Raw genomic sequence first — 139,124 nt, 5'->3', positions numbered from 1 at the left:
ACAGTTACTGTTTCTGTAATCTAAAATATTTTGTGCACAAACCCTCAAAATATTTCTAATATTATACAAAGTAATAATAATGGGCTTTTTTTAAATTGATTAAGTTGGTCACCAGTTTATTTGTATTTTGATCTTAAAGTAGTTCAACATACTGTAATGCTGTGCAAAAGTCTTGAGCCACCCCTCATTTCTTTTTATTTTGCTTCCAAAAAGCCAGACTTTCTTGTATTTTTTTAAATGCTCTTGAACAATAGTTCTTTAGCTTTCTGTAGGTCTTGTCATAATTTGGGTCTGCATTTCAGATGTAGATGTTGAGGGATCTTGTCAAGATTGATGGAAATATGATTTTTTTTCTGTAAAATCTGTAACGTCTTATTGGCCACAGTTTCATTTTTCAAACACACGGTTAATGCAATAAAAGCACCTGGATAGAAAACACACAAATTTACACTATCAGTTATGGATTGGCCTCCCCAGATCTCAACATTACTCAAGCAGTGTGCGGTCCTCTTCATAGAGAACAGAACAAAAGGCAGCCAACATCCAAAGTGGAGTTTTTAATGTATGACGAAACCTGGAGAGCTACTCCTCACGACATCTTAAAGAAATTAAGAAATTACGTTTCTTTAAGACTCCATAAAAATGATAGAAAACAAACAAAAAATTACAGGAGAACATTTTAGAATGTGTCTCACTAATAAAGGTAACAGTGTAGAAGTGACTAAAGTGACTAAAAACTTTCAGACTAATTTTAGTCACTAAAGCAGATAATATGTTTGTTTGTTTTTTTTATAAGTGCTATTATTTAACCTGTAAGGCCCAGTAGACTAGCTGAACATGATGAAAACGAACCATAGCTGGATAGATCCAAACATAGCCGTTTCTACTGGAATCTATTTAAGTAAGATACTGAAGTGAGAACGAGGAACAATAATAAATATCACTAACTTCATGTGTTTCCTGCTGCAGGTGGCATTCACATTGTTTCGCTTGGGGCTATGGACGCCTTCTGTCGCTGCTGATTCGCATTCCTGCAGACTTTTCCTCAAAGCAGAAGATGTTACAGACTTGTCGAAGTCACGGGTATAATTAGTAATTAGTTGCCTACCTTAAAAAAAAAAAAAAACAGGATGTATGTGGTATAACCCTTTGTGTAACGTGTGTGTGAAGGTACTGGACGGGCTACCTCTACCTCTGCAATGAGCTCCAACTTCGCACAGAGGCTTTCATCGCCATCTGTCAGCTGGATGACATCACCCTGCTGGATGAATCTGATGGTAAGACGAAGTCTTTAAACCACCGTCTCTCAGATAAGAACAATTAAATTTGGGAAATCTTCACTGGATGATGAGATTTAATTACAGTAAACACGTCAGGGGTTGCTTTTTTTTAATACAAGAACAGTGCTGCATCTTTAAACTCATTACAAGAAATACAAAGATACAGTACGTCTAACTATCCATTAATAAGTAAGTAAGAGTGAGGACAGTTAAAGTAAATGCAAAACCTGTGATCAGCTGTTCTTGTGCGATGAGCAGGTAATACATCTAAATTAATCATTACCATGTAATAAAGATGGTCTCGATAATCTTCTTAAACTCCAACTGTGGAGCAGGAGTTATGAAATACAGACTTTACTGACCGACTCATTTAAACTGAGTAACTCAAGTCGATTCATTTCACTTGGTTTCAAATCACCACAACGTTGACCTCAAGAGATTTATAATGTAAGGTAAAGACCCTACGATAATAGAGAGAAAACAACCCCCTATGAGCAAGCACTCCCATTCTACTGTTAAATATCCTGAGAGCCAGAAGTAAGCCCGTAGTCTGAGAGCAAAGTACTCTGTTGGGGTTATGCGGTACTATAAGGTCTTTAAGATAAGATAGTGCCTGATTATTCAGAGCTTGGATGTGAGGAGAAGAATTTTTAATTTGATTTAGAGTTTAACAGGGAGCCAATAAAGATAAGCCAATGCGGGAGAAATATGTTCTCTCCTTCTATTCCCTGTCAGCTCCCTCGCTGCAGCATTCTCCTTTTATTTAATGCTGTGGTGGAGGACAGAGGGCAGCCTTGGAAATGTTTGACTTCACAGGTTGTCTGAATGAAGAAATTCAGGAATGCCTTTAACACTTGCGCGGACCAATTCCTTGGAACTGTATCCTGTTACTTGGCTGGTTCATTTAGTTATTATTGAGACCTTAAAATGGCCACGTTTGTAAACCTAAAAAAGCACTAACGTGTGTTCCTTCTCTTCTTTATTTGCCAGGTGTTAGGCCCCAGACCGTGGACGAGTGGAAGCTCTTGATCCAGCTGTCTCAGCAGTGCAGCAGCACGGTCAACTCTGAGCAGGTCGCAGGTGCGAACGGGAGCGACTGGTCCAATGGCTCAGCAGACTGCAGAGGAAAGATCAGCCCGGAGAGCCTGACTCTCATGCTGGCTAGGACTGTTGGGCCTGACCAAGCTCTGACCATCCTGGAGGACTGTGGTGTTCAACTGGTCCTTTCACCCCACTCCAAACTGGTCTGTGAGGTGCTGAGAGTCGCTGAGAAGAGGCAAAGGTGGGTCAGGCTATCAAATGTTTAGAATCTCAAAACAACAGGATAGACTATTCATGTATTGTTAGATGCAGAAAACGGTAAAAAATTGGGGTCTCCTGCAGTTCCTGGCTGATGTGAGGAAGTAACGTTCACAGAAACAAACCTGCAACATGTTTGGATGTTTGCATAACAAACTGCTGACACTGATTTATTTCCTTGTTCATTAAAACACGTAGTCGAGCGAATTAGTAGTGGTAATTGTTGTAGTTTGCACTTTTACACGCACTGAACTTAAGTTAGTTGTTAGTTTGTTATTTTTTTGTACTTAACACAAAGCAGAATCTTGTGTGACTAAGATTCCCAAATGGGACTAAATGTAGTTCACAGCTCAACAGCAGGCTGCAAACAAACTGACCCTATACTGACTACATTTCATGTCAAATTTGTTTGTACGGTCATTAAACCAGAGGCACTCTGAGAGCACAATCCTCCATCAAGACAGCTCACTCGCTGGGCTGTTTACTTTTAATGGAACATTATTATATTTTGCATATATCATTTTGTTCTTTTTACATGTTCTATAAGACGTTTGTAATGCAGCAGAAATCAGATACGTTTATAAAATATACATTTTATATTTATATTTTTATATTTTATATTTATTAACATTGATCAGATTTCATCTGAGCAAACTGTAAGTTGGGTAAATGAAGGAGACTGAAATGTCTCCCATCCTATTTTTAAGCTGTGATGCACATTGACACACGTTCACATTGCTCTGTCCACTGGATTAAAATACAGGCGTTGCTTTTTAAAAGTCAGCTCAGGTTAAAGATTTCTTTGTCATGAAAAAAAACTATTAAAAAGTATTTTATTTTTCAGGGCCATGATCCAGACGATGCTCGAGCGGTGCGATCGGTTCTTGTGGTCTCAGCACGCCTGACTCCAGATCTGAAACCAAACAACATACAGCTAACACTTACAAGTCTTCCCACTAACTGCTGTTAAAACTGTGACTTAATTTATTCACTGTGATATCTGTCAAAGTCCCCGAGTTTAGATGAAGTTATTTATCTCAGAGTGAAAACAGTATTATGTGTCTTCATTGTGTGTACTTGCAAATTTCTGTGAATACTCACGCGTGTGTGCCTGCAATGTGTGAGTTTTTTTTAATTAGTAGTTCTGGTTACTGCTTTTTGCATGTTTCATGCGACCAAATGAATCAATACATTTTTCTGCTTTGGCAAAAATAAACTGACCAAACTAACTGAGTAAAATAATGTGAATAAAAGCCATCTGCATCAAAGCTCTTAATGCTTTCATTGTTTGTTTTTAAGGTTTCATTTATTGTGCTATCGATCCTTGTTACTGTATTTTTCCCTTGTGAATCTGTGCCAGATAGACAAATCCAGAAAGCTCCAAACACAAAGGTGGCTTTAATCCAGTCTGCAGACCTCAAAACCAGGTGATGGTGAGAAATGCTTTATCCCATATTTGGGATTTTTTTTTTTTTTTGTTACAGCAGTTGAAATCATAATGAAATAATTATAATAACAATAACATTTAGTCAATGTGGACATCCAGGTCACATCAACATCCTGGCATAAAGCTGTTCTTTCTCTATCTCTAGTCTTATTCACAGTCTTATTCACATTCACCAGGACATAATGTCTCCCAGCCCACATCCACAGAGTCATAAGTACATAAAGCTTCACTCTTACCTTTCACTTTGAAAAACAAATACCTAAATTACAAGAAAAAACAAACTGACTATCCAACCATATAGTGAAGTGAAAAAGAAATACCCTGTTTCAGTTCTAAGGTGTTACATATAGGGACATCATAAAATGAATCTGGTCCTTAGCAGCTCTTAAATTATTAAAATGCAAACCCAGATGAATAATATAGATGTTATAACACCACGTCATTATTTTTTTACTAAAACTGGTAGCAGCTTCTCCGATTACTCTCTCTCAGCAAGTGTGATGACCTTTATAAAAGCAGAAATTTTGTCTATTTGCAGGAGCATATGGGTGCACGTTAAAGATCACAGAGAAGGAGCTGTTGCTGTCATCAGTCTGGGGAGGCTTAGAAGGCAATATCTCCAAAAAGCTCATCATTCTGAATGTGAAAGATTATTTATCCATGGAAAACAATTAACATTCATGACATGTCAGCTGTCCTAGCAAACTGTCCCTAAGCTCAGTCCATGCTCAGAGAAACTGCACATTGCAGGCATTGAGTCAACCATGAACTCCTTTGTATACAAAATCTTGTGCTGTGACCTCAAGAGAGCAGAGCATAACTGAATGCCCACAAACCTCAAAGAACTGAAGCAACACTGTAACAAAGACTTGGCTCAATAATATGAAACTGATAGTTATATAGAAAATAAATAATAGTAATAATAATTACTTCAAGTTATTGATGCTAAAGGTGTTTTAGCATCAATAACATAGTTTTAAGACCTGCTAAGAACCAGGTGGCTTTTTTTTACTATCAGAAATGATCACCTGAAATAATCCACTTGACCAGAACTCATTATATACAAGTGAGGAAATGTGGGTCAACTGACACTTGATCTACCTGTATGCCAAATATTTGGTTGTACCTTTGTGGATACATCGACTCTTCTCTGGAGCACATGGAGTAGACGGTGGGTCAACAGAGATAATATTAATAACAGCGTAATGAAATGGGACTGGTGAATCATTTGATGATATCACACACCTGGAACATCAAAGGGGGGGAAAGCAAGCATACATTTGAGTTGTTAAGCCTCACAGTTGACAGAAACACTCTGAAATCTTTCTGTCTCATCCTTGTGCTCGGTTCATGGTCATTTCCCAGAATCCCCGCTTCCAGCTCACCCACCTGTCTGTGTCACTGGCACAGGGACCATCAGATTGAAATGTTTGGCATGTGTTGAAGACACAGACACCCTTTTAATTAAAAAAAAAAATCCCCAAATACTAAGCTTAGCTTCTCATTGTGAAGTCTAACTGCTTTTTTTAAACAAATCTGCCACTAAAGTAACTTTGACATCTAATATTTCAGCCGCCTCTTTGTTTGGTTGAGTGCTCTACTACAGCAAAGACTCTCTCTGCTCTGCTGAGGGATGGGTAGGATTATTTATTTGTAACGCTGATTTGACAGAGGCTTTTCATCGAGGGCGAGAGCACAGACGTAAATTTGATTTGAGAGGTTATTAGGTCGAGGCTGCGAGTCCTGCGTTTGATGTTGCCTTTCTGTCACCATGAAGGACAGATAAGGGGATTCTGCACATACCTGTTGGCCCTGCTCACAGTGTATACATAGCACCCTTGACACTTGGAGCCAAACACACACCTACACTTGCTTGCACTCAAGATGAGTTGGAGCGAACGCAGCGGTAAGATCCTCCGATTCCTTCTCTGAACCTGAAGCGATCCTTCTTTGCTCACACTGAAAAGTTTTCAGAATCACAATGACTACAGCACTTGTGGTGAGTTTCTGCTTTAATGTACAATTTAAAGTTTATGCAGAAATTTTGACCTTTTTTTTCAAGATTTGAAGGTTAATGTGGTTTAATTTCAGGTGTCTGCATCTCTTTTTCAACTGGTTGTTGTCCTGCTCTTAATCCCTGGTCATGCTTCACTGACCAAAGTGAAGCACGGCAACACCTCAGGTAGGATTTCTGATAATTGCTGAAAGGAGAAGGTGCTTTGGAGCCTTTCTAACTGCTCTGCTCTGTTATGGTCTCAGGAGTGGTGTATCTGGGATCTGCGTTTGTTGATGAGGCTCTTCAGAGGGCGATTGAGCTGACTGATGCTGCTTACACCCACACGAGTGAAAGGTAGAAATTCTTTATTCTGGTCTAAAATATATCTGGAAATATCTCAAACCAGGCTGACACATAGAAGAAAATAAATCATTTTACGTCTGCGAGGGACTGAATACACAGTTCTGAATGTTTCCAGGGTGAAGACGTCGCTGTCTGAAGGCGCTCTGAGACCCAGTGACCTGCTGGCTCAGTTCAAACAGATTGAAAGCACAACCAGGACCCAGATCCGGGCTGCTGAACTGCTGGACAACACAGTGGAGCTGATCAGAGAGATGGTCTACACTAACACCATGATGCAGCCCAACGCTTATGGTACTGAACAGCAGCAGAACACCATGTAAACCTGCGGGCCATTTAATCTGATGAATGATTAAACAAGCTTTATTCTCCATCATATTTTTAGTTTGTTTCAGGATATAATATAACACAGCCAATTTATCTCTTCTATAACTCTTTGTTTTATGTGCTTTATTTAACCAAGTATGGGTGTTTTTGGTATTAAAAAATCTCTTGTTTAGGAGGACAGAAGATATTTTTACAATGATGACTACAAACAATACAGTTTACATATTGTGCCAGAAAATATTAGTCAGCATAAGTTGACTCATGGAGGCTACTGAAGCATAATCAAGCTCAGCAAAACCAAATTCCAGAAGTAGATTTGGATCATTTGGATCATTTGTATCTGCTTTTGACAGGAAAGGACACAACAATTGATCTGATCTTTCTCATATATATTTCTTTATGTTTCAGTGTTACTAACTTGGACCTTGTTGTGCTTACTGTGCTCCCTCAGAAATGCTGAGTGAAGAAGATACGGAGAATCTGCTGCATGTGACGGGCTGCTCCGCTGAGCTGCAGACGCCCAGCTGTCAGATAGACTGTCTCTCTGAGCGTTACAGATCCGTCACAGGCGAGTGCAACAACAGGTCAGAGCATGTATAAAATTCGACAGGCTGGCGCAACAGAGATCGTTGTTTTCAGGTAACCATCTCTCTGTGTTCTGCTGCTGTACAGACAACATCCGAGATGGGGGGCTGCTAATATCCCGTATTCCCGTTGGTTGGCTCCAGAGTATGAGGATGTGTGGGGGATGCCCAGAGGGTGGGAACCAAAACACACCTATCACAATGCCAGCCTGCCTCCAGTAAGAGTCCTGCAGCAGCTCTCGGTCGTCTTCTGTCCTGCCAGCTGCTGTAAGCCCATCACTCCTCCTCCTCATCTCGTATGTTCCAGGTGCGGCTGGTGTCACAGGAAGTGCTGTTCACTCACAATGACAACATCTCTGTGGACTCCACTCTGTCCCACTTGCTGGTGGATTGGGGTCAGTGGATAGACCACGATCTGGTGCTGACGCCTCAGAGTCCCAGTACGGCTGCCTTTAAGTCTGGAGCTGACTGCACCCACACCTGCAACCGAGACTCACCCTGCTTTCCCATCCAGGTGCATTTCACCAGCTCTCTTGGAAGGCTCTAATTTATTTTGTTTTTTTTATTATTTTCCTTCACATGCTAAATGCCAAACCCGTAACCTGCACAGTTTCTGTATATTTACTGTATAGCAGATTATCTCTTACCATTAGTACCAAACACAGGTTCGGTAACACTGTCAATGGTTTAAATAGAAAATATAAACCAGGAAATACTCTCTCATTACGCCCAATTAGAAGATTTCTCATTGGCTGTTGTACGTAAAGTTCTGTGAAAAGAAAGTTCACTTGAGTCTAAGGAGCTTGGAAAGAAAAGCGTCTGGACTTCTTTAAGTGGCTTGAAGACGTTTCACCTCTCATCTGAGAAGTTTTCTTTCCAAGCTCCTTAGACTACGATGACCTGGATACTGAGAACCTTCACAGTTCAGTTGACTGTTTTCATAGGAATTAAGAAGTTTAGGCAGTTTGAAGGTCTGGAGCATTCAGGTGTGTGCTAAGACAATGCTGCAATCTTGAGCAGACATTCAACCAAATTTACCCCAAGGTCAGAAAATGCAATGCTAAGAGAAATTGCCAAAAAAAAAAGAAAAAGATCTACATCTAAACCCTACAGCACTCAATTAGCATGTTAAGTGTTAAAGGTCATGACAGTACAATTACAAAAACACTGAAGAAGTATTTGGAAGGATTGCCAGGAGAAATCCTTTTCTGTCTAAAAAGAACATGGCAGCACGGCTCAGGTGTGCAAGGTTGCACAGAGTCATTTGGTACTGGGCGAGAGAATTTATGGTTTTCAGGGTGTTTATCATTAACTCAGTTTCCCTGGGTCTTTTACCGTGTGTTATGAATAAATCTTCTTTTTTTGTACCAGTACTGGTTTTATTTTGTCATATTTATCCTCGACACCCTAAAGGCTGGACCGTGAAAATATTGTCCTACATAAACCAGTCCATGGCGCAAAAAAGGTTTGGGACCGCTGCACTAAATGACAAGCAAGGTGGTGGAGGGGTGATGATTTGGGCTTGTTTTGCAGCCACAGATCCTGGGCACCTTCCAGTCATTTTGTCAACTATGAATCTAGTCATGTATAAGGACAGCAATCCCATGAACACCAGTGACTGTCTGAAAAAGAAAGGAATGAAAGTGTTCAAATGAGCCAATCAAATCCAGACCTCAGCCTGACTGAAATTCTGTGGGAGGACCTTAGGAGAGCCGTGCAAATGCCTACAAACCTCAATGAACAGAAACAATCTTGAAACAAAGAGTGAGCCAGAATTCCTCCACCATGATGCGAGAGACTGATAAAGTTACCTCACGTTATTGCTGCTAAAGGTAGTTCTGAATCACGAGTAGACACATGTCTGATATTTTTTATTCTTTACTCCTGGAGGTGAAATTGTTTTAGAAATTTGAAATTGACAGCTGTTCCCAAAAAAGACTAGACTTGCATCATTTTTTTTCCTTATATTGTTGCTTTGGAAAAGAATGTCCTTCCCTCATCTGCAGCAGTTTAAAGACAACTTTCTTTACTAGATCCCACCATCTGATCCTCGTAATGGGGTCCAGAGTTGCATGCCTTTCTTCCGCTCTGCTCCCAGCTGTGGTGCTGGAGTTCTGCCTCATCGTCAGCGGGAGCAGCTCAACGCCATCACCTCCTTTGTCGATGCCAGCATGGTGTACGGCAGCTCCACCAGCCTGGCTTCTGCTCTCAGAAACCAATCTTCTCCTCTGGGCTCAATGGCCATCAACTCCCAGCACTCAGATCACGAGCTCGCCTACATGCCCTTCCTACCTCGCCTCCAGGCTCACCTGGACCCCTGCGGCCCTCGCAACTCCACCACCTCAGGAACATCAGACAGGTCTGCTCACCGACAGAACACCACATCCTGCTTTCAAGCTGGTGAGTGGGCGAATGTTGTAAATTCTCCACCCACTGTAAGCTTCAGTGCAGCTGTTGCTCATGACTAATGCTTCACAGGTGATTCGAGAGCCAATGAACATCTGGGATTGATTGCGCTGCACACGCTCTTCCTGAGAGAGCACAACCGACTGGTCAAAGAGCTGCACCTGCTAAACCTTCACTGGAGCCCAGACACCCTGTACCAGGAGGCCCGCAAGATCATAGGAGCCATTCATCAGGTATCTGCAGGATTATCTGATGAACAACATATCACATCTACCTGTTCTCATCCCTTTGACTGGTGTTCTAAATCCTTTAAGATCCTAACATGGGAGCACTACCTGCCACGGGTCCTTGGTGAGAATGCCATGTCTCATCTGATGCCTCCTTACAAGGGTTATGATCCTGACATGGATCCCAGCATTGCTAATGTTTTTGCAACTGCTGCATTTCGTTTTGCTCACGTCACCGTGCAACCAGTAGTGACCAGATTGGGGCCAGGATATAATGCTAACTCGCAGTATCCCTCTCTGCTGCTGCATCACTCACTGTTTGCCTCTTGGAGGGTTGTGCAGGAAGGTAATGAGCAATGTTGTTGTTTTACTCTGATTACATGTACTCAGCATTTCTATTTCTGTTTTAATTTCCTCCTGTTGTTTCAGGTGGTATAGACCCAGTGCTGCGTGGCCTCCTGCTGTCTCCAGCCAAGCTGCAGACTCCCGGTCAGATGATGGTGGAGGAGCTGACAGAGAGACTCTTTCAGGCACAGGGTGGGATGCCTCTGGACCTCGGAGCCCTTAATCTCCAGAGAGGCCGAGACCACGGCCTGCCCGGTATCAAGACTTGCAACCTCTCGCACCGATATCCCATCTGCTGTCTGTCCTATTGTTCTCTTTTCCAGCTCCATGTTTTCATTATTGAAGTCAGCTAGAGTAGCTTTGCACCAGTCACAGTTAAAAGTAATCCATATGTGCAGTATCTTATATTTATCCTTAATACAGTCTCTCACTTCCGCCTCTATCTGAAACAAGATGTTTTAGAACCTCCCCTTTTAAACAGACTTTCTTGTGATTGGCTGCCCCCCATATTAGAGGAGGGGCAGGTGGGTGGAGATTACTTGCACATACAGTGTCTTTATTTTTATTTTTAAACTTTGTCCATTTTTACTATCAGTATCCACTATTGTTACAGTATATAGGACATTGCAAAGTGCTTGAGCTACCCTTCATATTTTGGGAAATTGGAGACATATATAAACACACATTTGTTCAATTCTAACAGCCTTAAAAGTCAATATTTGGTATGACATCTACAGAGTGCAGCCTCTAAGCTTCTTGACAGTTACCCTTCAACTGAGGCAATTTCTGATGAAACTTTGTGGAAATCATCTTATTGATGACATATTATCAGACTGTGTTATTGTTGCCATTTATGACATATACAACGAAAGAAATTGGAATAAATAAATAAATAAAACTCTCTCTCTCACACACACACACACATGCACACACACACACACACACACACACACACACACACACACACACACACACACACACACACAGAATAGGTCTCTTTTAAATGATTTAAGAAAAATCAGGATCCACAATCCATAGTTACCAACACCTGCATTTACCTCTTTTAGTCTAATATTTTAAAAGAAATTACAGTAGCGTTAAGACCATAAAACCATGTACCAGCGGTTGTAGTTTTTCTGCAGCTACAGTATTCCTTCTATTATCACAGGGTTTCCATTCTGGGGAAATCTGCAAAGTAGAAACCATATGTTTATTATATTACTTTTGTATATTTTAAGCCATAGAAATCCTCCCCATGCTCTTATAAACCCTATTATAACTTTGTTATTCATTTTTTAGGCTAGATAATGCTTATTTTTACTGCAAAAATAAATTGCAATTTTAAAAATTAAAACACGCAGAAACTGTAATATAAATTTGCAGATAAATCGGAAATGTAGCATGTCTGGAAAGGTAAAACACGATATGACATGGGAATACTGTATACTAATTCTTGTATTAAACTGTGTGTTTTCATATTCTAGCTGCAAAAAAAATGAGAGCACAGTTGATGTTATTGTAATGTAAGTCAACGTGCACAACATCACAGCATCATTAATAGTAGTTATACTTGTTTCCTTGAAAGTCTGCCATGAAAAGTGTGTGCTGACTCATGATGAACCAGTCCCAGATGTAGGAATGTGTTAATAACCCTGCCAGGTGGCCTGTAGTCCTCTAATAGTTATTTGTGTTGCTTGTTAATTAAGAGTTAAAACTGGCCCTCTGAAATTTCCCTCAGGGAGTGACTTCTCACAGAGCTAAACCAACTAGTTCCTAATGCACGTTATCACGTGATGCTAATGCAACAGTCAACCTTGAGAGAATCCAGCTATGCAACCTAATCTCACCTTATTTATTTCATTTTTGTATATCTACACTTAAGTTTGAAGGTTCTAATTTCCCTCCTATTACATCTGCCTTCCTTTTTAACTGTAAAGAACTTGGTAAAATCAGTATTTTGCTATGTTCAATTTCACATGAGCCCCATATATTTAATGCTTATCTCACTTTCTTTACTCCATCTTTAACCTGCAGTCTTCTGACTCATCTCCTCCATCAGGATACAGCTCCTGGCGAAGGTTCTGTGGCCTTTCTGTTCCCAACAACACACTGGACCTGGCTGAAATTCTGGGCAACTTCACTTTGGCTCACAAATTCCAACTGTTATACGGGACACCACACAACATCGACGTGTGGGTGGGTGCCATCTCTGAGCCAGCTCTGCCCGGAGGCCGAGTCGGACCGCTCCTGTCATGCCTGCTTGCGAGACAGTTCAGAGCGCTGAGAGACGGTGACAGGTGGGCCACAGCTAAAATTAAATTATTAAAAAATTAAGTGAATGTCTCTATTTAAAAACAAACAAACAAACAAAAAATTCATGATGTGATATTATAGTATATAAGTATATCAGAAATCTGTTCACTATTTTTAGTACAAATTATATCAGTAAGGAAGCTGACTAAATATTCACTGATAATTTATGGCAAAGGAGTGGGATTAAATAAGTGTATACTTCTTCCCACTCCCTTTCAACATGTAAATTAATCAGAATGTTTTTGGTTTTTTTTGTATGTAATTTGTATAGTATTTTTTTCTCTTATTTCTTTTCTTTTCTAAATGTACTTGTATATTGTTCACATGTTGAAATAAATTACCAATAAATAAATAAAATAAATAAATATGATGCAAAAAGTGAAATTCTAAAATATGTGCTTGTCTTTCAAGGTTTTGGTGGGAGAGGGAAGGAGTGTTCACCCGCGCTCAGAGGAAACATCTGCGTTCAGTCTCTTTATCCCGCATCATTTGTGACAACAGCCACGTCACACATGTCCCTGCCGACCCGTTCTCACGCACCGAGACCTCGGAGGACATGTTGGCCTGTTCTGACCCCCTCATCCCTCACCTTGACATCAGCCTGTGGAAAGAGCAGGACTCGGGTGAGGCTGTGGAAAACAAGTTGTGTCGAGTATGAAGCTGGGATGGCCTTATTTTTTCACTGACTTTCTCACAGATCCCCGCTGCGGTCCAATACCCAGGATTCAATTTGGCTACTATCTCCTCTGTAACTCGGTGATCCTGTATCAGTGTCACTCTGGCTACAAGCTGCTGGGAGCTTCATCCATCAGTTGTGATCCAAACAGCCAGCAGTGGAGCCCAGCACCCCCATCGTGTCAGGGTACGAAAACTAAAATGTCCAGTCAAGCCCTGATGGCATGTGTTGTTGTTTTCTTTTAACGCCAGAGTTTAACATTATGTTTTTTGTTTAAGGAATTATAATTGTTTTCAAAAAAAGGCATTAAAGCTTATTTTAAACACATTTTTAGTCAGCTATATTATCTACATGAATTGTTTCAATATCTGGGCTGCAGCCCCCGGTGGACTGGTACTGCGGCTGGGCCCTAGTCATTTATTTTTTTTAAATAAATCATTCAGTAAACTTGTTTTTTAGTTAAAAATATGCCATTAAATATGTCAGTTTAATGAAGAAAGTACTCGAGGTAATGAAAACAAGTGATGGGACTACAAAAATAAGATATGCATTATGCAATTCTTTGTTTTCAGCCATATTTTGCGTCAGCAGTTGATAAAAGTAAAATGGAGCAGTGGCTGTCAGATGCCACAAGAGACGTTTGAAATAACGAGAAAATGTAATTAAAGGCTTGGGTGGACTGCAAAAGATATTCTGTGGGCTGTGGGAGTAATAAGTTTGGAAATACCTGGTCAGTATCCTAATGAGATTTCAGCAAAACCTCTGAGATTAACTCCACGTACCTCGTAGAGACATCATTTGTTTCTCATCTGTTTTTTGGGCTGATTTTGCAGATATCGATGAATGTGAGGAAATGACTTCTTGTCCACAACATCTGGAGTGTCTGAACATACCAGGCTCCTTTGTGTGCTCAGGTTGGTTTCTGATCACTTTAAATATTTCCCAATGTGAATTTTAAACACCATTCAGCACGTAACTTCTGAACACCTCTTCACATGACCCAGAGCCCTCCTCGCTATCGGCCGTCTCCATCGTCACCGCAGTGATAGTTGTGTTTGGAGGCGTGGTCGTGCTGGTGATGGGCATGTTCTGTTTTCGAAGGCGAGTCATCTGCATGCAGAGTTCTCATTTTACACAAACACTGGTGGGCTAGTTTCAACAGACTGAATTGAAATGAAATGTAATGATTAAAGGAGCTATGCAAACATGTTCATCCATCGCTAAAAATATTTAACATTTCAATAACTGAATTTGTTTCTTGCAGATATCTCCCAAAGAGAGAAGCGCTGGTGACTGCTGGATGTTGCCAAGAGAAAAGTTAATCAATCCTTTGTAAGAGTTTGGTTGATTTTTGTTGTAATATTCCTGTGAAATTATCTAAATGTTTTTAAATGTTCTTATGTATTTAGTTGACTAGCTGCAGTTTTTTTTCATCTTAATTTATAAGTATCACATCTGTGTTCAATAACAGTTCAGCTTATAAGAAATTCGTCTTGATTTCATCTTTTCTCCTCCCGTGCCCTTTGATAAACAGCAGGGCAAACTATTTATTAAGGTCTGCTGTAATCGGTACAAAGAGGTCATCAAAACAGCAGCTCAGAGAAGTCTTTCCAATCCGGAAACTCAAATCTTACTGGAATGTCGGCTTCATAAAGCCCCTCTGAGCTGGACACAGTCTCAGTATTTCCTCGGTATTCCTGCTTGAGAACCTGTTTGGCGTATGTAAGTGTTATGACCTTATTCTAACCCCAAATCTGTGCCCAGAGCAAACATCACCCCTGGGATATCTGGTTGCACTGGGTTGAAATTAATTGAAGTGATGAGTCTTTCCCGAGCAAACTTCCGGAGTCTCCCTCTCTTGATCGGATTTCTAATAATAAAAGAGACATGGTACAAAAGTGACAGCTGGTATACAATGCCTCGTGTTTAATGCAGCTTTTACACAGTTGATTATGAGTACACTGAGGTCAGGAACCTCAAAGCCCTGCATAAGGCTAAGAAGCAGTTATTGCACGTTCTGACACACTATACTTCATTGTTACCTTTAAAAGATTTCTGTTTTTTAAAAAAGTCAGTAACAATAAATCTATAATATGAGATACAACCTATATACACTATGGCTATTTTCTGCATTCATGCAAAGTCAATTATGGCTTTTACTTTATGTTCATACTGTTAACTACAGATGTGCAAAACTCAATCACATCTTAAAAGCTTTTTTCACCTGTCACTGTAAAGCTCTCCCTACTCTGAGCATGGGTGGGTAATAATTAACGATACATCTGATTTTTAGGTACAGGGCTAACGAGAAGCTGAAGGTGACTAAGTTAAGTCTTTGTACAAGGCAGAGCAGGAAGTGTACCAACAAAATTAAGGCCACGCTCAGAATGAAGGTCTGGGCTGTGGTGTCTGAGCTGATAACTGAAAGTACAAAGAAAACAAGCTGAATCATTGCTGTGTGGAAACAATAAAACTATTACACCACATATTTGTAATACTTGAGGTTAAGATTGTGCTCATTATTTTGCAGGCTAATGCCTGAATCAGGACACACAGTCTATTGTATAAAAATGAGAAATTTTGTATTCCGTGGGTGATTCAGTAAGAAGTTTCTCCACACTTTCTTGGGGACAACAGTTATTTTCCAGGAATGTGGTGCAACAGAAAAAACTTCTCCGACATGTCTGGGAATAATATCATCTTTTTTTTTTTTTTTTTAAAAACATGGACTTTAATGTCATTCCTGGAGTGCTGGTTTGATTCTAATTGTTTTATTGCATTTCCAAAAGTGACAAACATGTTTTGCTTCCCTTGTTGGTGACCTTTGCTGCAGCACTGTTCAACCTGATCAAAGACATGTGCGTTGCCACAGTTACCCAAGGCTGTAACTGCTATGCTCTCTTGTTGGGTGTTCCAGGTACCGTCCTAGCCCTGGTCAGTGAGGTAGAAACCTAATTTGGCCACATTCATCTCTCTACGAAGACGCATGATTTCCCAGAACATCTGCTCCGCTGAACATGGGAGGAACAAAAAAATTAGAAAGAAAGATGTTGGTTGTTGGCAAAGTTAAGACCGAGTGGTAACAGAGCCGCGCACCTGTAATTCAATTTTAAAGGAAGACACATTATTCTATGTAGTGCATAACTTCATGTGTTTTCTGGGAAAGAAGAAATTATTAAATGATACATCATATAATAAAAAGGACAACTGATTATTAATAAAACATCAACATAATGATTATTAAATAAAGATGTAAAAAGGCAAGATTAATCCATCACAACACGGCTCGTGCCCCAAAAAATACAGTGGAAGAAAGTTACCACAAAGTTACCATGAAATTACCCACTACTTACTTATGCTGTACTTAAAAATACGACCTACTACCTACTTGCAGTACAATTTGTATCTTTCAGTAAAATACCTTAAGTTACTCACTACTTAAAATTCCTCATGCATTGCATAAAATGACTTGCATAATAACTACATTTGCTTAAACTATTTATTTCTGTGTCTCTGCTAACTTACCATCATGTCTCACCAGGCCCTGCTGGATGTAGCGGATATAAGTGAAGAAATTGCAGACAGCCGTGATCTAGAAAAGCGAATATGTGACAAGGTCACGACTCTACACAGTGGCTACGCAAACTTTTATAACACTGGCATGTCTTGGAATTTTGTATCATTCAAACATTATTACTATAACTGCAGAAAAGTAATGAATGCAATTTGAACTTTGCAATTTGTACATATGAAGATGAAAATCACATTAAAGGCCTCTAATGAGAATAAAACAAAACATACAAAACACGAGAAGAAAAAAATGATATACTATGAAAGCTACCTGCCTTAAGGCTTCAGCTAGACAGAAGATGTTAAGTCGTTGCGTGAGTGCATCATTTGCTGGGTGGAGTTAACTAATGCTAATATGGTGCAAAGCATGCTTAGGGCGAGGCACACAGAAACCAAACATTCCTTCAGAGAGAAAGATTGCCTGAGAGAAACAGCTGAGGATCTGAACCACAGGTAGAAACAACATGTGTTTGCTTGAGTCAAACTGTTTGATAAGGGTGTGCAAACAAGACTACAGGTGTGCCTTGGACGGAAAGGAAGTGATATTTACCCGTGCTCGGCTGGAAGGTGAGATGTAATAGTAGCTCTCTTTGTCGCCAAGTTTAATGCGATGTTTGCAAAGCCGTGACAGGCCACTTAATGCACATTTTCTACAAGAGAAAACAACGTGTCAACAATTTATTGCAGCACAACGTAGATGCACAATCATCTGTTTTAGGACAGGATACAGCAAACATGAGCTTACAGGCCTTTAGTTCTTCAACAGTAAAACATACTGAGAACACTTTACAACTCGTTTTAGTGAAAGAGGTGCGCAGAGAGAAAGTTAGCCACAAAAGGAATGAAAGTGGGATCCCGTCTGGTTCATTAATTTACAGATTTGTTTATATCGTTCCACACATCTGTGTTGACAGTTTTTTATTTCATGCCACAGTTATCAGAGTTAGTGAAAAGCTGAAAGGGTTATTAGCTCCCGAGAGGACTTACGTCTCTACTGCAGCCCTAAAGCCACTGGAAAAAAAACAAAACAATTTTAGATCAGGGTGATTAGAAATGTGCCCACTGATTAAACCACTCTCAGTCATAATTATAAGATAGACAAAAGGCTCTGATCATAAACCATCGATGGAAAAACCAAACCAACCAAATCAGAGCAGTGAGTGGTGAAACACGACAGGATGACAGTCGGGTAACTCACTTAGGACCTCCACACTCTATAGCTGAGGCTTTAACCATCGGTACTGCCGACATGGCGACAGGCTCAATGGTCAGAGAGTTGTTCTCCACTGCGCTCTGGACCAGGTGGGACAGCTGTGGAGAACAGGAATCAATAACTTTAACATAACTTCACATTAACTCTTCCACGGCATGCGTTTTTTGGGCATATTGGGGCCAGATGAATGTAAAAACAAAGAATTGCCACATTTTTTTTTTACCTTATTTCTGTTTTTAAGAAAAAATAAGAGCCACATATGAGGATAATCGTTTAAAATTTTGATAAAACAGTAGCAGTATAATGTCCTTATAAGTGGATATCAGGCCCTTGTAGAGCAAAATTGAGTATTTTGGTCTAAATAACCAAAAATGTGATGTCCACATATGTGGACGCCAGGTCCTAGGAGGTTAAACTACACATGAAGCAGCATGGTAGCTGTACAAAGAAGCAGTGAGTATGACCTCTGATCTCGTGAAGGAGAGGCAGGGCCCGATGTCTTCTCTGTAAATACGACTCAGGAAGGCGGAGGAGCGGTCCAGGCTCGGGTGTTCCTTCCACATCAAAAACTCAGCAAACAAAATGGAGTCCATCTGCAGAGAGAAAGCCAAACCTTCACTCAAACTGGATAAAACTGATTCTCTGACACACATCTAGATTAAAGACGTGTTTAATCCCCAAAAGACCGATGACTGACAATAAAAGATCCACTGTTGAACACACAAAAGTGTTTAAATACTAAAGATAAGAAAATCTTGTATTCAAAGAATTCGGGCTGTCAAAACATCAGAGTTTAAAAAGGAAATATCGTCAATATAAAGCCCATAAAATTCCTCCACCTTATTTAGGATTTATATGATAGAAGACAAATGATCTCAGCAGACCTGAAGTGAAAATCCTTTTAAAATAATCAGGAAGTCTGGGAATACCAAAACAGACTGGACTGGAGCAAACCTTGAGCACGCTTTGGTCAATTCATATAGCTCATAATCTGGATTTAGAGAGTGTCTATAAATCTATGTTCTTCATACTTCAAACAAGGCAAGTCTCAACAAGAAGCCCATTTTAATAAAGCAGACAGCGCTGATAGGTCACCTGTGGGTTTAACAAGCAGTTAAAGAAAATTCAAAACACATCAGTCGATCCTTTAAGGTGAAAAACGTAGTTAAGGTCCACCATCGCTATGAATTAAGGGATGTAATCATCTCCTCTCCTTTCATAAAAAGGATGGTCCGATGCATCCTCTGCTAAAGGATGTAATAAATGAAATACTGAAACACCTCATTTTGTTATCTGGAGAATTAAAATAGCTCTTAGTAATGCTGCTGTGCAGATAACTCCAGGTCAGGTCACTCAGTAACTGTCCCAGGCAAAACTGGCTGTTCGACAGCGCTCAGTCAAAGTTATGGAGTTTGTTGTAGGAAGGGATTCCCACAGTGTGAAAATTATGGAGTTTTATACTGAATTTGGCAGGAACACTTTCAGTGGCTGTAAGATCTACAGCGCCTCCTTCAATATTGAAAAAAAAATGTAATATTGAAAATTGTTTCTAGCTGAATGGACACTTTGAGCTCTTTAAGCTAAAAACTGCTCCAAACGGTTTGTTCATTTCCATTTTGACCATTTGTTTAACTTTAGCTTTAATTTTTTTTAATGTTAGTTTTACTTTTTATTCTTTATTCTTATTCTTATCAATGGTGTTGTTGTTGGTAGTAGTAGTAGTAGTAGTAGTAGTAGTATATGGGCGGTACTAGCAACGGGGAAGTAAAATAATCCAATGCATCATTATAACCACTTGACTGACAGTCATGTAGACATCCTCAATGTCAAACATCAGCAACAATGTCTCCTCAGGCTCACTGCATAGACAAATACAGTGGGGCAAAAAAGTATTTAGTCAGCCACCGATTGTGCAAGTTCCCCCACTTAAAATGATGACAGAGGTCAGTAATTTGCACCAGAGGTACACGTCAACTGTGAGAGACAGAATGTGAAAAAAAAATCCATGAATCCACATGGTAGGATTTGTAAAGAATTTATTCGTAAATCAGGGTGGAAAATAAGTATTTGGTCAATAACAAAAATACAACTCAATACTTTGTAACATAACCTTTGTTGGCAATAACAGAGGTCAAACGTTTACTATAGGTCTTTACCAGGTTTGCACACACAGTAGCTGGTATTCTGGCCCATTCCTCCATGCAGATCTTCTCGAGAGCAGTGATGTTTTGGGGCTGTCGCCGAGCAACACGGACTTTCAACTCCCGCCACAGATTTTCTATGGGGTTGAGGTCTGGAGACTGGCTAGGCCACTCCAGGACTTTCAAATGCTTCTTACGGAGCCACTCCTTTGTTGCCCGGGCGGTGTGTTTTGGATCATTGTCATGTTGGAAGACCCAGCCTCGTTTCATCTTCAAAGTTCTCACTAATGGAAGGAGGTTTTGGCTCAAAATCTCACGATACATGGCCCCATTCATTCTGTCCTTAACACGGATCAGTCGTCCTGTCCCCTTGGCAGAAAAACAGCCCCATAGCATGATGTTTCCACCCCCATGCTTCACAGTAGGTATGGTGTTCTTGGGATGCAACTCAGTATTCTTCTTCCTCCAAACACGACGAGTTGAGTTTATACCAAAAAGTTCTACTTTGGTTTCATCTGACCACATGACATTCTCCCAATCCTCTGCTGTATCATCCATGTGCTCTCTGGCAAACTTCAGACGGGCCTGGACATGCACTGGCTTCAGCAGCGGAACACGTCTGGCACTGCGGGATTTGATTCCCTGCCGTTGTAGTGTGTTACTGATGGTGACCTTTGTTACTTTGGTCCCAGCTCTCTGCAGGTCATTCACCAGGTCCCCCCGTGTGGTTCTGGGATCTTTGCTCACCGTTCTCATGATCATTTTGACCCCACGGGATGAGATCTTGCGTGGAGCCCCAGATCGAGGGAGATTATCAGTGGTCTTGTATGTCTTCCATTTTCTGATGATTGCTCCCACAGTTGATTTTTTTCACACCAAGCTGCTTGCCTATTGTAGATTCACTCTTCCCAGTCTGGTGCAGGTCTACAATACTTTTCCTGGTGTCCTTCCAAAGCTCTTTGGTCTTGGCCATGGCAGAGTTTGGAGTCTGACTGTTTGAGGCTGTGGACAGGTGTCTTTTATACAGATGATGAGTTCAAACAGGTGCCATTCATACAGGTAACGCGTGGGGGACAGAAAAGCTTCTTACAGAAGACGTTACAGGTCTGTGAGAGCCAGAGATTTTCCTTGTTTGAGGTGACCAAATACTTATTTTCCACCCTGATTTACGAATAAATTCTTTATAAATCCTACCATGTGGATTCATGGATTTTTTTTTCACATTCTGTCTCTCACAGTTGAAGTGTACCTCTGGTGCAAATTACTGACCTCTGTCATCATTTTAAGTGGGGGAACTTGCACAATCGGTGGCTGACTAAATACTTTTTTGCCCCACTGTATCTCCAGAGAGACAAGATTTTGATTTTGGTTTTTGATTTCTTTAGCTTGTTTTCAAATACACAATATCATTTCTGGTAGTTTTTAGTTCTCTAAAAACTTGTTTTAGTTCGTTATAATAACCTTTGTTCATAGTAAGACATAACACCAGTTATGTGGACAGGATCTAGAGACAATATCTCCACAAATGACACATCACTTGCAGTTAAACATTAATCCATTATGATAGAAAAGTCAAACAATAATTTCAAACTCATAAAAAAAAACAAAAAAAACAACAGCTGCAAAACTGTGAGCCCGAAATTTACAACCTTGGGTAATATGGATAAGAGACACCAGGGACAATTAGTTTTGGTAACCCTACCACACTTTAGCAATGAGCCAGAGGCACTGACATTACTGAACCAGCTCTACAAATTCTCGAAATTATGGCGACATAAAATGGTATCTTTTGTTTTTGTTGTAGTCATACTAGACAATCCAGTGAGTGTGTCATGCTTGGCAATTTTCAAAAATATCTATAATATCTCGATATTAGCCAACATATCAGTGATTATCTGTCAAGAACTGGGTATAAACTTTGTGTATCACTAATGTACGTTCAACACAGATAACTCCAGTAAGAAGCAAACAGCTGCATCAAGAAGTCCCTGTTCACCTTACATACACGCTGACAAATTTCAATACAAACTACAGAAAGAAAAGCTCTCAGACCAGACTCACCACACTCTTGACTCAACAGATATCACAGTCTAGAATCACAGTCAAGACGCAGGTAAATGTGAAAGATTAGAGAAATGTAGGAAATGTAAAGGAATGCAGATTACCTGTCTGCCATCAGTGCCCATCCCCTCTATCTGTTTTTGCCATTGAGGGTCATAGGTCATACTGACAGACTGGCCAGGTATCAGACAGAAGATCAGAGAGAGGAGGGCAGGAGCAGCAGGCTGAGAGAGGAAGAGACCCCAGATAAAGACAAGAAGAACAAGTCGGAGAGGTTAGCAGAAAGAAGGGAAAAAAGGAAAGAGAATCTAGCTAAAAGTGATAAAAGTGACTGGAAACAGAAATGGGAAATAAAGTGGGACGCATACCTGAAGGAGAGGAGAGACAACTGTATAAACTTCAGTTTACCTCTCGGTCCTCTTTGGACACAGGCTGAATGGAAACTTCTTTTTTTGCAGGTGAGAGTGGAAATGCACCGCTGGCACTCTTGTTCCGTATGTGCGATTTGTACGATCCCCTGGTACCTGAAGACTGCAGCTGTGGATGCAGCTGGCGATTTGGTGAAGAAGGTGTGGACGTCAACACCAGAGTCTTGAGTGCCGTCACTTCTGCTTGCAGAACATCAATCTGCAAGCCAGACACAAAAAAATTTAATATTGATAATTTGAGGCTATTTTATGACCTTCAACTATGTGAAAAAAAACTGTTCTGATTCAGGAAAGATTTCTGTTCTTCACTGTTTTAATTTTTTTTTTTTAAAGAAACTTCACACACCTTCCCCTGAGCCTCCTTGAGCTGTTTCTCTGAAGCTGCTTGTTTCACGTTAGCATCACGCACCATCTTGTGAGCCTCCTGTTGAAAAGTAAATTGAGACTAATTAAAATTGTACGTTCAAAGCTCAGCAGCTAGACAAAGACAGTGACTGGCTGGTCAACACAGCAGAACATGTAAGGAAAAAGATGACCTTCGTGGCATTAAAAAACTACTTTTGGTAAGAAGTGTGCTGTCAATTTTGCGACTGAAAGGTATTTTCTGCAGCTGGTCTTACTGCATATGTTTAAGAGTGTAAGATTTTGAAATATACTTTGGATTATTTTCCATCAGAAATTATCTGCGCTGCTCTTAACAGACTTCTGTTCACTATTAAATTGAGCTGGCTGCATCTTTGTTTATATATTGATGCATTTTAGTAGCTAAACCTCAGAGCTAATTTAGAACAAACTTGGTAAATCTTGCTCTTAACAAAGAGATGGACTCCCCCAGAGTCAGTGGGTCAAAATTTTTTCAAAGCAATTACAATGTTGCTTAAAAATCACATCAACCTGAAATTTTTATTTATATAAAGGAAGTGATGGTTCTGTAGAAATGCAAACTGCTGATTTAAGGACTTTTGTGGCATAGCACCAACCACCTTCTTCGTCACCAGCTGTCAGAATTACAGTGCACTCAGCAGAGAGCGATGATTACTGCTGACCTCAAACAGACTGGCTGTCAGCTCCTCTAGCTCCTGCTCCAGTTGATTCCTAACTTGCGACAGACGCTCGCACTCCTTGTCCTTTAGTTTCAGTTCCTGAGATGTGCAGGGGAAAGGGACACAACCACATTTAAAACAGAGAAGAACATTTGCATTGTCAGCGCCTTGTTTTCCTGGTCACACTATCTTTTGTTTCTCTGTGTGTGCGCAACCACAAAGTAGGTTACTATACCTTCTTTGCAGCATCCAGCTGTTCCCTGAGGATTTCGGACCCTTTTTCCCTGATTTCCAGGGAGGAGCTACGAAGCCGGGAGAGCTGGCCATGGCCTCGGATTGACGTGGGCCCGACCTGGCCTCCTCCCTCCATTCTGGTCTCTGGTTCTGGATCCAGATCTACCAACCTTCACAAGACCACAAAAAATAAATTGTGTAATAAAAATAAATAAATATATAAAAATAAAACCAATCCTGTACTTAACTACACCCTAATGAGGTTTACAATTTACTACTACTTCTACTAACAGGTCTCTAATGGCTGGTATGCCGTGTTTACAAAAATACAACCAGAGCATTTTCACATTTAAAACCCAGAGGTTTCCCCAATTTAAAAATATAAAAATAAAATGAAAAGTAGCTCGACAAAAAAAGGATCACAAAATCAAATGTTGGCCTTCAGCATTAGTATATTAATGCTTTTCAGGTAATAGTTTAGATCACAACCCTGGATCCTGACACATTTGCCATTTAGGCTTTGCTAAGTGTACAATCTGATTACTTAACACATCATGTTGGTAGTAAGTGTGTAGATTTTACAGTAATTTAAAAGACTAAAATTAACACCAATGATAAATAAACTAAACATCTACAAGAAATAAAAAGTAAACTGAAACTAGAACCACTTTTTAAAACTACACTATAAAATGTAAACAAAAACTAAAACTGTAGAAAACCAAATAATACTTAAAAGAAAAAACACCAAACCATAACAACCTTAGAGCCAGTGTGATTACTTACAAAACCCTGAGATTCATTTCTACTTACTTTTACAGTGTCAACACAATCTAACAACAATAGCCTTCTTGGTTACAACAGTGCGCTCACTGCAAGACCCCGGGGTGGACCTCGCACCACAGCTTGGAAACCCCTGATACAGCATTAAAAATCCCGACATTTGAATTTAAAGGAAGCTTAAGTTACTTTTATCCCCAAGTTGCAGATAAATCGGTCCACAAAGCAGCTAAATAATTAGCAGACCTTGAGCTAACTAGCTAGTTAGCTTACATTTCCAACTTTTTTTCCTTTCTTTTTTTTTTTTTTTTTTTTTTTTTTTTTTTTTTTTTACCACGGAGAGGTCCCGCGTCAGTATCCGCCCTTACCCTCTCTGTCAGTGTCCGGGACAGCAGATAAATAAACCTCCCAGCCCGTCTGCGTATTTGTCAGCTGCTCCTCTCCAGTTTCCCTGAGCTGCTGCTGCTGTTAAGTTAAGAAATATAGCATAAACCAAGCTAATGTCCGAGCGAGTTTCAGTGAAACTAATCCCAGTCGTTTTCAATCACAGCTGAGGAATGCGGACGCCTGCGCAGACGATCAACCGCCCAGCAGCAGCAGTTTCAGTCAGAAACAAGACGAAAATCAAGAGCAATGCCAGCTCTGGTTTGCACTTCCTAGAAATAACACTCACTCCTTTCTTCTCCTTTTTTTTTTGCCAAGACAGGAAAATGAGTGTATCTCCTTTTTCCTGCCTCCTCCTCCTTCTTCTTCTCTCTTCTTCGCTCTCACAAGTCACATGATGACATCCACCCGACTGCCCAACCGGCACGTCCTGTACGTGGACCAACAAGGTGTCACGGGTCTACCTGCTTAGGTGTATGCTTTTTGCGTGACCAGAGACAACCGATTACAGAGTCACTCTATGGAAAATCAGTGAGTCCCCCCTCTCTGATCCCCAAATATCAGCTGATAATTTTTATTTTACTTTATTTTGTAGTAACTTTATCATACTTAATGGAACCATACAAATAATTTTTCTTCACTGGGTAAAAGCCATTCAGGGCACAGAAATGAAGCAAGAGGCCTAAAATCCAGCTTTTGTAAGTGCAATGTAGCACAGAGTGACAGAGCCTTATGTACTTACCGTGTTTATATACTTTATATTAAGTGTTAAAATCTCTTACATTCAAGGATGATAAAACATAACGTGCGCTAGTTGCATTTATTTATTTTTTTGTAATCAAAATTAAAAATAGTAAGTTACTAAAAATTGTTTTTTCATTTAGTAGAACTTGATTTTTCCGATTGTGCAATACTAATTGTTTACCCACAAGTTATTTTTAGTACTGTGTACTGGCAATGAATAAGATGTCTTAACATAGTTATCTTTTTCTCTTTTTTTCAGTCCACATGTTTGCATACTTTTTTAAGTTCCTGGAACTAATTAGGTTGTACAGGGTACTCAGAATAAATAAGTTGCCCTAACTTAGTTATCTTAAGTAAGATTAGCTTTTTTGAGGCAACAAGTTTGCATACTTTTTTTAAGTTCTGGGAACTAATTTGATTTTACAGTGACCTGATTCCTGCTGTAATTAAATCAGAAGTTTGATCAAAAGATAGTCAAGAATCAATAAAGTTGAATAAAAATATAATTTTAATGTGTAAACCTTTAAGCCCTGTCTGTGAGGAAAGTGTAGCAGGCAGAAAGATAGAGAAATAGAAATGTTTTTGATTTTATTATGCATGAACAACCAGAAGAAGTCATTTTTAACTGTATTGCGATTGATTAAGCCTTCTTTTTTTACAAATTGGATTCACTGTTTTTGAGATTTGCTCTGCTCACTGCCACGATCTTGGATTGGGGCAGTGAGGGCGTTCTCCCCTTAGCCATGCAGGATGGCTGAGGATTGTAAAACCAAAACTGAGAAAGTTTTTGATTTGAAGGTAAATATGTTAAATAAAAAAGTTAATTATGAACCAAAGTTAGTTTGCAGTCTTATCTGCAAACGTGCTGAACTTATTGTACCAAAAGGGTGGTGAGATTTTATCCCCTATGGTTGCCTCCAGGGTCCCTGAACTTTAATGTTCATCATGGTTTTATATTCATATGAAATATGGTTGAAGTTACAAATAATAATATCAGCGCCAATACTCTAAGTTTACATTTTTTTCTATTCTTGGATCTGTTTGATGTCACTAAGAGCCAATATTCTAATATGGTTATCTCAGCCCCACACCTTTTACTGTGAAATCAGAAGCCCCATCCACTTGCTCTTCAAACCTGGTCTGCCAAAATCACAGAGCGGGGATGTCAAACTTGTTTTATATTGTGGGCTGGACCAGTTAAACTATCCTTTCTTTAACTACACACGTAATCCCTGAGATATAGTAACATAGTGTTATGTGTTAACATATATATATATAAAATGTAAAATATCTACTTCAGGTTCTTCTATGAGATAAAGAAATGCTGTTGCATTAATTACAGACATCTATCAGCATGACTCTTTTGGGTGTAAATTGTAAGAAATAAATGTGTAAAATTACAGAGTTCTGGTATCTCATTGCCCAGGCTGTCCTGTAAGTATATATTTTTTTATTTTACTGAGGGCCTATTATTACTATTACTATTAAACAAAAAAGAAATTTCTTAAGTAGTTTCTGGAAAAAACAGGAACTTTGCTGTCACTGAATTGTTTTACTTAATTACTTTGGTGTAGTATGAATGGCCATGGTGGAGGTCTTTATCATTTGGCAAAACTATAAAACTTACAGTTAAAAGTCTAGGATTATTCCTTCCTTCGCATTTTCTAAAGCCATCCAATTGGCCGGATTGGAGTCTTTAACTGGCCGATTCCGGCACCTGGGCCTTATTTTTGACACTCCTACTATAGATGGTGTAAGAGACCGATGTAGCTACTCAGCTGTTTATGAAGTCCTGAAACCGCACGTGATGAGCAAGGAGTGGATCTGACTTTAAAACCAAGAAGGAAGCCCACTTGTTGGGTAATGACATTTAATTGACGAGTCTTTAGCCAATGAGCATTCTTAGACAACCTCCTGACTCTAAGCCTAATCATTTCAATATGTCCTAAAAATACAGAGCAAGGTTTTTTGCAACCAGATGAGTCGCCTCCTGCTGGCCATTAAAAGGAATGCACAAATCAGTAGACGTAAGACCAGTGTGATAAGGGTGGGGATAAATCATGTCCAGGAACACTAATTAATAGATCACAATTTCACACAAGGCTGTGAGACTGTGTTGGTTTACATGAAGCAGCCAATCAGAAGAGAGGACAGGGAGCTACAATGGTTTCCTTCAGGGGATGAACTTGGCTACTCCAAGGTCCAGTTTTTCTTAAAGTTTTTTAATCTCTGACATGTCCTGTCAGTGAATTTGTCAGTAGGAAAGAATTAGGAATACTGCTGACTGCAGGGTTTAAGACGCTAAAACTCAAAACGTTCTGTGCGGATTACATTTCAAGCATTTATCCTCCATCTCAGGCCAACACCGGCACGTTTTCCAACTTTTGCATGATCGCTGAACAGCAGAAGGATTTTTCATTTACAAAACATGCCTAAGAAAATACCAATCACTGTTGGAGTTACACTAAAACTAAACACAGACCTTTGTTTGCACTTTTGCATATCTGACTCGGTCACCTTGTTACAAGTGCACGCGCCCACAATCACAGACTTCACACTGAGCAGGACTTGTGACAAAGCAATGTGCTACTTTTAGATACATTTTACACCATGTGCAGAATTACACAACTATCTCTGGAGAATCTGGATAAAGGGAAGATAAATGTATACATGAATCTTTATACATAAGCAGCAACTGGCACGTGTTATGTTAAAAAATGTGTTTTATCAGTTTATCCAGTGCTCCAAGATTTAACACTTACTGTCCGACAACACAGCCTTCCTCCTCGATGACCTTGCTAGACTTGTGCCTGACAGTAGACACATTTTGTGTGCCAAAGAAGACTGCAGAGGAGTATACTGCAATCCCAGATATTCCCGCCTTGAGGACTTCATATCCCGGGCTCGATGAAGTTGAAGGTGGAGAAGAGGAAATCTGGACGCTGTGAATTCCCTCAAAAGCATCCATAAGTTATCTCTCAGGCTGTGCAGAGATTCATCAAATGCTGTTGGATAGCTCCTGGGATGATTTAGTTTGTGGAAGGATGACTCTGACGTGTGTGGGTATTAAGCACCTAAGATGCAGAAAACACAGAGTTACATACTGCAACTTAAAATCAGTGCAACTAACTTCAAGATCTTTTCCCCTTTCTGAATACCACATTTTCTTTTCTTTGCAGGCTGATTGTGCTCAGTCTGTTAAACTGCACTTGTGAGATGAATTAAGGAGAAAAAAATAGAGAGGATATACTCACCAGAAATATGTAAAACTGATTCACAGATGTTGCCAGTGCAGAAGAAAATCTGCCAAAAGCAGCAGAAACCAAACACCCTGCACTTCGCCCTGCTGTTGGTCCTTCTGGTTATACAGGAAGGGTTAATCACTAACACACTCTGACCAGTAGCAATTCAGCTGTATGCATTTTTTCCAGCAGAGGGGTGTCACACACGTTCTCACCTGACCAGGAGTTTGCCATGATGAAATCCTGCTACAGATGGGAAAAAAACAGCAAAGGTGACCTGACATTGAAACACTAGAACAATAGCTCAGAGGTGTGTACCTAATGCACACCTCTGAGATGTAGAAAAAGTGTTAAATTACAAAAAGTCGAAGCAGGCTGAGATTTGGTTCACAGAGTCATATTTCTAACCTAAACCCACACACTCAGCATTTATACTCGTACCAGCCTATTTGTGGCAGTGTGGGTTCTCTGCTGCCCTCAGATTTGCTCAGATTAACAGGAGCTGGCCTCACAATGCAGCTTTGTTGGAGAAACAGATTAACACATCAAGTGACCGGAGGTGTAGGAGGCCCTCGCTCGCTTTTTCTTTCCTGCTTTGCTTTCTCCAACATTATCCCTGAACGCTGCCACCGCACATCTTGAACCGCAGAGAGCATGATGGCCATTTTCGTTTTCTTTAAGTAAGTCTGCGCATATCACCTCTCTCACAACCTTGAAATCCGAATCGCATCACATTTCAAGGTGTCTTTTTCCAATCAGATTAAATGAGGACCACAAATCAACCCATCTGAGCTGCTTGGTTTACCTCTCTGTCCTTTCAGATCTGTCACCACACTGGTCTTAAGGGGCTGATCGCCGAACCTGAGCTCAGACGAAGCACGGAGGACAACACCACGCTGGTTTCCTTCATGTCAGGCCACAGTCAGCCAGCACGTTGGCCAACAAGCAGCAGCAGCGATGACAGTGACGTACTCCCGCCGAGTTGCTGATGCGGGTTTGGGGACCTTTTTTCACCTTCTCCTGCGATGGAAGGGCAGCATCTACAAACTGCTCTACAGGGAGCTTATCATCTTCACTCTGCTCTACTACTTCTTCAGTGTTGTTTACAGGTAGGAAAGTCACATTACAGCAGCACGAGTTTTGCTCTCATAATGACATTTTTCTGTTTTTAAGAGAGAGTTAACTGTTTTGGTCCCAAAACTGGGAATTATGAGTCATCTTTTAGGCCTCAGTTGGATTAGGAACATAATTAACTTTAAATGTAATTTTACTTTAAAGCTTCAAAAAAAACAAACAAACAAACAAACAAAACTAGCACTCATAAATTAATTAGACTACCACTCCAATGTAAGGTTTATGTCCCTTATGCTCTATATTTAACAGTATTGGTAATAACTAAAATCAGTTTCTGTAATGGTTTATGGCTCTTTAAACAAAGTGATATTTGTATTGCTAAAATATGATTGTTGTTGTTAAGCAGAAAGAAAAATATTGTAAAGCACATTATTATTATTAACTTACATTCCTGAACAAAGAGTTTAGATTTAGTGGTCAGATGTTGTGTTTTCTTGTTTTTATCACAGATGGTGTAATAAATCACTGTACATGCTTTCCTCTCCTTTTTATTGTGCCATTCAGTGTTATCTACAAAAATGAAAATTCACAAACATCTCAAAAGTTCATTCTTATTATGAGTAGATGGTTGCGTGTCTGTTTGAGTAGCACCCTGCTACATAACGGCATCTGTGACCCCTTTTACAGCTCTTAAAATAGCTTTAAGTGTTCTGCGAGATGTATTTCACAAGGCAGGTATTAACAAAAGTAACAACCCTTCTGACTTTGGCAAGTAAAAGAGTCACTTTGCTGTTTTAACAGAGCTCACGTCAGTGCTTTTGATATTTCCCTCACCAGGTTTGTGTTAAACGATGATCAGAAGAGGCTGTTTGAAAAGTTGTCGATATACTGCGACCGCTACGCAGAGCTCATCCCTGTGTCATTTGTGTTGGGTGAGTTGTGGCTCACTAACCCTAACCCTTTTAAGTCAGGAGGGCATCACTGAAAGTTTCACTTCATTTATCTTAACCAGGTTTCTATGTGACTTTGGTCGTGTCCCGTTGGTGGGGACAGTTTGAGAATGTACCCTGGCCAGACCGTTTGGCAGCATTAGTCGGAGGTCACGTTCGAGGAGCTGACGAAACATCCCGGCTGACCCGCAGGACACTTATGAGGTACGCCAACCTCTCTGGTGTGCTCATCTACCGCTCCGTCAGCACAGCAGTCTACAAGAGGTTTCCAACCATGGAGCATTTGGTGCAGGCAGGTGGGTCGTTTGCTGTTATTAGTCTTGCCTCTTTAAAACATAGCATGCTGTGCAGAAGCTGCACAGCATTCAGACCCAATGTCTTCTTCTCATGTGGCTGAACTGATGAGAAGATTATGAGGCGAGCTCTGGCTGTTCACCAGGACTATGCGTGCAGGAACACGCACCTTTTGGCTGCTTTCATCAACACGTTGTGTTTTTCCATCTCAGGTTTGATGACATCAGAAGAGCTGAGGCACTTGGAGGATTTGCCCTCCCCTCATAATAAGTTCTGGGTGCCCTGCATGTGGTTTGTCAGCCTGGCTCTGAGAGCACGGACTGAGGGTCGCATCAACAACGACGTGGCGCTCACTGCTCTCCTCACTGTAGGTGCCCGTGTGCAAACCAAAGCCTCACAGCCTGCAAATATTTTCTGGTTTTGCATGACTTTTACTGTTTTCTGTTTAGGAGTTGAATAGCTTACGGGCGAAGTGTATGAAGCTGTACGGCTATGACTGGATCAGCCTGCCTCTTGTCTATACTCAGGTTTTTGTTTATATTGCATTCAGCACTGAAACCAAAAAGTAGCCGATAGCAGTAATATTAGGTACTAAAAATATAATGGTTTTCTTGCAATAATCATCATATACCTTAAATCGTTAACCCTCCCTAATCCAGATGCATTTGATCGGCAATAAAAGCCATAACTCAAGATAAACTGTTTCTCTAGGATGGTGTAAAACAATCCTAATTAAAGGCATATAATCAGTTAATGCTCTGACTTTTTTTTTTAATTAGGTGGCAACAGTTGCAGTCTACAGCTTCTTCCTAGCGTGTCTGATCGGTCGTCAGTTCTTGGATCCAACTCAGGGATACCCTGGTCATGAAATGGATTTCTACCTCCCTATTTTTACCCTGTTGCAGTTTTTCTTCTATGTTGGATGGCTGAAGGTGAGGGACCACTGATTGATCATGTCTGTGGTTCTTAAAGTTGAGGCCTTCCGCCACAAAAAGAAAGGAATTCGCTACTGGACAGTTCATCCCATTGAGCACTAAAGATGTGCAGAACAAGACTTGGAAAACATTTTTCTTTAATTGAACAGATGAAACATCCCCAACTTTGACAAAAACAGCTGGTCAACAAATGAAATAACCACTTGTGTTGAAAAAATAAATATAAACAAGAACTAAAAAGGAGGATTACTAACATCTAAACTCTGGATTATGCTGATTGCTGACTTTGACTTGTTAATTTGTCCACTGAGTTTCATTGAGGTAGTGTGTTTGTTTTGGTCTCAGGTGGCTGAACAACTCATAAATCCATTCGGTGAAGATGATGATGATTTTGAAACCAACTGGCTTGTGGACCGCAATTTGCAGGTGTGAATCTAAACCAAACTATTTGCTAACTGATCCTAGACAGCGAGTGTATTGTTTGAGTCAATGTGGTTTTCACTGTGTCCCAGGTCTCATTGTTATCTGTGGATGAGATGTACGATAGCCTGCCTCTGGTTGAGAGGGATATGTACTGGAATGAGTCGGAACCTCAGCCGCCCTACACTACTGCCAGCGCTGAACACCGCAAACCCTCCTTCATGGGCTCAGCGCTGGATATCAGGTTTAATGATTCTTTCTTTCTTTCTTTCTTTCTTTCTTTCTTTTTCTTTCTTCTTAATAAACTTGCTGAACATATGTCAAACCTTCTGTTTGGTCTTCAGTGTTCCTAAGGAGGAGATGGAGTTCCAGTCCAATCTGGAGCAGATCAAAGAAAATGAGGAAGCCAACTACTCCACTCCTCTGCTTGGAGGGCTTGGTCGTCTTCTCGGTGTCCACTCCCCAAACTTCCCTCGCTCCTCCCGGGTGTCACTTCTCCGCCGTCGCCCTGGAGCTCCACTAAGCCGCTTTCCCCTTTACTTGCACACAGAGGCACCTTTGACTCAAGGTCAAGCCTGCCAGGAGGGAGATCCTGACTACGCCTTTTCCACCACACCCTTGTACGAAAGACCAGGTTTCTATAGCTGCCCACAAACCCCAATTCACTGCATTCCTCCTGCGGTGCCCCGTCCTCGACCTGCTAGGAGAACCCAAAATGACTTGGATCACAGCTGCAGTTCTCTAGCCCCTCCAACTGTGGGCTCCCAGATGCTGCCTCCCGACACCCCTAACCACATCCCCCCTCCGCCATCCTCTGCTTTCCCCTGGCTGAGTGAGGATGGGGATACGCAGAGTGCACCTACCTTCTCCTTCCCCGACCCTCCACCTGAACTCTGTCCAATATCTAAACTCAGACTGGGACACGGCCTGCTATCTCGCCGCCCTCCCCCTCCTCGCCTCACCCTGGACACCCTACCATCTGCTGACATTCAGCCTGGACCAGCAAGTGGCCGGGCTGCGGGAGGCGGAGGAGAAAGGGTGTTCTCGTTCACTCCGCCCTCTCGCACAACGGCAGCAAATCCCGGTAATCCCAACAGCAGCTCTAGCAGCATTAATGTAACAAGCACCAACAGCGCAGGCACGACGGGAAGTCTTTGCAACGGCACAGGTCACGGTAATTTTAGTAACCATGGGAACTTCAGCGGCAACATGAGGGCAAGCAACGGGGGCACCAACGGTGGGTTGAGCAATAACATGAACACAGTTTCCACTTCAGCACCATCGCAGCAAGAAACCAATCAGCAAAACTCGCCCAACGATTCAGGAATCTCACTCGCCGAAGGAGACCTGCTGGGCGTTCTGGTGGATGGTGGGGTGAACAAGGCAGCAGGAGGGAGGGAGCAGGACTAAGAAAAGAAGGTGTGACTCACTGTTTTTTTTTTAAGCACATGTGCCAAATATCTCACAAAAACAGGCACTGGACTGTATCAGCTGGAGCCACTAAAAATTATTTACTTTCCAATGAACTCTCACAGAAGAATTAACCTACTTGTAATATTTTTTAAAAAAGGACCTTATGAGATTTGACCCTCAGTGCATTATGGAAAAATACTTTCCAGTTTCATCAGTGGCAGCCAAAATGTGTATATTCTTCATCTGTGGTAGTCTTTGCATCAGTGTCTTTATTAATAAATATTATATATTATTCTTCTTTTGACACTATTAAAGTTTTTTTCCAAATAAAATGAAAAACTTTAATTTATTTGTACATTACAACTTTATTGTTTTATTTTACAAGCATACTGAATCTACAATTTGACTTAACATCTGCAGAAGGAAGCAATCAGTCCAAATAAAATACAATGAGAAAACATTTTCACAGGTCTCACTGCTTATGCATGTTAATGTTTATTTAACTGTCAAAAATAAAACAAGCTGAAAGATTTTATGAGACATTAAAAAAATGACAAAAATGTACAATGTTATTCATAATTATGGATGGTAGAGCTAGCTTGTCTGCTCCAATGGACCTGGCATGTTAAAAAATGGTGTATATTTGAGAGATAGGGAATTGTATTCTTAGCTGTGAACTATCAGTGTTCTGTTTCAAGTATGCTTCCTTCAGGATTTGATAGATGGGCAAGTGGCTTTTTCCACCATTAAAAGTGCATTTAGCTGCAATTTCAGCTTTCTGAGCTATCTCATCGCACTGCCCTACATCATGCTCTTGAGGTGGCTCGTCTGTTTAAGTCAGATGTAGTGAAAGTGGAGTTTCATTGATTGGACAAAGCAGAAGGCGTCTCACAGTGAGATACAGAGCTCAGTTTTCAGAGAACTAGAGTTGTGCTAGTAACCAAAGGTTTCTTAAAATAAAGACAAATGGAAAACAACACACACACACACACACACACACACACACACACACACACACACACACACACACACACACGCTATAAAATAATAAATATAATTAAATTAACCAGTGTTTTAGTATTGTTACATATTGTAACAAGAATATATTGGAGTGGTCTATAAACATGGTTCTTGGCTTTTATGTGTGGATGGTGGTTAAACTATGAGAAATATTCTGTGAAAAAAAGAAAAAGAATAAAATAACTGAATAGGCCAGAAAAACCTTATTGCGAATAATACCGTGGTAGCTTTATCAGTACACAGAAGCCTGGGGCTTCAGCTGGACAAAATACCTCAGCCTGAGTGTGTAATTTTTGGGAGGTGTAGCTTAATGCCAACATGGTGCCACACTACCTGAAGAGGAGCTTGAAAAGCCAAAAAATGCACCAAGATGGTTGGACTTAAGTGCTAAATAAGAGCTAATGAAGTGATGACACACATGGTAGGTCCAACTCTGTCCAAAGTGCCTTTACCTTACTTTACAGTCACAAAATTTTAAACACCACTGGTATAACAGATAACAAAGCAGAATTTCTCTTTGCTTTTTAAATTCTCAAACAAAAAAGGTTGATTAACAATTTTTCAATGCATGTAATTTAAATTATTGCAGCCTAAAACGTTTCAGTGCCACGGTCCAATCTTCCTAAACCTGACATGTAAGGAAACCTGAATGCATAACTAGCATGATTTAAAGGCCTGCTTAGTCTTTTTTTTTTTTTTTTTTTACACACTACACGTAGTATGAGGTGAGGGTTACACAACTCCAGTCTGCGCTACAGCCTCTGCTAACAGCTAATGAACACAAATAAAGCAGCATTCTTTTATAACATATGCAGTATATACTGTATTTGGCAGACATGCAGCAGAATTACCCATGATCACATGTGCCTCAATTTAACTGCCCTCTTCAGCCATGGTGTGTTTGTCAAAGAGGTACTCAGCCATGCCGCTCTGAGGGGCTCCCATCCGGCGTAGGTTTGAGGTCCAGTCGGCGAGCTGTTTGATGGATTTTACCTGCTCATCCAGAAAATGTGTTTCTATGAAGTCGCACATCTGCGGGGGACGGAAAAAGACAATATGCTGCATCTTACTAGATAGTCATATCCGAACAGCGGAGACTGTACATCCTCCACGCCTGCTTCTTACATGAGGGTCATTGTGTTCAGTGGCCATTTTCTGCAGGTCCAGCAGGGATTGGTTTACATTTTTCTCCAGCTGCAGGGCACACTCCAAGGCCTCCACGCCACTCCCCCACTCATCTCTATCCGGTTTCTAACGCATTAATATTTCAAGAAGATTCAGCACCGATCAGATTCATGTAAAATTATTCATATTAAAGCAACCTGAAGCACTGCAGTCCATCCATTTTTATAATTAAAAAACATTGTAAAGCCTTGATGAATAAAAAGACTGTTTTGTTTTTTAATATAAAAAGACATGAATTTGGCTTTTTTTTTTTTTAACTCATTAGCGAAAATATCCTTACATACCCTGATGTCTTGCAGAAATATTTTGCCTCCCCGCTTGTTCTGGAAGGTCATCAGCTTCTCTGCATGCACAACCTCTTCTTTGGACTGATTGTGAAAAAACTTTGCAAAATTTGGCAAGCATTTATCATCCCTTTCAAAATAATATGCCTAAAAGTCAGGAGAGTAAACAAAAATAAACAAACAAAAAGATTAAAACACTCTTTTTAATGCCTTTGAAATAACACAGGGCTGTGATACATAACACCACTGACTCAGAAACATTTCTTACCATAGAGAGATAAACATAAGAGGCATACAGCTCCAGGTTTATCTGTCTATTAATAGCAGCCTCGCAGTCATGGTGGAAGTTTTGACGGATCTGAGAAGTCATTTCTGGAAAGATCATAACAATAACTAAATGCTGATCAAATGTAAGGCTGTTCATAACTGGAGAAGCAGATTATTCAGGCAGTTAATTGCAGTATGTTGCATTTTAAAAAAGTATCTAGCCATCAATACTGAGACACTGAGAATTTACACTTCACGTGTTTGTTTGCCTGCATCAAACTAAACACAACTACTTTTAAAACATCTGAAAAATGTCCCTACATATAAATAATCGAGTGGACACTACAACGTCATCTGTATTCACATTAATCCAGACAAATGACCTTGGGACTAAAAAAGGCAAACACCAGAGCAGCTGTTGGTCAAAGTTAATAGTAAAGTAGCAGACAACTTCTGTCTTAAATTTGCACCTAGTTAATACAGAATCCGTGTTTCGTGACACTGAACTTGTGATAAGACGAGACACAAACATTGTTTACCTGCACACGCAAAGAAACCACAGCGTTCAAGCCTGCAGCTACTGCCAAATAACGGGCTACCACCCGCGTTGTTTTATTTGTTGTTCTTGTTGGCCGTGGTGTACCTGCGTATACTAAGCATTACGGTAAGTGCTGCTTTTAACATAAAAGCTGCCTCTCGGTGTCTCCCGCACAATAACAGTCTGGTGTTGAATTGAAATATTAAAACTCTTAATCGATCTCGTTACACGCAAGTCACTAAGTTTGAAGGGAGTATATATATATATCCCAATTCCCCAGAAGCGCTTTTATCGTTAAGGTATTTCTTACACTACCGTAATGCTTAGTATAAATACATGAAAAACAACGCTGGTTGCTTGCGTGACCCAAGCGGAGGCTGGCTTAGCAGCTATGAGGAACGTTAGGTTATGGCAGTGGCATGAATAAGGCCAATTTGGTGGCTAAATTATATCAAAATTTAAGCTTCGTGCACCTTGCAGGCATCGAAGCCCACGCTAACTGAACAACAGTTGCGTTGCCAAATATATTCAGCGCAGCTAATCGCTGCTAGCAACCAAATCTTAGTCAGCTGATTTCACAAACAACAGGACAGGTTGCACATTTAAACCCAGCTGCGGAGGAAGCGGTTATATAAACCAACCTTCTTCGACGATTTCACACGTTTCGCTAAACTTATCGCTGATAGTTGCGCTTGCTTGCGACATTAAATTTTCAACTAAGGACTTAACTCGCCGTTTTGCCGACGCGCAAACGCACTTAGGTGACTGCAACGCTGTTGACGTTAGCCGTTAAAGGTGCGGAATGGACACGTTAAAATTAAAAGCTTTTGTGGCTATGTGGACAGCACACAAACCAGTGTGCCAGCGGCTGCATTAGTCTGAAATTATGTTTAATCATTGTGCATTGTTTTGTTTTTTTATGTTTAAATTAAAGACTGACACATTCCCCAAAAATTAAACACTGAAGATTCAAACTATGAAAATATTCATAACAAAAACAAGTAAATCTTGTAGATCTTGGGACCTGTCTTGTCTTTCATGCATTGCGTATTCCGTAGACCAAAGGTAAAACACTACAATGGAAACTGGTACATATTTAATGCCGCCTTTTAATTTCGATTTCTTTTATTATGCTGTCTGACAGAGATGTCAGTCTAATTTTACAGAATCTCCCCGCTCTCTCTCAGGATAAAACATTTATTTACAGTTCATTCTTGTAATGTTAATATAAGAAAAAGAAATGCAATTGCAACAGGACGTCTGTTTTTTCTACGCGATGAAGAAAATTGCTTTTGTAGTAAATAAATGAAATCTGTCAGCATGACTCTTTAGGCTTAAATTCTAAGAAATAAACATTTAAAAGCATTCAAGTTTATAGCTACTGTTCTTTATCAGGAGCTACAAAGACAAAAAGTCCAAAATGTAGGCCTTCCTTTACATTTACCAAAGCTGTCCAGTGGGTCCAATACTGGGCTCAAGACCTGTCTGACACCCATTTTAGGGATCAGTAAACCCGAATAAAGAGCATCTGAACTTTATAATAATAAATGCAGAGAATTCTCGGTTGTAGCCTGAAACTAAACGAAATTAAAAACCCAGATTTTAAACCAATTACAAAGTCTATAACTGAGAGGCTGCATGTGTGATCTAGATCGATGTAACTTAAGTCAAGCTAAACCTTACTTTAGTGAAATAAACGCACCAAATTTAAAATTTTCCCCAGCCGTGGTGCCAAAACTATTAAGTAGCTATTCTGGAACACACAGCAGACTTCTTAGAGGATTTCCCTGAGCTTTAAGCTTTACAACCAGCTTTCAACACAGTGCTGCATTTTGAACTAAAAGTCATGACAACTGCTGAGTGACAAAATCCTTTTACAGCACATACCTCTAATAGAGAAAGTTTGACATACCAGATTGAAGAAAACAACCATAAATATTATAAAAGAGATTCTGCTTTACTGTCCAGCAAAAACAACCATCACCGTTGTTATTCAGTTAACCTGCTTTTAATTTACAAGCCAAAACAAAACAATTACATCTCTAAAAGCTAAACAAACCACAGATACAAAAACCTACTGAGACAAAGATGTGAAACACAAACATACATTTAAAAAGAATATTCAGAAAAACAAAACAAATGACTTTATTTGAAACAGATTTTCAGAATTTTAACTATACAGCAGTTTAATACATCTGTATGAGTGTACAGATGTTACTTTCCAGCTGGAGGCGAGTGCCACACTGCAGAGCTGGTACGTTTAAAATATCTGGGCTTGCTCTTGTAAAAGATGTTTTCTAGTCGTGGTGACTCGATTGCTCCAAAGAAAGAGTCCAAATCAGGAGGGTTGAAGTATTGCTTCATTATTATCTGCTGCAGATTGGGACCTGGAAGAGAGAGAGAGAACACAAACAGGTCTGTTTAGGGGCTTTAAATAGCATGCAATATCCACAAACACATGTGGGTTTAGCTCAGTTTGGTAGGGGTGTAAAATTGTGACGTAGAGACCAGAACTGTGATACAAATGTCTGAAATATCTTATCATGGTTCAAGTTTCCTGTAGTGTCATACCTAGGATTCTTCATCCCAAGTTAAAGTGTGCTAATATCAAGGGAGCCATTACATTTCAAGTTCAGTCAGGAAATGAAGTTATATTTGTGATCAAGTAATCAGTTGTCCAACAGATCTCAGCAGATTTCTGCCTCTCCCTATTGAAGAGACTTCTTCCTCTCCACTGGTGCCAACAAATACGTTTGGTTTTTTTTGTTTTGTTTTTGTGGTTAGTATTTATTCGTTTGTGCTCTGCCCAACTGGGAATGAAATGCTTGGACCAGCTGGCTGTTCAGGGTGCAGAACACATGAAAACATGGACGTTACAGAGTGCCCTCTGGTGGCCAAACTATACAATCTTAACCACTGTAAATGTTCACATTGCACATGTGCAGGTATGGCCAAAATCTCATATCCCAATAACAATATACAGGGCTGTAGACTAACTTTTTGCCATGGGCGTAACTTTAAAAAGTTAGGCGTACCGGCACACAGCCGACAGCGCTGTAAACAACGGTAGACTGGTGGGTAATAAGCGAATGAATAATACAGAAAACAGATTGGAGACGGGAAACTGAAAGTACAGAGAGAGAGCGAGAGAGAAGCAAAATTCGTGACGACATTGATCAAATGTGAAGCACAGTTTGCTGCTTCTTTTGCAGCTCAGAATCAGCGCAAACACAGAGCGGACCCGACGCAGAATCGCCGAGCTCCGACAGCGTGTCCGTCGGCTGAGAAAGCCGAGAAAGACAAAGCTGATTCTGATGCGTCGGGTCTGTGTTACGTCTTTGTGTGGAATCCGTGTACCTGCTCTCATTTGCTGTTTGGTTGTTGTTGAAATTGTTTTGCCAGGGAAAAAAAACTCAGTTATATTTAAAAGTCGATTCAGGATTTAATGAATCGATATCGCTTTATTCAAGCTACTCACCTCTCTCTTCCACCTGCACTTTCAACTGGACCACAGCCAATCAGAGAGGTCCCGCCCCTTACTATCTCTGATTGGTTTAGTCCACGATAGGGGCATAATGTGTGTCTGTTGCTGACCACAGGGAAGGTTGCAGAATTTTATTATTTTTTTGCTACCCGAACAGTTGGTCGCACAGGTGCAACCAAATACTTTTTTTTTTTTTTTTTTAGTCGCACCACTGAAAAATTTGGTCGCATTTGCGACCAAATTGGTCGCACTCTAGAGCCCTGATATACATCACAAAATAGTGGCTTTCTAAATTCTGTGAATCTCAGGCACCTCAACTTGTCTCAGATTTTCAAAGCAGGGTCTTAAAAAAAACCATCATGGTGCTGGGCCATTTCATTTCACCAGCAATTCCCTAAATTTAGGCTCAGAGTTTCAGCCTAAATTTAGGGGGGAAAGAAAGAAAACCCCAAACGCCAAACATGGTGGAGAGAAAAAAAAAAAAAAAAAAAAAAAAAAAAAAAAAAAATTCTCAGTCTTCCTGAGGCAAACAAATTCAGGCTTGGTGACCCAGATAGAGGAGAGTTAGAGTTAGAGTTAGTTCATGGAGGTTACAATATTTCTTTGACTGGAGCTGTGTAGTAGCAGTAGTAGGACTCCATGGTGAATTTTGAGCTTAGTATGAATCCACCGTAACAATTTGAGACAATCAATTATAACTGAGCTGGATTAACATGTAACACATAAGCACTTCAGGTATACTGAAGAGTTAAGAGATCATTAAATACCTTCTGCCCAGGATGGAATAGGCTTCCTTGGTGCAGACTCGTCATCAGTAGAGTCATCACTGTTTTGGTCCATCCCATAGTCTTCTGAATTTTTGGACAAAATCAAAGGTTTATCTCCACCCTTTGGCGTGATGGCATATGACTGTGGCGAGGAGTGCTGCAGAAAGAGGAGGGAAAAAAATAATTTAGTCTTTGTTTAGAATAAATATACGCGTGTTAAAAATACATAAAAACAATCACATACCTCAATATCAACAGTCACGTTGAGATCACCACCTTTTCCTACAGGTGTGCTCATTACGGAGCGCTGAACAGTTCAAGAAAATTGGGAAATTACACGTTAATTTACACCCTTTGAAACATTTATTATAAATGTTTGCTACTGAGAAACTAAATTAAATGCTAATCTATTACCTTTGTCATGGACACACGTGTAATCATTTTCACATGCTTAAGGCTTCAGATGAAGAGACATGGTATAATGAATATAATCTAATGTAAAAAGTATAATATCTATTGTTATTACCTCAATATCCACAGTCACATTTAGGTTAGCAGCAGTCTGTATTGCATGGGGAGAGGGAGAAGGAAATTTAATAAGGTTTAGGGGAAAAAAAAAAAACACCCTTAAAAGCGGTTTCATTTGAAATATTTTTGTTGACTATATGATCTCAAATAACAGAACGCATAGAAACACAGGAAATGTTTCTGTAGTTTGGGTTTGCTCCCCAGTTTGCACCTATGTTAAGATGTCTCGATGAACTGAAGGTTTTGCTGTACCTGTGTTTTAGCAGCCTCTTGAGCAGCAGCGTCCCTCTGCTTAGCAGCTTCCAGCTCTTTAGCAGCTTTCTCTTTTGCTGCCAGCCTTTGCTGCTCCTCCTAGTGGAAGAAAAACCAGACAGCTGAGCAGCTGCAGTCACAAACAGCTGCTGACAGACGTCCTCATACATTAAGTTAATGAGATTACCACGTGTTGAGTTTTTATGAGAAGAGAAAACTTTCCGAGTCATTTCCTGAAAGAGTCCTGCTAATTAACATCTGCTGAAGTGGATCCCCATCAAACACCGTGAACGAGAAGCTCTAGCATAGACAGTGGAGAACCTGCTGCAGTCTTTACATACCTCACTGACCATGACATCAAATGCAAGAAAGCCACAGACTTGCATGTTTCTGCCACACTGATTATGTGTGTGCACTTTCACCGTTCAGTACTTTAGGACTAAACATTGAAGTAAATCTGATTTCCTTTGCTCTGCTAAATTGAAAGTACCTGAAGTAATTTTCTCTGCCACATACAAAAATGAGCTGAAATACTGAAGCCACTGACAAGTGAACTGTGATGCTGCATCACATTTCTTTGCTGGGAAAGCACCCAGCAATAACACATATTGGTACATACACCACAGAGAAAAAACAAACACCACCACAGGTTCACATTAGGACCAATACCTTATAGTTTGGGCCAATTAAAATGGTGCTTGTAATATGCATCATCAGGGATTGTAACATCTAGTCCTTTTATTTAATAATGCTGCTAATATTATTATTATTAATAATAATAATAATAATAATAACAACAATAACAATAACAACAACAACAACGCACAGACTCACATCTTTAATTTCAGGGTATTCACACCCATGTTTCCTAATCATCTGAATCAAGTTCTATTTTTTGTTTTTAAATATCAAGCCCAAACATGGGGAATTCCACTCACTTTTTATTTCTCTTATTAGGAGTAACTATTGCGAGTGCTCAAACATCAAGTTTTGTTTAAAATTCCGTTTCTTACCAGTTTTCTTTTTTCCTCGAGTGCCTTCCTTTTCTCCTCGAGTTCCCTCATCTCTTTCTCTCTCGCTGCTCTCTCAACTTCACGCTGCAGAGCAAGAGCTTTTTCTTTCTCCACTCGCTGTCTGCAAGCACAAACATCACATCAACTTTAAAAACAAAATCCAAAAACAAAACCTGGAGTGAAATCACATCCTTTTCTTACAGGCTTTAACAATCTTTTTTGTTTGTCATTTCAGGTAATTAACACTTTAGGTATGGTGTTTTGTATATACACTACTCCTCCACATCACTGATCACAGTTTCCTGTTAACTGTTTCCATCTGTGAGGGACAGAGTAATAAAGGACAATTTATGGATGTTTGGAAAGTGAGAAATTTATTAATCATTTGAAATTCACATTGTTTAAGTCCTACTTTGCAGAGCAAAAAGTTTCCAGTGCAGCAGGATGATATCAGAGCCACCACAGCTCTTAGCACTAAAGTTAACAATAGCCTTTTAAGCTAAACATCTGGAGTTATATTTGTAACGGTGACTGTTAATGTTAACAACTGTGGATATATTTTATCTGATAAGCCCAAGTAACAGGTGTCCTTAAATTGGCAGCGGGGTCATTTATAATATGGAGCAGACTGGTTGTATAGCCAAACAAGAGAAAAGACCCCGGTCCTTTCTTTTTTTGGGGATACATTTTCAGTTTAAGAGGTAAAAACCGTTACAGTTAGTGGATTCTTAGAAAAGCCAATCAAAACCTAACAGTACTAATATATGCTCTTGTTTAATCAGGACCACATATTATTCTTCTGCATTCCTGTATACTGTGAGAAGTATTGAAATCATCATATGACCTTTCCGCAGCAGCTTGCCGTTCCCTCTCCAGCTCCCTTTCCCTCTCGCGTTCTTGCTCCCTCTTCAGCTCGAGAGCTTTACGAGCCTCTTCCTCAGCTTTCTTCTTGGCCAGCAACTCTTGCTGTCGCTTTTCTTCCTCCTGATTTAACAAACAAACAAACAAACAAACAAACATGCATGCAGTATAAGAAAATATAGTGCCTTTAACCCTCTGCACAAGAGCTGTAGTGCCAATACTCCACAAAAAGCAAATAACCTGCTGAATCTTCTTCTTTCTGGCCTCCTCTTCCATTTTCCTCTTCTGTTCTAGCTCCTCTTGACGCTTCAGGGCCGCTTTCTTCTTGGCCTTCTCCTCCGCCACGCGCTGCATGAATGTGTAGAATGGGAAAGACCGAGCAAATGTGAGTTGGTTTCTTTTAAAGCGGAATATACAGATTCAGGCCCAACAGAGCTGTTGCATACCTTATCATTTTTCTCATCAAGCTGAGCCATTTTTTGCTCAATCTTCTTCTTCTTCTCTTCCTCCCTCTGCTCCTCTTTTACTTTGGCCTCAACGACTCTTCTTAACCTCTCATCCCTCTTCCTAGAAGACGATGTTAGAAGTTAATTAAAAGAAATTTAAGTTGTGCCTTTGATTCTGAAATATGTGCATGGTTAACCTTTTAAGTTCCTCCTGTTTCCTCTTCTTATCCTCTTCCATTTTCCTCATCCTTTCCTCCTCTTGCTCCTGCTTCTTTTTAAGTGCTTCAAGTTTGTTACGCTCTTTTGTCTGAGAATATAGAACAAAGAGGTTACAAATTAAGTAGATTTTCAAATAAAAACCTCATCCTGTCACAAAGAAATATGATCAAGATGCTGTAAGGTGAAAAGGTGGCAAACAATCATAAAATTTAAAAAAAAAAAAAAAAAAAAAAAAAAAAAAAAAAAGGGGGGGGGGGGGGGGGGGGGGGGGGGGGAGAAGGCCCCCTACAAAAATAAAGCAAAAATCCATCCAAAATGCCAGTTTCATGGTCTCTAAAAGGTTCAGTTAAATCAAATGTGCAGATTAAAATAAGGAAACTATGCATTAAGAAGGCCATGAGGGAAAAACCACCAAGTGCACAAACACAGCACTGTACAAATCCCAAAAGTAACTGTGCGATATACTTCCCCAGTTTTATCTTAATCCACAAACAGGTCAATCACATTCAAAAGAAAATAAATAAAAAGCTTAGGTTAAGATGGATTTCTACTTTATGATGAAATAATGTCTCAAAGACAACACTGAGATTACCAAAGCTATTTAAAGTGATTTGATTTCTGTTAGCTTACAACATGACAAACAAAGACCATTAGTGACCCGTGAGATCAGGCTGATGAAATGTTTACAGAGCAGCCCCTTCCACACACGGCCGCTGTGAAACAAATGCATTTGATAAGCTTCAGGTTGTTTACATGCAGGTCGATCTCATGCCCATAGAAAGTGCAGCGCAGAGTCCACCTTTACATTTAGTACTTGACTTTTTATTTAAAACACCCAAATGTCATGCCAGTGGGAAAGAGGCTTGGATGGGGAAAGTGCTAAATGAGTACAAGTTTAATCAAGTCACACAACGGGAATATTAAACACCAGCAATGCCCAAAAACAAAGTGCTTCGATGTTTGACATTACACTTACCACTATGCTAGTGTTGAACTGAGGAGAGGAGAAAGCACATCCAAATAAGGTCCGCATAATTCATACCAGACCACAAATATGACCCACAACATTTATGAAGTGTGTTTTTTTGTTTTTATTTGTCCCCCCACATTTTAAGCTCCCATAAGTTTCTCAAATACATACAAGATTTAGGTTTATGGGATGCTCACTGATGAAAGGACCTTTTCACATTAGTCAGATTAAAAGTGACTGAATGCAACTTTAAATTCACTGCAACACTGACTATACCGAGCATGTGGAGAGAAGCTGGTACATATTAAATAATGCTACCTTGCAGCGTGTGAAGCCTACCTTAGGATCAATCCTCAGAGGAGTGTTGTGTTTGATGAAGGACTTGATCACTGCGGTCCGGCCGACTGAATTCGGAGTCATCATCAGCATCTGATTCTTTTGGACGGTGTGCAGAAAAGACTTCATGTGGGGTTTGATTGCCTGTTCATCCAGAGCAAACAGAAAGTGTCAAACCTTAAGAAATCCACTTAAAACATGAAAATGTCCATCAACCATATTAAGAGCTTCTTACACTTTGACTTTTCTTGGGAGGAGAGCACCTCTTTGTCGGACTTTCATCTATAGTATCAGGTGCTTTACGCTTAGTGCTGCGACTTGACCTTTAAAAAAAAAAAATTAATTAATTAATTAATAAAAAACAAACAAAAACAAACAAAAAAAAAACCCCACACAACACAGGTAGAAATAAATAAATAAAAACACAATTCATTTAGTTTTTCCTGTAAATGTGCTCTTTATCACAGCAGTCATATAGCACCCACCTCCGAACTGGCAGCAAATTCAGCTTCTCAGTGACAACTGAAAGAAAACAATGTTTTCAGTGCAAATAAGTCTCAAATGAAATGACATTTAGACTTAAAAAAAATATATATTGTATTTGTTAATAGTTTCCATACTTGCTCGGTTAGGAGTCATCTCACTGATAAACAATGATGGGGGCGCCAGTTTGGGTGAGTTTGCAGCCACGGAACGAGTGATGCGCACGAGACATGTTGTTGCTCTGTACACAACCACAGTGGATTTTTAAAAACGAATAAGATGTGATTGAAGTGCAGACTTTCAGCTTTAATGCAGGGGGTTTAACAAAGATTTTACTTTAACTGCTTGGGAATTACAGCTTTTTAGTTTTCACTTTTAGTTTTGCAGCATTAGGCTGAGTCTGAGCACAGCCCTGTACATGTCACAGTTCATCCTGCTACTTCATCAATAAACACATCAAAAAATGACCTGGTTCCACTGGCAGACATTAGGCCCATGAGATAACACTACCTCCACCATGTCTGACAGATAATATGGTATGCTTCAGTTTGGTTTCCCTCTTTCTCCATACTTTCTACTTCTCATCATTCTGGTACAAGTTTATCTTGTTTCCACTTGTACAAAGAATTTCTTTCCAGACCTGAGCCAGCTCATTTAGATGATTTCTGGCAAAGTCTAATGTGGGCTTCCTGTTCTTGAGCATAATTTGTAGTTTGCATCTTGTACCAACTTTGTGCATTTACATTCATGAAGGCATCTGTTGATCACAGAACGTGACAATGAGATGTCTACCACCCTCAGCTGCATGAGCCCTAAAGTTAAATCCAACATCACTCCTAGGTTTCGTGCTTATTGGCTTTGGGTAAAGATTTAGTTTAAGGATCAGTAGATTCAAGAAGACCATTCAGAACTTTTTTTTTTTTTTTTTTTTTTAAAGCTCTGTTACAAAACCATATCATTACGATTCCCATATCCTTTTTTTAAAATAACACTCACACTTCCTGGTTTTCCCTCTCCATTTCCTCCTCCTCCACGCAAGAGTCATCTACAATAATAAAAAGTCAAACATTTCAAACAGCCCTTTAATAATTGGGAAATTAAGTAATTATAAGCAAACTAGTCCTTTTCTTACCACTAACTTTGGTGCTACATGTGGAGTTACCCGCACGAGTAGCTTTCCTCTTAAGCATGGAGCGGCGCGAGGCACGGCGGACAGATTCCTGAGTCATACTGTGCCGCAGGCCAGCCAGAGAGTGACGTAGCTTCAGGGAGCACTGCACAGAGCTTCGCCTTGAGGTTTGAGCAGATTCAGCTATTGCAATCTTAGCAGCTGTACGAGGAGAGGGCTCAGGCTCTTTTGCAAGCTCAGCAGACAAGCGGTCTGCATGAGAGATGCTGACAACGGCTTCAGGTAAGGGAATCTTAAGAGACTCAGGAGGTGTGGCGTTGCCAACTGTGTCATTTGGTTTGACTTTAGCATCATTCACCTCCTTATTTTCAACCACCACCTCCTCCTCCTCCTCCTCCTCCAGCATCTGCGTTTTGTTTTGCACTTCTTCAGCTTTATCGCTGTCATGAGGTGACTGGCTCTCATCTACCACCTCAGGCTTTGTCTGTTTGTTTCTGCGAGTGGTGCGTTTGGACTGTCCAGTGCTGCTGGTGTCAGAGGTGGAGACCTCAGAAATGGGATCCTCTTTAGCAGTGAATTGCAGTGATTTAACAGAAGAGCCACGAAGGTTACTGCGCCTTCCCTTTGAGTATCTAAGCAGGAAAGGATAACGTAAGAGTTACAAAAAAGGTACAGCACGCTTCAGACTGCCTTCACTAAAACCAGGAACTGATAAAACAAACCTTTGCTTTCCTTGATTTTCTTCTTGGCAACCCAAAGACACACGCTTCCTGCGACTGTTTTTCTTCTGTGACGGCGTTTTTGGCATCAACTCTGGTTCAGCATTAAAATCTCTGAAACAAAGAAAAGAAAGCACTCCATTAGAGAAAAATTAAACACATCTATAGAGTAGAGCTACATAGAAGAACATATTTATAGCCTACCTTGAGAACATGCGATTGGCTTCTTGTTGTATCTCCTCAAGCCAAACCATGTGGACATTATCGATTTCATCGATGATGTCTTGTGCTTTGCCACCTAACATCTGCGTGAGGGATAGCACTGATAGTACAGGGTTCATGGTGACGACCTGAGGCACAAAAAGCCGACAGTTCTGAGATCACAAGAATAGTTAAGACCCAATTTACAGGGGTATGGAAAAAAAAAAGACTCATTTTTATCTTTTTTAGTGCCAAAATCAGCAGGGCTCTCCTAAAAATATGTCTTTTCTTTAAGTGAGGTTAAATTGATATGGGGGAAAAATGTAATGTACTGAAGCTTCAGTACATTATTATCAAAGAGAGGAAAATGCAATTTTTCCAAATCATGCTTATGTACAGTCACCTCCCAAACACCAGTTTTGAACTGGGGGGGAAATTGAAAACCTTTAGTTTTTGCTATGATCTTGCTTTCTTTTTCCCTTGCAGTGGAGCCCCTTCTCCCCTCTCCAAGATTATGGATCAGCTGTTAAGAGTCACCTTAGTTTCAAGCAGCCCCACACGGAGCATCAGCTACAGTTTAGCTGAGAAAATAATTACTAATCTTAAAATTTTACCCATACCCTTTAAAGCATTAAATCACCTTATTCAAGGACTTATGAAGCCCTAATGCAGCTGGGGAATCTACTTAGTTCATTGAATGGGGCACCATCAGCGTTTGAAATGTCCTTTTCAAAATAGCTTATTAAAAATGTTTCATATGCAGCAATGTTTGGTTTTTTTTAAATCCTTCTCATTGTCTCAATATTTTTTGCATTTCTTTTCTTTGTTCTTGTTTGTAGTGTTTTTGTTTTGATTTTTTTAAATCAGTTTTAGGACGACATATTTAATTCCTTTATATGACACACCAATAAATAAAATGCACCAATATTATAATAAATGTCAATCGGTGAAAAATGGCTGGTCTGAGTATTTCAATAAACTGCAGATCTACTGAGATCTCCTAACATAGAAAGAAGAACAGAATAGCCTGAAAAAGAGAAATTATCTAGTGAGTGGCAGGTCTCTAGGTGACAATGCCTTGTTGATGCCAGAGGTTAGAAGAGGCTAGCCAGACTAGTTCAAGGTGATGGGAAGGCAAAGGTAACTCAAATAAACACTCATTACAATTACGACATGGGAAAAAAAAAAATACAAAAACAAACCAAAAAAAAATTTTCTCAATGCCCAACTCATTCAGTGTTAAAGCAGATGCCGTACAACATCAGAAGACTACAGGGGGCCATTCCTGTCAGTTACAAAGAGGAAACAGAGGTGACACTTTCCACTGGATCACCACAAGTGGACAAAAGAAGACTGGAAAACCATTGCCTGATCAGATAAGTCAACAATTTCTGCTGCAACATTTGGATGATACAGTCAGAATCTTGTGAAAACAACTTGGAAGCACAAATCCATTGATGGTTCAGGCTGGTGAGGATATGGGGGATATTTTCTCGCCACACTTCACCCCGTTACCAGTTGCTTACAATTTCCATGCTTTTAAGGTCACAGTGTACTCCTCTTCTGACAGTGGTCACAAAGCTAAATTCATCTTAAACTTGTTTCTTGCACATGACAGTGAGTTCACTGCACTCAAACGGCCAAACAAGCAACAGATCTCAAACCTGTAGAGCATCTTAGTGATGTTGCTGAAGAGGAAATTCACATCATGGATCTGCAGCACCTGTGTTATGCTTTGAAGTCAGTGTGGACCAAGCTCTCTCAGCAATGTTTACAGCATCTTGTTGAATCTATGCTATAAAAAAAATTAAGGCAGCTCTGGGGGCAAACGTGGGTCCATCCCAGTACTAGCAAGATGTACCTAACAAAGTGGCCACTGAATGTAAGTATTACACGGGTAATATCCGAACCAAATGTGCTTAAAAAGAAACCCCGGAGTTCCTTTAAAAGGATTAACGCACTAACCATTTTTTCATCTCAATAACCAATATCTATCTATCTATCTATCGTTCCTGTTAAAAAACTGTTTTATAGAATAAAACGTTTTACAATAAGACTTGCTGGAAAGAGATTATGATCGTAATAGCTGTGCAAAGAATACAAGTAATATTAGACTAACTAATGTGTGGGATTTCCTGATAACGTATACTAAACTTGAACAGTGCAGTTTTCCACTTCCGCGACTACACTATATGACAATTAAGGTCGGTGGGTATTTAACAGTGTTGTCGACCAAGAGATTTGTTTTTAATATCTTATTGCAAACCTGGCATGTTGAGATACCATAAAAATAGCATCATTACATGAGCTAAATATTCCAAAAGCACTGAATAATGTATTGAAGTGAACAAAATTAACAACGTTTTCAAATGAACAAGCTAGGTTAGCTAACACAAGACACTTAAGACAGTGCACGCATATTATTTTAAATACTACTGTAAGACTGTTGCAACAGTAATTTTAAGACACATCCGCATAATATAACACATCTTTATCGCGTTTTACTGATAGCTGCTCTGCCGTGTCCTAAAAGTACCACGTTTGCCAGCTAACGTTGATGACCTTAGCTAACATTGTCTATAATGTCAAAATATTTACCTTTGATGTTCACTTTTCTGACGGCTCGTTCTTTTAAAAAGCTACATCAATTGTATACTTGCGTAAAAGACAAATTTGCTAAAACGAGGAGCTTCCCACTTTAATGAATACCCAAGAAGACAACAGCGACCCTACAAACTGTCCCGCTGAAACCGTTTATAACTTGTTCAAACCTCTCCAGCCAATCATGAAGCGCTGTGTCCCCGGGAGGCGTTCGATTTGTGGATTGGAATATTTGGATGGGCGGAGCTCACCCCGGTCAGAATAGCTGGGGATGAGGCGGAGTGCCGAAATTCGTGACACGAGAACTCAAATCGTGCGAACCCGAGCAGACGTTCAAGGCGGAGTTACTGCGCTGCCCAGATTTAAATGGACCAATCGGAGATCTGTCGTGGTCCGCCCCTCCAGCACTCAAACATGCAGGAATGACAGTGCAATATAACCAAAGTGGACCAGTTTAGAAAAATGTATTTTATTCTTTGTTTCGTTCTTTTTTCTTTTTATTATTTAAAATCACGCTTGGAAACTGTGGGTTTAGAGTTCGGCTGGCTCTTATTAGTAAACATCTGGATGGAAAGTGTGGATGTGCTCATTATCAGAAAAACCTAAGACTCTAGATGGTGTTGGATTATATAATAGTTTACCACAGGGGATTTGACGATTAAAGGGTAGAGGGTCGCAAGCACACACAACACAAGCACTCTAGTGTGCCTAAATCAAGAAGACGACACAATTGTATTTCAAGTAAACAGTGATGACCTTCCTCTGGATTTTTTCCCCCCTGGAGACTGAAATAGTTTTCTCCTGTCAGGAAGCAAAGCTACAGGATGCTTGAAGTCATGAATCTTACAAAGGTCGTGGTAGTCTGTAAGTCAAAGTAAACAGAAATGCATTGTGTATATACTCTTGTGCCCTCATCCTTCCAGTCATAAATAAAAGTCTATAATGCATTTTAATTATTGTAAGTTGTTTAGTGTTTTGCTTTTTTGCATGGCATATCTAACTACAACTCTAATCATCTAACAGTCACCATTAAAAAGTGTGGATGTGCTTAGTGTCAGGCAAATTAACATAGTTCACTAAAACTTACTCCCTAAATTAGTCTTTTCTTAATGTAGTCAAAGGAGATGGTGCAAGTATTCATTATCCCCAAGTAGAGAGACACTAGGGAGTGTCACAATATTTTACACGGTGATAATGTATCAATACAAAGACACCAAATATCTATATCTCTTCAAATAAATTAAAATACTCTTCAAACACTGCAGAAAGGAGGGCCCTTTTCACGCACCACATCTCCTGAGGAACCTTGGAAGAGCAAATTTACATTAAATCAGTTAAACAAAACAACATCCTACACTTTATACACTTAGTTTGACCAGTCTATCTCCTAATTCAAGGTATTGGCTTGGTCACATGAGTGAAAATTAAACACCAACCTCCTTAAACCTATAAAAGAAATTGATGGCTGGTGATTTGTTTAATTTGATCACATTATGCATTCCTGCAAACAACTGCAGTCTGAGTTGGACTGACTGCAATCACTGTCAGACAGATTGCTGAAGGTCTGCAAATAATTGCTGTCTAATTTATAAATGCAGACAGATGGCGAACATGTTGCCATCAGTCTCCAGATGTCTGAGTCTTGATTAACAAACAAACTCGAGGGGACTCGACTCAACTGGCTGCCAGCGGCTTGTATTCTGATAATACTCCAGTTGGTAAATCACAGTAAATGTTACTGCAATACTCTGCATATGACAAAATGTTTAAAATTGCTATAGTATCATATCATGAGTTAAATCAAGTGATAATATTGTTACAATGCGGTGCCTGGTGAGTCCCATCTTGATCAAGGACAATTAGCATACATAAAATATAAAAAATATACAAAGATTAAACTCAAATGTCAAAGCTGCTCTGAACTAAAGTGAAAGGAAGAGATTCAAAACTAAAACAAAAACACTAAATAAAAATACGTAATTATAATAACTCTGATAATCATATTTCCTTTGACATCACAAACTTCAATAACTCAGTAATTTAGACTCAAAGTTTCTCTGTATTTTTTTAATTAACTTTAAAAGTCCACAAATATTACACAAATCCATCAGTGTAGTACTGTATTTGTTGCCCTGCTCAGATCCGTAGCTGCTGGGGGACTTAAATTAATACTGCCCTTCTTTATTCCATACATTTAGTAAATCAAGCAAAATATAATAAAAACAAATAATATGCTTTCAACTGTCAGCATGTGAAATGTTTCGCAGGATCGGTGCTCAGGTTTCAGAAAGGCCAGCAGGAAGCAGCTGAAATCAGTTTGCAAACGTATCCGGGCTCTCGAGGGAAAGTTACCGGCTGCCCTGAAAATATAGACGTATACAAGTTTGGATCAGGTTCAGGTATGCACACCGGTTTCAAATCTTTTTCTGGCAGGCTATGCTTTTGAGTTCATGCCCCACACATTATTTTTTGACATCACTTCCAGCCTAGATAAGGTAAGCTGGAGAAGATCACAGTCTTGAAGTTTTTTCCCTGATTATGAGATTCATATGTTTTTCACTTCTATCAATATTGTGTCCCCATATAAACAGTTAAATGATAATTTCTTTTTGCTATACTGTGAGAAGTGTTTGTCTCTTATTAACATAGAAACTATCAAATTATCTTCATGAATAAAACTTTCTCTGAAGAACTGCATGTTCAAACTGCATGTTTGAACTTGTGCTTTACCTGGTGTGAGGGGGATTTTAGTTCCTGATGCCTTCAGGACAACTTGTAAATTACAGGGCTTAGTATTGCCTGGACTGCCTTCCTGTTCCCTCAGTATGATACAGACTTCTTCCTTCCTCAGCAGCCAGTCCATCTGGCTGCCCAGGTAGTTCACACCACGGACACAAAGCTCGCAGACGTCGTTGGGAAGCAGTGACGAGAATGCCAGGCAGTCCTTCTGAACTCTAGGATATAAAACAAGTATGTGAAGCTTTGTATCACTGTGAACACACTGTGGACTGAACACACCGAAGTGTTTATTTCCTGGATTAAGAACTAACCTAAAACCGGTGTAGCCAAACAGCACAGCTTGCAGAAATCCTCCCATACCTGTGAGAAAGTTGACTGCACCGGAGCCATCGGATGATTCACTCCATACCTGCGAGGAAAGGTAATCAATCTTTCACCCAGTAAATGTCAGGTGTGTGTTTATGTGGATGTGTGAGCCAAAGGGTACCTGGAACGGGCCCTGGATGTTGTTGAAGCACTTTTCAAGTAAAAGCTGAGCTTTCTCAGCCTCCCCGAGCTCCAGCCAGCCGATTGCAAACATCCCCTGAAAAAGGAAAGTAAAAAGTTTTGATTCAAATATGAACACAAAAGTCAGTCACTGCACCACAGTGAGAAGTAAGACTTCTTATTAAGTACATTAAGTACTGATTTGGATCCTCTTTTGTCTTAATAACTACTTTAACCTCCTAAGACCCAAACTCTTTCATGGCATGCATTTTTAATTTCTTTCTGCTATTGGGACAAAATATGATGTCCACATATGTGAATGTCAGGTCCAAGGAGGTTAATTCTTGTTGACACAGATTCAACAAACCTCAAATTTAGTTCATTCAGCAGTTTCATGTGACCATAGAGGATGCTGTGTCTTTCATACCCATGTCATGGCTGGACCGTGAGGGTCTGTCACTGGCTCGTATGCTTCAAGGTCATTCCTTCTAACCTCTGGGGACATCGGCAATCCAAGAGGATATCCCAGCATCACTGTGTCCGCCTGCTTCACGGGATGCCCTGTTTGTCACCCAGAGGATATTCTAGCATCAAGTTAAGAATATTTAAGGTTCTTTCTTAACAGAAACAAATATTAACCTTTAATGTAGCCGTCGTACTCAGGGTGGTACTGATGCTCTTCGTCAAAAGGTATCTTAATGTATTCGGCCACTGCTTGCCATTCCTTGGGCGCAGGGTGCTGAAGGAGTTCAGCCAGTTCAACAGCAAACTGAAGACTGAAGACAAATAAGATATTTTCATTATTACTGGTATTGATAAGACATAAGTTATAAGGTGTTATAGTTATAAGTTTAATCTTGAATACAAATACCCAAGCTTGGCCACTGTGTTTGTGTACACAGAGTCATTGACATTGTAGTAATATTCATCGGGTGGCATGACACCTGAATGGAAACAACATGAAGTTAACGTTCAATATAAAATAAACCAAAGTGTGAGTAAGATCCTTTCATTAAAGCGGGTAACTGATGCACTGAATTTATTTGGCGTGACGAGGTTGAGTACCATCTAGGTGATATTTCTGGTCCTCGGGCTTCCAGGTTACCCTTGAAACCCAGTAATCAGCCACACCATAGATGACCTCGCTGCCCAGTCCCTCTCTGAACATGGACAGATCCTAAAGCAAAGAGCTAGATTAACGACGCCAGGTAGGAGGGACAGTGAGTGGGGATGTGAACGAGCATACCTCGGTGAGGTAGAGATAGTGCTGGAAAGCCAATGTGACATCTCCGTTGATGTGAATCTCTTGTTGTCCATAAATGTCCTCTGGACACACCTCTCTCCCTGACACAGCACTCTCCCACGGGAACTTTAGACCCTGTAAAACAGCATATTTCTTTAGAAGACTCAGACTCTGTTTGATTGTTATTATTAAAAAGTAAAGCCGGACCTACAGAGAGTCAAATATATGGCTCTACAATAGCATACAGCAGATACTAACTGTGCACCAATGGTGCAGATGTACAGAAAATATTACAACCACTAGGGTCTGAGGTGTTAATACAGCTTTATTCTCATGCCAAGTTCATCTTTATTCTAGGATTTTCATTATTATATCCCAGTTGTTACTCTTACTCTCAGAATATGTCACACAGTTAAACAAAACAAAAACAAACTGCAAGAAAAAAAGGATTATAAGAGAACATGGATTTTCCACTAAATATGGGCACTGTGAATGCACCAGGACACGCAACAGCTATTACGATCATAATCTCTTTCCAAGTAAGTGATGGAAGGATACCAGGTTTCAACAAAGTCGTCCTGTTTATCTTTTACAGTATATCTGATTTTACAGTTGAATCTGTCGTTTCTGCCTCACTGTTGTACCCACTGCTTGTTTTGTTTTTTTTACAATCTAACACTGAGTTATTTGCCTGAAATTCCTCAGAAACTCTTAATAGTATTAAGATTTGCTCTGGTTCTGAGTAGTTTTGATATTACAGATTATATGTCCAACCTGTAGTATTGCTTATACAGCATCCTTGCAGGTAACTGTGAAAGTATTCAGAAGGTTAATATGTCACATCCTATATTAAAAAAAGCACAACATTTGAAAAAATGTCTTAATGGACTTTATTGTAAATATCTGCACAGGAATATTAATTCCACTGTGTCAGGAATGTGTTTTAAGACCTGTTCTGATAACAAAATCCGCCTGCGAGCCTCTAAAACTGAACAACGAACATGTTGGATGTTATTGTTTAGTCCATAACCAAATATTTAGAGAGTTTGGTTGGGTGGAAATTGTGTAAATCTACCAAATGGAATCACCACTGTTGGTGGAAACTAATATTAACACGAATAACTTGACTGTTTAACCAACATTAAACAATGGTTGAACAATAATTGGTTACAGCTAAACCCGGCCAAAACAGAAACTTTTGATTATTGCACCAGACCAGACAGTGCAATACCTGATATTAAACGGCGACTGGGTGACTTAGGTTCCTCACAGAAACATAACCTTAGAAACCTGGGTGTTGTTTTTGATGAAGCTTTTTCTTTGGAGGGACATTTAAATCAGATAGTAAGAACCTGCTTTTTTCACTTGAGGAAGATTACAAAACTTAGATCTATCGTGTCGATAAGTGAACTCGAGATGATAATACATGCTTTTGTCTCTACAAGACTCGACTACCGTAACAGCCTGTTTACTTGTCTAAACAAGAAAGGGCTAGCTCGTCTACAGGTTGTTCAAAACTCTGCAGCGAGGCTACTGACCCCCTCAAACAAGGGAGCTCACATGACCCCTGTGTTACAGTCGCTGCACTGGCTACCAATCAGATTTAGGTTCCATTTTAAACTTCTAGTTTGAACTTTTAGAGCATTACAGGGACAGGCCCCTCCCTATGTTGCTGATTTGATTCGTACACATACCTCTTCTCGTAACATGAGGTTATCAAACCAAAACCTTTTAGTGGTCCCCCACACTCGTTTTAAAACTCGAGGGGACTGATCTTTCCAAGCTGTTGCACCCAGACTGTGGAATGCACTTCCCCAATTTCTACGGTGTTTGGATTTGGTGGAGACCTTCAAAAAGCAGCTAAAGACATTTTTATTTCAAAAAGCTTTTAACTAGACCAGGGTTTTTATGATGTATTTATGACTGTACTGTGTTTTTACCTTGTAAAGCACTTTGTGACACATGTCGATGAAAGGTGTTATATAAATAAACTTTACTTACTTACTTAACTTTATTTAATTTTTTTATTATTGTAACTTTGTTATTTACTTTACTGTGTTCTGATGTACCACCACATCATGAGTGCGTTTGTGTGTTCTGTTTTCAGAGTTGAACAGAAAAAAAAAACAGTAGAAACAAAAAACAAAAACACTCCACCGATCGTCTTATACCTTGTAGCCTTGCTTTTGGGCGTTGTCTTTAGCACCATCTATGGTCCCCACCCTGTACTCCAGCACAGCTCGGGCTAGTTTCGGATAAAAAAGGGCTATCCCGGGATACATCCAGATGTCCTGCCACAGGAAGGAAGAGTCATTGTGTGACACAACATATAACAGAATCAACAACACATGGCCATTGGCTGAATCTAGCCTCACTTGGTCCCAGAAAACATGGCCCCAGTAGTCCTGGCCTTCTCCACCATTAGAGAGCCCTCCTGGACTGACTCCACCAAAAGAGCTGGAGGTGTCATGTATGGACGGGAAAGCGCTGAGGAGGTAGAACATGCAGCCAATCAGGGCCTTGCAGAGGCTCTCAGACCCTGTCACCTCCACTTTGCTCTGCAGCCACAGCTCTTGCCAGGCCTTCTCGTGAGATGGACGCAGACTACCAGTTGCCATCAGATTCAGGCCCTCATCAAAACTGGCCTCAGCCAAGTCTAAACTGCTGGCTGCAACCAGGATGAAACCCCAGCGAGCCTCGCTGTGCTCGGGAGGGAGCATCAGAGTCACGGGCACGGGGGTCCAGATGAGGTGCACAGTAGGACAAGAACCTCCAGGGTACTCAGCTGTGGTTGTCTGTCCCTGGATGTGGCTGAGAGAGGGCTGGATTTAGATTGTGCAACAGTTTTTCCTTTTACTAAAAAAATGTTGTTAGCCTCACCTGCCTCCTCTGTAATCAGGACCGGTCTCAAACCTGATGTCTTTGCTTTGAGGTGTGAATGAGCTGACCAGCTTAACCGTGACAGGCTCCTGTGAGGTCGCCTGACGCTCCAGCAGGATCTCCATCACCATCAGGTTGGGATAGTGTCGGTGAGAGTACAAAGACTGTGTGGCAGTGGCGCTAGCGGAGCTCAGAGTGTGAATAAAAATGCCTGCACAAGAACAGGAGAGAGAAGTATGAGACCAGATCGGCAACAACACCATTGAGAAAACACCTGCACAGGAGAGTCTACCTTTGTGGGTGTCCAGGCTGTAGGTGTGTTGGACAGGTTCCTCTAGCTCCACCTTAACAGCTAGAGGGCAGGGGACATCTGCTCTGTGGCAGCGCCCGCCCTCCCCATTATAAACGCCCCCCATGTGCATGATATTATTGTACACCCTCCAGCCCAGATGGCCATTCGCAAGTGGAGGGAGGAAGCGGAGGTTACTAGGGAGGGTGTCGGTGGTGAAGATGTAAGGGTCCGAATCACAGGACATGATGAGGAGATTACCTTCACTTTAAAGGCTCAAATCAAACCAAGAAGTCAGGAAGTTTTCACCTAAATGATAAAAATGTTTGATTTGGAGTGAAAAACCATTAAGATTAATAATGCAAACATAAGACTGTAGATCTCAAAGGCTTTTTTCCTCTGTGGACCTGAACCCTCTATTTTTCACAGGTTCACGTTAGTAAGACCATTTGCAGAGTGTAGACTTTGACACTTATGTGTCACAAGCCATGCCTAAATATAACCATAAGATGTGTCATGCAGACACTGGTTGAAATTTAGCAACGCAAAAACAAAAATACACAAATAAAGATAAAATGTCCCCTTATCAAGTAAAATCATGGTTTCAAAACACATTAAAGTTAAAGCTCTGTCGCTGCTGCCAGCAGCATGCACAAACACGTACAGTAAGTCCTTAAACTCATTACTTTAAGCGGGAATGTTTTATTCTCACGTGAGAAGGAAGAAGCATCTGTTTCCGTAACAAAGAAGAATGCAGGAAAACCAAAGTCCAGGCGAGACCCGGACGAGATCCCAAACCGCTTGTTCTTTAGGGCTCAACTCATGAAACAAAACAAAACAAAACAAACCCAAAACTTTATGTGCTTTTATTTGTTCGAGATTTCATATCTAGTGCACTCGAAAGTTGTTGATGAAGTAGCTCTAACTCGTTTGTAGGAGGAGACCTGTGTCGTGCAGCACAGAAAATCTGGATTTAGTTCAGGTCTCATGTAAAACATGGGCTGGATTAACTGTGGAGTTTAAAGTCAGTTAATTAAATCCAGATGCTCTGTTAAAAACAGCATGCCCTTTCCGTGTTACTGGCGATGTCAGGTGCACTTTTCATGTTGTGCATAAAAGCAAGACATTAATGTAAACTTTATTTAAATGCTGATAGTTTAATGAGACCGGTTATGTCACAGGCTCAAATGGCTGCTATCTTATCCGTACATATATCCAATTAAATCAGCAGCACACTCTTCAGGCCACACAGAAACACTGTTTGTTGTCGGCCTGTTCCCCAGAGGCATCACGTCATTTTCCCATCGGCTCCACAGTCACACTAAAAGTTTTCTCTTTGCTTTAGCAGTCAGACTTAGATGCATTGTCCTCGTTCGGATTTTCTAAACACAACATTTTCAGTTATATTTATGTTATAATTAACTAATTAATAAAAGCTCCAAAGATAAAGATCACCATCGTATTTTCCGTTATTGCATTTTTAAGCTTTCCAGTGCTGCACCTGTCCTCCTGTGGGCTGTGGGAAAAATAGATAAGGTAGATAAAACGTAGGGCTCTATGAATGCGTGCTTAAAATAGCTTGTAGTCTGAAGTCCTTTGTTTGGGCAGTAAGACTAGAAAAGCGCCAGTCCTCTGTCAGTACCAGCCACATACATTGAACCTCTCAAATAGAGTGTAAGGCTAAATACGAGGTATCCTGTGAAGTTTTTGATCGCTGGCTCTAGGACAACACTTTTATGAGTGTCCCTGTTTCGTTTGTACCGTGTGAGGACACCAGGACATCAGAGCAAGTGGGCAGCTTGAGTCACATCCTGCTGTTACTTTGCTTTTATTCACTAACGCATAAAAAAAAACTTTAGTTTCAGTTTGTGGAATAAATGAGCAGAAATATAACATTAGTTTCTTGGGGTCTAACATCACTCTAATAAAACGCCCTACTCACGCACAAACACGCATTGAACACCTTTTTTTTTTCCAAGTAAGTATATTTCAAAAGGTGCTATGGACATGAAATTCTTACCAGATGTGGTAGCAACCCATCCAATCTACATACAAAAAGAAATAAAGCCATAGATGTCCATGAAACAAATTATGTGCCAGTTATTTAATGGCAAGCCTATTTGTTGAAATGTCACTGCATCAGTTTTTATCATAAAGCTCAACTTAGATAAATCATAGAAAGAACTCTACAGTGTATTGTTCTGGGCTGGGTGACCTCTTGCAGATATCCCCAGTAGTGTCAACCCAGTGTCCAGACCTGTGAATTTGCCCCTCCCTGCTGCCGTGACTGATTCAGATAAAGAGGTAAACGATGCGTTTTGATTTGGCAAGTCACACAACTTCAGATTTTTGACATCAGCAGTCATTTAACAAACAGAGGAGATGATGCTGGAGCTGTCGGCTCTGATGTTCTTTGGTGAATGCCGATTGATCTGCATAGTGCTGCACAGGTCCCACTGAAGGAGTTTTTCTAATCTAAAAGTCTCTGAATCTGCTCTTCCCATTCCTCCTGGCAGTTGCGGGATTGATGCCCTCAGTTCTGTCCAGGTATCCTCATGTAACGGCCCATCTCAAGATTTCTGCTCCGCACTCTTGAGTATGTGCTGGTGCGTCATTCACGTTCCACAGGAACAGCTTTAACTTCTTATCTGCATCGGGTTTATGAGCCATAAGTTATTCTCTGCGCCACAAGTGTTTAATCTCTGCAGATTTATTCTCTGTGTGCACCTTGGAAAAGATGAAGATGTGCCAGAGGTCTGCTGTGTTTCAACAAGCTCAACTATCTTGGGACTGATAGTCAGGGTGTCGCCACATCTACTGATTCGGTTTGGAGACAGTGTGTGTTTTGCGAGCCCCAAATTTATGTGCTTATAATTGATGACTCAATGGATTCATTGATTTACAGGAGAAAATCTTTAGTTAGAAACATATTCTCTGTATACAGGTCAGTCTGTTAGGGTCAGGTCAGTCACGCTTGCACACTAAAAGTGAATCCAAAGTAAGATTTGGAATACCGAAGCCACCATAAAGCTGTTGCCAATTCGGTTTGGGTCTTAAAGTGTATGCTGCCAAAATATCCAGTTAACCAGTTACTGAGAGAAAATGGCCAAACAATCAACCTGAAAATTTTGGTCTGTTGCCTGTTTTATTTGATGTTGATCTTGGCTTTACTTCCCCGATTACAAAAGCATTGTCTCAGATTTATTTTTATTGCCGAGTCCAGAAAACAAACTATAGAAATAAAAATCAAATCAATTATTGACCGTCAGCTGACATGCAGCATTGCATTACTCGCACCTCTCGGTGGCGCCAGGGAGCTGCCCGTGCAGCATCTGGCATCATGCCGGGGGTCAGAGCCACAAACCCTGGGAAAAGCAGTGCTTTGTCCATATAAGGCTGCAATCCATCCGCTTCCCTCTTCCTCCCCAGTTCCCTTCCTCTCTCTTTCTCAGACCTGAGGGATATTTAGAGAGAGCGCCTCAGCCAGCCTGCCCTTCCTTATTAGGAGCTCAGCTTGTTGTCAGAGGTTCTAGCCTGCAGGACAGTGGTCCATCTTTCTACTCTCAGATGAGACAAACAGATGGATGGCTCGTGTTAACTACACTTTACTGCAAGTGGGAAAGAAACACTGGGACTCGCACAGCTTCACCCATATGTCTGAGCACTCCAGCATATGTAATGACACCAGCTTCTATCATGTCAAGTAGCTCTTGATGTATTGTCCACCTGGGAGCAGAAGCAGATTAATGCAGCAGCACAAACATACTTTAAATACATCTGTGTTGGACTGTTTCCTCTTTTAGGCCTCTTGGTGTGTTACAGCTGTTCAGTTTCTCTCTTTTTCCCCCCAGTGACAGAGGACATCTGGCTACCAGCAGACAGACTAACAGACACCGTGCACATGGATGATACAGTATAGTGTGGGAAAACAGAGCTAAACGCAAACAAACAGGTGACCGCAAAACATAAAAGTGAGCCACTCAATGACTAGAGTTACAAAAGAGGCAGGAATCCATCTGGGAACTGAGTGTTGTGTACACTGATAAGACAGTCTGCTTGAACAGAGGTGGATAATAACCAAGCATTTGCTACAAACACACTTTTATTAGGGTGCAGACATCCATTTAATATATTAGAAAACCAACATGTGAAGCAAGGCTACATGGAATTTTACTTCAAAGGGGTATTGTTCAAGGCTAACATTTATACACAGACTGTACATAACCATGCTCCTTTGTCAGAGGAATTGATGCCGAAAAATTATGAAAATATTTAATCCAATGACAACCAAAAACCACTCATAGCATAATAGGATGTGCAATGACCTCTGATATTCACCCATTGGTAATTTCTAACTCTACTTGCTTAAAGGCAAGCAGTCGTGAGGTGGTAAACTGAAACGTTTTCTGTCTGGAGGACGGGCAAAGCCTCGCAGATCTTTAGCGCTTTGCAGAGAATAAAGTGCTGCGGTCGACCGACCGGTCAGTTTTTGTGTGTGTGCTTTTCTTTTTTTGTTTTTAAGAGCATGGAGTGTATCTGTGGTCACAAAAATATAAAAATGATGTGGGGAAGTGCATAGGTGGAGAGGTAGGTGGCTTCAAACACTTGCACATGGAAAGACAACAACCCAACAGACCTTCACGGATGACTCCCGTTGTCAGGATGACGCTGAATGTTTAAACAAGAAAAAAGAAAGAAAAAAAAAAAAAAAGGTAGGATGCACCGAAATCTTTCTTGCCTGACAACACATTACATTTGGACTGCGAGTAGGATGAGGGGATTGGGGGGGATGAAATAAAAATAAATTGTGAATGTGTGTTGTGAGATGTGTTCACAAAAATAAATACTAACTGGGAACTTTAAGGCCCAGACTGTCTTGTGTGCATCGAGGAAGTACGGATAGGAGTGCACAGGAGTGCGTTGGCGCTCACCATGACACACAGTTTTGCGTGTTGCACCAGACACAGAGTGTTCTGGCTGTTGTCGGGTCTCATGATGCTACTGTGGAAGCCTCTGGCCGCAGCCACGGGGTCTTTGCTGTGACTATCCGGCATTAAGGCACACAAAAGACACTCCAGCTGTTCGCATAGAAGCACCACAATCCAAGTCATGCTGTAGTGCTCATGTACGAAGGACTTTCTGCTGCTTCTCTCCCCTTCTCTCTCTCTCGCTCTCTCTTTGGCACTGGGAGGAATGTATGGCAGGGAGTGATGGATGGATAGGTGGGTGGAGGGAGGCGGGGGGATCCCTGCTCTTCATGTCACTCTCTCTCCCTGCATCTATTTGGAGAGTTTGCTGATGACACGGATGAGTGCTCCATTTTCATCTTTAAGGCGCTGGTTGTCTGCCTTCAGGTCAACCAAAACCTGGTGGTAAAGATTAAACTCACTTTAAAACAAATTCTTTACACAATATAAATGCAGCTTTTATTTTACATTTGTCGTGGTCACATTACTGGATCAATGAGCTGTTGGATGTTAAGAGATTAATGCAGTCAACAGGTTTGTGACTCTGAAGCAAAACCCATAAAGCTTCTTTCCCAGGAGTCGCAGCGGCAGATGGATCTGCACAGATTTGACGTCGGATGCCCTTCCTTCCTGGCACAACCTTCCCAGGGTTTTCCATCTCCTCCCAGTCTTGAACCGCAGATTCGCATTAGGCGAATGTGTTAATCTGCACTGTAGAGCCAAAAACTATGCACAATATAAATTTGTCCAATCTCCCCTACAAGGTCATCTCCATCTCACCGTCCTGCTATTTTTACATTTCTCTCTCGCTCCCTCTCTGGAAGTCAAGCTGACCTCACTTTCACGTCGAGGGATCAGAACTGGGTCTCTGGCTCTGAAGTCCACAGTGTCTAAGCCCAAAGGCAATGCCTGAGGTCAGGAGCACAAATGGAAGAAAGCTAGAGCTTTATTTTTTGACATTCATGGGCTGAGCAGTGAATTTGTCCCCCATGGTCGGGTTGTCAGCATAAAGTTCCGCTGTAACATCCTGAGGTGTTGGAGAGAGGACCTCTGCCCTCATGTGCTGCCTCACAGTGCATTGAAGGCTTATTTATTTTGGCCTCTGCCCAACAACCAGCCCAACTTGCCAGATTTTTGCTTTCTGCAGCTTCATCCTCTTCCCATAAAATGAATTTAAAGTTGTAGGATTGCCATTTTGTCAAGGCTTTCCATCACAGATGAAAACGTGGTTGAAATGAGATATCCAAGAAGTGATTTTGAAAAACAAAAAAAGCAAACAACAACAAAAACAAAGGCCCTGGGAGCTGTTTGGCCGTACACAACACCTTGAAGAGGAGAGGAGCCTAAATTTATTCGAGTATAGCTTTTGCAGTTTTTTCCAGCAGGCACTGTGACCCACTGCAGCAAAATCAGCACATGAAACTAAACCACATCATTAATGACTTTGCCATTAACTTCTAAATCAGCAAGCTCAATATAAAGAACCAGTAAACAGCACTTCCTAAAGTAAAGTAACAGCTATCAGTGTAGTTATGTGTGCTTTGTTTGTCTGATTAACTACAGGGAACAAAAAGGCTGATATAGATAACAGTGCCATTTAGTATTTCTACTTTTACATTAACAGTACAGAGAATTGACATCCTGTTGATAGGCTGGTTATTAATAAGTCAACAACTCCTTTTAAACCAAAGGGTTGATTATAAATTGCTGCCTTAGCCTCCAAGCCATCAGATGTGTGATATATATATATCAGGTGTGGATAAACTAAGCATTTAACATGTTACATGTTGCTCCGTCTACAGTTCACTGAGGCTTTGAATATCAGAAGTGGAACTAATAAACCAACTTGATAGCAGAGAACGAAAAAAAAAGACAATAGATTCAAACCTGGATCTAAAGAGCTCATTGAATTTGAGTGTGATACTGTAATAAGATGTAACTGTTGCAACAGTCTCTTGTGCCCCTTCTTCTTTTCTAAATATTCCACAGCAACCTGTAAGTGGAATTACTAGAAAGTGGAAGTTTTAGCCACAAAGTTGCCGAGTCATAAACCCGTCTGCAGACTAAATAACTGCAGAGCTCCAAACCTCCGCTGGCATTAACATCAGCACAAAAAACTGTGTGCTTTCATGGCCCAGCAGCTATGTAGGTAATGTGTAGGTGGCCCAGTACTTTTTTTATATATTGCACATAACTAAACACTGGATATACAGGGAAGCAGCGAGCCTGCCTCAGTCAGGTTACAAAACTAAATATCATCTTGTTTATTTGATGTTTTAGAGTGGGTGACACGATGAGCTTTGCTTTTTTTTACCTTACTGAACCATTTAGCTTTTATCATTTTTAGTTATTGATTTATAAATAGAACTATTCTGTTAAAAGCCATGCTTAATCATTTGTCTGCTGTTACACAGAAGTTTATTATCTTTCGAGAAGGCAACAAAATAACTCATTCTGTTCAGAGTCACAATGGAGACCGCAGAGACATAAGATGCCTCAAGTTGCTAAGCAACTAAATGAAGAAATTGGCTCCAACAGACACCACCCTCGTCACACCACCTGGACACGGTGCAAAACAGCTCTCTACCTTGTGCTCTCACCACACTGCTGGACAGCACAAGCGAAAGCCAAGCTAATCGAGCAGAAGCATGCAAAAGTGCCCGTGGGCATGATAAGACTCGTTCTCAACATCTTCTCACCTTTAGCTCCTCCTCCAGCTCCGCCATTCGCCGCTCCAACATCCTTCGATCCTGGCGCCGGGGAAAATACGACATGGGAGGGTGGGGAGCAGGTAGAGAGAGAAAAAGAGAGAGTGACGTAGAAGGAGCACAAAAGTTGAGCGAAAACAAGCGAGGAAGTGGTTTGAGTGAGTAGAGAATAGAAAGCGTCAACAGACAGCAAGAGTGGCTGTAGTGTGGCAGATGAAGCGAAAACACAGCAAGTAACATCATTAGCAAGGGATGCATTACCTTCCTCTCCCGCTCCAGCAGGGCTGAACAGTCAGTCAGACGCTCCTGTCTCTGTTGAATACAATAAACCACGTTTACATAACCCGCACTGGTATTTTTACATGATCACATGCAGGCCTGTATGCAAAAAGACATCAAAAAGGTACACCCTGGAACCATGGACACAATAAGCCTGCATGTGAAACTGGGAGCTCACTGCTAGTAGTAGCAATCCAGAATTGTATTTGAATTCTGCTTCCTTACACGTCCTGAGGATCTGGCCCCGCACAGAGCATTTAACTGTCACAGTGCAGGCTTACAAGTGATTTACTAGAGTTTTCAAAAGTAGAATAAGAGGCAGAGCCTTCAGCATTCAGGCACCGCACCTGTGGAACCAGCTCCCAGTTTAAGTTCAGGAGACAGATTACTTTTTTTTCAGAAAACTTAAAGTTGCGACAGGATTAGGTGAACATGAACAGAACTCTCTCGTAGGTTCAGGCTGCTGGACTACACATCACTACTGCCATTAACATTTGTCTTCTCTCTCCTGTAGTTTGTGTTTTGCACTGTTTTTCCCCCTCTATGCTCTCCTTTCATCGACCAGTCATGGTAGACTGATTCTGCTGGACTTCTCTTGCTGTTAAAAGAAAGTTCTTCCATCCCACTGTTGCCAAGACCCTAATCACAAGGGCTCATCAATGGGGGCTCTCTGTCTAATATTTTAAGGACTTTAAATTTACAAAACAAAAACCATAGTTGTCAATTGGTGCTATATAGATCAATTTTAATTAGGGAAAAAAAATGTAAAAAAAAAATTACTAAATAAATAAAAATTAAAAATATCCAAATTCTAAGAACCTTTTTAATCTAGTAGCGGTCTCACTTTTCCCTCATCTGGGTAGAGAATTTGAAGGGTTGCCTACGGATCACTGACTGTACAATACACTCCCATTGGAGAATACAAAAAAAAAAATAATAATAATATGCAGAAGGTATGAAACCAGGATTCAAATGCAGTCGAAGGCTTAAAACAAAGGGAACATTATATGGGTTTCTATATTTAGCAATAGTATTTGAAATGAGGTTGAAAAAAAATCATAAGCAGTAACAAAGAACCTGCCCTACTAGTTCCACCACTATGAGCTTCTTGCTTTGACTCTGCGTGGTGAAAGACGACAAGAACAGTTTCTGTTTGACTTTTTGTGTGTATTTGTTGTCACCTGCGTGGCCTTTTCCAGATCCAACCTGGTCTGAGTGACACTCCTCTGAGTGTCCTGGAGCTGTGACTGGAGCTGGCTGTTTTGTCTGGAAACCTCCTCAAACAACTGACAAACACCACACCACACACACCCACACACACACACACACACACACACACACACACCCACACACACACACACACACACACCCACACGCACGCAATGAAGAGTTAGGACAAATAAGGCAAATGTATCGCATGATCTCAACAGCGATACATTTGCTGTCGGTTCACCTTCTTAAAGTCCTTCGTCTCAGATCCTCCTCCCCGTGTACGGTCGCTATAGGATGAGTCCGACCTGGTTATATGAAAACAAAAAGGTCATCCACACTGTGAATGGAGAAAATTCAGATCAATCAAAAGTGGGATTCATACCTGGAACTCAAACGTTGGTCTGTCTGTAAACAAGAGGGGGGGAAAGCAAATACCTTACAGCTCTTTTCTTAAGTTACATTCTAATGAGATCACAAACAAGAGTTCACGCAGACCTGTGAATTGAGCCCACTGGTGGAAAACTCTTCCTCTCCACTGGGATCATTGTCTTCACCCTGCAGACGACACAGACAGAACAATAGGTTCTTACAGACATTGGCCCACAACAATCTACTAACTTTGTGTTGCACTCCGTCTCCGTTTTTTGCAAAACACTGGGAAATGCCTAAAGGCTGCCGTGTGGTGGGACACACTACTGGAGTACACAACCAACACCAACACGCAAGCTCCCGAACCAAAAAACAGAGACGGACGGGAGTTAAAGGTGGTTAAGATGAGACGCATGAGCAGAAATATTACAGTACTGTGCAAAAGTCTTAAGCCACCCCCGATTTCTTTATATGTTGGTAGGAAAATGGTAAATAAATGGCATCAATTTACTGACCAATTTCTGCTATTTTTTTTTTAAAAAAAAGAACACACTTCACACAGTACTGACCTATGCCAAGGTTTGAACCAGTAGCTCTTTGGAAATCAACAAACAATAACATTCCTTTCAACATGGTCAGGTACAAGGACTGGACTGGACTTGAATGAGTGAAAAATAAGCCAATGTCCAAAGCAAAACTTTGGAAGACTTTCAGAAAGTCTGGAGGACTATTGGATGGCTCATTGGAAGTGAAACCCAAAAGAGTTAGGGGTGGCTCAAGACTTATGCACAGTACTGTATGTTTAGCTGCAATGCAAGCATTTTGTCATTGAGCAGTCCAATAATCAGATATAAATTTGTGTCTACTACATTTCTGTGAGTTAACTCTTTTCCTACAAAGACGACCTCCCTGTATCCTTAATGGCTTTTGATGCAAACCCAGTCATTTTGTTACATAAGCTGAAGTATGACGACCTGCTCGGTTCAGAGAAGAGCTTCGAGAGTTATCTCTAGTAGGCTTTCAAGGGGTAAACAGTTAAGCGAAATCAATTTGATAGTCTGCATTTTTTATTAGACTTGAATGTGAATAATTCACAAAGCCAGGAGAAATGTTACCATGTTTGTAACTTGTTTAGCCAAATGCAATAACTTACTAATGCAAAGCTAACATTAGATTCTTACCAGAAAAATAAACAGAGCGCCAAAAAAAATCTTTTCACTTGAAAACTAAAAGGTTTTTGGCCAGCTAAAGGCACTTTAAGAGTTTTAGCTCTCTAGTGAATATTAGAGTGCCTGACTGTTTTTCCCTTCAGTGTGATGCGTTGTGCTCCTTCGTCATAAAACCCTAAAGTCAAGTTTTCCCCTTATTCCTCCTCATCGTACACATCTTCGTTTTCTATTTTCTCTCGCCAAATTTGTCTCTTCTTATGAGCATATCCATCCTGCATTTCATTTTTCAGATTAATAAGCAGAATTTACCTCCCCGGTCCTCTGTGCCTTCCTCCTGGCTTGAATTTGCCTCCTCTCATTGCGCTCCCTGGCCCATCGCTCTGTCTCGCTCTCCCCTGTGTTGGCCTCCACATCTGGAACAAAGCCAGACAGCAGCCTTTTAAGACCAAACTAATGTTTGCGAGCAAAAACCACACACTGATGAGCGAAGGAAATGTGAAAACAAAAACCCAAACAAGCAACAAGGGCGGCAGCCTACCTCTTCTGTCAGAGGTCTGAGGTCTAGGTGTGCCAGCAGGTTGTGTGAGGCCCAGCAGGTCTGACTTCTGCAGGCTGGCAATACGAGACCTCCAGCTCAATTCCTGTAAACACAGCATCCCCTACTTTGTGACGTCACATGGTGTTACATAAGGACAGCAGTCAACAGGCCTCTAAAGTGCCGGCTCTCACCCCTTCCTCGCCCTTCTTCTGCTTTGCTTCTTTCTCCTTCTCCTCTTCCTTTTCTCTCCCTTTGTTGTCCGTCTTCATGGTCTGTATGGTCTTCTCTGCCTCCTGCAGATCTGTTAGCGTTACCCCCTTGAGGTGAAAGAAAACACAGTCAAGCGCCAAACTGACACAGCCTCTATCAGTAGGGCGAACATCTGAGCAAGTATCCCCACCTGAGTGGAGCGGCGGGATTGCCGTGCATGTCGGGAGCGAGCTTTCCTCTGCGCCTCTGCCTCCTCATCCCGCACTGGTGTCAGGTAGGACCTACATTAGCCGAAACGCAAGTTTAGCAACAAAGTCGCGCCCTTCGACATCCTCAAAGACACGCTTATCACTCACTTGCGCCTCTGCTTGGCTTCCTGTTCGCCTGCGGTCGTGCTCTGAGAGTTGGAGGTGGTAATGGCTGGTTGATCCTTCTTTTCCGTCTGTTCCTGAGGAAGTCTTTTCGTAGAAAGAAAGATGAAAGGTGACTCATATTGGTCCAAAGGAAAAAAAATAAAAAAAATCGTACATGCAGTGTAAAATGAAAAATACCTCTGAGCCAAGACACTATTAAGGCGGCCGAGTCCAGCAGAGCTCGTTCCTGTGCTAGCTGAGGTCACGGTGGGGTCATCCAGTCTCTTTCCATAAGATGAGCTGGAAACAAGACAGAACCCATTGGAAACTCAAAGGCACCTTTCACAGCCGCGCACAAATTAGCGTTTGCCGTTAGGGGACAGTGACAATTACACACAAACAGCAGAGTTAGACGGGCAGTGAGCAGCATGACTGACCTGTGAAGCAAAGACGGGGTGGAGCTAGTGAGATCATTTCCTGACTGACTATTGAAGCGTCGGGTGTAAGAGGAGCTACGGCTTAGCCAACTGAGAGAGAGACACACACACACACACACAGGGTGACAAGGGGACATATGCAGGGATTCGGATTCTGGCTTCACAAACGCGGACGTGTATGAGAGTTGAGGCCCACCTGTTGGAGTTGTCAGCAGTGTTATCTGGAATACTGAAGAGTCTCCGTGTTGGATTGGGCGGCACTCGAGCAAGCCTTGGCTCCTGAGCGCGAGGGGGAAGAGATCAGTTTGTCATTTATTTATGTGACTCAGTGAATGGAGGCAGTAAAGAAGCCTTTATTTGGCCTGTCAAGCTAGATTTATAGAAGTACGACTGTGGTTTCATGAGTGTATAAACCTATGAATCACGCGAGCGCCTGCGTACCTTGGTGTCAGCCTCAGAGCTGAGGCGGGGGCTGGAGGCAGAGCGGCTCATGCCGAGGCCGGACTCTGGAGGTCTGCTGGTGTCCTGGCTGGGGTCAGATAGCCCAGCTGAGCCCAGAGTCACAGAGCTGTCCGCCTTCCTCAGAGATGTTCTCCATGACCCCGGGGCTTCAGTGACTGGAGGCTTGCTTAATTCCTGCTACACACACAGTCAACATTTTTATTATCCTGCCTTGCTGTCACACAGCCGTACATGCATCTCATGTGCTCCAAGTCTTTTTCCCGTTTACCCTTTTCACTTGGCTCGCAGTGGTGCTTGTTGACATGGAGGTAGGAAGCAGATTGGTGGTGTTGCGCTTGTTGTTCAAGTTGTTTATGATTTCTCGCTTTTTCGCTTTCTCTGCAAGAGTGCAAAGGTTATTAAAAATGCTCTTTTGCCTTCTTTGTATGAGCGCAAAGGTCATTAGGATTAATCAATAACAATAACTCTGAACTATAAACACAGCCAGCAGGTACTTCAAAGCAGAAACAGCTTCTCTCACCTGACTCTGCATCGCTCTCAGACTCGCTCTCCTCCTCTGAGCTGGAGCTGCTCGAGGCTTTCGCCTGGCCCTGAGACTGGTTCTGTCCCGCCTGGCCCTCCTCCTCCTCGTCCTCTGCCGGACTGCTCTGCAGGGCAGGAGGCGGAGGGTGCTTCTCCCGCTCGTGGAGGCAGATCTTCTCCTTGCTGCTCATACGAGAGATAGAAGTCCTGCAGGGGCGGGGCCAAGGTGGGGGTGGGGGGGGGGGGGGGGGGGTGGAACAACAGGTGGCATGCAGGGAGCTGATCAGTGAGGGTAATCATTCCATGTGCAGCCAATTAGAGCGAGCATGCATCAATCAAGACCTCGGTAGGTGAAACAGTGGGTCATTTTCTGTGCCGCCGTTTCTGCTTCGTTTGTAATTGTGGCCAATTGCTTTGCACCAATTCGAGCCGTTTCCTTAAAGTGAAACGTTGAAATCATTCACACAGATTAAGGAGCAGCCACAGAAGTGAAAAGAACAAAAAAACAAATGCTGTCTCTCAGTGCCACACTACATATTAATGGTAAATAATATGGTTTACGTGCACATTTGGCCCTATTAACCAAGACATCAACAGCAAAGCACCCATCCTCTGAAAAGTGTTTGAATTATACTTGTTTTTACTCGAGAAGGAGAAACAGTGAAAAATGGCATTCAAAGATAAAATAAGACATCTTTTCACGGAGAAACAAAGTATGCGTTTATATCGTCAACAACACTTAGAGGGCAATCATTTTATACTACCTGAAAAACTTAAAACATCCTCGCTTAGTTCTACATGACTTTTCAATTCAACATTACAGAGAAATATTTATGCTTTAGTCAGTTTCTGTTTCTTTTACCCCGCTTGACCAACTTCTACCGGTTTTTGCAAAGTTTTGAAAAAGTCCTTTATTTCTACTGTCTACTGCATATTGTTAGCACACAAAGAAACATGCTGGGATAACAACAGGACACCTTGGGACACTCTCCAAAGACACATTGTTTACCTTTAGAGTTTCCTGGTTAAATTAATGTTAAAAAAATGTTATAAAAAATGTATATATTTTTTCTTTTTTTTGTGGAGCTTTTAATCAACTGCTTGCAAACGCTTGCACTGCTGCATGAGAAGTCACAAATTTGAAAACCTTTTTCTGACATTACATCATATCCTGTGCATCTACTGCTCTACTATTCCGTTCCACCCTTTTGGCCTGGAAGGCCCTTCGTACTAAGAGCAAAGAGGATCCTACAAATTTAAGACTGTTTAGTCTTTAATATCTAACGTGAAGGAATATGACAGCATTATTTGAATGTCTTTAAGTCACTGGCATTTTTTTTTCCATCTGTAATTTTGTTTGTTTTTGTTCTTGGAATCTTTCATGTACAGAAAAAAAGAATCCATCTACCTAACCATCTCAACCATCTTTAAATGTATGAAATACATCTTTAACACTGTTTTCTTGATCCCCTGTTTACATGAGCACATCACATCGGATGTTCTGTGAGCGAGCACACCAACCTTCACTGTAGTTTTTACGCTGCATATACTGCGATGTTGGAATTTACTCGTATCACCCACCATTTTATTTTACTGTTAATATATTTTTTCCTTCTAGTGTTTGATGGCAAATATAGTCTTGCTAGGGGGACTTAATTATTTGTTGTAAGCAGTGTTGGGTAAGTTACTTTAAAAAAGTAATTAATTACTAATTACTTAGTCAATATTGTATTTAAAATACTTATCTAATTATCCAATCATTTTTAAGCTCACCTTCAGACGCTTTCTGTGCTGCTGAAGTAAAATCAAGTTTTGCCTGCTTAGCAGGAGTTGCCGCGGTGTTATCCATGGATGATGAACAAGGATCACTCGGAAGTGTTTGTCTATGCTCTCGTGTCAGGCGCTTCAGTAGATTACTCGTGCTATTAACAGCAGCCGATAGTTTTTTCTCCCCAGGACATAGCTTACATATTACTGTAATATTCTTGTCTGCTTGTTTCAGAAAGGTGAAGAGACGGGAATATGTCCATTTCATAAAACAGCCACTCGCTTCAGCCGAGTCCGACATCTTCCGCTTTAGAACAGCGGTCCCCAACCCCCGGGCCTCGGACCGGTACCGGTCCGTGAGTCGTTTGGTACCGGGCCGCGAGAGTTGAGGCGCAGGTGTGAAATGTATAGTTTTCAGGGTTTTTATCGGTTTTCAGCGTTATTTTGTTATCGTTTTTATCGTTTACTCAGTTTTCCTGGGTCTTTTCAGGTATGGTTTATGCCCGACAATATTTTCATGGACCGGCCTTTAAGGTGTCGCGGATAAATACAACAAAATAAAACTAGTACCGGTACCGAAAAAAAGAAAATGTATTCATACCGGTCCGTGGCGCAAAAATTGTTGGGGACCGCTGCTTTAGAATACGACTATGCAGCAAACTGGCGCGAAATGATGTGCACCTGCACTGCAACGATGTTAAAGCGGCAGAGTTTACTTCTACGTTTAGAAGACAAATTATTGAAATTAAATAATGATATTCAGCCAGTTTAATTATTTTACAATGTAACGCAAGTAAATTGTAAGTAACTGTAATTAAAATACCTAAAAATGAACAGTAATTAGTTACTCTACTTTTTCAGTGGAAAAGTAATTTAATTACAGTAACGCGTTACTTAGTAACGCATTACACCCAACACTGGTTGTAAGCTGCCATTTGCAACAGGCTGGATTTAGCATTTACAATGTGATCAGCAGTGTTGGGGAGTAACGGAATACATGTACCGCCGTTACGTATTTAAAATACAAAATATGAGTAACTGTATTCTGTTACAGTTACCGTTTAAAAAGGTGGTATTTAGAATACAGTTACTTTGTTGAAATAAATGGATTACACGGCGGTACTTTCCTGTTTCATATTGTCGCGGGTCAGGACTGTTTGGGTTTTGTTTGACAGCTACGTTCTGTTGTTCCAGGTGGCAGCGTTACGGTTGCCATGGTTACAGGGTGACGCTCTTTCTCTGCGTGTTTCCTGGGTGAGAGAGCGGCTTTTTGTTGTTGTTGTGCTAAGCAGGATGCTACATGCTCTAAAGAATGTAGCCTCATGGGCAGTGTAGTCCGTGCTGCTGGGAGAATGGACTGCCATACCCGTTATGTGTCTGTGAGCGCGAGGAGGGAGAAAAGGGCGAGTGGAAAACTACGAGTTATCATCGAGCAGAAACAGGAGCTGGAAGCATGTAAATATAATAATAACCACTGCAGCCAAGAAGAGTGTCTGATGAGCCCAGTTGTAAGTAAGCTATTAAGACGCTGTGTTCGTGTTTTCCTCCAAAACAATAAGTTCCGTTGGAGCAGCCTTTCAACGCCTCACTCTGTTTCTCGCTAGCAAAGTTGACCCAGACAACGAAGTAAAGCTATTTTTCGGCTACGAGCCCAACTCGGAGCCCGACATATTAGTCAGAGGTCCCTTTAATACGGTTCGGAGCCGCGGACCTTCAGTAACAGTCATAAATCACAGCAATAGTACATTCACGTAGTTGTAAAAAAGCATGATAATATATTAAGTAATCCAAAGTATTCAGAATACGTTACTCTCATTGAGTAACGTAACGGAATACGTTACAGAATACATTTTGGGGCATGTATTCTGTAATCTGTAGTGGAATACATTTTAAAAGTAACCTTCCCAACACTGGTGATCAGATGCAGACTTAAAAAGAAAGCATTAATATTCAGTATGAAACTGAGAGACAGACTGCTACATCTACCCAGGTTGGTGGGTAGAAGTAACACAGCTGAAGGGATGGGAACACTGGGACTGTCACACCTGCATGCAGACAACAGCTGGATCAAGGATTACTGGGATTGGGCTGAGGAACAGCATAGCGTGTACACACTCACACACACACACAGATATACACAAACATACGGACGCACCAACACACTGGCACTGACCTGCGTGGGCGGACTGGTACCATGGGGATATGCGAAATGGGCTCAATAACAGGAGTCTGTTTCTCTTTCTCGCTACGTAACTGAAGAGGAATATAAACAGACATAAACACAGAGAGCACTCGCCGCTGGAACGCCATCAATCATGACAGGTCTGTCCGAGCAAGTGAGATAGTCACAGTGCCTTGTGTGTGTGTGTGTGAAGACAGACTCACAGCGTTCTGCTTCTTCTGCAGCTCCTCCAGAACGTCCACGAGGTTCTCGTCTGCAACATCTAAAGGTGTTTGTCCCTACAAGGACAGCCACAGTGATCAGTGATGGCACATGCTAAAGCTCCAATCACAGACTGAACTGCAGAGGGAAAGCTTGTTCGCCGTGCCCTCACCACATTGTTGACGGCACCCATATCGCACATGTTGTCAACCAGCAGGCTGCACACCTCCTCCTGCCCCCAGTGAGCTGCTGCGTGCAGAGGCGTCCACCCGTCAGTGTCGCTGCAGTCCACATCCACCCTGCACTGTAACAGTACCCTGAGCGAGGTGAGGGAGTTGGGAGGAGTGGAGGTGGGGGAGAGAACAAGGCTAAGAATAAAAGCCGTTTGACTTGGCATGGTAACAAAATTAAACAAAAGTCAACAAGCTGCTCTTATGTGTGCACTTATGCTCACTTCAGGACTTCAATGTAGCCTTTGGCAGCGGCGACGTGTAGAGCCGTTGCCTTGGTGTTTGGGTGAGGTGTGAGTGTGCCGTCTCCTGCCAGCACCGCCATGGCATCCCGGAGCATGATCCTCTCCTCTTCCTTTCGGGCCGTATCCACGTCTATTCCTGTGACAAGCAGTGACAACCTCGAGTTAAGAAGCACTTCAAAGCATCTAAAACTCCCCTTCCATTTAGATCTATGATGAGTGATGACATCGGGGTTACAAGGCAGGTTTAATGTACTCTAACTTAAGTTTTGTTTACGAAAAGTTTACAAATATCAGGACAATTCTGTAAGTAAAGCATCCCACACACAAAAAAATAAATACTTGTGAGTGTAAATTTATCTCATATACGTCATCTGTGCTCCCGGTTGTATTTGGATCTCAGCTAACACACATTCGACAGAGATAAAAGCACAAGCCTGGAGTCCAGAACAATTAAGGTCACAGAACATTTGGTGCACGGCCGCTGTCCTTGTTTCTTTGCCTCCTTTTGGAATGAACAGGAAAAAGGAAAAAATGAAGTTCTGAGGCTCCATATTTATAAAAAAAAAACAAAAACTGAAGCCTGAGCTCTGTATGATTTCCTGATTATTGCTGCTTGTGAAAAACTAACGCAACCGGCACCAAAGCTGTGTAGAATCATCAGTATAGTTAATTCCTTGAAATACTCCCAACATCATCGCTTCGGTTGACTAACACATGTGAGCTCACGTTTGTTTTCAGTCTTCTAACTTCAGTAAGATTACTGACTGTACATAAAAGTTCTCTTTTAATTTGGCATCATCACTCATCACACTGAAAATTTGATTTTCGGTTTCAGGATTGCAGGTTTGGCTGATTAAAGGACCTAAAAATACAGATAACACGGAAACGCACAATATCCGATTACAAGCAACCTTGCATTTGTGTTGATTCTACACAAAAGTAGGGTTTATATTGTCTTTTAATTATTAAGATGGATGTGCACATCCCAACAGAACTGACAACCTTGAATCAAGCCCCCGTGCGCTCACATTGGGAGCAGTTATCTTGTACAATTGCCCATATTTCTCGTGTGCTTAACCTTAAAACTGAGGAAGCATTTCAAGGCTAGGATCTCAATCGATACTGTGCCCAAGTCCAGCTGAACTGTACCTGGAGCCACATCCTAAAGTGCACTAGAGTACGGCACCCAGCAATCACAATAGTCAAACAAGCTAATGTGACTGCATGTTATGAGTCACTTAGAGGGAGGACACCAGAAAGGTGGAGAGGAGAGGTTCCAATTCTCCCGTTTTTGTTGCTTTTACCTTGTTTTTTAATTTCAGCTTTCAGGAGCCTTTCCATTGCATCTTCGGTGGCAACATCCAGAGGAAGCTCTCCCTCGCTGTTCACTGCTCCAACATGAGCACTGTGTTCTATCAGATACCTTAAAAAACAAAGATACATTTGTCAGATAGCAACGGTAAAACCTGAATGGAGGATAAACGAGTTTTCTTGGCACCCTCCGATGAGCTTTTGGCCTTCAGTCAAAAGGAAGATCACTGGTTCACTGAGTTTAAAATACATTTTTATTCAAGTCAAGTAACACCGACTGTTAGCCTTAAATGTATGTCGACCGATTGTGCAGTCAACCCCCTCTCCAGAAGGCCAATCACGAGCCTGGGAAAACCCTGAATATGTGTGAGTTTTATGTGTGTTATCTAACACTGATTTACGTCTGTGTTTTCTAATCCCTCAGCACCACTCGGCTGTGATGTGACAAAGTGATGGTGGTCGACACTCACTTAGCAATCTGGATGAAACCGCAGGAGGCTGCAGCATGCAGAGGAGTCCAGCCCTCGTTGTCTCCTCTGTTGACGTCGCTCCCGTTCTCCACCAGGAACTGCACCATCTCAGCGTTTTCATCAATGCAGGCCTGCCAGAGGACAAACGTCCGCATGATTGATTGCCGTGTACAAGTGTTTACTGTTTATTCTGACATTAACAAATGGATGCCAGTCTGAGTACAGTTTCAGTACAGTAGAGGAGGTCTCTGACCCACTTCACCATAGTTCGTTGCTAAAGGCAAAACTCCAGACTCTTCCAAAATCTGTTAAACTCAACCAAAGCAGCGGGGCTAAAACAATGACTACTGTGTCTCCTTGCTGTAATGACTTTCTGCTAAGTGGGTTGCTAAAAGCCCTCAAGTACTTTCCAAAACAGTCATTTTGCAGCACAAGTGAAACAGCGATTCTATTTAGCAGCTTTTCCTCAAGCTAGGTCGAGCAAAGAATCTAAGTGTGATCAAACACAAGTCCCGGGATAAATCCCACGAGGACCTCATGGGATTTTGCTATGATAGGTTACTTTGATTTAAGTTAATATTTATTAAAAAGAGCCAGATGGAAGGTTCTTGTACTGAATAAGTGTTTTTTTTGGCTGCTTTTTCACTCATTTTCAGCTGATGGTTTTCAGAGGAATGTTTTTATTTGGTTTTTTAAGCCACTTAACTCTGACCTATGAATCATTCAAAAACTAACTCAAGAGATAAACCAGTTTTGAATCTAAACGTAACAGTCAACTTCACCAATAACTACTTTTAATTGGCAGCTATTAGCTAACGACAACATTTCCCGGCATGGTGTGCAGTGTGTCCTTAAACACTGAGGAAACAGAACAAGTGGATGACAAAAGGAGATGTGGGTAGCTTTAAAAAATAAAAATAAAAAAACTGGCAAATGGACAGTCTCTTAAAGTCATGGCCTTAAGAAATAAGGAAAAAAAGAATCCAGCCGAGACCAGAAAGATGGATCTGGCCTTTCATCCATCTACCGTTTGCTCTGGTCTCATCAGAACGGTGGCTGTCAATAAGCCATTTTTAATTAAGGGAAACGGGGAGAAAAGCCTGAGGTATGCGCCAAATTACACAGGAACTGGACTGAAAATCAGTGGCAGCACCGATTCCTCACGCCTGATGGATTGACGGATCCAAATTTGAAGCTTTGAGCTCAAAAAGGCAGCCAACATCCAAAGAAGAGCATCGAATGTCTTTCAAGAAGCCTGGAGAACAATTCCTGAAGAGTACTCAAAGAAATGATAAGAAAGCTTGCCAAGGAGAGTTCAGGCCGTGTTGAAGAATAAAGATGGTCATACCAAATACTGACTTTCAAAGGCATTAAATATGAACAAGCTTCATTTTTAGCTTGTATAATGTATTTCCATGCATGTTTGCAAATGTTTCCGTATCTACCACTACACCAATTTCACATTTTCCTATCAAAATATAAAGAAATGAGCCGTAGCTCAGAATCTGTGCGAAGACCAAATAAATAAAATGTTAATAACACAAAAAACTAAAAATATATTACTAGCGTCTGTACCTACTCTTTGATGGTGTAAGAATCAGACAGGGAGTAACATAAGATTATGCTTTTGTTATTCTTCATTTTTGGGTGAAAACTGATGTAGACACTGACTTTATAAATAGCATTATTAGTTAATTTACGAATGTCTTTTAATTACAGGGATGCACTGATATATTAGCTCACATTCACTAATGTTTAACTGTCAATTTAGAGCAGCGTAAATGTTCACTGACTGAACTTTGCAGCACTCCATAATTCCATTCACCTGTCTATGAAATATTAGTAATGCTCTGTGTTTGTGAGTCTCTACTTCAAAAGTAAGATAATAAGTAAGACAATAGTTTACTCAATATGTGATATTATGGCAATTTTGAACATTTTCCTATATTCTGAGTATTTTTTATTTAATATTTGCAGAAAATTTGCCTCCTATCAGGTGACCTACGCAATCGTCTCGTAATCAAAAGCGGTCGTGAGCGTGCAACGCCCTCGAGCTCTGAGCAAACATTTAGTCACCACAAGTTGCAGTCGGTTGCAGAATGTGAAAAAATTATTTTCTAGTTGCAAGGAGGTTTCTTTCCTATTTTAACTTGTGTAACTTTGAATTAGGATGCGGTTTTGTCATGCTGTGTGCGTCCAGTGTTGGACGATTTTTTCAGTAAAGTCGCTTTAATGCAAGTTTGCTCGGCTAACACCATCTCGGGAAGGCGGTGCATGAGATGAGCATTTTCATTGATTTGATGATAATATCGATATTTGGTGTCCCGGTATCGGTACGATATGAAAAATATCATGACATTATGCTGCCCCACGGCTATTATAGCCTACGACTAAAACTAGGCGGGAAATAAATATTTGAAGTAACAAAATAAAATCAAAAACTACACTTTTGAAGTTTTTGTCTTATTTAACTTTGTCAACAAAATCAGCACGAATAGGCTTTGGTAAATACTTTTGTGTTTACTGGAAAAACCACATGTGTGGCTGTGAATCAGGTGTTTGCATTGTGATCGCCGCCCTGAGCTTCTGAATAATTAAAGAACACTAAAACTAAAACTGGCACCCTCTCTGAAAACTAGCTAAATTGAACAGAAGAGAACGTTTTCAATCGTAAACAATGAAACCACTCTTTATTAAAAGAGGGATCATGGTGTGCCATCTTTTTAGTGGGTACCTGTTGGCAATGAAGCTATTCCTCTGTATTTTATCTCATATATGCATGTATGCAAAGACAAGCTGCTGCAGACTCACTTTGGAGGAGTTTTCGACGATGCTGCTTCTCCAAAACGAGAGCGATTCTGAGTAATCAATAAGTGAAATCAAAAGTGACGGTCCATATTTTAGATACAGTGCCAACACAGTTTCTCCTGCTCTCTCAGAGTTTGCATATATGTAAACATCTGTAATACTCTGAAATACAAATGAAGTTTAAAAAAAAACTTTTCTTTTTTTTAAAAAAAAATAGCTGTCAATACATTTCACTAAAAACTACAAATGTTAACTTCACGAAGAAGGTTGCAAAGTCATACGGATTCCTCCTCTGGGGACTACAGTGTTTATTTAAACATTATAATAAATTTAGTGGCAATCTACTGCGTAGTTGCCGAGATCGGCCTGGGCCAATGCGGCACATAGCCAGTGGCATGGCTATAAATACTTGATAAAGGTGGAGATTTATCTTTTTGTGACTCTGAAGCAAAGCTGAACTGAATACTAACAAAACGATTAGTTTAATCTGCACTGGTGTCTCATTTCACTGATGTCAGCAGGTGAGATGATATTTACTCAAAAAATGTGACGTTACCGAAGCAGTTCTTCTGTGGGACGTCACAGCGCCAAGTGTCTGTAACACGTACAGAAACGTCTCCATCAGGCCTGTCTTAAGCCACCTAAGAGGCTTTTCTTTTAGGCTAAATCAACTAATCACAAAGCTGGGGAAAGCCTCCTCCTTCCCTTTTATAATATGAGAGATTTAGGCAGGTAATGCATGGGGAAAAAACCAAAAAACCAAAATGTGATCATTGTAAGAGCTGAAAATGGGGCTCAGTAACAGCCGGAGCGGGGGGGGGCGGGGGTCGCCCACTAATGGAGTGGGTGCTCTGAGCTGAATGAATGAACAGTGGGTACTTCTGGCACCCTGCGTGTGACGACGGTCCATACACACACATACATATACTCTCAGCAGACTCCTTCACTGGGTCATCAAGTGACTCATTGTGAAAATCGCCTTTGACAACAGCAGTTTGTGCTGTTTGAGGCATGTTTTCCATTTCTTCATCCGAAATCCCTAAAGTCCCCTCCATGGGGAACTGGCAAAGGGAAGGAGAAAGAGAAACAAGAAGAGGAGGAGGAGGAGGGAGAAGACAGAAAAGGCTTTGGATGAAGAGGATGGAAAGTTTGGAGAGTGCGGGCCCTATATTTAATTCGAGTTTCCAGGCAACCGATGAGCAATAGGGGGAGAGAGGGATGGAGGGCAAGGAGGGTGACCACACTGGGTGACCGGTCGGACATGTGGAGCCACCAGAAGACTCATCTGAACCAGCCGTGGTGGGGCAAATTCACTAAACTGCCTCAAAATTGGGAGGGAAAAACCACATCTGCATGAGCACGCAGGCCAGAGGACTTCGAAGCAGATCTTTTCTGTATGTTCTCAGGAATCCTGGTCAAAACTCATCTGACCCTGCTTTCACTTTATGAGATGAGACAGCAATGTGTTTACCACACAGTGCCATTAAAGTGGAGGAAATGCTGCATCACCGAGGGCCTGTGTGACAGTGATGGTGTCCAGAGTGAGCCTGGGTGTTATGACTTAAGTCAAGAGCAGGGACAAGAGGAGGACTTGAACATGCACCGAACAAGTCCAGCCTGTCTTCGACTCATGAACGCAACAATCACGAAAACTGCAATAATAAATGTAAGGGTGAAAACTTCAGTTATAATGCCCTCCCTCTTTTCTTTTTTGCTTTAAGACCTTTAGATAGGACGGTGAAACTCTCTCTCCCACTACTTTCCTGACTCTTCGGCAGGGCCTGTATGCCACAAGCCTGCCCATAACTGTCTAAAAATGGTCCACCAGGCTCTTTGGTTTTTACCGTCTGCTGCCCTCTCGTTCGCTTTTTTTTACGCCATAAAAAGAAGCCTGTAATTTACTAAATGCAACAGTGCGGATCAGACAGCCTCCCAACGGGCTAATAAACCAAGTTTGCTAGTGTTAAACAGGCCAGAAACTCTTCCCGGACTTTATAAAACAAACGCACAGAGGAATGAGTGATGGATTACAGGAGCTGCTGGGCTGGAAGTACGTTAGTGGTCCATTTTACCTGTGAGTCCTCTTCGCTGTGAGGATCATTAAGGGATCAACGCTGAGCCCTTTTCCCTTTAGATGAGCGACAGTTGTAGCAACTGTAGCGATTAGCTCGGGCAGAAAGGAAAACTAGCTGCTGACAGTTAGAGGGGCAAAACTTCCTACCTGGTGAAGCGCTGTCAGTCCGTCTACGTTAGCGTGGTTGATGTCAGCTCCCTGTCGGAGCAGCGCTGCCACCTCCTCCCGGTCTCCGGCGGAGCAAGCAGCCATAAATACGGCTCCTTGGGCGAACCGAACTTTCGCCCGGCGCGTTCCGGAACCGCTCGAGATTTCCCGGGACTCCGAACCCGTCTGATCCGTCTCTGAGCCCAGCCATCGCTGCAGCTGATCCTGCCGTCGCTGCTTGGCAGCTTCGGACCGGGAATGGTCAGTGGCCGCCATCTTCCCTGGTCTGTCCCGGACAGATTCAGCTCATGGTACGAGGAGAGAAGCGGAGTGCCGTGTTTGGATTCCGCACCCCCGCCCTCAACACACCTCCCGGACTGCGCCCCCTGGCGGACAACACGACATAGCGAACTTCTGCGACTGAGTGGCAGTTCTGCGCTGCCTTCAGGAACTACTCGGAAGTTTCCCTGTTATTTTTTTTTTTTACCACAACCACATCAATTTAAGGGGAAAAAAAGTTCAGACAGTTAAGATGACCAACCACACAATCAAAGAAATAACACAGATTCCCTTTTAATATTTGTTATATTATATATTTATTATATTATATATTGCAACACAAACACAAAATTATATAAGTAAATACAACAGTTTTTATGTTTTTCTGTCATATTATTTTAATGCTCGTTTTTTTCTTTTTTCTTTTTTTTTCTTGTTTTGATCTTTATGAATAGAATAGAATGCCTTCATTGTCACTATACAGATGCATCTCCTACTCAGTGCAAACATGGCGGTGGGGGGTAAATACATATGAACAGTATTTAGACAATATATATATATATATAATGTACAAATATAAAAAAAAAGAAAAGAAAAGAGAGAGAGACAGAAAAGTAAATATGTAAATAAACAGCGTTTTGTATTGTTTGGGTTATTGCACATGGAATGTAGTTTTGCACAGTGGTGTGTTTATCAGTGCATGTGCATGTGTAAGTTAAGGGTAGTTATGGCTAATAACTGGATGATACCAAGTTCACCAGCTTTCTTAAAAGGCCAGAAGTGATGAGACTTATGTGTGACACGTTTTGCTTTTATATGTGAACAGAATGGGGGGGATATTCAAATACTCCTCTAACCAAAACAACAATAAAAGCTCCTCAATTTGACCCAAAAAACAAACTCCTTTTTTTGTACTGCAATAATTTAACATATTTTAAATTAAATCAGAATCAGAAAGACTTTATTTATCCCCAAGGGGCAATTAAGATACAACAGAGCAGCATGACGTTAAAGATAAGGACAGGGCATAAACAGGCAATAAGAATGAGTTGATAAATACACAGAATATACAGTATATACACAGTTTTAGAATTAAAGTGACTGAATAAGTGAATGCACTGCTGTGTTATGTTAGTAACTCAAGAAGAACTCAAGAGTCATGCACTTTCATGCAAATATAATGGAAAAGGGGGATAAAAAGTAAAATATATATTCTTGATACTAACAAGAATGTATTTTGTTTGCATATGTAATATATTATCTGTCCAGAGGATACAATATATATCACTTGGATTAATTGTTTTCTGTATGGCATTTTCAGTCTCTTACCACAGACACAGTCACAGACTAGACTGTAAGCTGCACAGATTCTGTGGCTGTAAAACAAACCCAAATCATCACCACTCCACTCCTGATCTAATCTGAGATTGTCTTATAAGTCTTGGCTTTTTTTTTTCAGATACAAATGTCATGGTCCTTTTAGAGAGAAGAGCATTTCTCCTGAGAAAACACGTCATACTTATTTAGTCTTTTTTAATTGTTCTCTCATGAACTTAAACATTTAACATGCTAACTGAGGTCTGTCTAGTCTGAGATGTAGCTCTTAGTTTTTCATAGTTTCTCTGAGCACTTCACAGTCTGATGTTGGAGTGAATTTGCTTGAGTTTCTCAATAGCTACTAGCAAACAGGGAAATTGTGGCAGCTTTTCTTTTGTCCTAACATGGCATTGTCCATGTTAGGACACTATTTATGTTACCCTTTTAGTTGCTGTCCAACTGTATCCTGCTGTGTTATTTTGTCCTTGTTCATTTCACTGCGGTATTTTTCAAAGTCTGCCATGATCCCTGAGTCATTATTTGGTCACTGCCTGGCATGTGTTACGTTTTTCTTCTTTTCATTGTCAGCTACAGGTTTACAGGCTAATGTGAGAAGAGGAATATGAAGACACAAATATTGATCATCACTTTATTTCACAATAACAAACATACATCCCTGGGGCAGGGATAGCTCAGTAGGTAAAGTGGTCGCCCCATGATCGGAAGGTCGGCGGTTCGAATCCACTTAACGGCTACCCTGAGGTACCCCTGAGCAAGGTACCGTCCCTACACACTGCTTAGTGGGCTGCCCACTGCTTCACTGAGTGAATGGGTCAAATGCAGAGAAAAACAAGTAATTTCCCCATGGGGATCAATAAAGTATCCATTATTATTATTATATTTTTCTCTGAAACATTTTTTTGTTTTACATCATTTGGCACTCATTTTGCAATTATTTCATTGAAGGTTAAGGCACAGCATGGGAGTAGATCACACAGTTAAAGATGCAGCACACAGTGCAAGAAGAATTTTAACAAGTAGGTTGTAACCTACGAACAAAAGGCACAGTCAGATTAATGGGACTTCATAAAAAAAAAAAATCACATTTTTGATTTATGCACTAAACATGTAGCAACAAATCAAATCTGTCAACATTCAATGCTAAATATTTAAAATCATTTATAAAAAGCTTCAACTTACATCTAAATAAATCAAGATGATCAAAAAATATATACGTGATTTGGAAAAAGTAAAGCACTTTTGTATTTTTCATATAAATAATTGTTAATACATAAGGCATTGCCATTAAAATGAACCAAGAAACATAAAGTGTTGTCTTTCACACTATGCATTGACACTTGCATCACATAAATGGAGTAGGTACGTGTACTAAACAGACTGGTTCATCAGTCGTTTTGCCCTCTGTGTAGCAAAAGTTACTTAAAGCTCATGACTGGATACAGAAGGAAAACTCTGATTAACTACTGGTCAGCACTCCACCAAAAACATAAACACACACCTATTTTAACCGTGCAACCTCAAGTGCTCATTCTTTGTTTCCAACATCCTGTAATTCAAGTCTGTACATGACTGAGCACATGTGCTAAGTTTAAATGCACTTCTATAGACATACGATCATGATGTGTGTATGGCCTTACAATAGTTGAGCAAAAACCTCAGTTCAGCGTCATGCACTGGTCCAAAGGCATTTAATACAAAGTTAAGTGTAAATATGTGAAACAATTAAAATTTCCAACCATTAGAAAATGGGGACGATCATATTAGAAAGATCTTCTTTCAGCCGAAAATACCTTAACATGAGGAAGAAGACAGATCTTTAAATCTGATTTGATGTTCTCTCTATCAGCACTCTTAGCAGCTACTGGTAGTTTCCAGAGTTAGCATCATTTGGAAGATTAAGACAACCTGTGTGCATTGTGAGACCTTCAGAGGAAAGGTCAGAGGAAAGGTCAGTAGCAGAGCTGTTATCTGGTGACATCATTCCAGTTTTGAAGGAGCCTTGCAGATCCATGTTGATACAGAGCACATCTGAAAGCAGCTGCCTCTTGTAGTTTTCCAGAAGCATGAAGACATCCTGGACTGAAGAGCTCCTCCCGTTCACCCAAGTGGGAAACAGGCTTGGGGAGCTGAAGTGGGATGGGATGGACTTGTAGTGGTGCAGCTCCAGTTGGCAGAACAACCTAGTATTCATGAGAAGTATTTACCAGCATGAATATGGAGTAAGCTGTAACTGTGTGATTTTGTGTTATTAAATCAGGTTTAGATACAAAAAAAAAAAACATTTTTATGACAACGAATCAAATGCAGATGTGTGAACGAGGAGAGGGAATCTGCAGTTAGCGGCTCTGCTTCACTTTCAAATTATCATATAGATCCTAAAACCTCACTGTAGATCATCTTCTGTGAACTACACGGCAGGTAGCTACAGCAACCAAATGATACTGTTGCTCTGTAACTGCTGGATGTGTCAACACGGTCAATTTATCAGACAGAACAGGGATTTTTAGTCGCTACTTGTTTCTGCTGCCCCCAACAGGATCACATAACCAGTTACTGTAGGTTTAACCCAGTTGAAATTCAGCCCTGTTCATTCACTGTATGAAGCAGATCCAGTTTTGGGGTTTATCAACATGGCATCATAATGACAGGCGTTGTAAATATGTGGCATAAATGGATGGCAGAAACAGTAAGTCAAAGCTTTGTGTAACTGCAGGGCTAAACCTACCTGGCAGATACACTGCGGGACAAGCTTCTGGAGGTCTGGCGAAGAAAACACTGTAGGATTTTCAATAACTGTTCTTGAATCCACACCACATCTTCCTGTACATCTGGCAGCCACTCCAAAAGTCTACACAAGGGACAAACGATTATTAGTCACCAGAGGACATAGTCGCCAGAATCAAAATCAGAATACTTTATTAATCCCTGAGGAAATTATAAGGTTACAGTTGCTCCCAGACAGTAAGAGCAGTAACTGACTGAACCAACTTAAATAATACTATAAATATTACAGTAATAGTAAAATGGTGCTAAGATCGATTTTCACTGTATGCACTCTAAGTGAAATACAGTTTAAAGGTAATTAGTTCAATAAAAGGGACTACATGTACAAACAGACAGACGTAATGAAGTCCTATAGCACCTGAGAGTCAAGGACATAGCAGACTCCAGGGTGAGAGTGTAGGGAAGCATCATGGCTGTGGCCATCCTGACAGGAAGCAGGTTGCTTAGCGACTGCGCCAGGCTCCTCCTCTCCATGCAGGCCTCGACCAGAGCTGCAGAGGGAGGCAGAGAGACAGAATTACCCTCCTCTGTGCAAAACTACAAAGAAACTGTACACAAGTTCTATCTTATGACATATCAAATCGATTTTTTTCGGTACAGGGAAGATTGTGTACTTTATTTTCCCACAAGACTTGCAGTGACGTAAAGGTTTGAGCACTTTTACTCTGAATTTGTGCTGTGACTATTATAGTTAGCAGAAAATTTGCTGATTTCCAAAAGATGAACCATGCTCTTTTTAATTTTAAACTAAGATAAGGGTTTTATAAAACAACTGGCACTAGAATAATCACCTCTCAGTTTTATGCCTTTACCCATGGGTTAGAGGTGCAGTTCATATCCAAGTCTGCCCTGATTTGACCTTTAGCAATTTTATCATTTTAGACATTTGTATAAATGTTGTACGAATTCTTCATTAACAAAAAAACCCAAATGTTTGTTGTGAGGTCACAGTGACATTTAAACACAGAGAGTTCCTCCATAAGTTCAATTTAAAGAATTCACTCCAGGTATTCCTGAGATATGACACAAGACGTCTAGTCACAAAAACATAAAGATCTTGGCCATTGCTGCCTCTTTTCTGGAAAAAGAGTAGCAGGCAAAATGTTTACAAAGGTCTCAGGACTTTAGTTAGATTTACAAGGCTTCACAAGGATCGAAAAACTCAGCTGGCTACATAAAGGCTTACAAGCTGTGATTTCTCCTAAAGAGAGTTTTAATATGAACCAACTGTGCAAGATGCTAAAAACTTTGTTTGAAACTGGGAGAAATGGAACAAAAAAGCAACATTGCTTAACATTTTAAACATTAAGTCCTTGCATTATTGTTCACAATGACAAATATTTTAAAGATTATTAAAGGAGTTTTAAATTGTTTTTAATCTCTAGATATATTTATCCACTACCCAGGCAGATGCTGCTTTCAGTTTACACTAAAAGGTTCCATTTCTTGCTTTGTCACAGTGTACCAACTTTTCAACTCAGTCTGTACCTTCGGCATCATGTTACCTTTGTGCAGAGCGGGAGGAAGGTACTCAATGATCTGCTCGTCGAAAGAGGCGCAGGCATAAACCTCCAATGCTGTCTCTTCCACCTGGGACTTTTCTTTGTCTTCACTTTTATTTGCGTCCTCCTCTTCACTGACTTCCTCATTTTCTTCTTTGTTAGTTAGTAGTGATCTGTCTGTATAAATTCGGTGGAGATTAAGCAATCCTGAAAAGAAGAGAAAATACCAGAGTAACTCATTTAATCTGGGACCATCTGTCAGAGTCATTTCTTAATAAAATAAATAACTTAACGAGTTCATAATGTTTAAAATACTTGTGTTGCTAAGTGTCACCTTAGTAAACTCATGCTTTGAGTTACATAAAGCTAACGACTAACGATAACGGCTAAGAGACGCCAAATCACAGGAAAAATCAGTCTATTGATTTGATCACATAGTCATCGGAAGCACAAGCAGTGATAGTATATCTGGCTGATAATGTTTGTACATATCTCAGAGCCAGGGGACAAAAGATCGATTCGACTTGTCAGTACCAATCAGAAGAAGCTTTGAAGTAAGTTGGCAGATCAACAACCCTTACCATTTCTCTTTAAAAAATGCAGCGCGTCCGTGTATCCCTGTTTACACATGGCCTTCATTACCTGCACTCAAAACAAACACATAGAGTTATCTCACATGAGTCAGAGAAGTCCACTGAGTTCACTCACTGAGCCAATCAATTTGTCGGCAGCTGTGTGTGTATCTCTATGTGCATAGATCCGGAAGGCTGTAATCAAGCTACATACCATTGGATCTGGAGGAAAAAGTGCTCTGGAGACTCTGTAGAGGTTTTTGAGAGTGAACTTGATGCTTGTGTTGGTGAAGCGAAGCTCGTGCATGTTGGTCGAGGTGTCTTGGGGGCAGATGTCGCTCTCTCCTGAGAACGGGGACACGGTGATGGTGTTTTTTAGCTCGTACTGAGGGAGGTTGTCTGAGATTCCTCCATCAACGTATCGCTACACGAATAAAGAAAAAAAAACATCAGAAAATCTACAGAAAGTAACACGTGATTGACTTTAAAGGACTCGTGTCCTTACAGCATTTCCTAAACAGGATGATGATAGCAATGACATAAAATCCCGTGTATTGACTAATCTGTGTTTTTATTGAAGTGGAGGCATGGCAGAGGTTTCACACTGTGTCAACAGATAAGATGTGGATGACATCAGCCATCTGAACTTGAGCCACTGAGGGTTAAGAGAGTTAGAACGGACTAACTTTCAAAGCCTGTGTCTGCACCATCATATTTGGCTCTGCTACTCTCTAATTTTGGTCACAAGCTCTGCATACAAACAAGAGCACGTGAGCTCCAAACAAACCATCACAAAGGCCACGGCGAGCAGTTGGGAACGCTGGTATTGCTCAATGATGTTTCCCAGAAAAAAAACCTTTGTTCTAGAAACATGGCCAGCAAAACTTCCCCCTTTAGTGTGAGATCTGCGACAAACACTAACTCTGCAGGAATTTTATAATCATTGTTTCCAAGCACATGCCATTCAGAGCAAACACATTCTCAGGGAAGGGAGGCCCCTGACAGGAGCACTTACAGAAAGAAGAAAAACTGCCAAAAGTCACAGCAAAGCACAATAGAAGGAAACACGATGTGTAATTCAAGCAAAGCAGCAAAACGGACTCGCCATGACATGTTTTAAACATGCTGTGCTTCTATATTCCAACATTTAATATCTTCTTAGGGAAAGATTTAATTAAATATTCCAAAAGCAGGAACGTGAGATTAAAAGAAAGGTGCACAGGTGCCAGATAAGAGTACATTTACTTACTACTCCTTGCAGTGTGGGAGGAATGATGCCACAGTACACTGGGATGTAGGCACTGCAGACACACGCCTGATTTGGAAAAGAAATAATAAGAAACAACGTCTGATTAATAATTGTAAAAGGAAATACAGTTCTTTGACTGCTGGAGATTTTCTGATTGATTTAAATCAAATCAAGCAGACTGCAGCTAAATAATACTCTCAGCACATAAACGCTGTGATATCAGAAATTATTATTATTGTTTTTCTGGTCTTAAAGGATATTTTATAATAACATTAACTGAATTTTTTTTTTAAAAACTAGGGCTGCAGCTTGTAACTTTTATTATTACAATATAACAACCTACACAACAATTCAAGCACAACATATCAGAAAATGGTGAAAACATTGTGTGTCATAGTCCAATGTAGCATCTGCATATCATTTGTTTTGCCTCAATAACAAAGGAGCTGCAGTGGAGATGAATATTATGTTGCAGCAAGCCTGCTGATCAAAGTATTAACACTGCATACCTGCACCACTTCCTCCTTGTTGTTGAACTGGGTCACCAGGACGTTTTCTCCATCTGTAACTCGGGTGAGAGAGATTCCCAGCCTCCCACTGGCTCGATGGTGGGAATCAGCTGGCAGAGTGCGTCGCAGCATGTGTCGCACGATCTTCACCAGGTTAAAGGAAGGATGCATCGGCCCGAGGAACCGCTTTCTCGCGTCTTTGGCAACCTCAATGATGCTTGCACCAGCCTCTCCTGTGAAACAGGGAAACAGACATTGGCGTCTGGGAACTGTTGTGCACTTTATGACAGAAAGTTTTGGTGCTTTTGTTGCAGCGAGACAGGTTAATGGACATCAGTGTAACACACACACACACACACACACACACACACATATATATACATATACATATATATATATATATATATATATATATATATATATATACATATATATATATATATATATATATATACATATGCTTTTAATGCTTTTAATATATATATAATTAAAAGCATGTCAAATTTTAGCAATACTCCAATATTACATTCATAGTACTTGGGAAGGTCGTGTAGTATACAACAAAATAGACACAAATACATTCACAATCGGTTTTTACATGCACAGCATCAGATAAGGGGACTTGCTCGGGTAACAGGCGATACATTTAAAGCAAGAATTAGAAGATTGATGACAATCCTGTTACAAAACATCCTCTCTTCCTCAGAAGATGGTTATCACTTTTGAGTTGCACCACTGAGCTGATGAGCGTGAGGATGGCCTCAATGCCACTCTGTTTCAATTTCATGCTACATCATTTTCTTATCCCGCTCATTTCAAGCTATAACGCATAGTTACATGCAATAACTCCTACATAGTACTCGAGCTTAGTAATCTAAGACCCAAAAGATACTTGCCGAGACATACTCCAGTGACCAGAGCAGTGGCGGTGAGAGCTCCAGCAGATGCACCGTATATGTGCCGGGCGTTCTGGACCAGAAAGGGAGCCTGCTCCTGCAGGCAGCTAGCCACGCCAATGTGGTAGATACCAAGGAAGCCGCAGCCGGCGAAAGAGATGTTCCACGGGGAGTCCAGTGGAAACATCCTGCCAGGGCGGTCCACAGCTGTGGACTCCAGTGGGGCTAAGGTCGCTGGAACACGATACGACTGAGTTTACGCAGATACCAACTTATAAAAACTTGCTAACAGTCTGCTTCTAGAGCCTGTTCATAACTTAATGTCGGTCTCCTATTTTGGTTAAGCCTAAGTCAGATTTTCCGTTGCAGGTAGCGCCGAAACAGTCAGACTGTTTAAAAATGCCTTCACGGTAAAAAGTAAGAAAGCTGTAATTACAAGCAGCCCTGGACTGGTTAATATACCGACGCAGTAGACCACGGGGACTTGTTGTGATTTCATGAAGTACTGGCGTGAGGAGGGCGTAGAGCGAACCCGGCTGGCCAATCATCAACGACACCGCAAATTCTAGTTCACCAATCACAATCGAGAAAGATACTAAAGCGACCAATCACACTCTGCGTTGTTGAAACACCCGGAAAGTCACAGAGCGGTCACACGCGTCTTCTCTGACAGCTGTCAAAAGTTCGTCCCCAGACGGAGCAAGGCGTTTTGTTTTGTCCTTTCTATATTTGTCTATCTGTTTATGTTTTTTCGTTGTCAGGAAAACATGTCCTGACAACTATGAGGATTTTCTTCAACGATTGGTGTTATCGCTCGGAAGGTGTATTGATTTCCTGTTATGCAATATTGGCAAAATAAACCAGATTATCCCCCCCCCCCCCCCCCCCCTCACCACCACCACCACCACCCATACACACACACACACACACACACACATACCTCCCGCGCGTATCGCCACAAAATAGTAGACATTGGTACAAGTTGAAATGGTAGTAGGGTTTCGCAACATACAGTAATGAAGTCCCAAATCTCTTGCGCCTGAAGTACACCCAGCAATAACACTGAAATGTTTTTCTGCAACACTTCACAGAAATAGATTGCAAATAGTCACTGCTGTGGGAACTGATTCAGATTCTGTTCGGGACACCATATTTCTTCCATAAGAAAGCCACTAAAAAACAACAACAAAAGAATACAGGAGGTGACACTTTTTTCTGACCGAGTATTATGTTCTGATCACTCTGACTCTACCACCTTTGACCTTCGGCATAATTTATCCTAGTCAAACAAATACTTTTACACTTTAAAGCAAATTTTCCACTATGACCTTTTGACATAATTTCCTCATCGACATATTGATTTCTGGACTTATCACTGAACAAATGGACAATACAGTTAAAAACAAGTAGCACGTTTGAGGACGAATGATGACAGTATAGAAGCTAAAGGTCTTCTAGAGCTATTTTCTATATAAAAAAAATATTTATTTATAAACATACATATATATTAAATATCATATGTTATGGCTGTTTTGTGTATGCCAGAATAACTGCAGACTGAAAATATTACTTTTAAGTAACATTTGTCAGTAAGTTAAAAGTAACAATTTTGGTATGTGTATAATTTATATGAATATGTTAACTGTAAGTTAATGCAAATATTAAATCAGGAACTCAATGCATTAGGCATGTATACATGGTCAAGACAACATGCTCTTCAAACCAAGCATGAGAATTAGGAATAAAGGTGATTTAAATAACTTCAAAAGCGCACGGTTGTTGGGGCCAGACAGGCATGCCTGAGTAATTCAGAAACTGTTGATCTGCTGGGTTTTTTCCACAGGCCATCCTGGGGCTTACAGAGAATAGTCTGAAAATAAGAAAATATCCAGTGATCTGGGTGAAAATGTCATTTTGATACCAGAGGTCAAGAAAGAATGGCCATACCACTTTGATCTGATATGAAGGCAAAAATAGCTCAAATACTTAAGCTAAGGTATATATACGAGCATCTCTGAAAAATACAAGAACGCTTGGATCCATTGGAGGTATCAAAGATTCAGGCTAGTGGTGGTGTAAAGTTGTATGGGATTTTGTCTTAGGACACTTTGGGCTCCTTACTACCAACTGAGCATCATTTAAACACCACAGCCTGCTGATGGAATCTTTCAGCAGGATAACACACCATGCCACAAAGCTCAAATCATCTCAAACTGGTTTCTTAAACATGACAATGAGTTCACTGTACTCAAATTACCTCCACAGTCACTGGTAATTTTACCAATTTAAAAAAATAATTTTACAATTATTTCATTAATCGTATCATTACGTTCGCGTTTAAAATTGTTCATAGCATGAAACATCTGAAAATAGTGTTTATGGGTGGACATCATCACACTAACGCCTACAGCAATAAAATGATCTCAACAGCGCCGCCCGATGGACAAAGGGGGACTAACATCACTGCACACGTTGCTAAAACGACAGTCCCGCTCTCTGCTGAAACTTTGGCGGCGCCACCATCAAGGCGCTCGTTGTGATACACAAGAGCTACCGAAGGGGCGGGCTTCTAGAATTAAACGGAAAATGTCGATTTGACTCCTCCTATCTTCCGTCGCCAGATCTTGTGAACAAAACAAACGAATAACAGTGACGCAGAGCCCTCTTTTTAAAAAACAATCTGGTTTCCGGAAGTAGCGATAAAGAGTTAAGAAACCAGACTCCTTTGTTACACGTTAGTAATCTAATAACGTTGCATTAAGTCGTACACAGCTCTGGTTAATTAAAGCGAATACTAAGAGCTCCACCGTAGTGAGCGGATATTTTTTAATTAGCATTTTTGTTCTTAATTATAGCTATGGCCATAACTAATAACGTTTAGCTTCGTAGTGGTTAGATTAAACTAATTCAGAACTTGTGCCACACATAAACTGTTCGTCCCTTCTCATGGGAGCCTCTTAGCTCCGTCTGGGTGTAATGACATGACCTGTACATAACAAATGTTATGCGGGGAGAAATTCTCAGGAAAGTACTGGGCGAGGGGCAAGTCAGCTAACAGACTGTGTGTTCAATGGACAGAGGCAGCGAAGACGACGCGCCTCCCGATGAAGATTGTGGATGCCATGCAGCCAGCACAGAAGACGGAGAGGTGGAGGTTACACCTGCATGCAGCCTTTCAGGTGGAGTTGCAGAAATTTTGGCCCACGGAATCTGGGGACTTTTGAATCAGGAACAGGAGAGGATGGCTGGCCCCACTATGTTTGGAGAGCAGGGAGATGTTGTTGATCCCCCCTCTGTGTCTCCCATCAGCCTTATGGATACCTGTGCTCCCTCCATATCCACCCTTCCCTCCTGCTCATACTCCTCCAGCCGTCACACCGACTTTTCCTCCTCATCTTCTTCTCCCTTGTCCTTGTCTCCACCCTTGCCTCCTTCCGTGGAGCTTTCAGCTGTGTTGACTGATACAAGATTGACCCTGGATGTGTACCGGGGAGGTGCAGCTGCATTGCCCCTCCTTTGGGAGTCCATCCCGGGGCAGCTGAAGGGCCTTCAGTACCTGAGGCTGGGCTCTGAGGAAAAAGCAGGGCTGGATGGTGCACTGGATGTCCTGTCCCATCTGACAAAGCTACGATCACTGGCTATTCGGGGTACTTTTTTCATAAATTTATTTCAGTGTCATCTGCTTGTCACCATACTTGTTTCATTGCATTTTAGTTGTTGCCTTTAGTTAAGTTAAACTATGTAATACTGTGTCATAGAATGATAATTCTTCTGTGATTCTCTGTCTTTTTCTTTTGCTCTAATTGCATTTTTCTTTCTAACTAAAGGACACTGTTTACATGACTCAAGGGGTGACCCCCTGCCTGGCCTCCTCACCACCATACCAGCATCTGTTTCCTTACTTTCCCATCTGGTGCACCTGGATCTCTCCTTCAACCAGCTCTCCTGTTTACCATCCTGTCTGCTTAGCCTTTCCATGTTGTCCTCGTTGCTCCTCTGTCACAACCACCTCTCGGCTTTGCCCTCTGATATAAGCCAGCTTTCCTCCCTCACCTACCTCTCCCTCCTGGGGAATGAGCTGGTGTCTCTCCCCCCGGGTCTGGGTCAACTGAAAGCACTACAGACTCTGGATGTGTCAAATAACCTCCTCCAGGAGCTACCTGACGAAATTGGTTCACTGGAGGAGCTTGTTAAGCTGGAATTGTCCCAGAACAAGCTAAAGCAGCTACCAGAGAGCATGGGTAAGGGCATATGGGTGAGTGGGTGTGTCTAGTGAAAAATCACTTAATGTAAGATAAATTGGTTCCGGAGCAATTCAAAAAGAGTAACATTGTCTTTTTTTTGTTGCCCAGGTTCTCTCCTTTCACTCAGGGAACTTGTCATCTACAGCAATGACCTCCGTCTGATCCCACTCTGTCTGAACAAACTGCCTCTGCTTAAAATAGACGTCCGTGACAATCCCCTGGGACGACCTCCAACTCCTCCTCCTCTCTCTCCTACACCTGGTGAACAGAGAAAAACAGGAGCTTAAAATCGATTAGAGCTCAATGTATTTTGATCCTGAACATGCAGTGCTGAACTTTGTTTTTAGCATATTAACTGTGTTTTATTCTCACCAGATGAAGCAGAAACAAAACTCCCAGAACTGCACATTGGGTTTAATCAGCACAGGTACAGTGTCACTCATAGCAGGCTCATATTTTCTCATTCTTTGAAATAATACCGTTAGTTAAATTGATACAAGCTATATTTTAAAAAAAAAAAGGTTTGATGCTCCTTTTGCTCTTTAGTTTCTGCATTTCGTCTGCCGGGTGTCACGTGTTCCTCCCAGGGGGGGCTGAGCTGGTGTTCCCCCCAGGATGCATAGTGACAGCCACAAAACTGGCCTGGGCCGAGAAGAGGCCACAGCGAAAGTGGGTACAGCTGGAGGAGCATGAGATCCTTCTTAGTCATCCGCTGGAACTTCGTCCTCATGGAGTCACATTTTTAAAGGTATTTTAAAGCGTATAGGAACACTCCATAACTATTTAGTTATCATGATTTGGTAGTTTGTGATTTGCGGCTGTGGAGAAACCGAACTTTACCTCTGTTTACATATTTGTTTAGAACCTTAGTTATTTACGCACTCGGGTAAACATGACCAACCTAGTTCTTTTGTAATATTAGTTATACAGTCATCAGCCACTTTATTCGTTTCACCTTGTTAGTACCAGGTTTGACCCCCTGCCTTAATTCTTCATGGCATACATTCAGCACAGTGTTATACATTTTGGTACAAATTGACACAATAGCATCACACAGTTGCTGCAGATTTGTTGGCTGCACATCGATGATTCGAATCTCCCGCTCCACCACATCCTAAAGATGCTCTACTGGATTTAGATCTGGTGACTGTGGAGGCCATTTGAGTACAGTGAGTTCTTTGTCATATCCAAGAAACCAGTTGCTGGAAGCAGGAATCAGAAAATTGGTACACTGTGTTCATAAAGAGATTAGTCAGCAGTAAGATTTATGTAGGCTGTGGTGTTCAAATGATGCTTACTTGGTAGTAAGATGCCCAAAGTTTACCAAGAAAAGACTTCCCAAAAAACTCATCAGACCAGGCAATGTTTTTCCAGTTGTATTCTCAGTTTCCTGTTCTTAGCTGTGAGGTGTGGCACCCGATGTGGTCTTCCACTGCTGCTAACCATCTGCTTCAAGGTTTAATGTGTTGTTCATTCAGAGATGTTCTTCTGCATACTTGGTTGTAATGAGTAGATATTTGAATTACTGTTTCCTTCATATCAGCTCAAAGGAGTGTGGCTGTTCTCCTCTGGCCTCTGATATCAGTAAGGGATTGAGCAGGTGTACCTAATGAAGTGGCTGGTGAATGTATGTATCAAACCCTGGGCCATTTCTCTATGTTTGTTTGCACGTTAGGTTAGCAGGTGCCATAGGTGTGGATGTGAGGTAGATAATGGGCTTAAAATGCACAAAATAAAGCACTGTATGAATGTGTGAATGTGACTAGTAACTTGAGTGGTTTCCATCAAATATTTGCTATTTCCTCTCTGTTTCTTTCTTGCACTTGCATGAGATAAATGCATCTCACCTCTAAAATGCTTACAGCCTGTTGAGGTATGTGTGCCATATCACCGGACGAAAAGAAAGGAGGTGGTGGTGCGGACGTTTGATGGACAGTCATGGAGTACTTTGCCCACTGAGCTAAGGAGAGGAAGTGAGAGCCATAGCAGTCACCCTGGGGGACGTCCAGCCAGGGTAACCCATAAAACATGCTACTGCAAATGGATATTATTACAATTATTTTTTTGTCTTGGACAAACAGTATTACTATATTAGTGGTGAAACTGGCTTCTTTTTGTACCTTTAGCTGGCATGCTGCTCAGTGAAACACTTTTCTTGGTTTATGGCCGTGTCTCGCCCAGTAAAGGACAGCTGCTCTGTCACACCAGCCGGAGGCTTACTGGTGTCAAGTGCTGATCCTGGAGTAAAGCTTCACTTTCCTCCGGATTCCACAGTGGAGACTCGCACCATCACTTTACAGGTCAGCTAGCAGCAGTACCTACACATGATTGACATCACTGTTCTTGTCTGGTCTGCAAGACTTTGGTGTTTCCTGATTTGCAGGTGTTGCAGGTGTCTATGTCAGACGTGCAGGCGCTGTGCGGTGATCCTCAGGCCAGAGTCAGCCCCCTGCTTTGTCTCTCCCAGACTCCCAGCATGCATTTTCTACAGCCAATCAAAGTTCAGATTCCCCTGCCATCTGGTGTCACCGGTACATTAGGCCCTCCTGATGCTCACACATGTGTGTAATAACACATTAAATTAGTGTATATTAATGTTTTTCTCCCTTTCTTTGCAGGCCATACAGTTGATATGTCCTGTTTGCATCTGCTCCATGGAGATCCCACTGCCCAAACCTGGACTGACATCACAGCACAAGTCTCTCTCTATGTTACCCATTTGTATGCCATTTTCTACATTACGCATTTCTCCTGGTAAGGGTCAGCTCTATATCACCATAAAGCACTTTTGAAATGTAATTTACAGTGTAGGATTATAATGTGTGTACCACTACAGGTACTGGCTCTGGTATACTACACAGCGCTGCGTCAGTGGGGCGGTCAGGAAGATCTACCAGAGGTTAAAACAGTTCAAAGTCCAGTTCCTGGTCCTCCAGAGGAAAACTGATCCTTCACAGGTTCTGCTGCAGTGCTTACCTTCTAACAAGGTTTGTGGTGATTTTTTTTTCCCTGTGTTGTCACTGTGCACAGAGTCAGCCACTGTGGGTGGTGTCATAGCCTTGGTAGTGTATGACTTTGAACTGATTTGTTTCTGGTGTAAACTGCATGCTCAGGTGCTAAGCAATGGTTGTGGTGTTTCCTGCACAGGTAGAGAGCAGAATGCAGTCTTTGACAGAACAATATGATGGACCCCAGCCTTCAGACCTGTGTGACCTGCTGGAAGGAGAGCAGTTCTTTGCTGGCTTTGAAAGAGGCTTAGAAATCAGCACAGGTATGAAGCCTTAGAGAAACTTGTTTGAGGTTGATTTGGAGTTTTTATCAAATCTACTGTACTGATCACATGGTCGCCACTGCTCACACAGTGAGCTTAACTGGCAACCCTGATACAGATAAGTGGAAGAAGATGGATGGATGGTGTTTTTATATCATTAGTGAACAGAGCAGACTATACCATTATGGCATTTTCTCCTCTGAACTGTATTGTCAGCCAGGGTAACCAATCTAAGGGAGAAATCCCGTCGTCCTTCAGCACGTGTGGGGTGAAGTTGCCAGATATAGGAATCACAACCAAAATTTACATAATATTTGCAGCACATTCATAGATAACTATGTAATCAGATCAAAAAGCTTCATTTCTATGTTGCAATGGTTTCAGACTCAATATTTCATAGTTTGTTTTGGGCTTGGGTTAGGTCCTCTGTTCACTGTTTCACCTTCTGTGTGCATTTATTCTTCTCCTCTGCTCCCCTCCCTGCTTGTCACAGTGAAACAGACACATAGGAGTAAAGAAGGGGAGAAGAGGAACAGTTAAAACATGGCTCAAAATAACACAACCTATTTTGTTGCTGTAAAAAATTTTTTACCACCAAAGCGCTAAACCTTTTTAAATGTTTTGTTTGTGATGACATTTTCATTAACTTAAAGGTTACTTTTCCCCAGGAATACAATGTCGCTGTGTTTTGGAAATCGCGATTTGAAAATTAACTACTAGATTTGCACACGATAAACAGGACAAAGGTCATTTTAAAGGAGAATCAATTATCTTCTTGGACAAAAATTAAATATGTGTTTAAACCTATACAGATGATTCTTTTAAGGATTTAATCAATGCCAGGAGAAGGACTTTAGCTTGTTTGTCTTTTCTTCCGAGGTCTTATGATGTGCGGTTGTGTAATGATTGGCCTGACATAACTTTTTGTCTCACACTGATATTTCCCTGTTTTTTTCCAGATAGACCAGACTGTGTGGGGGGAAGACTCTGTTTCGAGTTTTACTCCAGCCTGAAGAATCTGAAGGAAGTGTATATCTGTTCAGCACAGGGTCAGAAGGGACCAGTGAGGGGGCAGGTAAGTCATAGACCCCCACCCCCCCACCACCACCACCACCATGCACACACTGTCTGCTTTATATTTAACTAGGAAAGCACATTTTTTTAAACTCACAGGCTTGCATGCAAATATAGTATATAAGAAAAAAACGGACTTTTCACAGTATAAATGAGCTTGAAGGTCACATCTGTGAAAGTGCCATCATGCACTTTATCCTTTAACATGCTTGTGCAGCAATTTCTACATGATGGGACCAGATGTGACCTACACTATTTTACAGGTTAAAACAATTCTATAATATTTACTGCTGTGATTTTTGTGATCCTGTCTTAGTGGTGTTGATTCAGTCCTGTGGTTTCTTTTTATTGTATTTTAGCTCATCATTTTCCTGTATGCTACATTGGAGCTGGAAAAAAATATTAGTTGCACCTTTCAAAACACTGCAGGTCCAGTCCTGGTAGCTCAGAATTGAATCAAAACTTGTGGTCAAGAGTTTTAGTCTATAGCAAAAGCTGAACACTTAATGTGAGGTATGGATTTTTAAGATAGCACAACATTACATACATAGACCCCACATACCTTTAAATCTGTTGGTTTAAAAAAATGTGTGGAAGCACATGGGAATTGATATAATTTCTCTATGAATGGCCTCAGAAGACCCCACTCTGTTAAAAGTAGACAGCTGAATGACCTTACCTTTGGGGAGACGAAGGTAAAGTAAATACTAAAAAAGATACACATTCTCTTGAGGCATATATCATCTTCTCAGTACTTCTCAGATGTCCCATGGCTTAGTTCAGAGATAATAAATCTCTTTTCACATGTTTTCTTTAGAGCAACATGAAGCCAAAGATAGCAAGAAAGTAGTTATCCCCAAATGTGTGTGGGAGGTGAGGTGTGCCTGATTTGCTTCACTGATATCTATCTGTGTGTCCTTTGTGCCAGGTACCTATTTAGGTGGACCTATAAATCCAAATTTTAAGCCTGACAGCTGAGATTTGTCAGAAGACTACACTTTCTTTAAAAATGGTTCTTTTACAGCTTGTACCTTCCTAGGATACCTAAAACAGTTGATTGAAAACTAATGAAATTCTCTGTTGCAATTGCTCACCATTAGAATATTAGATATTGGTGGTCTCTCTCCCATTATTTCCTAATGGATGTAGTGCAGTTTTTATGGAAAGGGGAATAAAAAGGAAAAAGCCTTCTGTTTTAGTTCCTTCTAGTAAACTCACTGGTGCTTCCTGTGTGCTTGTATATGTCTGGATAATGTCTGTTATGAGTAAGATATCCAAGGAGAAGACTTGTGCTCCTCGCATGGTGAATAAGAGAACATTTTTAACAGAGGCATCTATGTGGAGAACTGGTTTATTGACAAAGATCTGTCCTCGTCAGCTTTACTCTGTGGAGCTCACATGGGAATGCCGTAGTACCCTACTCAATCTTTACTGGCAACCCAACGAACATCAGTCTGGAACTGCAAGCGTGTTAGACAGAGAATTACACACTTCACCCACTTCACAATGATAATAAAGAATCGCATCAGTTTCGGCGTAGCAATAAAGAAACTCTTCCTCGCTGCCCTGCGGTGTGCTTGCTCCATTATTTGAGGGCAATTTTGGTTTAACTCAATAAACCGTGGACCCTGGGCTATCAATTTAAAGGAATTGTTATTCTAAACTGGAAACAGTGTAATCCAGCCTGTTTTTCCAAGGAACCACAGAGTGACCAACAACATAAAACTGTTCTCAGGGCCTGATATATAATACTTCTTGCCCAATGGAGTTTGTGTCTAAAGGAGATTAATTCCTAATAAATGTTCTTGTTGATTATAATGAATCACATTTAAAAAGGTAAATGTGCTTTCTGTGTTTTATGGTTAAACAGGTTTTGGACAACACTGATAATATGCTCTGCACCTCTGTTACAGGTGTCCTTTTATAGAGGGGAGATTCCCAGCAACCTGCCAGAGGAAGTAGCCAGAAAGAGGAAAGGACTCGACAGCCAGTGGCTTACAACTTTACCTCTAAGACTTCCTGTCAGTTGAAGAGATGGATCCTATTTTATTCTTATCTTAAAAGATGTTATTGCATGTAAAATGTTCTGTCTATATACATTATTATTAGTTTCTAAACTAGACTCTTGTTAGTACAGAAAAACGTTTTCTAAGCATTATTTCAGAGGAGGCTTTCTCCCTATGCTCTAAAGGGACCACTTTCTTTATTGTTCTTGTAGGCTCTAAACTCAGAGAACACTTTCATCATGGAGGAGGTCGAGTATCCTCCTCTGAACCTGGGTGACCCTGAGAGTGGCTACCTGACAGAAGCCAACCTGCTGTCCATCTCTCTTCAGATAGCACAAGACTGGCGTGTTATTGGCCTCAATCTGGGCTTGAGCTATCAAGAACTGGAACGCATCCAGTACAAGAACAGGTAGGACTGAACAATCATGTTCACTTAGAATTACTTAAGTGAAGACATTTGGCTTTTCCACGTGGAAGCTGCACATTTCAGTCGAGCTTGAAGGTGTTGATTTTAAATCAGTAATGTCAAATACATTTTTTTATGTTTTATGAACCTCCAAATAAGTCAGTAACTACTCTCAACTTTTAGGTGAGTGAATGAAGTGATAATCAGTGGTGCTCAAAAATACCCCTGAATGACAGAGTAGGAAATTCACTAGAGGGTTACCCAAGCAACCTCATTCTGAAATCTCTGTGATGTGTTCTGAGTGGATAGTTTTCTATGCAAAAGAAGTGTGTGTGAAAACATTACTCTATCTATCTATCTATCTATCTATCTATCTATCTATCTATCTATCTATCTATCTATCTATCTATCTATCTATCTATCTATCTATCTATCTATCTATCTATCTATCTATCTATCTATCTATCTATCTCAAATTCTTGTTAATAATATATGAATAATTTGGTAATGGGTGCCATATAAAAAATAAATATGTCAAACTAAGTCATTTACATTTTTAGCCAAGAGAGAGGTAAAAAAAAGAAAAGGAGGAAAGTACATTTGTTGAGTGAGTGATCACACATCATGGCACAGTCAAAGCTTTGCCAGGAACAAGATGGCGTGAGATGTATGTAACAGGAGGAAAATTCCCGGAGTGGGAGAGACATGCTAGTGAATTTTGATTGTTTTAATCTGCACTGCCATCACGAAGCCATCTGGGACACTGCAGGAGATTACACACAGGCTGATGCTCATCTGGCCCTCCCCCTTCTCCTCGTGTTCAGAAACCCTCTATTGATTCATCCTGGAGGTGGAAGAAAAACGCATTATGTATATGTATGTGTGTGTGCGTGTGTGTGTGTTTTTGCATTTGTGTGTAGGATTTTAATGTACGAATCTATTCACATTTTAATACTAATGTGCGTTAGATATAACAGGTATAACAGTAGGAGATTAGAGAGTTTACTGTGGGATTTGAACATATATTTCAGTGGTGTGTTTTCCTTCGCTACCAGGGACAATCTGGGTGCCTTGGTCCTGGACATGCTGTTTCACTGGGCCCGGGCGCAGAAGAACGAAGCACCCGGGGCAGTATCTCGGCTGGTGGCTGCTATGATCGAGAGCGGCAGGAGAGACCTGGCCGAAGAGATCGAGGACATTGTCAACATAGGAAAGAGAAAGTACACAGAGTCTTTGAGGAGAGTAGGTCTGGAAGCAGAGAGCTCCTCTCTGGGTGAAAAACAGCAGTAGATGAGCCCATGCTGGACACAGATGGCTGACTTACACTTGAGTGACCTGCTTGTTTACCGTGGGCCTCCACTATCTTGTTCTGTTGTCATCAACTGCAGAAGTGCACAATCATGATAACCGGCTATGTGCTGGTGGCACCTTTCATAAGCTCAACAGAGGAACAGGTAAAATGGATTTACTGTGTAATGGCCTATACCTTGTTTTTAACAAACCAACCCCCCAAGTATGTAAGCATCTAAAGCAGGGATGTTGAGCTCATTGTACCTGATGGCCATGCACAATCGACTTTGATCTTCATTTAAGTCATTTAATTATTTAATTTATTTTATTTAATGAATCTATTACCTTGGTGTAAAATGAAGGAACATGTGTTAGGAATAGTAGGAAGAGATGCTCAAAACGTAATAAAATGCAGTTAAAAGTCATAATTTTATGACCTCCTTAACATTTTCCAAAGCTGTCCAGCGGGTTGGATTGGAGTCTTTGCTGGGCAGATTTTGCCCCCTAGGCCTTATGTTTGACAGTCCTGATCAAAATCATCTTAAACTTTTGACTCCATATCTCAAATCTTTAACTTTTTATATATTTGTTTTCTTTAGCACTTTATAAATGTGTCTCATTCATTTAAAAAAACATCTCATTATTTCAAACCATAATTTCACTATAATTTTGAAAGAGCATTTCATGTTTTTGATTCAGAATCAAATTATAATAACAAACTATAATTATTTTTGAAATATACCAATGACTGGATCTATTAATGTTGTTTTTTTTTTTAATTTCTGGTACCTGTTCAGACAGCAAACAGCTCTGAGACCTGTGAGAGCATGTTACAGGACTGCACTAAAACTGCAAACATAAGCCATTTTTACAGCTGATTACATTTCCTCCTTGTGTGCCTTTGGTCACTGAATAATCAGTTTAGCTGCAGCACAATCTCAGTATGATATGAGGACGTTAGAGCTTTGTAATGTATGAATGTACACTTTTTTAATATGTCTTATAAGTAAAACTGGGATATAATTTTTTGTACTTGTCAGCTGTTTTTCTTTATTTGGTCGTGACTCACTCATTTATTGCCGCACGCTCAGCCCCAATATTTCAGCTCCTGCCATTTTTTTTCTATTTCGGTATTCAAGGTCACTGTGATGTGATGAAGCGTCACCATGACGCCGACTCCCATCCCCCATTGCTACAACTTTACCTCCTGCACTTCCACTACACGCCACTAGAGGCCCCCATTTTTAAAATCCTCTTTTCTGTTTTTTTTCTATTTCACTCCATCGCTTTCCCTCCCTCCCTCCCTGCCCGCCTGCCTTCACTCCCACCTCCTCTACCTCCCTCCGCCGGACTGAACCGCTAGTAACGCCGGTAGGTAAACCACTGTGGGTTTCTCAGCTGAAGATACAGAGAGTAAAGGCTTTGATTTCATACCGCAGCACCACCGAGTAGACAGCGGAAGCGGCTCTGTGTGTCTGGTATGTACATAACGGGATGCAGGCAGAGCCTTGCGCTTCTCACCGTCTGGTATCTGACTCACAAAATGTGCCGTTGAAATCTCACCTGGGAATAGGGTAAAAGGCGGCACGTTGAGCTTAAATGTGTAAAACGGCACAGGAGAGATGGGGTATTAGCTTGCTTGAATGTGAGTTTGTCGCGTATTCATGGTCAGTAAATAATTTTCCGTTATGTGGTAAGCCGAGGATTTTGGGTTTTTTTGTTATCCTGTGCTGGTTTTAAAGATGTTTAGTTCATAGCCGGGCCTATTGCAGACTAACGTTATGTCTGGCCCACCGTTATGAAACAGCGGAATAACCGTTACACCGGTGGTCGGTAATATGCCTTCTCATATTTGGCCCACAAACCGCGCACACAGGTGCAACCGGGGTACGTGCAGTGCTGCAGACAAATGATGGGGTTTGTTTAAATTTTAATGCCTTGAACGCAAATATTAGCTTCTTTGATATTTGGTTATTACGGTAGAAACGGGTCAGAGTCCGTCTTCTGCCGGCTTCTCCTCCATAGTGACGGTGTTATCATGTGGGCTGGGATTGTAGTAGTGAACCCATTTAAACCCACCTACCCTTTTTTTAACTGGCAGAGAAAAGTAAAAGCTGCTCCTCTTTGACTCTGACAAGGCACACGTTGCATCTGGTTAAACGCTAACTTAGGACCACTTCTAGAAAGATCCAGCATTTTAAAGAATCTGCAAAATTAGGTAATGGCATTATTGCTGAAAAGGATACATAACGGAGGCCGTTCCCATAGTACCCACTCACTTTACTGTGACTCCTCGCTCTTCCGTCTGGGGCCCCAAACTCCCTTCAGTGCACACATAAGGTAACATTTAGCTGCTGAGTGTGCTGACATGTACATGAAAAACCAGCACGTTTTTCAGATGAACAGCATTTGTAGTGGAGAAGTAGTCCAAACAAAGCATCTTTACTGCTTGAAATAATTCATGAGGTGAGCCACTCTTGAGTATAGGGTGTCATTCCTGTGCTTTCCACTGGATCTATCACACCTGTATGACTGTGATACTCATGACTTGGCATTACATTCATTCAGAAAACTGCAAGTTTTCAGCCTTCCCTGAAAGTACGCTAAAATGTCTAGGCAAGGACCGATAAATATCACTAATGTATGTGCACCGAATGGAGAATGAAGTGTAGTGGTACTGATGGTGGGGGACAGTACTGTAAATTGTAAGCAGATACTTTAAAGCTGAATCTGGACCAACAATAGCATGATTATTCCTTTATCGAGGTTGTAGGAAAGGTGAGATGTAAGCAGAACTGAAGAGACGGGAGAGAAAAGCCCCGTGTGACTGGAAACTGGGCCACAAGGGAGACAGTTGGTGCCAGAGGAGGGACTAAACAACGGCATTCGTTGGCAAAGAAGCGGGTATTTTTTGCAGCCTGAAACCTGTGGACTCTTGGTTCCCATCTCCAGCAGGTGTTTCCAACAATGCATGCTCTGTGTGTCAGTTTTAATGGCCCCAAAGAGCACTGCCACTGACAGAGATGATTTGTGCCAAGATCACAACTCCCACCCCTCCTTTTTGTAAATGGAGATTGCGAGAGAGCTTTCATAAGTAGGCATTAGATTTATAATCCCGATGCAGTAGGGAAGAGGGAGTAGCAATCAGATTTATCTGTGACACCACAAATTTCATCCCTTGTTTCTGCACTTTTGTCCAAAAATAGCCAAAATACAAGCAGCTGATGCTTCATGGTGAAAACAGTAGATGTTGCTTTTAGTGTAGTAAGGAAATTTAAACTCGGTCATCAAATATGCTCTAATATCTATATAGAAGTCAGCCGAATGATAATATGTTGAAGCAGCTTTGCAGTAAACTTAACCGAATTCATAAATTAAAAATGAGGAAAATCTTGTCCCTGGAAGAAACTGGACAGATTGAGTTTATATTAGGTGTGACCTCTGTGCTCTTGCAGCTCAGAAAAGTACTCGACATCTGATAGAGAATTGCAGAAATCCCCTTGTCCCCCTCCTCTCTCCTTGGATGCCTCAGAGTGTGCATCTGATTCATCAGATCATTTCTTGTGAGACAGATGGATCGGTAACAACAGCCTGCGCTGAGCTAATGACGATGGCCTGTTTGACTTTCGTGCGTTTCTGTCTTTTCATCCAACCATAGTCACGTTAGCTGAGCACTTACTACCACTGCACTTTGTCATTGTTGCTGCTTACTTCCTTTTATGCTTCATGCTCAGTCAGCAAGACCTCTATCCTGCTGCCACTTGGGAGAGGAGAAGTAGCCCAGGCTCTGTGGCAGATGAGGGAATTATGCTTGTAGCTGATTTAAATGATAGGAATATCATTTGCATTCTACTTATCTGACATTACTAATGTCACTTGCATAATGATCCAATGTCTTTTCTGTGCTTGCTGCATTATTATTTGAAATATTTGTATTAGATTAAAAAAAAAGGCTTCAGTATGGCACACCTTTGTTAGGATTACGTGGATGGAAGCACTAAATTTCACACATATTTCTTAGGTAGGTTGTTCCCATGTTCTTGTTTCTCTATGGCAGCATTTTTTGTCCCGTTCCTGAAGTGAGAATAGGGGTCAGAAACTCAACTGTTATCTGTCTCAGTCTGAGCCTTGACTCTCTTCGAGGCTGTTAATCAGAAACGTCTAGCGGGTGGTTTTATGGGGCCGGCTTAAGTTGTTCAGCTCAAGGTTCTGCTTGAGTTGCATAATCATGTATTGTTTACTTATGAGTGCTTATCAGTTTCAGTAGTCCAAACTCAAAATATGACCTTAGTGTGAACACTCTCTGTGCGAGTGTGTGTGTGTGTCAGAGAGATGCTTCGAGTCACTTTTACTTGGCTGATTTGATTAAGTTTTCACTTTTGTCTCATTTTTTGCTTTTAAGTTGTTTTCCAGAAGACCTTAGAACTGAAGAAGCTTCTCGGATGAGAGGTGAAACGTCTTCAAGTAACTTAAAGAAGTCCAGAAGCTTTTCTTTGCAAGCTCCTTTGACTTTTCCAGAAGTAATTCACTTCCTTGATCGATAAATCAACATCGTGCCTGCCTATAAAAGATTTTGTTGGCCGCCAAAGAGGAAACCCTGGATTGTAAATGTCTTTTGTTTTTTTAAGTGGGGTTTCATTTACTCAAGCTTAAAATGTAGTTTTGTTTTTCAAATGGCAAATGTTGGAAAATGTTGCTGTGAAGTAAGGTAACACAGACGCTTAGCTTGAACTGTATGTGGATTAAAAGTTCTTGTGTGTACAATGAGCATGAAAAATCCCTGGTTATGTGAACTACAAATGAGGCACCGCTTTGTTATTTTCCGCTTTTGCTGTGCAAAGAACAGCATAAGAAGTATGAGCAGTGTCTCTTGCTGTGAACACTGCACACTGGTCCTAGTTGTTTCCACACAGACTCCAATTGTCATGACAAGACAGCGCAGCCACGCTATGGCTAGGGGTCAGATGGATGCTGGAGCAGACATAGCTGTGGCGTGTGGCTGAAGTGAAGTCGACAAAAAAAGCTGCAGGCAGTGTAGAGAAGGAGGAAGATGTCAGTTTCGTGGCTTTCATTTAATATTCAGTCCTGTTACTAACCAAATGTATAGCCACTTTTAAATTCAGCTTATATCCCCACTGCTGGCCGTAGCGTTAATATGCCTATGTTCGCGAGGAAGTCAGCGAGAGAAAAACAAAAGGAGCATGCAGCACAGTGGAAATGTGGGCGCAGTGTCGCTGCTCGGCGAGAAAACAGTTAAAGGAAGATGAGCGATGGAGGTGGGTTGTGAAGTTGCCTGTGTTTGGCTCCAAGGAGCAGTGAGGACAACGCCCAGGCAACAGACACCAGAGACAGCTCGCTGACCTGCTCTAAACCAATTCCCCCCCCCTTTCTTCCCTCTTCCACCTCTGGAGCAGCTAGCAGGGGCCTCAAGTCCACATCCAAACTAAACACACCAGACTGCAGCTGCATTCGTGCCCTCTGTAAACCGAAACATCACCTCGTGCTGCGAAATGTCTCTGAAAGCGGATCCGAGGAATTAGTGATATTGGTGTTGTGCAACTGTAAGCATTTGTACTTCACTAAGAAGCCCACAAGTCAGCAAAGATCTGAGACGGAAAAGCTGCGTTTGAGAGTCGTGACTCGTGACTGAGGGAAGTGATGGGGGAGGGTTGGTGAGAGGGAGAGAGCAGGAGAGGGAGAGAAGGCAGCGGAGTGCACATGTAGAGGCAGGTTGTGATTGGTGGATGAAGGGGGAGGAGAGAATGAAAGGGGAAATGGGAAGCATCCTTTTAAACTGAAGGCATTCTGTACCAAAAATAGGGTGCATCTTATCCACTGCAGACATATTTTATCTAGGTTTTTTTTTTTTTTTTCATAATTACTGTTTTAGCCTGCAGAGGGTTGAGCTTCCTCTATAGCACCTCAGGTTGACAATGAAAGCATGAAAAGCATGGAAAGGCATGAAAACATGAACATTCAAGGACACGCATGCTGCACAGATGTTTGGCTGGTGACAGAGTTGTTTAGCAGTTAGTAATCAGTCTGCATTAATGGCTAAAGCTCTCTCAAATCTACATTTACATTTATGGGATTAGTCTTGCTTTTTCATAACATGTTGATAGTTTTAAGTATTAATGGCACACATTGATTTATTGTCTTTCATCATGTAAAACGAAACACATTTAAGTTTGTCCAGTGTGAAAGAGTTTGTCAACAGGACCTTCTTATGGCAATATAGCTATCAAAGTTGAGGAGACATTTTATCAAACCTCCACTTTTACCAAAGACCTACATTGCTGTGCTAAAGTCTCGAGCCACCCCTCAGGAAATTGGAAATAGATGCAATGGTTTGTGCAGCACAAATGGAAAAACAGTATATTAGGCAAAAACAATTCTAATGAGCCTGAAAGACAATATTTGAGACAAGCAAATCTATTCTTTAATGTAACCTGAACTCAGTCAAGCTTTTTCGTAATGTATTTAAGTAGACTTCAGGAATAGTTCTCCAGGCTTCCTGAAGGACATTCAGAGCTCTTCTTTGGATGTTGGCTGCTTTTGTTACAATCTCAGTTAAAATGATCCCACATTGCTATGATAATGTTGAAGTCCAGACTCTGGGGAGGCCAGTTAATGACTGATAGTGGTTCATTGTGTGTTTTCTACCCAGTTGTGCTTTTACTCCATTGTGATGCTAATTGTGTTCGATCAAAATCTGTCACTATTTTTCTGTATTAATAATTGTATAATTACCCAACACCACTGGCTGAAATGCAGTCCTGAACTATGACAGAGCCTCCACCATGTTTTATAGATGACTGTAGACGCTCTCTGCACCAACTCTCCTAACTTCCTCTGTACATTTTGATGAGGATTTGAACAAAAATTGTAAATATGGATTCATCACACCATAAGACCTGTTGCTACTAATTTTCAGTCCAGATCTTGAGTCATTTTGTCATGTTCGCCCTGTTTTCCTTCCATAAGAAGGCCTTGTTAACAGCCACCATTTCTTATGAGGCTTCAGTGATGCTTAGATAGATCAGCTGAAGTGTCACGGCTGCCGAGGCGAGCCGTGTGGAATAAATGAGGATCCAAGCGCAGGCAGTCGTAGAGGAGTGAAGGTGATTTATTGAACACAAAAGAATGTGGACAAACAGCAAACGGGGCTCGAACTGAACTAAACTGGGAAACAACTAAACTACAGAGCACAAACCTGAATGAAAACGAGCAGAGGAGGATGACGATGAACAGCAGGGAGAAGACATGGTGGATACACAGACTGACACTGAGTAATACAGACGAACCGGCAACAGGCAGGAGAACACACAGGGCTTAAATACACACACCAGTAATCAGGGGATGAGAGACAGGAGGGCAACACAGCTGGGAGGAATCTGGGCTGACGGGACAGGGGAAACGTAAACTGATCACACTCACATACGACACGGACCTTCACAATAAAACAGGAAACTCAGATACATGGAACCAGACAAGACATTGAACTAAACAGACAGATTCACAAACAGATGGGGAGACACCATAGACAGACAGGTACAGACGCAGACTTAGAGGCAGATCGAAAATAACAGAACTTAAACAATCATCATCTAGAAAATGATAAACTAAAAGCGCTGGGTCACCGACCCAGGACCATGACAGTACAAGGGCTGGCACCAGACAGCCCAGCAGAAACGAAAAAACGGACCAACACAAAACAGAAAACAACCCGACCAGGGCGGGCGGAGGGGGCCCAGGACGGAGGGACAGAGTCCAAAAAAGGCCCAGATGGTCAAGTTCAGGAGGCCGACCATGCGAATGGCAACGGGGCAGGTCCGGATGCCGGCCGCGCAGTAGGCAGTGGCGTGGAAACAGTTCTGGGGGCCGACCGTGCGGACGGCAACGGCGGCGTGGAAACAAGTCCGGGGGCCGACCGTGCGGGCGGCAACGGCGGCGTGGAAACAAGTCTGGGGGCCGACCGTGCGGGCGACAACGGCGGCGTGGAAACAAGTCCGGGGGCCGACCGTGCGGAAGGCAGTGGCGGCGTCCAGGAGGGCGTCCACGGTGGCGGAGATGCCCAACAAGCGGCCTGGCAGATGACCGACGATGTGGAAGTGGTAGTAGGGGACCTGAAGGCTGCGTGGCCCCTGCAGCCCCAGGCGAGGCGGAAGCTGAGGCTGGACCAGGCGAGGCGGAAGCTGAGGCTGAAGCTGAAGAGGAGGCCACTGCAGGTGATGCGGGAGCCGGACCAGGCGAGGATGATGAAGACGAGGATGCTGGAGCCGGACCAGGCGAGGAGGATGAAGACGAGGATGCTGGAGCCGGACCAGGCGAGGAGGATGAAGACGAGGATGCTGGAGCCGGACCAGGCGAGGCGGATGAAGACGAGGATGCTGGAGCCGGACCAGACGAGGCGGATGAAGACGGCGGTGAGGATGCTGGAGCCGGACCAGACGAGGCGGTGATGAGACTGCAGGCGGTGATGAGACTGCAGGCGGTGATGAGACTGCAGCTGGTGATGAGACTGCAGCTGATGGCTGGACGGGCTCCTCGGGCCCCCCGGCTGACGAGGCAGGACGCTGGACGGGCTCCTCGGGCCCCCCGGCTGACGAGGCAGAAGGCTGGACGGGCTCCTCCGGCCCCCCAGCAAAAACAGTCACAGAACCAGTGGGCACTGGAGCCCCTGGCAGGAACGCAACAGGACCAGCAGGCGCACGGGCCTCTGGCAGGAACGCAACAGGACCAGCAGGCGCACGGGCCTCTGGCAGGAACGCAACAGGACCAGCAGGCGCACGGGCCTCTGGCAGGAACGCAACAGGACCAGCAGGCGCACGGGCCTCTGGCAGGGACAGAACAGGACCAGCAGGCGCACGGGCCTCTGGCAGGGACAGAACAGGACCAGCAGGCGCACGGGCCTCTGGCAAACACATAGCGGCCTGCAGCTGCGCAGAGCATTGACCCTGCTCAGGCAGCGACAGCCGGGTGCAGTCCTCAGCTGGCTTCTTAAACTCCAGGGGTCCAGAGTCTGATGGGGGCTGAAACCCAGCCTCTGGGAAGGCCCTGGAGTGCATCTCAGTCTCAGAACTGGCCAGCCTTTGAGGAATGTTGACATTATCATTAGGTTTGACGCTCTGCTTAGAACAAACGGATGAAACCCAGTTCCTTTTAGATTGATTTGACTGGGCTTGTTGTACCGGCGTAGCAAGTGACACAGGGTGCAGGGCTAGTGGCTGCTGAACAGGAGGCTGAACTGAGGGTGACTGAAACAATGGTTGGGATGACGGCGGTGGTGGAATTGGAGACTGAGCTTGAGGCCGGGCGGCTAACTGAGCTTGAGGCCGGGCGGCTAACTGAGCTGGAGGCCGGGCGGCTAACTGAGCTGGAGGCCGGGCGGCTAACTGAGCTGGAGGCCGGGCGGCTAACTGAGCTGGAGGCCGGGCGGCTAACTGAGCATCCGGTTGCAGTTCAAAAGAATAAACAGTCCTGGTATTATCAGAGCTGGTGTTAATTGTCTCTGGGATATATGCCACAGTTTTAGCAGACCCTGGGTTAGCTGACATGGGTTTAACAGGTTCAGAAGAACAACAGCCCTTTGCTTTCGCTGAAGTCTTAAAAATGCCAACCTGGGAGAGATCAGTTATCACGAAGGTAGGTAAGCTTTGTGAATTAGCTCCCACTGACACACCCCGAACAACCCCAGAAGAAAAAGTCTTACAGTTCAGATTGGAGCCGTTATCCTTTTTACTCACCACAGTCGGCCGCTCTGATATCCTGGGGTCCGACTGTGGTGAGGGGCGTCGACGGCGTGAGTGCCGTTTCCCATTTGAAGGCTGGACCGACGGGCCGGGCAGGACACTCTCCGTCGGGTCAGGGAGTGAAGCATGAGTTGCAGAGTGGGTGGTAGCAGGGGGGAGAAGATGAAGCTCGTTCAGAACGAAATTCTGTGTGAGCGGGTGAAGTGAGCTGAGCAACCAGGGGAGACCAGAAACTAAGCGCTGTAGCCGAACAGCTATGCCTTGGCGGAATTCTCTCCCCTCATGCTCGAGCCATAAGTTAATTAATCTGTCCACCGAGTAAATAATGTCCTCCCGGAGCTCCTCGGGCGGGTTGACTGCTGCTGGGTCCATAGTGGCCGGTTCGTACTGTCACGGCTGCCGAGGCGAGCCGTGTGGAATAAATGAGGATCCAAGCGCAGGCAGTCGTAGAGGAGTGAAGGTGATTTATTGAACACAAAAGAATGTGGACAAACAGCAAACGGGGCTCGAACTGAACTAAACTGGGAAACAACTAAACTACAGAGCACAAACCTGAATGAAAACGAGCAGAGGAGGATGACGATGAACAGCAGGGAGAAGACATGGTGGATACACAGACTGACACTGAGTAATACAGACGAACCGGCAACAGGCAGGAGAACACACAGGGCTTAAATACACACACCAGTAATCAGGGGATGAGAGACAGGAGGGCAACACAGCTGGGAGGAATCTGGGCTGACGGGACAGGGGAAACGTAAACTGATCACACTCACATACGACACGGACCTTCACAATAAAACAGGAAACTCAGATACATGGAACCAGACAAGACATTGAACTAAACAGACAGATTCACAAACAGATGGGGAGACACCATAGACAGACAGGTACAGACGCAGACTTAGAGGCAGATCGAAAATAACAGAACTTAAACAATCATCATCTAGAAAATGATAAACTAAAAGCGCTGGGTCACCGACCCAGGACCATGACATGAAGGGCCAGATGCATGCCACATGTCCTCTGTCAGGTCTTTGCTGGATTTATTTCTAGTTCTTAAGGACATACCTTTTAGATACTGTTCATCAGAATCAGAATCAGAATCGTGTTTATTGGCCAAGTATATGTGCAGACACATACAGGGAATTTGGTTCCGGTAGATGGTGGCTCTCAAGCACAGCAATGTAAATCTCACACACACAAGTGTCTATATATACACATTACACATACATACACAAAGCTATGTAAACCAACTATAAATAACGAATCTAAACTTATATACATAAAATACAGAAATGAATGAGGTGGAATGAATACTACAAAATGTACATAAGGTGCAGTTGCAGTCTGGCAGTGGGAGCAGTGTGACAGGTCAACTGTTAAGAAGGGAGATGGCGAGGGGAAAGAAACTGTTCCTGTTTCGGGTGGTCCTGGTCTGCAGGCTTCTGTACCGTCTGCCAGAGGGCAGCAGATCAAAAAGTCTGTGTGCAGGGTGTGAGGGGTCTGTGATGATTTTCCCTGCCCGTTTCCTGGTTCTTGAGAGGTACAGATCCTGGATGGAGGGCAGGGGGGCGCTGATGATCCTTTCTGCTGCCCGTACAGTCCGCTGCAGTCTGCTCCTGTCCTGTTTAGTGGCTGCTCCATACCAGACTGTGATGGAGGAGCACAGGACAGACTCAATGACCGCAGTGTAGAACTGGATCAGCAGCTCCTGTGGGAGACTGTACTTCCCCAGTTGTCTCAGGAAGTACATCCTCTGCTGGGTCTTTTTGAGGATGGAGTTGATGTTGGTCTCCCACTTCAGGTCCTGGGAGATGGTTGTACCCAGGAACTTGAAGGTCTTCACAGTTGACACAGGGCTGTCTGATATGGTGAGGGGGAGCAGAGTTGAGGGATGTCTCCTGAAGTCCACTGTCATCTCTACAGTCTTAAGAGTGTTCAGCTCCAGATTGTGCTGACTGCACCAGAGTACCAGCCGCTCAACTTCCTGCCGGTATGCAGACTCATCACCATCTTGAATGAGGCCAATGACAGTGGTGTCATCTGCAAACTTTAGGAGTTTGACAGCCGAGTTATTGGAGGTGCAGTCGTTAGTGTAGAGGGAGAACAGTAGTGTAACTTCTGTAACTTCTGTCGGTGCTGTGCTTTTTTGGAAATCGAATTTCCCAGAGGAACCCACCCGAGGGATTAATAAAGTTCTATCTATCTATCTATCTATCTATCTATCTATCTAGTGGTGAGAGGACACATCCTTGAGGGGCACCAATACTGAGGGACCGGGTTTCAGAGGTGATCTCCCCCAGCCTCACTTGTTGCTTTCTGTCTGTCAGGAAGCTGGTGATCCACTGACAGGTAGCTGGTGACACGCTGAGCAAGGAGAGTTTGGAGGAAAGAAGTTCAGGCACAATGGTGTTAAAAGCCGAACTAAAGTCCACAAACAGGACCCTGGCATAACTCCCGGGCGGTCAAGGTGTTGCAGGATGTAATGCAGCCCCATGTTCACTGCATCATCCACCGACCTGTTTGCCCGGTAGGCAAACTGCAGAGGGTCCAGCTGGTGGCCTGCAATGTCTTTCAGATGGGCTAACACCAGTCGTTCAAAGGATTTCATGACCACAGACGTCAAGGCGACAGGTCTGTAGTCATTCAGTCCTGTGATGGTGGGTTTCTTGGGAACAGGGATGATGGTGGAGCGTTTGAAGCAGGAGGGAACTTCACACAGCTCCAGGGATCTGTTGAAGATGCGAGTAAAGATGGGAGCCAGCTGTTCAGCACAGGTTTTGAGGCAGGAGGGTGAGACGCCATCTGGTCCGGGGGCTTTCCTGGGCTTCTGTTTCTGGAATAGTCGGCTCACATCCTGAGTGTGTATTCTTAGTTTCAGGGAGGAGGAAAGGGGGGTGAGAGGTGTGGTGGAGGTCGTTGAGTCTGGATTGGAGAGGGTGGTGGTGGTCGTTGAGTCTGGATTGGGGAGGGGCAGGGTGAAGGGGGGAGAGGTGGAAGGTGTGTTGGGGGTCAATGTCTGAAGCAATGTCCCTGGGGAGGGGAGGGTGGGGCGTGGGAGTCTGTCCGTCTCAAACCTGCAATAGAAAGTGTTTAACTCGTTGGCCAGGTCTTTGTTTGCTTCAATAGTGGGTGGGGGGCGTCTGTAGCTGGTGATTTCCTGCAGGCCCCTCCACACTGACGCAGGGTCGTTGGCTGAGAGCCGTTCTTCCAGCTTCTGGGAGTAGATCCTTTTAGCTGCTTTGATCTCCTTGGTCAGTGTGTTCCTGGCTTGCTTGTACAGGACCCTGTCACCACTTCTGAAGGCGTCCTCCTTGGCCTTACGAAGATGTTGGAGTTTAGGAGTGAACCATGGTTTATTGTTGTTGTATGTGCAAAAGGTCTTTGTTGGCACACACACGTCTTCACAGAAACTGATGTATGATGTCACAGTGTCCGTGAGCTCATCTAGGTTCTCAGATGCAGCTTCAAAAACAGTCCAATCAGTGGAGTCAAAACAGTCCTGCAGTTCCTGCTTTGCTGCGTTAGTCCACTTCTTCACAGTTTTGACTACAGGCTTGGCACGTTTGAGTTTTTGCCTATAAACTGGAATAAGATGGACCATGCAGTGATCAGAATGTCCCAAAGCTGCCCGGGGCACAGAGCGATAGGCATCTTTTAGAGTGGTGTAGCAGTGATCCAGTATGATGTTGTCCCTGGTGGGGCAGTCTATATGCTGTCTGTATTTAGGGAGTTCGTAGTTTAGGTTTGCTCTGTTAAAATCCCCAAGAATAATTGTAAAGGAATCCGGGAATTTCCTCTCCAGGGTAGTAATCTGGTCAGCCAGCTCGCACAGTGCGTTGTTCGCGTTGGCCTGTGGAGGGATGTAAACTCCGGCCAGCATGAAGGAAGAAAACTCCCGCGGTGAATAAAAAGGTTTACAGTTGATGAAAAAACTTTCCAAGTGTGAGCTGCAGTGTTTCTGTAACACTGTGACATCAGTACACCAACCTTCATTAATGTAGAAGCAGACTCCACCACCCTTTGTTTTCCCTGAGAGCTCTGTTTCGCGGTCCGCCCGGTGAAGTTGGAAGCCCGGCAGATTTAAGACAGCGTCTGGGACTCGCTCACTGAGCCAGGTTTCAGTGAAGCAGAGGGCAGCAGAGCGTGCAAAGTCCTTGTTAGTCCGGTTTAAGAGCAGTAATTCGTCGACTTTGTTTGGAAGAGAGCGGAGATTCGCGAGGTGAATGGAGGGGAGTGCCGTGCGGAATCCTCGCCGACGTAGTTTCACCAGCGCACCGGCGCGACTCCCCCGTCTACGTCTTCTCCAGGAGCCACAGAGAGCTGCTGCGCCTCCAACTAAAATCTCCAAAAAACTTTCCGGGTTTGTGAAAAATGGATAAGAACTATAGTGAGATGACTGCCTGATGTTAAGTGTAACCAGTATGTAACAAAATATATAAACAATGGGCAAATCAGAAGATTTCAGGAACGACAGGAGCCCAGAGGATGGGTAACCACAATGAAAACACAACTGCAAATGATGAAGCAATAGTTCAACTGTATTTGAAATTTGTGCACTGTATTGCCTTTACAATAACAACCAAAATTGTGTGTGCACGCACAGATACCCAAAATAAAAAAGAAAAGAATGTTAGACCCGGGTCTTTTAAAGTGTCAATAGGATCCAGATCAGGCCTGTTTGGTGATCTGGTGAGTTATTGGTGTGAGTTCAGTCCACGATCGATGTATGGTTTGCACTGTTTTGTCCTACCACAGTTCAGGCAACCAGACTTCAAGATTCAATTCCAAATGGGCTGTGGCTCGCCATCCATTGCAATGGAAAATTATTCCTCTTCTGCGGATTTCCACAAAGTCTGTAATCCAATGTTCTCCAAGGAGTCTCGGCTCCTTTCTCCAACTCAAAAAATCTGACCTAAGAGTGAGGTCAGAATTACTTCAAATGAACACGGTTCACACTTAACTAACACTTCTGTTTAAAGTATAAATCATGAACAAAATGTGTTTCAATTTCTAATGTTGTACAACTAATCAAATTCTAAACGTTTTCATTACATGGCAATGTAGCTATCACCAATCATTAAAGCAATTCACACTGCTCATTAAAAGCAGCAAACTCAATATACTCTGCTCACGGTCAAGTAACAACAGTGATGAATAAAAGTAACACAATAAAACATTTCAATACAACAGATAGACATACTGTTTTTTCCTTAACCTAACAACAGCTAATAAGTTCTCAACTAACGCTTAACAACGGGAGTGAGCGTTTAGCACACTCGCTAGCTACTTGCATAGTACCGTCACCATTAGCGTTTGTTTTTTGAAGCGAACAACATTAACATTTCAGGATGCCGATCAGCGGCTATAACAGTTTCGTTACTCACCAGTGCAAAGCACTTCGTATTCATAAAACTAGCTTCGGCTATCCAAATCTGGCGGCTAATCAAGCAGACACCAACAGCTTCGCTGTTTCAACAGCTACCACGTTTTCCCCACAGGTACTGCTATGGCGCGTGTGGTCTAAGCAGCCTTAGCAGCGCAACCAAAGGCGGGACAAACAATCCCATTGGTTGGACTGCATTTGTATCCAGGTCAAAAAATAACCTTTGAGAAACAAAATAAATAAATAAATAACACAAATAATGCAATTCCATACAAAATAATTTGGATTTTTTCTTTAGAGTCTCTCTCCAATCATGAGTGCATTTAACTGAACAAAATAAAACACCTTTAATAATAATTACAATAAACAGTCTCTAATTCCATCTGTTTGCCACTGGGCTACATAAGCAGTTGATCTCTGGAGAAAGTGATGTGGTCTGAGTGACCAAAAGCGCAGAAAATAAACAAAAACAAGAAAAGTGCGAGAGAGCGCAGTACCGAGGCTGCCATCCGCGGCGCCATCTTGGAAATAATTCATCTGCTGTAGATAGCTTTTTTTAGGCCTGCATCTTCTTCTTTCTTTCCCCACTTGAGATGTGCTTTTTTAAAAAGTTTACCTGGGTTAGAGTGGAAATATTTATGCTCGTCTGTGAACTGTGGGATATACAGAGCATAATGAAGTATCCACAGACACCAGGACTGTAGAGTGTCACCGCCCATCTTTCACCAAAGCTTAAAAACCCATTTTTTGGTATATTGACTTTCCATTGCAGGCATTTACATAATTTTCATCTCATTTTTGAAAGCACTAAACAAACAGAATAACCTTAATAGGAAGGTTTGCAAAACCTATGGCAGATTTTTAGTTTCAATGCATTTAATATAAGTTGCTTTGAGCAGAAGCATGCATATATATTTATACTTGTTGCCGTAACTTGCTACCAAAGCAAGTCCATGTTGCAATATTTGTAGAGGTGACATTGCTTCATGGTAACCTTTGAAACTTTTCTCATTCGGGCGACTTCATGACAGTGATAGATGGGACCGGTTCTTTTTCTGTTTCTTTACAGATATCCCCTAGCTTGACCTGACAACAGCTGGAACAAGTCAAGTGGACAGAAGATAGTCCCGCTACATAATCCCACCCGGACAGCCGAACACTACTCTTAACAACAAACCAGCCGGTTAGCAGACGCATTAAACTTTGACCAGTCAGGGCTTCAGATAAATGGCTGACAAGCAGATCAGGTAAGGTTACAGAGGTTTGGAGCTGTGGCTTTGTTTTTAATCTAGTGACCATCCACATTTGATATTTTTGTCTTTGTGTTTATGGTTGTTACCTTCATCCAGTTTGCCTGCCAAATTGATCAATGGGGGGATCGCTGGCCTAATCGGAGTGACCTGTGTGTTTCCCATTGACCTGGCCAAGACTCGGCTCCAAAACCAGCAAAATGGATCTCGCCTTTACACTAGCATGTATGACTTTCTTTTCTTTTTCCAGCTTTAATCCACAGTAGCCTTGTGTAGTGTCACTCAGCCTATCAGGCAGCTCTTCAACTGACATACCACAACTGTTGTGCTTGTGTTACAGGTCAGATTGCCTTATTAAGACCATTCGGTCAGAGGGATATTTTGGGATGTACAGAGGTAAAGTGAAGATTTTTGACTTTGTATGTGATTAATGTGCAAACTCATTTAAATATAAGATAATCATTTTTCTAACCTGTGTAGGCTTGTGTGCTTGAAGCACCTCCTGTTATGCGCGTATCAAGTCTGTTTGGTGTTCACTTAAACAATGTTTTAATAGTTGATGCTTTTTAGTGTAGTTGGCAGGGACATGGATATCTGCACAGAGCACAGAGCCTCACATTCACCCTCTGATGATGAAATTTATGTCACTCAGACCTAAGTGTATCTTTGCATTCTGCAGATGTGGAAAGTCTAACATGAGATAACATGGGGAGTGGTGGTTTTTCATGTGTCTTTTTTAAGACACAGTTTTAAGAAACATAGATTTCCCTTTATTAGTTTTTACGTAGTTTTTTTTATTGCTCCAAGAATATAAATCCCATGTGGCAAAATAAGAACGACACAACAACCAATGACAGTCACACACATGAGTGAATAACAGTCACTCTTACAAAGGACAAAGGGAAACTGAGGCTATAGATACACACATGAGGTAATCAGGGAAGTGGAAACACTAGGGTAACAAGAAACGGCTAAAACTAATTAAGACAATAACAAAGGAAGTCAAACCTACAACAAGGCACAAGAGGAAATAACTAAGAAGGGAGTCACCTGACAGAGATGAAGATTTAAAAAGTTACAGGAGGATGCTGGGAACGCTAGACTAAACAAGATCAAAATATAAACACTTTTAAATACCAGTGGAAACCAGGTTACAGTAGTAACATGTACTAAAGGCTAAACATACAGCCATTACAATAATCAAGAAAAACCTGGTACACAAAGTTAAACAACAACAAAACTCACAAACTGTAGAGAAAAAAGAGACTACTTAAATACTTATTTTTTTCTTCTTCTTCTTTGTGTCTTACTTTCCTTCTCTGCCATTCTTATCCTCTCAGGAGCTGCCGTGAACTTAACGCTAGTCACACCGGAGAAAGCCATCAAATTAGCTGCAAACGACTTCTTCAGGCATCACTTCTCCAAGGATGGGTGAGAAATGAAAGTGCTGACAGGCAGATTGACACTTGCCCACTCCTCTAATTCCCACTGTAATTAACTGGCGTGTTTACTAGCATATAACCTGACATGTTAGCTGTCTTTAGTGTCACCAAGGCTCCAGCTAATCCCCCATTTTCTGTCATCTTCTCAGAGGCACCGAGCACTTCACGCTGGCTTGTTTCTAAATACAGAGTTACATGTACGTGTGAAATATAATTGGCACACAGTGGAATCACATTACATGCGCCAAAAACCGATCACAGTGCGCTGCTGAATAAAAAAGTACCTGTTATCCACCATGAGCACTGTCTGTGCAGACAACCCTGGAGCTCTCTGGGGCATCCGTCTCCATCGCTATGGAGACAAACATGTAGGCTGATGAATGATTGACTTGTCTGGCCCACCTGCTCGCCTTGTGAATTATTAATCTGCCCTTGTGCTTGACATGTTGATATGGAAGACAAAGATTAGCATCACCAGCACTAGTGGTTACAACTCCTTTTTCGAGGACTGTGGAAATGAAGTTGTCTGGCTCTCACACTGTCAGTCTAGTGTCTGCTTTAATCTGATCGCGCTTTTACCTTTTGCTTCTCCAGAAAGATTACTCTGTTCAAAGAGATGTTGGCCGGTTGCGGTGCAGGTACATGCCAGGTGAGTGAGTGAGGCGCTTCTTTAATTGCATCCTCCTGTTCTCCATCTGGAACACCCAGCTTTAACACTGCCAGTGTCAGATCACATCCAAACTACTGGACCTCATTTGTCTCTGCCTACAGCTGGAATTAACCACAGCCACCTTTAAATGAGAGGTGGTAGTCATAAAACATACTTGGGAGTTTCTCACTGCAGATAGTGTTATCTGTGATCTGAATGTGACCTGTAATATTCCTTTTTAGTGAATGATTTCTAATCACTGAGATGCTGTCCCGTTAGCGGGCTATACTCTGGCAGCTAGACGTGAGTGCTCAGATAAGACTCTGTGAGAGTGCTCAGCCATGTGCGCTGAGTGAGTGAGTCAGAAGGAAATGCCTGTTGTCAATGAGGCCAAAGGCTTCAAGCCCGAGGAATGTGATTAGATTAAGTGTAGCAGACCTTGGATTAAGATTGCAGCTGAGAACATGACCATCTCACCCTTAATCCAGTTAACTAGTTACTACTGTGTGGATTAGAGAGGAAAACAAGAGTTGGCATTTAACTAATGGATGAAATTAGATTTACACTGCATTTGTTTTGTTCCCCCCTCCACTCTATTAATCAGTCGTTTCAGATTAATTTGTTCACAGTCTGTAAATGTTGACAGTTTATGTGAAACCTTTATTTTGCTCTAATTGTAGGTTATTGTCACAACTCCTATGGAGATGTTGAAAATTCAGCTCCAAGATGCTGGGCGGATTGGTAAGAGGAGATCTAATCTAGCAAATACTGCGTTGTTTGTGACATTGTGTAGTAACAGTGGCCTCATGTGGTCACGTCAGAGATGACAACAGTTTTATCTTATTGTCTTTTTTTCTGTTACAAATCCAAAATGTTTGTTCATGTATACCTGCTCTTAGCATCGAGTGCTTGAACTTTTCTTTTAATGTTCCCTGCAATTTGTAGCTGCTCAAAGGAAGCTGATGCCAGAGACAGTGGCAGCAGGTACCGTGGAGACGAAATCCCCGACAGCCATGCAGATAACCAGACAGTTACTGAGGGAAAAGGGCATTGCTGGGCTGTATAAAGGCCTTGGTGCCACGCTGCTCAGGTAAAACAGATTTGGCAACTGTACTTTTGTAGTTTTAGTGAATTTCTCAGAACTTACTGTCATGGTTTTATTTCTCTGATTTTATAGGGATGTTCCATTCTCTATTATCTATTTCCCCCTTTTCGCCAACTTGAATAACTTTGGAAAAAGAGGCGCAGAGGGCCCTGCTCCTTTCTATGTTTCGTTTATATCAGGCTGCGTTGCGGGAAGCACAGCAGCTGTGGCTGTAAACCCCGTTGATGGTGAGCAGTGGCACTGAGAACACTGTTTCTGCAGTCTTTGCACTGATGTTTGATGTTATACTCACCTGAACTCACTGTGTTGCAGTTATAAAGACTAGACTGCAGTCGCTGACCCGAGGGAACACAGAAGACACGTACGCTGGAGTGACTGACTGCATCAGGTGACCTAATTATGCTTTTACAGCACATGCAAAGTGCTATGTACAGTCACCCGCCATGTCTGCCGGTGCTGGATGTGTTTTTGGGTTAATCCTATGTTTTCCTGTTTGTTCCCCAGGAAAATCATGCGTAACGAGGGTCCATCAGCCTTCCTGAAGGGAGCCTACTGTCGAGCCTTGGTTATCGCTCCTCTGTTTGGCATCGCCCAGGTGGTCTACTTCCTGGGCGTGGGTGAATTTATCCTCAGCTTCTTGCCTAAAAAAGACAAATAAGGAGCACCTCCTTTCTGCCTTTCCCTCCCATAATGCATTACACCAACTTCGCGAAGATTCATCCCATACCGAGAGAAGTTTGTGATGGGTCCGAGCGTGACCATTAGTACAGATTGTTTTTTTGTGTTGAATGTGTTCAAATCATTCAGGAGGGAGCCTTAGTTTGCCAAGCTGCCTATGGCGGCACAAAAAAAAATCCAGTTGGCAGGTTTAGCCAGCTCTCTGGAAATAAAGCCACAAATATCAGCTTGTTTTAAGTTTGAAAAAGAATATCACTTTATAATTACAACATTGTACTTATCTTTTTGAATATGATTGTTAAAGTTTTAAAGCAGATGTACTGCCCTCGGTTGCTGCAGTTCTGCCACCCTACAGTACCAAATTTTAGTCTTTAAGTGACAGATGAAATCTTACCAGTTGGTTTGAAACTATAAATTATAAATGATGATGATCAGATTAAAAATAAATGCACATTCCTTACTTAGGCAAGTAGAAGAATATTAGTCCTGTAAAACAAAAAAAACAAATCAAAAACACAACCTTCCCTTAACCTTATGTCTTAAAAGGTAACACACAACGAGTTACAGTAACACAGGCCTCTGTTTCAGACAAAGACCGAGGCAACTTGTTGATGTGATACCAGCACAATCGCTATGATCTTTCCATAGGAGCCACATCCCTTCCTGTAAGTGGTTGTAATGAACCCAGCCATTCAGCTCTGAGCACACTTTGATTGCCATGGCTTTTTAAGTAGATCAGGTTCCATCTGATGCGTTGCACTACCACAATGGTTCAACTGTTGGCCCCCCTCCACTACGACTATAGCTTTGTTTCGTGGATGCACACTGGACTGAAGCACCAGTGTGAGAATCGGTGCTCAACTACAAACTACATGCGTAAACTTTGTTTGAACTTTGACGGAATCACAAAACAGCTGCGCCCTCACGCCTTTTTATGGGTCAAGCGTATCGCACTCCTGCCCACACCCCAATCACTGATGTCACAGCGGGGGTTTAGTTAGCCTTTGTCAGGCGACCGAAAACACCTGCTGTGACATCACTGATTGGATTGCGACCTAAAGTGCAGCAAGCAGTTTTCTGCCACGCGTGATGCACGGTGGATTCAGACGGACAGCATTGCTGTGAACACTAAATGAGCTGAAAGTAATTCTAATGGAAAGCCAGATTATTAGTAATTATTGATGCTAACAAACGGTCAGACCTCACCTCCTGAGATTTATGAATACAGTCATCCATTGTGGAGCCAGCAAGTCCAGAGCATTTCATCCTCACATCAGATACAGACCAAATTATTTTTGTTTACAGATGAGTTCATATTCAGTTTGAATTCTTTATCCAAACTTGAATTCAATGGCAGGACCCAAAGAGCTAAAAATCCTTTGGATATCAAAAAATCACACTAATGCGTTCTCAGTGCAGTCGATGATTTTTTTTAACCAAACATCTGTTTATTTGCTTTAGAGGGTTTTGTTTGCTTTAAGCTGCGAGGGAAAGCAGCCCTGTTGTATCTCGTTTATGCATCACGACACTGAAGCGCTGCCATTGGTTTATCTCACCGGAGATCAAGGTGACTTTGAAGTGTATTATTCCAATCACATTCCCTCCTTGTTCCCACCGTTCAAGCAGCTCGTCAACTGCACTGTTGCACTGTAGATACACGATGCAACTTTTCAGTGTATTTAATTTGTGGGAGTGAGCTTTATTTATCGATATTCCTTTCTGTGGGCAGTATAGCACTATGTATTTGTGTGTTGTTTTTCTTTTCCTGTGTCAAAGTGTCCACCTTAACTATATTGTAAACATGCAGATGATATGAACTTGACGTTTTAGGATTTATTGTTTGTTTTGTAAATGATGGCTTTTTTGCACACCTACCTCTCCAGCTCCCCTGTCAATTCATGTTGTGGTGATTTTTATGTTTTATGATGATGTGGACATATCGAATGAAGGAATATTAACGCCGGACACATCATATGAACTTAAATGCAACATTTTAATGAGATTTTTTTCTTAAATGTTTGCAGTGGGAAACATTAGTGTCGTTTTCTTTTTTTCTTTCTTTTTTTTCTTTTTGGAGGGGAGGGGGAGGCATTTCTGCCTATTGCCTATTGCTATTGTTTAAGTGTGGGTCAGCCTGTTTCATCAGCTAGGACCAAATGAAGCATCGGTGATAGAGGGAAGTGTCTTTTGTTTTAAGTTAACGACTCGCAGAAATGCTTAAAGAGTTCTAAAAATTAAATGTGAAAGCCGACAGAGACCTGCTGGCATCGGACGGTAAAGAAAATCTGTCTGTTTTGAATGGTGCTTCTTTCATGAGGTGGCTGCAATATGACAGTGGCTGCACTAACGACCAAGGCCACACTGACTGAATCACTTCGAGCTAATCTCAGCGTTATCAGTGTCTTAACTGAAAGCCATAGGTCAGTGAGGGACATCATCTGGCACCTCCAGCCATGTCGGCAGATAATAAGATGGCCCGTCTGCTCACGTGAGCTTGGCTTCATAAAGTACCGCTGTAATTTTTCTTTTTGTTTTTCTTTTCCACATTCCAAGTTCATTTCGTATTTGCTGTTATTGTCATCACAATGCCTACGTTTGTCTCGTCCAGATTTCCTTTAAAAGCCCACCCCTCCCTCGTTGCTCTCGGATCGTTCTCATCTGTTTTTTTGCCCGAACTTTGAACACACTGCGCAAGTCAATTTTCTTTAAACCCTGCTGTGAATTTAAACTGACCTTGTGCATTAGGTTTTTTGTGTGTATGTGCGTGCGTGTCTGACGGTGTAGTGGTGTAGTTGATGTGTAGTTGTTAGTGTGACACCGCGGTATTTTTCTCTTGATTCTCTTGATTGTCGGTCCAGTGCCCTCCCCCCTCCCGTTCTTTCTATCTGTTGCCCTCCTCTGCCATCCAATCTGTCCAGCATCTGTCGCCAGGGTGCGGGCTAACACAGAGGAGCTTTTAAAACACCAAATGTACGACCCGGAGTGTATACAATCAAAGAAAGCACAAAGGATCATTAGGCACAAGAGACCCGCTTTGGATACTCGAAATCTTGGAAATCCATCTGCTGCTTTTGCAGACGTGATTTAAAAGTCTTGATTTATTTCTTTGCAGAAGTCTTGAATGAAATGAACATGCTAGCTTATGTATGTCTGTAAAACTGGATCCATAGGGCTGAGACAACAGGTCGTTATAAGAGACCCAACGTGATGGTGTTCACTACGTCAGCCGTCACCAGTTATCCACAAATGTATATCTCGTACATATTCTAAACGAATCTAATATAAGAATGTAATGTAGGTGAGATGTATTATGAATATAGTGAAGAGTTTATTACGTTTTAATCTAAAGATTTGTGCTTTACACATTCACCGAGAAATTTCACGAACCAGCTCACTGATATGCAATAAGTAAAGCCACACACACACACAGACACTCAGTAGGAAAAAAGTAAACGCTGAACACCATCTGTCAGTCACAGGAAACACAGTGTATGAATAATGCAGCTGGGGGGACCTTGGAGGCCTTTTGGGGGGTCTGAGCTCATTTCACGGCCTCTGTTCTCTTCCTCCAAGAGGAATTGTGCATTATAGCACTTTAGAAATCGAGGACCCCCCACCCCCGCTGTCCACCTACAAAGTCTCTCTATGACATAGAGGGTGTTTATGAATATGTGGTGAATGACACGGTTGTCTTAGACATGGTTTACAATGCAATGGAAAATAAATAAATTGTGTTCCCTGTCACAATTCGCTGTTAAATAAACTCACTGTCCTGAAATCTCCTGTTGTGGTTGTCTGTGTGCTGAGTGTCACACTTTTTCCAACTCTCATTATTGTGGTCCGGCGGTCGTCCGAGAGAACACAGAAGAACTGACACAGCGTTTTTGTTTTTTTTTTTTCACGTGTAATAGTGCTGTGAAGACTAAACAGTAGGGCTATGTTTTGAAGACTACAAGGATGACATTGTGGCTCCTCGGGGCACGGGTGCAGCTGTGACTGCTGTTATGGTTTTTGCCCGATGAAGCCACCAGGTGTCAGTGTGGGGTCGCAGTAGAGCTGTGGTCCTCTAGTGGGAGTGGGAAGAGAGCAGAACAGCGCCTTATACTACAGGTGTATGCTAAGCTGGGGTGGTGTGGTAGAAGATCACGCGCTCCCATCTCACTCACTGTTTCAGCTTTCTTTTGTTAGTCTCTTACAGCTGTGGCAGACCTTATAGGCAGCTGAGCCTCTTTTACCTGAGCTCTTTGTGGTTGCACTCGCTGAATAAGGTCTATGTGTTTAGAACTTGCATGATAGGAATAAGTGCATTTTCTTGTGCAATTTAGCCTAATGTTTGGGGTGTGTCAGCAGAACATATTCATTATTAATCCCTTGCTGTTTGCAATGAATTTAACATTTTGTTCATGGCATTAGTTCTCTGGGTGCTATTTTGCAGCAGCCTGCAGCATTATTACATCATAGCACTTTCATACAGCCCTGCATGCACACCACACACACCCCGCTCTCTCTTTTTCTGTATGTCTTTGTCTTTGATCTTATTTAGGCAGAGTTAGATTTCACATTGAAAGCTGTTCCTCTCTGAGAGACTCCTTTCCTATCCACTCCAGTGTTTACACGCACAGCAGATTAGCTGAAGGCTCATTTTACCACAATGACAACACTTTGAAATACAGAAATAAGCACCAGCTGCTGTTCTTTTCCTCACTCGAGTCCTTTTCATGTGTCATGACTAAAGCTTTCCACCGTGAACTATTATTAGCCTTTCCTGCTTTCTAACAAGAGGATGGGAGAAGGTGGAGGAAGAGGTGGTCTAAGTTGGGCTTAATGGGAAAGGATGATGAAGGAAAGAGGAAATCAGAGGTGGAGACAGCAGAGGACCATCTACAGAAGGAGCAGAGAGCCGGAGGAAGGGAGGGGATGACGGTGATGTGTATATAGGTCACTAAATCAATGGGAATCAGGTTTTTGAAGGGGAGAGAAGGGGGTATTTATAGATACCAGTGGAGACAGATGCATCAGTGACAGGCACAATGCTGCTGGGAGCACAGGGGCGGGGGGTGGTGGCTGCGGCGTGGGGCAGGGGGTGCGAATAGACTGTGGTCAAATTAGCCTGTGGAGAATTCTCCTAACAAATGGCAAAAAGATTCTCAGGTCGTGAACAAATAGCACGAAGCGCAGTGGAAAACAAAATATAATCAAATGGAAATCACTGCAGGACGCTCTGAGCAAATGACCTTCGCAGCTCTATTGACAAAACGCAGGCAAACAGTTAGTTGAGGTATTGCAAATGCACACAGCATTTGCATCTACAGTACAGCTCTTCTCATATCCTATTGAATTTCTAATCTGTGATATCAGAGGGCCACGTGACGGAATAGAATATTAGCTTTCTATTTTGCAGACTTGTGTGGGTAACATTCACATTTATTACTCAGGCGATCTGAGAGTCTCTGATAGTCTGTGAAGTACAATAACATACCGCAGGAGACGCTGTCAGAATTTCACAGCAGAGGGAATTGATGACCAGTGTCCATTTTAATGATAATTTGTTTTCAGATTTAATGCCATGGATTAATTGAACTACTTCTATTTTTTTTTACAACATCTACTGAGTGGCAAATGTTATGATGTGGGCTCTATGGTTTAGTTTTAATAACTGTCATGACTTATCCCATTTATTTTATAATGCTCTAGCTTCATGCGACAGGAAGTTCCAGCACAAATTGGAAATTTGCTCATAGAAAGGGAAAAAAATAATTGAAAATGTTTTAATTTGCTTTCTAACTGGCTTTTTCTAGAACTAAGTCAAGGTCATGGACAAACTGTTCCTTCACCACTTCCTGGGCTGCCAATGGGTGATGTAAGGCAGGCTGAATACCGAGTGGTAAAATAACCGACATCTCATTTCTGCATCTAATATAGGGATAGTCGTCACATCACCTTGCATCAAAAAGTGACAGGGGAAGCACCCAATGACTCCAAGAAAGCCCTCAGTCTGCCCGGGGCCTAATGATGCGGTCGGCAAACTCATGCAGGATACCCTCTTGCATGAAATACTATACAACGCGGGGATATGGATATGAGGCAGGTGGGGTGAAGTGACAGGGCCAGATGGGTTTCCAACTTTTCTCGCATCATATCAGTGTTAGGTGGTAGTGAAGCACTGGGTTTTACAAATTGATCCATTAAAATGTGTCATTCAGACAGTGTGCCGAGTACATGAGCGCTGCCATTGGTTTGTCTTTATTAATTAAAGACAATTAATTAAAGACTGGTGATTCCACTCCACTATTATCATATCATTTTTAAGAAATGCACTTTTAATATTCAACATTTGTTTGGATATTTAAATAGTTATTTAGTAATGATTAGCATCACTGTTGATTAAATATTTACTTATAACTTTTTTTTTCGAGTCACATGTACTCATGTAAACAAATTACATGGAAAATTAACATGTGATCAGATTACTTAAAGTCAGCATTTTGGGCATGAACTTTTTCCTGAGTGGATCAAATCAGTTAATGTTGGCATCAACGAACAAAAGCTTGAACTCTACTGGAGAAGGAGACAGTTTTGCTTGATAAATAGCTTAAATGAGGATTTAGTTGTCAGCTAATCATTTCACCTGCATTTTACATGCACAACCTATGGCCATTCTAATAAAAGAATCACTGGGCATTTACATTTTTAACGCATTAATCTTCTGATTAAAAGAGAAGCTAAAGACTGAAATGAACGCAGGATTTTGCTTGTAATTTGGTACCTTTACACAGTTAAAAGCTGTTTAAACCAAAGAGTTTTCCAAATTAACCTGTGCAACATGGTTACAAGCCCTGCCTAAATAAGTCTCCATCGGTGGGCTGTGACTGCACTCCCCTTTACGCGCACAGGCACATTTTTAAATATGATAAACATATGCAAAGCAAGCGAAATTATAAAAAAAAATCACACGTGGCAGACTTCTTAACACTGCTGCAAAAGTCACTTTCCCCATTTTGTCCTCTGAGCCACAGCGCACAGTGGTTATTAGAGAGGGAGAGAGAGAGAGAGAGAGAGAGAGAGAGAGAGAGAGAGAGAAGGAGGCAGGGAGAGGAAGAGAGGGAGGGAGGGAGATAGTGAGAGTCTCAAACTGGTTAGCCTACCTATCCACTAGGAGGAGAGAGGAGAAGCTGTTGAGGAGAGCAACAAAAACAATAAACAGCTACTACTACGAAATCACATCAGCGGAGCTCACGGTACGCGCCGGAGGAGTACGCAAACAAATACCTGCGATCACGTTTGCCTCGGAGTGAAGTAACAGCCATGTATCTGAACAGGGAAGAGGACAATAGCAAAGGTAAGATCCCGTCAAGAATTGTGCCCCTCTGTGCGGAGAGAGAGAGCGTCCTGTGACAGTTTCAAGGTGTTTCATTTCTGACCCGCTGCTTCCTTTTGAGGTGACTGGCACGAAAAGGTGTTGGTGTTAGGGAATGAGAGAGGGGGGTGTACCCTCCCGCCATCCCCAACCTCCTCGTTAACGTAATTCTTCTGAACAAGCCCCATCTCATCCTTTGGCATGGACCGGGGATGCTGGTGAGAAGTGTGGGCTGTCATTATGTAATATCTGTGCAGTTAATTGCCTCCTAGGAGAATCTTTAGCCCATTCCTGCATTTCTACCAGTGCACCATTTGAACCATCAATTGTGAACCTGTTGTAAGCACATCTACTTTGTCATATGCATGGATTTGCCAGCGTGCATTGCGTTGTGTTGTTGGAGCTTTCGGGACATTTGCAACAGCTACTTAATAAGGGCAGCATAACACAAGGTCAAAGCCCTTAGCTACAGTGAAACCTGTGTGCATGTAGATGTGTATTTATGGTGTGCCTGACATCCTGCAAGAAAAAATAAATTACTAATGGGCTGCAGCTTATTGCTTAACGGGGAGAGACAACCGTGCAGCCGCTAGAGGGTTAAAGAGGGTACAAAGGAGGAATATTTGAGTAATCTCTCCCACGTGTTTTTGAGGCGTGATTTCTTCTCTCGTCGGGTGCCCAGAAGCACACTCGACTCGCGTCCCCTGCCGTCACCAGCAAGCATAAATATAACTCTCCCGGGCTGAGAGGTAATGCTAATTACCACCTAAATCTTCAGGTTATACGGAAATAACACCTGCTGCTTTTTTTTTTTTTTTTTTTTTTTTTTTTTTTTACCGAGGACAGGGCTAGGGGGAGTGGCGGGACGTGCTGAGAGGGGTGGTGGTGTAAAAAGAGCAAAAAAAAAAAAAAGAAAAAAAAAGAAAAAGAGAAGAAGAAGAAAAAAGAAGCAGAGTGGGAGGGCCCGTTTTTTGTTCATTTCCCTGTAATGCAAGATAATGTGATCCCCAGCACACGTGCAAGGACCACAACACGATGTACTGTACGGGGATGTGTGGCAGCAGCATCGGCAGCACCACTGGGGACGGAGAGAGATGCTGGCTTTAGAAACAATGATGCAAGTGAGATCAGCGAATAAATGCGGTGTCAGAAACAGCAGAAATATGGGCTTGATTACACAGCACCCCCCCCCCCCCCCCCCCAACCAGCACACACACACACACACACACACACACACACACACACACACACGCCCACGCCTCAGAAAAAACCTTCAACACTAGACACTTTGGGGGAACCTGAGAAGACTGAAGCACCTTTAAAGTGATGTGTCTCCAGAATAAAGAGAACTGATGATAAGTCACAGTAAAGCAATGTACCCCCCCCCCCCCCCCCCCCTCAAAAAAGTCAAGGGGTTCCAATAGGGTACAAAAACATGTCGTTTTTTTTTTTTTTGGGGGGGGGGGGGGGGGGGGGGGGGTCATCTCACCTCTTTAAAATTCACACTGATGCAACAAAATTCACTGTTTTAATTATTCTTGCTGACATTCGCGTGGAGGGTTCCCAGTTGAGTGTGAAGCTGCTTAAGCATGCAAAACTGGACTGGACATGACTTTAGTGGCCAAACCTATTGGCACCCACTGGTGAGTTTGGACCCTTTTTGGGGGGGTGCCTAAGCACATCTGAATTTCATCATAGCACAGCACAGGTTACAGCTAAAAGCAACTCTATTACTAATGTCCAGATATATAAAGTGGCACTAAGACTTTTTAAAATTGCTTAAAGTACAATGGACTAGCTTTGTGTGGTTAAGATACTGCTTTGCAACAAATTGTTCTTTAACTCTGGAAAATTATGGTCAACATAATTGAGCCTTTGCCTCAGGTTTTATAACTGAAGTGCCCACCCCAAAACCAGTATAAGAACTGTGATTATTCATTCTGAGTCATTCTTAGACAGTACAATAAGTAGTGTCTTATTAGACTGCAGTTGAATTTAGGTTTGCAAAGGTAAAAAGGAGGAAAGGAAGGAAAAGGTTTGATCCTAGAATTGCCCCTGCTGACAGCTAAAGGTGGTTAGTTTACATCTGAATTTCCACTTTGTTTATTTTGGGGTTGTTGTTGTTGTTGTTTTTTAATTGTGGCTATACTGTGGCTTTAGTGTTTGGATGCCAGATTAATACAAAATATTATTACAAATTAGGATTATTACAAAATGAAATGTCTCAAGAACTGCTGGTACAGATATTCATGTTCCCAAATCTGTTGATTTCCTGATATTTTTTTTCCAGAACATAACTATCTTGGCACCGTGAGTTCTAATACTTTGGTTTATTGTCAAAATCCATCATTTTAATAACACAATCAGTCTCCGCTGTGGTAATGTTTGGTGCAGAGCAAATGCTCGCCTGCTCACACACTAAACGCTAAGATGGTGAACATTATCAGCTCAACATCAGCATGCTAGCACTGTCATTGTGAGCACATTAGAATTTGTGCTTAAAGCACCGCTGTGCCTCTGCCTACGCATTTCTGCAAAGGGAAATCCGAACATCAAAAAAATCTGTAGTTTGGGGGCCACACGTGTCAGAGACAGGTTCAAGGCGAGCTTTGCAAAGTGAACGCTGCTGTAACCCGGCGTTAGACAAAAGAATGTTTTCAGGAATTAATGGACTGCAACTGAGGAAGTAAAGTTATGAGTACGGGCTCCCGACGTGACGGAGCTACTCTTCTGAGTGAAGAACTTGTGATTGATGCTTTTAATTGATTGAAACGAGTCGGTGTTTCCCCTCGCTGCACTGATGTGGCCTTTAAATTCACACCGCGTCTCAAGGTGGAGTGGCAGGGAGAGGGAGAAAGGTCTGCCGGGGACATATTGATTATGGCCTCAGAGGATTAAAGTGTGGGGGGTGAAAACAAACTGGTTGATCATATGTGAACCTGACAATCACACAAACTGTGGGCTACCGTCAAATAAACACCCGAAATAGGACTGAAAGTGGGCTGTGATCACTATAACTTGAGAACAAAAGTCAATCACTGAAGAAAGAAAAGACTGAAGATTGATAATGTGGCACCCTGTTATTGTCTCTTCAGTCAGGCAGCTAAACGGTTCCTCATTTATGCCCATTGGAAAACATTCAGCAACTATTAAGAGCATTTACTGATCAGAAAAATGCTGCAGTGTGAGCTCCAGGAGTGTTTGATAGTAGGCAGCATGCTGATGTTCCAACTCATTTGTACTTAATTCTCATTACTACTCGATATTCAGCACTCACATGCCAAACCACACCCGTTTTGAACTAGGCCTTCATTTTAGTCAGCTAGTATAAACACCTGCCAGATCATGTGGCTGTTTCGGCACAGTCTCTACCACCCTACTTTGCCATATTGGCACATAAAAATACACAGAGACTCGTGTTTCATGGTTTCGGCAATATGACAAATGTACTTTTGAAGACAGGATGATCAGTACTGATGGAAGTATTTGCTATTTAAACACAGAATAATTGGAAAACAGTGGGTAGTGCTGTGGTGGTTAGCACGCCTCACAGTAAAATGATCCTGAGTTTAAATCCATCACCTGGCTGGGGCCTTTCTGCGTGGAGTTTGCACGCTCTCACTGTGTCTGTGTGGGTTCCCTCCGAGTACTTCAGCTTTGTGGGAAGAAGGTTAATTGGTGATTAGGTTAGGTTAACTGGTGATTCTAAATTGGCCATTGGTGTAAATGTGAGCATGAATAGTAGCCTGTTAGCCCTGCGACAGACTGGCAACCTGTCCACGGTGTACCCTGCATCTTTCCCAGTGACAGCTGGGATAGGCCTGAATTGGATAAGCAGATGGATGGAAAGCCAATTGGAAAGTCATGCACAGTGGCACTAATAGTTCTTAAATAACAGTAATCAGTTTTTTGGATTTCTGAGTTGCTGGGTGCTCTGAGAGTTCAGGTTTTCACGAGCTACTGATTCATAGTTTATTCTCTAAAAATTAAAGTTTCAGATTCCTTTTACGATATCCAGCAGTCCCAAGCTCAAAGATGTTCAGCCTGCTTTGAGAGAAAAACAGATAATCTTCATATCTGAGAAGTTGAAAACAGCTTCACAGCTGCTTTTTGTTTAAAAAGATGGCTATAGCGCTTTCTTTTAACTTTCATCCTTATATCTAAAATACAATCTTTAGGTTCCTTTTGAACAATGATTGTTTTAAACCAAAGCCTGCTGTATCCTAATTAAAGATAATTGTTGTAACTGATTTTCTATACTTAGGTAATTAGTCACTGGAATTATCTAGTGACACTGCCATTGTTCATCAATGGATTGGGTCTGTATGGAGCCTCACTGTGTGTATTGTGTGGCTTTTTTTTTCTCTTTAACGATCACCAGCGAGTGTGAAAAATCTGTGAGGCATGCAGCATCATCACCCCATGCATAACCAGAAGACTGCCTCTACTTGTGAAATGTCTGTGCTACAATTCGACTCCCTCTTCAGCGGGAGGAACAACAGTAGTCAGAGACTGGAGGTTTTGTTTCCAGTTGAAAAAGTGCATTTTTCAGCTTGTTGAAAAGCAGGAGAAGAGCTTTCCAGCTTCATCTATCGATAATAGATTTGTTGGACCGATACTGAGACATCTATTGATAGATTGCACTGAGGATACGCTCCGAGAGAGAGAACCTGTGGTTGACTGACTTCTTGTATTATGCACTCACCCTCGCTCGCTGACAGTAAGAGGTGAATCCCTAATATGTCTTCTTGGGGCAGGGTCCCAATTTGTCGGATGCGTGATTAAAACAATCCAGTTTACGGCAAACACAATTTTAGAACTATAACGTATAAAGCTGTACACTGACATTTTATTCTCTCTGCTTTCTGTGATGCATACTTTCTGGAAACAGAGTTTGTCCATCTGGGACAAATTGCCCTAAATATATTTGATGTGTGGTCCCAGACTCTGTCTGGCACCCCATACTACTTGAATATGATGTATAGTAATAACGTCAGGTTCACTATTGATTTAGGTTGATGCTGGCCTTGGTTTTGGGCTGGCGTCCAAACATTCGGGCAGGGCTACCAATCTAAATGACTTAAACTTGGCATGCAGGAGCTGCACTAAGATAGCTCTTCAAGTAGAGTATATATATTTTTTGGCTTCTTCATAGAATATGCAGCCTGTAATAAAGGTTATGCAGCAAGCAAATGGCATCATTTTAGAGGAGTAATATCATGACTGTGAATTATCTCATCAATTACCGGATTGGACGAGCTCCAGAAAATAAATGTTATAATTTTGATGATCCCATTATTTTTGAATGAAGCACCATTGTCAAGTTGCAATTTAATATGTCTATAGTACACTGGCTTATGACTCTTCACAAACAGATTCTGCTTATGAAAATGTAGCATATGTAAGTGAGAGACGTTTTTGGTGCAGGAAGCTTCCTGGTTTCTGTTTGCAGTCCACTTGTAGTCTGGAAACAGAACGCTATTGACGAATCACGTTTGAGCATGGTTTAAGGAGATCGGAAAGAAAGCGACTGGACTTCTTTAAGTTTCGTGAAGACGTCTCACCTATCATCAAAGAAGCTTCTTCAGTTCTGAAACCAGATGGTGGAGAGTTTAAATACCTGGGACAGGAAACTGAAGAAGCCTCTCGGATGAAAGGTGAGATGTCTTCACAAAAGTTAAACAAATCCAATCACTTTCTTTCACGTTTCACATTTTTGAGAATTTTTTGGGGGCCACGTTTTGGCATAATAATGATCGGTTTATACCATATTTTTCTTTAGTACTAATAATATTCCCATGTGCTTCAGCTTTTTTTAGCGTTATTTTGCAGATGTTAGCATTCGAATGAGCCTGACTCAAATGGCAAACACGTTAAAATCAAACAGTCACCACATTTAGATAAAAGCATTGCTGTGCCTTAGCATGACCTCAGAGAGATTCTATATGATTAGAGATAAAATTATTAGCAATTGCTAGTATAGATTTTATTTTAACCTTTAACCCATTTCTATTTATGGTTTGCCACCACCTTTAAGTGCGCATGCGCCAACCAGCGTGCAGCCTGTTACAGTCGCTCCTGCTTTTCTCTTAGTTTAGCTCTTTTTTCTTACGTATTCTTTTTTTTTTCTGACTTGTATTTTCCTCCGTTTTCTATCTCTTACTCAATCATGTGGATTGAGAGAGTTTTTGTTCTTCTGGTGGCCGTGGAACTGTTACTTTTATCATGGAACGGGACCGCGGCACATCTCCTACACGCACGGACTGTTTACTCCAGAGATCAGCTGATCGCCCTGATG

At 41.8% G+C, this 139,124-nt stretch overlaps 11 protein-coding genes across 17 annotated transcripts in view; 5 read left to right on the top strand and 6 right to left on the bottom strand.

Annotated features, from left to right (window-relative positions):
• The window catches only part of hps5 (HPS5 biogenesis of lysosomal organelles complex 2 subunit 2), a 15,324-nt gene extending 11,674 nt beyond the window's left edge, over nt 1–3,650 (top strand). The window contains exons 20-23 of the mRNA XM_085359316.1: nt 970–1,083; nt 1,171–1,277; nt 2,271–2,562; nt 3,424–3,650. Of these exons, the coding sequence (XP_085215442.1) occupies nt 970–1,083; nt 1,171–1,277; nt 2,271–2,562; nt 3,424–3,484 (574 nt within the window). The 3' untranslated portion in view covers nt 3,485–3,650. The remainder of the gene's footprint in view (nt 1–969; nt 1,084–1,170; nt 1,278–2,270; nt 2,563–3,423) is intronic.
• A 2,986-nt stretch (nt 3,651–6,636) lies between these two features.
• Nucleotides 6,637–14,582, top strand: epx (eosinophil peroxidase). The gene is made up of 14 exons (XM_085359287.1): nt 6,637–6,676; nt 7,161–7,293; nt 7,382–7,511; nt 7,601–7,807; nt 9,327–9,693; nt 9,772–9,932; nt 10,014–10,272; nt 10,356–10,526; nt 12,331–12,568; nt 12,996–13,207; nt 13,282–13,446; nt 14,094–14,174; nt 14,265–14,361; nt 14,525–14,582. Exons 1-14 carry the CDS (start codon nt 6,637–6,639, stop codon nt 14,580–14,582), a joined length of 2,319 nt encoding a protein of 772 aa, XP_085215413.1.
• Nucleotides 14,583–15,371: 789 nt separating this feature from the next.
• On the bottom strand, nt 15,372–28,824 carry rab3il1 (RAB3A interacting protein (rabin3)-like 1). 2 transcript variants are annotated; one of them, XM_085357520.1, is made up of 12 exons: nt 28,618–28,824; nt 23,952–24,120; nt 23,720–23,815; nt 23,020–23,097; nt 22,654–22,872; nt 22,350–22,469; nt 18,508–18,636; nt 18,029–18,141; nt 17,818–17,841; nt 17,381–17,480; nt 16,786–16,852; nt 15,372–16,271 (listed from the first exon to the last, which is right to left on the bottom strand). In XM_085357520.1, the coding sequence occupies exons 1-12, from the start codon at nt 28,821–28,823 to the stop codon at nt 16,186–16,188; spliced, it is 1,407 nt and encodes a 468-aa protein (XP_085213646.1). In that variant the 5' UTR covers nt 28,824; the 3' UTR covers nt 15,372–16,185. The 2 variants fall into 2 exon arrangements, with proteins under 2 accessions (XP_085213646.1, XP_085213647.1); XM_085357521.1 differs by lacking the exon at nt 22,350–22,469.
• A 1,230-nt stretch (nt 28,825–30,054) lies between these two features.
• best1 (bestrophin 1) lies at nt 30,055–34,180 on the top strand. Its single transcript, XM_085357519.1, has 9 exons — nt 30,055–30,206; nt 31,009–31,103; nt 31,184–31,417; nt 31,628–31,782; nt 31,865–31,942; nt 32,195–32,347; nt 32,696–32,776; nt 32,863–33,014; nt 33,115–34,180. The coding sequence occupies exons 1-9, from the start codon at nt 30,055–30,057 to the stop codon at nt 34,178–34,180; spliced, it is 2,166 nt and encodes a 721-aa protein (XP_085213645.1).
• A 369-nt stretch (nt 34,181–34,549) lies between these two features.
• On the bottom strand, nt 34,550–38,252 carry fth1b (ferritin, heavy polypeptide 1b). 2 transcript variants are annotated; one of them, XM_085357517.1, is made up of 5 exons: nt 38,119–38,252; nt 36,941–37,044; nt 36,673–36,819; nt 36,329–36,454; nt 34,550–36,235 (listed from the first exon to the last, which is right to left on the bottom strand). In XM_085357517.1, exons 1-5 carry the CDS (start codon nt 38,180–38,182, stop codon nt 36,077–36,079), a joined length of 600 nt encoding a protein of 199 aa, XP_085213643.1. In that variant the 5' UTR covers nt 38,183–38,252; the 3' UTR covers nt 34,550–36,076. The 2 variants fall into 2 exon arrangements, with proteins under 2 accessions (XP_085213643.1, XP_085213644.1); XM_085357518.1 differs by lacking the exon at nt 38,119–38,252 and adding an exon at nt 37,479–38,082.
• A 1,439-nt stretch (nt 38,253–39,691) lies between these two features.
• Nucleotides 39,692–49,025, bottom strand: incenp (inner centromere protein). The gene is made up of 19 exons (XM_085357516.1): nt 48,889–49,025; nt 48,688–48,798; nt 47,969–48,597; nt 47,833–47,881; nt 46,974–47,077; nt 46,839–46,875; nt 46,589–46,676; nt 46,357–46,497; nt 46,024–46,041; nt 45,026–45,135; nt 44,829–44,949; nt 44,623–44,730; nt 44,366–44,505; nt 43,522–43,642; nt 42,509–42,607; nt 42,255–42,290; nt 41,973–42,035; nt 41,729–41,885; nt 39,692–39,864 (listed from the first exon to the last, which is right to left on the bottom strand). The coding sequence occupies exons 1-19, from the start codon at nt 49,023–49,025 to the stop codon at nt 39,692–39,694; spliced, it is 2,442 nt and encodes an 813-aa protein (XP_085213642.1).
• A 4,712-nt stretch (nt 49,026–53,737) lies between these two features.
• On the bottom strand, nt 53,738–59,998 carry pgghg (protein-glucosylgalactosylhydroxylysine glucosidase). Its single transcript, XM_085357515.1, has 14 exons — nt 59,836–59,998; nt 59,127–59,432; nt 58,835–59,045; nt 58,330–58,765; nt 58,126–58,245; nt 55,958–56,089; nt 55,777–55,888; nt 55,583–55,655; nt 55,351–55,487; nt 55,139–55,272; nt 54,713–54,808; nt 54,537–54,634; nt 54,217–54,440; nt 53,738–53,846 (listed from the first exon to the last, which is right to left on the bottom strand). The coding sequence occupies exons 2-14, from the start codon at nt 59,368–59,370 to the stop codon at nt 53,770–53,772; spliced, it is 2,094 nt and encodes a 697-aa protein (XP_085213641.1). The 5' UTR covers nt 59,371–59,432; nt 59,836–59,998; the 3' UTR covers nt 53,738–53,769.
• A 3,239-nt stretch (nt 59,999–63,237) lies between these two features.
• On the bottom strand, nt 63,238–84,143 carry LOC146627990 (protein phosphatase 1 regulatory subunit 12A). Of its 3 annotated transcripts, none has more exons than XM_085359265.1 (25): nt 83,785–84,143; nt 78,756–78,886; nt 78,279–78,397; nt 76,954–77,110; nt 76,672–76,816; nt 76,502–76,576; nt 76,290–76,369; nt 72,348–72,556; nt 72,096–72,205; nt 71,807–72,004; nt 71,562–71,644; nt 71,366–71,455; nt 71,127–71,228; nt 70,932–71,033; nt 70,766–70,856; nt 70,557–70,682; nt 70,366–70,486; nt 70,137–70,240; nt 68,785–68,844; nt 68,672–68,694; nt 68,531–68,594; nt 68,259–68,363; nt 67,060–67,110; nt 66,790–66,840; nt 63,238–64,489 (listed from the first exon to the last, which is right to left on the bottom strand). In XM_085359265.1, the coding sequence occupies exons 1-25, from the start codon at nt 84,058–84,060 to the stop codon at nt 64,403–64,405; spliced, it is 2,760 nt and encodes a 919-aa protein (XP_085215391.1). In that variant the 5' UTR covers nt 84,061–84,143; the 3' UTR covers nt 63,238–64,402. The 3 variants fall into 3 exon arrangements, with proteins under 3 accessions (XP_085215391.1, XP_085215392.1, XP_085215393.1); XM_085359266.1 differs by having other exon boundaries at nt 70,366–70,468; XM_085359267.1 differs by having other exon boundaries at nt 70,366–70,468; nt 71,807–72,001.
• Nucleotides 84,144–86,574: 2,431 nt separating this feature from the next.
• pnpla2 (patatin-like phospholipase domain containing 2) lies at nt 86,575–93,385 on the bottom strand. The gene is made up of 9 exons (XM_085359264.1): nt 92,914–93,385; nt 92,018–92,250; nt 91,509–91,574; nt 90,474–90,683; nt 90,269–90,329; nt 89,691–89,894; nt 88,544–88,676; nt 88,127–88,249; nt 86,575–87,581 (listed from the first exon to the last, which is right to left on the bottom strand). The coding sequence occupies exons 1-9, from the start codon at nt 93,098–93,100 to the stop codon at nt 87,260–87,262; spliced, it is 1,539 nt and encodes a 512-aa protein (XP_085215390.1). The 5' UTR covers nt 93,101–93,385; the 3' UTR covers nt 86,575–87,259.
• A 2,598-nt stretch (nt 93,386–95,983) lies between these two features.
• Nucleotides 95,984–105,204, top strand: pidd1 (p53-induced death domain protein 1). Its single transcript, XM_085357514.1, has 15 exons — nt 95,984–96,560; nt 96,741–97,154; nt 97,266–97,418; nt 97,533–97,584; nt 97,704–97,905; nt 99,022–99,171; nt 99,284–99,457; nt 99,541–99,688; nt 99,776–99,911; nt 99,994–100,144; nt 100,305–100,428; nt 101,388–101,503; nt 103,416–103,523; nt 103,721–103,917; nt 104,970–105,204. Exons 1-15 carry the CDS (start codon nt 95,984–95,986, stop codon nt 105,202–105,204), a joined length of 2,937 nt encoding a protein of 978 aa, XP_085213640.1.
• A 1,347-nt stretch (nt 105,205–106,551) lies between these two features.
• Nucleotides 106,552–129,240, top strand: slc25a22a (solute carrier family 25 member 22a). Of its 3 annotated transcripts, none has more exons than XM_085359263.1 (11): nt 106,552–106,575; nt 121,415–121,592; nt 121,695–121,820; nt 121,936–121,991; nt 122,936–123,026; nt 123,632–123,686; nt 124,367–124,427; nt 124,632–124,776; nt 124,864–125,018; nt 125,104–125,179; nt 125,296–129,240. In XM_085359263.1, the coding sequence occupies exons 2-11, from the start codon at nt 121,573–121,575 to the stop codon at nt 125,447–125,449; spliced, it is 939 nt and encodes a 312-aa protein (XP_085215389.1). In that variant the 5' UTR covers nt 106,552–106,575; nt 121,415–121,572; the 3' UTR covers nt 125,450–129,240. The 3 variants fall into 3 exon arrangements, with proteins under 3 accessions (XP_085215389.1, XP_085215388.1, XP_085215387.1); XM_085359262.1 differs by lacking the exon at nt 106,552–106,575 and adding an exon at nt 106,584–106,682; XM_085359261.1 differs by lacking the exon at nt 106,552–106,575 and having other exon boundaries at nt 121,323–121,592.
• The last annotated feature ends 9,884 nt before the right edge of the window (nt 129,241–139,124 follow it).

Source organism: Diplotaxodon limnothrissa, linkage group LG7 (assembly GCF_057381915.1).
Source record: "Diplotaxodon limnothrissa isolate DT_005_m linkage group LG7, D_limnothrissa_male_GT1.1, whole genome shotgun sequence".
NCBI lineage: Eukaryota > Metazoa > Chordata > Actinopteri > Cichliformes > Cichlidae > Diplotaxodon > Diplotaxodon limnothrissa.
Note: the sequence above shows the minus strand (reverse complement) of the source record. Positions and strands in the feature narration are given on the sequence as shown.

What these genes read in the sequence shown, in the direction of transcription:
- epx (XM_085359287.1), top strand. Translation starts at nt 6,637, where the DNA reads ATGGTCTACACTAACACCATGATGCAGCCCAACGCTTATG. An exon ending in ACAATGCCAGCCTGCCTCCA is followed by an intron (nt 7,512 to 7,600) that starts GTAAGAGTCCTG and finishes CGTATGTTCCAG; the next exon opens with GTGCGGCTGGTGTCACAGGA. An exon ending in CCGAGACCACGGCCTGCCCG is followed by an intron (nt 10,527 to 12,330) that starts GTATCAAGACTT and finishes CTCCTCCATCAG; the next exon opens with GATACAGCTCCTGGCGAAGG.
- rab3il1 (XM_085357520.1), bottom strand. Translation starts at nt 28,823, where the DNA reads ATGGATGCTTTTGAGGGAATTCACAGCGTCCAGATTTCCTCTTCTCCA. An exon ending in TCAAGGAGGCTCAGGGGAAG is followed by an intron (nt 22,873 to 23,019) that starts GTGTGTGAAGTT and finishes TCTGGCTTGCAG; the next exon opens with ATTGATGTTCTGCAAGCAGA. An exon ending in ATAGAGTGTGGAGGTCCTAA is followed by an intron (nt 17,842 to 18,028) that starts GTGAGTTACCCG and finishes TTTTTTTTCCAG; the next exon opens with TGGCTTTAGGGCTGCAGTAG.
- best1 (XM_085357519.1), top strand. Translation starts at nt 30,055, where the DNA reads ATGACAGTGACGTACTCCCGCCGAGTTGCTGATGCGGGTTTGGGGACC. An exon ending in TTCTTCAGTGTTGTTTACAG is followed by an intron (nt 30,207 to 31,008) that starts GTAGGAAAGTCA and finishes TTCCCTCACCAG; the next exon opens with GTTTGTGTTAAACGATGATC. An exon ending in GGCTCAGCGCTGGATATCAG is followed by an intron (nt 33,015 to 33,114) that starts GTTTAATGATTC and finishes TTTGGTCTTCAG; the next exon opens with TGTTCCTAAGGAGGAGATGG.
- fth1b (XM_085357517.1), bottom strand. Translation starts at nt 38,182, where the DNA reads ATGTCGCAAGCAAGCGCAACTATCAGCGATAAGTTTAGCGAAACGTGT. An exon ending in CTTATGTTTATCTCTCTATG is followed by an intron (nt 36,820 to 36,940) that starts GTAAGAAATGTT and finishes CCTGACTTTTAG; the next exon opens with GCATATTATTTTGAAAGGGA. An exon ending in TATTTCTGCAAGACATCAGG is followed by an intron (nt 36,455 to 36,672) that starts GTATGTAAGGAT and finishes TTAATGCGTTAG; the next exon opens with AAACCGGATAGAGATGAGTG.
- incenp (XM_085357516.1), bottom strand. Translation starts at nt 49,025, where the DNA reads ATGAACCCTGTACTATCAGTGCTATCCCTCACGCAGATGTTAGGTGGC. An exon ending in ATGTAGCACCAAAGTTAGTG is followed by an intron (nt 47,882 to 47,968) that starts GTAAGAAAAGGA and finishes TTATTATTGTAG; the next exon opens with ATGACTCTTGCGTGGAGGAG. An exon ending in GAGAGGGAAAACCAGGAAGT is followed by an intron (nt 47,078 to 47,832) that starts GTGAGTGTTATT and finishes GGTTGTGTACAG; the next exon opens with AGCAACAACATGTCTCGTGC.
- pgghg (XM_085357515.1), bottom strand. Translation starts at nt 59,370, where the DNA reads ATGTCCTGTGATTCGGACCCTTACATCTTCACCACCGACACCCTCCCT. An exon ending in GCCATGTTTTCTGGGACCAA is followed by an intron (nt 58,246 to 58,329) that starts GTGAGGCTAGAT and finishes TTCCTGTGGCAG; the next exon opens with GACATCTGGATGTATCCCGG. An exon ending in GTACGACGGCTACATTAAAG is followed by an intron (nt 55,273 to 55,350) that starts GTTAATATTTGT and finishes GGTGACAAACAG; the next exon opens with GGCATCCCGTGAAGCAGGCG.
- LOC146627990 (XM_085359265.1), bottom strand. Translation starts at nt 84,060, where the DNA reads ATGGCGGCCACTGACCATTCCCGGTCCGAAGCTGCCAAGCAGCGACGG. An exon ending in CTGCGAGCCAAGTGAAAAGG is followed by an intron (nt 72,005 to 72,095) that starts GTAAACGGGAAA and finishes CTGTGTGTGTAG; the next exon opens with CAGGAATTAAGCAAGCCTCC. An exon ending in AGACGAAGGACTTTAAGAAG is followed by an intron (nt 68,364 to 68,530) that starts GTGAACCGACAG and finishes GGTGTTTGTCAG; the next exon opens with TTGTTTGAGGAGGTTTCCAG.
- pnpla2 (XM_085359264.1), bottom strand. Translation starts at nt 93,100, where the DNA reads ATGTTTCCACTGGACTCCCCGTGGAACATCTCTTTCGCCGGCTGCGGC. An exon ending in TCCTCCCGCTCTGCACAAAG is followed by an intron (nt 88,677 to 89,690) that starts GTAACATGATGC and finishes CTCCCTCTGCAG; the next exon opens with CTCTGGTCGAGGCCTGCATG. An exon ending in GCTATGTCCTTGACTCTCAG is followed by an intron (nt 88,250 to 88,543) that starts GTGCTATAGGAC and finishes TCCCTTGTGTAG; the next exon opens with ACTTTTGGAGTGGCTGCCAG.
- pidd1 (XM_085357514.1), top strand. Translation starts at nt 95,984, where the DNA reads ATGGACAGAGGCAGCGAAGACGACGCGCCTCCCGATGAAGATTGTGGA. An exon ending in ATGGAGTCACATTTTTAAAG is followed by an intron (nt 97,906 to 99,021) that starts GTATTTTAAAGC and finishes AAATGCTTACAG; the next exon opens with CCTGTTGAGGTATGTGTGCC. An exon ending in AGGGACCAGTGAGGGGGCAG is followed by an intron (nt 101,504 to 103,415) that starts GTAAGTCATAGA and finishes CCTCTGTTACAG; the next exon opens with GTGTCCTTTTATAGAGGGGA.
- slc25a22a (XM_085359263.1), top strand. Translation starts at nt 121,573, where the DNA reads ATGGCTGACAAGCAGATCAG. An exon ending in ATGGCTGACAAGCAGATCAG is followed by an intron (nt 121,593 to 121,694) that starts GTAAGGTTACAG and finishes ACCTTCATCCAG; the next exon opens with TTTGCCTGCCAAATTGATCA. An exon ending in GCGGTGCAGGTACATGCCAG is followed by an intron (nt 123,687 to 124,366) that starts GTGAGTGAGTGA and finishes CTCTAATTGTAG; the next exon opens with GTTATTGTCACAACTCCTAT.